This window comes from Arvicanthis niloticus, chromosome 7 (genome assembly GCF_011762505.2).
Source record: "Arvicanthis niloticus isolate mArvNil1 chromosome 7, mArvNil1.pat.X, whole genome shotgun sequence".
NCBI lineage: Eukaryota > Metazoa > Chordata > Mammalia > Rodentia > Muridae > Arvicanthis > Arvicanthis niloticus.
In genome coordinates this window covers 14636525-14780703 of record NC_047664.1, presented here as the reverse complement: position 1 = coordinate 14780703, position 144179 = coordinate 14636525, and the positions used below count along the sequence as shown (strand labels likewise).

At 39.7% G+C, this 144179-nt stretch overlaps 1 protein-coding gene and 1 pseudogene across 3 annotated transcripts; one reads left to right on the top strand and one right to left on the bottom strand.

Annotated features, from left to right (window-relative positions):
- The first annotated feature begins 39227 nt into the window (after window positions 1-39227).
- On the top strand, window positions 39228-98757 carry Efemp1 (EGF-like fibulin extracellular matrix protein 1). 3 transcript variants are annotated; one of them, XM_034508899.2, is made up of 11 exons: window positions 39228-39367; window positions 40531-40618; window positions 49060-49108; window positions 49247-49636; window positions 83336-83458; window positions 87319-87438; window positions 88422-88541; window positions 89707-89826; window positions 93363-93486; window positions 93573-93768; window positions 98179-98757. In XM_034508899.2, the coding sequence occupies exons 2-11, from the start codon at window positions 40538-40540 to the stop codon at window positions 98338-98340; spliced, it is 1485 nt and encodes a 494-aa protein (XP_034364790.1). In that variant the 5' UTR covers window positions 39228-39367; window positions 40531-40537; the 3' UTR covers window positions 98341-98757. The 3 variants fall into 3 exon arrangements, with proteins under 3 accessions (XP_034364790.1, XP_034364791.1, XP_034364792.1); XM_034508900.2 differs by lacking the exon at window positions 39228-39367 and adding an exon at window positions 39507-39625 and having other exon boundaries at window positions 98179-98481; XM_034508901.2 differs by lacking the exon at window positions 39228-39367 and adding an exon at window positions 39960-39979 and having other exon boundaries at window positions 98179-98481.
- A 32712-nt stretch (window positions 98758-131469) lies between these two features.
- On the bottom strand, window positions 131470-132724 carry LOC117712763 (prohibitin 1-like; annotated as a pseudogene).
- Between the last annotated feature and the right edge of the window lie 11455 nt (window positions 132725-144179).

Below are 144179 nucleotides of genomic sequence, written 5' to 3'. Positions count from 1 at the left end.
CTCTTTGTAGCATATATTTTTTGTCTCGCCTTCATGGCTTCATTTCAATCAGTTTTATTAATTGAGACCAGAAAAAAAAAACCATCACTAGTTTATATTTTTATCATTTTGTTTTGTTATAAACCTGCAGTGGTGCTGATTATGTCTACAGACCTCTAAGTGGAATTGAAAAATCCATTTTCTTCCTCTAATCTCTGGAGTCATAGCCTTTCAGAAGTACACAAACCATCCCAACCACTCCCCAGTTCTTTTTTGGAATATGCTAAATGATTCTGAAAGACTTTGTCATTCCCCAAACACCACCCTAAAAACGAATCATTGGACTCCAGGCTCCTTTTCTTGCCAAGTTGAAGGGAGTTCAAATGTTCTATCTGACCCAGGTCCAATGACGATGAGGCGGTATATAGAAGATGATGTGTATGCTTTCCTGAAAATACCATGGCAAAGCATGGTGAGGGAATTCTGTGTCAGCAAGGGGTCTTCCAAAAACTTACTGCAATTTGAGCTAACATGGAGATGGTTTTCCCAGCAGCTGTAGCCTAAGCACAATGTGCACACGTCTGTTCATGTAACTAAAAGTCAACTCTCATCTTAGTAATGTACAGCTCAAGTTGTCTCACGTCCAAAACAATGAATGTTGCCTATTTTTGTGTTTCTCTACTTTATACGTTGAAGCAGACATAAAAAAAAAAAATAACTGAGAAACAAACCAAAGAAAATAATGGTTGCTTGATCAAAATGAGTTAAACATTTTGAATGGGACATTCCACGTTGTGGACAGAGAATTCAGAATAGATGTCTTCAACAAGATGAATTTGTTTTCCAAGAAATGGCCACTGAACTTCAATTTTTACAAGGACCATTCATCTGTTCACCACGTGCTTCAGCAAAGAACACACTCCTCTTAGCTCAAGGATTTGCCTCAGACTGAGCTTATTCCCTGGCTGTTCTGCTAGGCTTCAAAATGACCCCTAATTCAAAAATCCTTGAGACCACCCCATGCTAAGTCGTGTCCACACTACTGATGTGGTGTGAGCACATAATGAACCCTGTGAACCACCTAAAAGAAGACTGTACTTAATTTTTTTCAGCTATAACTATTTTTGAAGAGTGTTCCCCAACTCCAAATGTTGTGTTGCTGGTACCAAGAATAAATGCACAGCACATAACAGATATTTAATAAATTCAGTACGTTTGTGAAAAAAAAAAAAACATTTAAAAAGTCTCACGATCCCAATGGGGTGGCCCTATAAGTCTCCCTATAGCCATGCAATCTCCAAAGGTTTGGGTCTTTAGTTCACTAATTATAAAGGTATACATAGCCAGACAGAAATGAAGTCCCAGAGACCAAAAGTCAACCCACCCTATTAGCTCCCACCTACAGTTCTGGAGCTAAAAGGAAAACCAATTGCTTTTGAGCTACTTGTTTTATATATGTGAAAACTGAAGTCCATGCTCTCAGGTTGCTTTTGCTGAGCAGTGTCCGAGTTCCACCTGTTACTTCCCATTCATGTTTCTTCAGTAGGGAGCCTCTACTCTCTGGAGACTGACGACTTGATAGACTTGAGGATTTCTTCTTTAATCCCCAGAGCACCACTTCAATGGTAGTGATAGAAGCCACAGTTTGAATATTCCTTAACTACCAAGAGCCAGAGGTTTCCGTAACTGAGAAATGCACACCAATGAATAGACATGGCCTTCTATTGGGGAATGGTCTTTACAATTGACCTGAGAATGTGAAATGTCTTGTTTTCAATTTCATGACTAACCTTGATGGGAAAATAGCATGGTTTCCTAAAACTATTGAGACAAAGAAGCAAATCCTTCCATCTGGCCACAAGGGGGCAGCTGGGACATTTCCTCCTAAATCTGAGTTCTAAACCACTGTGAAGAAGTGGGCTCTGTGGCCTCAGCTCACCATGCAATCTAATGGTACCTTTCAACTGAGTTCTCAACATGAAACAGCATTTTCTCACGGTGCTTCTTGGAGTGTGTATTGTTTTGTTTTAAAACAAATTATTTCCCAATTTCTTTCCAGATCTAGAGAACTCTCTGGTTTAGAACTTTGAGCCAAGATTACCATCTACAAAGATCTTTGGAGACCAATAAATCGTTAGGCTAATTTGGAAAGCCACAGAAAATGTTTTATTTTAATTATGTTTGACCCCAGATAAAAATAAACAGTAATGATCATCTGATTCTGCCACACTTAATAAAGCTTGCTCTAAGTGCTTCAGGATTTGCCAAATATTTGCCTCATCACCTAGGCGCCTTTCGTCATTCCCATTTTCATGATAGCCCAAAAACTTTCAAGTAGAAATTTATTGTGGAATTTTATCACTGAGCTAAACAGTGGGAGGTCTTCAAACCAGAAAAAAAAAAAAAAAAAGAAAAAAGAAAAAAGAAAAAAAAAAACAAGCAGAGATTAGTAACAGCTTAATTCTACATCTTTGTAGTTCTGCAAAAACATAAATTCACTTCATCATTTAGGTACATAAATAGTTGGAAGGTAATTTGCAAAAGAAATGCTAGGTCTCATATGTGTGTGTCCTGGAGGGTGAGGTGCACATTCACCTGACAGTTACAGGCACTTTAACAGTATACAGTATGGGGTTTGTCACTATTTAAAATAGATACAAAAATGTGCTCCAAGGTCTTGTGAATCCTTTCTCTAACCATTCTTATTAGAACTGTAATTCAGTCCCAACTCACACTCACACAGGCAAAATACCATGTTCTGAGTCCCGGAGTAACATCTGACATGTTGTATGTGGCCTCTGTTAGCCTCCCACTGACACCCTTTCCTCGGCTACAAGATGCCTATGAGAAAAGCAGAATTTTGCCCTTTTTACTGACTGCTGCATCTTCAGTTTACCTTTATGTCGGGCAGGCTATGGAAACGCAGGACTTTAGCAAAATGGTGCAATTACCGAAGGAGAAAATTTCCTGTTAAACATTTGAAAATGGTTAATTTATCTTAAATTTTCAGAAACTCATTACAATACATAATAATCTTCTGGATCAGAATCAAAGTATATTTCTTAAGGCATTGGGTTCTTGGTCATTGCTGAGAACATCCTCTGGAATGCCCAGACATGGCTGGGTCCTATTTCCCAGGTCATCAGAGATGGGCCATGTTACTAAAGGTGATTCTCCTGAGTTGGCATACCATTACACCAGCAACAGAGTAACTTACTACAAATGTCATTGCCCTGAAAGTAAGAGCACAAAGTTCTACTTTTGCCTCTGCCACCAGCAACCCAGGAGTTTGATTATCCATTTAAATTCTTAATGTCTCAATGTATTCATCCAAAGAACAAAAACAAAATCAAACAACAGAAAAGAAAACAGTAGAAAATTCACCTTACCGATGCAAAAGACTTTTAGAGTCTCATGAAATATAGAAGTGTTTAGAAAGTACAAAGCATTTTTCAAATGAGATATTTCAAAAATCAGTGTTTCTGGTTCCCTGTTAAAGACACCTCTACTTCGTATGACCACAGATCTTTCTTCTCTTCTCTTCTCTTCTCTTCTCTTCTCTTCCCTTCCCTTCCCTTCCCTTCCCTTCCCTTCCCTTCCCTTCCCTTCTCTTCTTTTCTTTCCTTTTCTCTTCTTTTCAGCAGTGTCTCACTAAGAACCTCTGGTTGGAACTTACTATTTAGACCAGAGTCTAGAGATCCACCTGCCTTTATCTTCTAAATGGCCATCTATCGTTGATGGCTTAAAGGCCAGTCCTAGGCTTGATACAGTTCTGTCAACCAAGAGATCTAGGTGAACCCAAACGAAGATCTTCCTTTGCCCATCGCTGGTTTGATTGACAATGGAAGCTTGCATTGGTCCCATCTCTCTAGTAAATCAACTGAAAACCAACATTACATAAGGAGGTGGGACATGCATCAAGCCAAAGTACCCAGCAGCACTTGTGGTGTGTCTAGTGCTGGGAAATGAGCTTCTGCAGCTCCCATTTGATAGACAAACAGACATATTCTTTACTCAAGATGATAGGGTCACAAATTTTTCTCCTGCAAGCATTTCATAATAGGTCCTTAAAGAATGAACAGTAAGGGGCTTTCTGCCAGTGTCCCCCTAGGTGTGGAGTTCTTCTACACCTAAGTCAGTACATCCTTCACACACTCACTTCTCACCTTCTGATGGCTTCCTGACTGCACTTTCTTGTCATACCCAAGGGATATTGCATCCTACTGTCACTCTGCCCTCTCGTGGTACATCTACAGTGATTCTGGACCCTCAGGGGGCTGCCTTGCTTTGCTCTGTTTCAACTCATGGCTTGTACAGATCATAAGACCTTCACTGTGGCTAACACAAAACATGTATAGTCATGCCTAAATTGACAAAGCCTGGAGCATGCACAGAACAGTGTAAGCAACCCTAACATCAAAAATAAACGGCATGTTTCAAATTTTTCTTTGAAACGTGCATTCTCTAGCACTTGGGAATACATTTCTCTATGGGAACTGCACATCCATTCCTAAAGTGATTCCTTCAGAAATATGTGAAGTGCACCTTCCTATTTTGTACTGTCGGGGTAGCACAGTAGACACAGAGGCATGACAATCAGCCTCTTTCCTCCTGCACAACATAGGAGATAGTTATGGAAGCAAATAGTATCAGTGCAGTGTCGTGTGTGTGTGTGTGTGTGTGTGTGTGTGAGAGAGAGAGAGAGAGAGAGAGAGAGAGAGAGAGAGAGAGAGAGAGGATCCAACCATCTACAACACACTGACAGCAAAGAAGCCAAGGTGGGTCCTTTGCCTGGGTGGAACCAGGAGGTTCCACAAAGAAACAATCAATCCTGCTGAGGCTGAAGAATGAGGAAGCAGGCAGCAGGCAGATGAGGGGAGAAGGGTGTTCCTGGTATGTGGTTGTCAGATTGCCAAAGCAACACCCAAGCACCAATTTAACCCCTGCTTTAGCTCTGCCAGTGGAGAGCACTATGTCAAAGGCAGAAATAGAATAGAACTTTATAAGCCAGCCTAAGCAAGCTTGTGCTGGGGCATCAGTCTAAGACCCTCAGAAAGACCCATATACAGTCCTGGGATGATTCATCACCTACCCACCATTATCTACTACAACAGCCCTGGGGCGAAGAAGGAAAGCCATCCTTTCTTAGGGACTGGGTGGGCTCTTCCTGTGCTTTCATTTTCTTGTAAAGTTTTAATGTGAATTTGAGGTCACAAATCAGGCTTATTAAACACTGTACCTACAAGACAGGTCCACACCCTGAGGAGCTTAAAAACAAGCTATGTAGGCAAGGATTATGCATATAAAATAACTAAGAGCATGAGGACATAGCTGCCAAAACAATGACACATGCTGTAAGCACTATACCCCAAGCCTGCATTGTTTTCTCTTGAACATGGCTCAGTTTAGTTCAACAAGTGTTTTACATTAAATGCCCACTACAGGTCTGTTGATGACATAAGGCAGAATTCAGCAACGCAAAAGGCAGTGTCCACAAACTCTGCAAATGTAAGTAACTGTTCCTCCCAGAGATGTTAGATTAAGTCAACTCTGGAAAGACTCAAGGGAGTCTAATTAGTAGGAATTCTTTTTTACTCAATATGGGGAAACACATCAACACTGAATAGATACAAGAAAGAATTTCCCACCAGTCATAGCTGTCCCAACTACAATGAACCACCTTGGGAGATAGCAAGTTTCCTGTCAAGCCAGAAAATTATTTGGCAGTGATCTTATAGGGGTTATGCAAAAATCAATGACCAGTGGGCTCCCCCTGCCTGTAATTGCAAGAACCTCTTCACCCTTCCCGGCCACAGCCCAATAGACATATCTGGGTAACCATCCTATAGCAGCAGCAATGGTTACAATCATTAATTAGAAGTACCAGAGCCCAAAGTAAATGGTGGCAAGAGACTAGAGGTTGGGAAGATATAAATTCCACTAAGAGCCTAAGCAGACAGAATGGAGTCAGAGTGTCTTTGGAAAGTATCAGAATTTAGGAACTCAGTACTCAAAGGGGGTTGTGGTCATTAGACAAAAACCTAACAAAACCTGACACTTGTTGAAGAAGAGATCAGGATTCTAGAGGACCCTGTGAGTCTCCTCTAACACCTCTGGAAAGCACAATTCAAGGGCCATCATGGCTGCTACATGGTGACTCTAGAGAGCCTTCAGGCAAAGATGTTGCCAAAGATGTATTCAAGAAGACTTCCTCCAAAAGAGAACCAGTGGTATATGGATGAACCAGTCACACAGCCTCAAAGATGAACTGGAAAAGAGAAATACTGTCTAACGGCTCATTCCAAGAAGGAAGTCGTTTGAAAATCTGGCATGGCTCAGGACATCAAAACAAATGCCAAGGGATGTAACTCAATGACCCTGAAACAAAGTAAGTGCACTGGTATTGGTGTATCTGTTGTAACTTTTAGAGTGAGAAAGGGAGCCGTGTTTAAATCTCTACCCAGCTAATTCTAAGAGCAGACTTTGAATTCTTATGAACTTTAGAAAGCAATGCAACTGGAATAGCGTCTTTGCATAAGAACTCTTCTGCACCAAGCTTGCTAGTGTCAATGTACACATGGAGAACCCCTTACAGGAGAAGACAAGGCTATCGGCAGGTCATCTCATATTATCCTGGAAGGAATGGAACAAAGTAAAATAATCTTGATTCCTAAATTTCCAACATAACTTCTTTTTTTCCATCTTTCTCCTCCCCCAACCCTTTTACTGAATTTGGATTAATTAGTTAAGACGAACGAATAACAGTGGAATGAATGCACCACATACTAACAGCATTTTAAGAGAAAGAAAGCGAATACATGCGGTCTGATCATAATAAAGGCAAAGCCCATAGTATTAACACAGGTTCTGCCCAGAGCTCAGAGAAGCCCATCAAGAGAAGGCAAATTTCTTTTTTAAAAAGCTATCAATTTAACATTGCAAATCATTTGCTATTCTTGAGGAAATCGCCTAGTATTGCAAAACTTGATAATTACTAGTTCATGACTGATTTGGGAAAACATGGACTTAAGTAACCAGGCCAGAGCAGGGCTGCTGACCGCAAGGCTGGCAGGAAGTTTTCTTGCTTTCATTATCCCTTTCACGAATACTTAACATTTTACAAAGTCAGGCTCCTAGTGGTTTGAATTTTCATAAAGCCCAGAGTACAGAAACACCAACTAAGGTTGCCCAACCACCTGTGTCTTCTCTTTCATTTTGACCTGAAATCCAGGAGGCTGGAGAAAGTGACTTCAGCAATCAGGATGGATTGATCTCTATAAACTATCAGCTCTCAGACTCTGAACAGATGCTCTACAAACATATAAACATCTCTTCTATAAACGGACAGTACTTCTGTGGAAATTGGGAGGAAGAATTTAATTACAGCTTGGAGCCAATCCTGTGCACCACAGGGAGTACCGCCTGCATTTGCAAAATGCACATTCCCCTCCCACACACTCTGCTACAAAGTGCTTCATTTGGACAACAGACAGCAAGCACAAGGGAGATGGGAGATGTCCATCTGCACTTGCTCCTGAAAAAAAAAAAATTGGATTTTTGTTTGTTTGTTTAAAGGGTGTGTAAATCTGCAAAGAAGGAAACTGTTTACTCTCAGCTGAAATTATTTTCTTATTGAAGATTAAGAAATCAAAAGTATTATCTTATTCTGCCGAGGTACTACAAAGACAAGCACACTGAAATAGTATCCCAGAGTCAACAGGCAGCCTCTGCCCTCAGAGGCTGTATCAAGTTTTCTTTTCAAATCTTTACTTTTCAACTTTCTGCTTCCAAGTAAATATGCTTTTGTTAGTAAAAAGCAGGCTCTTTTCATCTACTTGGTTTCTACTAACAGGTCTGAATATGCATATATATTATAAAATGCATACCTTATAGATCTATTTACATAGCACCAATACTCTTGTAGGGATAAAAGGCACATACTTAAAGAATAAAATTTTAAAAAGGCATTTTAGCAGGATAAGATAAAGCCCAGTTGCACAAATCACAAATGTGAAGATTAGTGGAACCCTGTTACAACTTGACTATATGATTATGTTTATGTATACATATAATGTATAGGTATATGTGCATGTGCACATGCATGCATTTGTATGTATATATGTAAATATGTAATTTATATATATGTTAAGTATTTATGCCTTAGAGCCAAAGATCACTTTGAGGGATTTATCATTCAATAATAAAACAGAAACTCAGTTAGGAAAAAAAATCTTTGTGTATAAGGGTATTTTCTGTAGTGCTATTTATGATAGATAAAACAGAAAAAGCAACATTATATAAGGAAAAATCTTACATATCTTATATAATTAATAGTAACAGAATATTATACAACTATGAATATTTATGAACAGTAGTGATAACATGAAAATGTTTATGTAATATTAATTTAGAAGATAAATATGTCTAAAACATTTGTTTCTAACTATGCTTATGAAACTAAAATTTCCCAACAATACAAAATATTACAATAAAACTCTGGCAATCTTTTTTCTCCTTTCCCCCATATGTTCTGAATTTTCTTCAAAGTACTCCTAAAGGAAACATTTTCCATTTAATAAGCTCATAGCCTAGCAGGTAAAGGTACTTGTCTCCAAACCCAAGGACCTGAGTGTACCACCCCCCCCCCCCCAAAAAAGGAGAGAACTTACTCTCAGGCCATGGGATGTACACACACACACACACATACACATGTGCACGTGCATGCAAACACACACACACACGCACACTAGGATGAATAGATAGATTATACATGAAATAAGAAAATAACATAAAATAAGAACATAAAATAAGAAATTTTAAACAGATACATGTTAAAGCAAAATAGATAAGTAAATGTAAAAATTAACACAAAACATGCACACATTTATATTAAACATATAGATAAGTAAATGTAAAATTTAACATAAAATAAGGAATTCTAAACAGATACATATTAAAAATTAAGGTTAATATCTCACACCACAATTAGAACCAAGGGAATTCACATGTAAAACAACTTTAGTGGAATTGGTATGTAGTGTATTCCCTGTTACTCTTTCATTCCACAGCGACATAAACAGTCTGAAGGAGATTGGAGGTCACAGATGGAGCAAGAGAGGCACCTAGCCCACAATACACTGTGAAAGATAAATGAACTCTGGGGAAAATGAGGAGTCATTCAAGAAATAGAATAATATACAAGCAGGGAACTTGAAGGAGGAGGAACTTCTAACAAGACAGAGACGATCAGGAACCTAAGTGGCAGAGTCTGGATAAGGTCGGATGAAGCCAAAGGGACACACGGGAAGTTAGCAGAGAAGTCTGACATCAGAGGGTGAGTGCAGAGAGGTGGAGGCAGCAGGCACACACACAGAGAGAGAGAGAGAGAGAGAGAGAGAGAGAGAGAGAGAGAGAGAGAGAGAGAGAGAGAGAGAGAGAGAGAGAGAGAGCGCGAGCAGGAGACTGTGGATGTGGAGGCAGCAGGCACACAGAGAGTAGGAGACTATGAGACTATGAATTAGGCACAGAACCAACTTGCCCCATTCAAAACCAGAGACAGGGTTGGGCTCCAAGTGTGCTTCAAATGTTGCCAGGCACCCATGAGCTTTATTTCGAGTGGCTGTCAACTTAAGACATCTCTTCTAAGCCAACCAAATCCGTGCACTTCCATACCTGTGCCACTGTTCCCTCTGGGCTGTTTGTCCCTGGCCTCTTTCTTGGATCACCTTCTTCTCAAGTCAGGTACTATTCTTGGGTTCTTACTATATCTGCAATGGGTGGGTGGGTGGCACATCACTGCTCACTGCTGCACTTCAATCATCTGTCCTCCTCAGAGTAGCCATTTGTGCCAGTGTGTCCTCTTCTAGCTGTAACTTGTCACCTCTGTTCAGGATTCTGAACCTGCATTCTCAGCCTTAATCTCAACCCTCCCGCGGGTCCATGGTTTTCACCACCCACTGGACATGGCTGAGTTCTTTAAACAAACCAGTGGCTTCTAAGAGGCTGTCCAAATCCCTCGATATTCCCTGTACTTTATGTTTTCATTCAGATAAATGTATCTGGTATCTCAAGCCAGAAGCACAGCTTTCTCATCAACTTTACCCTCTTCCTAACCACCTCCCACCACATCCATCAGACGGAGGTCTCTGTAGACCCCATCTCATGAACCCTCACGCAGGGTGACCTCTTCCTCCACCTCTGTTACTAGAGCCCTAGTTTGAGCTCTTGTCCTGTCCTTAGACTATTCGGGCAACAAGAGCTTCCCAATCGCTGGTAGTTGCCTATTTCTGGGCACACCTCTGGAGCAGAATTTCACTCAATTTTGCCCTTGCAGAACCCAGTCCTTTACCGTCCTCCCTGACACCAGACTGAAACACATTTTCTCATCAGAAAACAAGCTTATGCTATTGTTCTTTTGACTTCCCTATCATTAAAAAATAAACCACACAATCCTAGACACAAAAGGCAGCACAGTCTGCCTCCATGCACACACCCCACACCCACCCTCCACCCACCCTCATCCTGCCATAGGAGGCCCTTTACAATTTTTAAGTCTATGAGGAGGCTTTCTTTAAAGTAATTTTTGTTCCTTTTATACCCTGGGAAACTCTCATCTTTTTTTAAACGACCTGCTTAAATGATCTCTCATCCTTAACTGCATTAGAATCCAGCAGAATCTTGCCATGCTCCCACCCAACTTAGATTTCTGCCAAGCACACTTACCAAAATCTTCAGGGCTATCATTTTACCCATCTGTCACTGTCCCTCATAATATATAGAGGACCAATACCAAGCACTTTATATTTACCTCTGTCTATATGCCGAGTTCTGCTACTTTATCTGAGTCTTACCTATCCCTTCAAGCCCAGTTCAGTTCCAGCCTCTTCCTTGGCCCTTCTCAGTCCATGCCTTTCAGACCAGTCATATCTTCATGTCTTAACAACCATAGCACTTAACCATCTGTCTACAGCACCTAACAACATGGGTCCTTGAACTACCAAAAGTCCCAGTTTTCTCCTGTGATGTTCTTCACAGCCTCTTCACCAAACCTTAGTCTCACTTCACATCATATTCAGTGCTCTATGGTTTTTAGCTAATCCATAACTTTCTTTTTCAATAAATAAATAAATGAGAATGATGGACTCCAGAGCAGGGTAGAACAAGTATGATGTATCTTTCCTCTGAAGAAACTAAAACAAAAGGGGAAGCAGACATAAGTGATCTCAGAAGATACCAAAGTCCTATAGAAAGGAGCTGCAGACTTATTTCCTTAAGATGAACAAATCAGAAAAATAAGACAACATGCAGATCTAAGCTAGCCACATGATCATCAAATACAGCCAAATAACAACAGATGTGTGTGCATTCACTGTCCATATGGAAACAGAAACAAGAAGACAGGAGAATGGATAATTTCCAACACATCCTACACTTAATTTACATAACTACACTATGGTGGGTTAATAGAAAGATTGAAAGAAAAATAACTGTAATGTGTGGGTAGTTCTGCCCTCTGTCCATTGAAGGGGCTGTTATGTCCCACATCCCCCCAACAGGACATCAGTTCCTGATACTAATGCTGGAGGTCAGGTTAAAAGATCAATTTACACCAGTTTCCTCCACTACCTTTTTCTTTCTTTCTTTCTTTTTTAACCTTTTGTTTTTTCCTTTTCCAATAGTAAGAAAAACTGTAAACTGCTCAGGTTAAACATGTCAATCCATTGCACCATGTGTTTATGATTTTATATTAAGAAACTTAGGAGTAGTCTCAGAGACTTTCAAGAACATCGATTTTATATAATTCTTATATTTTGATGACTTTAACACCCAATCTTTTAGTGAGAGGTGACTCTCCTGTAGTTAAATGTCTTGATGGGTCTCAATCCCCAAAAGGAACTTGTGTGCTTCTATCATATTTCTTGTGTGCTTCTATCATGTTTCTTGTGTGTTTCTGTCATGTTTCTTCTGTGCTTCTATCATGTTTCTTGTATGCATTTACAGCCAGGAAATGACTGGCAAAAGGGAGAGTCTATTGTTGACCCCAAATTACTCATTAAATATTAAATAACTGAATGGTATCATATCCAATTGAGAAGGAATGGAGATGCTGTTTAAAGAGTAATAAAAAAGATATTGTCATCAACATTTTTTCTACAAAGATAATAAAAAATTCACTTGGGAAAGAGGCCCGCCTTTATCAGCAGCCTGGGAGGGAACGTCATACCGAGCAAAGACCCATACACCAATCCTCTAGAGAAAACAAAGATCCAGCAAGCAAAATCTCCCAGGATTAATCAACAAAATAGAGATATATGAGGAGATTAATCAAGATTTCTTCATGTTTAAATAATGATCATATATCATCTCTAATTTTAAAACAATATTTTTAGAGTAAGAAAAGCCTTTCACTGCTGGTTCCTCACATACCATTTCTTTCACTAATTTAACTCAAACCAAGTCAGCAGGTTTTAGGTGGTGAGGTGACCATTGGGCAATAACTGCATGTCATAGACTTACAAAACTAAGTTATTTGTATAATTTAAAATAATAATAATAATAATAATAATAATAATAATTGTTGTTATTGTTGTTACTTTAATGGTGGGCTTAGAGAGTTGGGCTATTCAGTTAACCAGGCTGACATGTGGTGTCACCAAAAAAAAATATCCTGAATATGTTCCTCACATGAGCATATTATGTCAAAATGCACATGTTCCATGATGAAAAGTTGGGAAATTAATCTAATTCCAGTTTAACAGTAAGCTCTGTGCTATTTTTATGTTATTGGTCAGCAAGTGCTTTTTAACTCACAGGTCAAAGTTTTTGAACATTAGAACAAATAAATTCCCTGTTTTTTCAAGCCTGGATGCCATGCAGTGAGCCTCTGAACACGGAGGCTCCTCTACCACTTTGGGTTTACTTTCTTGCTCATGTTTAACTGAACTGCCTCCAAGTGCTTTTTAAGTATTGAGGTGAACACAGCCGTCCTTTTGCAAGGATATTTTGGGCAAATGTTGTAAAGCAAAAATGCAAATCACTTTTCAAAAACAATCTTGATGTGAAGCTAAAAACGTACAAGTCAAAAATCACCCAAAGGTAAGCTTATGTAAAAACAAACTCAACCAAAAGAAAGATATTTCAAATTCTTGACAGCAGGTTCAAATGATCTGACCTGTGGGGCAAACTCCTCCATACACACCTTTCTCAGATTCCATCAGATCCTGTTTTCCTCTCAACAATAAACCACCAATTACCTAGAATGCAATCAAGCAGAAAGTTAAAACGAGCAGGTGGTGGTTTTCCTATATCCTTCTTTCCATCAAGGTACAGGTGTTTATTGAATACCTACAATGTTCTGAACACTAGGTTGCCAACAGTGAGCGTATGAAAGGTATAGTGGAGACTTTAAGAGGGACAGCTAACTAGAAAACAAACTTGCAGAAATGTTAGCCAGGAAGCAATGCCCAATCCATCCATAAAGGCAAGCCTGAATCACATCACCCTCCATCCGTAGGGCTGCCTACTGGGCCAGACACTCACCACTGACCTACTGTAGCGAAAAAGCACAGAGAAGTCAAGAAACCCTGGCCTCTCCCTGTCTCTTCATCTCAGACATATTTCTAGGTTTTTTTGGACCGTCTTGAATGTGAGTAATAATTTATATGTTCTGTTAATAATACTTATTTCTACATTATAAGTAGATGAAACCTGAACTCTCTTGTTATCTAGCGCAAAGCCTAGCGTGGCACGTACAGGGTTAACAAATAGTGGATGAATGGCTGTGCCTATTTCCAAGTGCAGGCTAGGTGCAGTTCCTCATAAGGCTCACAGCAACAGTTTCAAGTGAAAGTTTAATTTTACTTCTTGTTAGAGTAAGTTCCTGTTTTAAATGGAAATTATCCCAGGTAAATAGAACCCTGATTAGAAAACACTCGTTCACCATAAGATGAAGAGCCTTGTAGTGTTCCACAGAGCTTATCTGACACCCCTCTCCACCTCCACAGACCCCATCCTTGGGGAAGTAAGAAAGATATACATCCTTACTGTATATCTGTTTCTAATTCTCCACTAGATCACCAATAATTGTGACAGAAGGGAAATTCAATACATACAAGACTTGGATTTTACTTAAGGTCAGCAAAATATTTAGCTGCATAGAATCTTCTGTTTTAATGTCCCATTTTACAGTATCTTGGGAATTTTTGAAAAATAAAAGGCCCTACCCCATCAGATGCTGTCAAATAAAATTTGTTTAAACATATATTGTTTCAAATAATAAAAGAAAAATGAAAATACTTTAAAATACAAAACTTACATTTTCATAATTGGTTGTATATATTATATAACTAAAATATACTTATAACTTCTCAAAAGCAATGTTTACATTGGTAAGGATGTTAGTCTTTATTAGATCATATTTTTTATTTGTTAACAAATTACCTAACGATTGGGGCCATGAATTAACTGCGAAAAAATAAAATTTCTCAAGTTTCATCAAAATAAATCCCAAATTAACTAAATGTTTACATATTTAAAATATGAGATTATAAAATCACAAAAGAAAATATATAAATATTTTATGTTCTTAAAGTGAAGGAAGAGTTCCTGAGCTTGGCTCCAAACTTAGATACAGTAGAGAAAATGCTTAAAACCAAATATGTTGGATTTTAATTTTACACTTCTAGATTTATAATCCTAGCAATATGGCATATTCCAAGAAATGTTTCCATATATAACCTAAACAGTCACAATAAAATATGAAACAAGCTTCAGAAGCAGCTTAGGGAATAAGGAGACCCTTTAGAACTGAAATTCACTTGAAAGCTAGATTCCAGAAAAATTAGTCAAGGTGAAAAAGGTACAATTGCTAAAATATTACATTTTGAATGCACTAATTTCTGGAACTTCAGATGTTTCTATGTGGAACAAAACTAACAGAAATTAAGGCTAATATATGTCCATAAAGCTGAAATCTTGAAACGAGATATTCTGTTGTCCAAAGTAATTTTAGAAATAAATAAATAAGCCTCTAATCCACAAAGACACTAGATTATATAAAAGAGAGAATCCCACCGGGTGATATTCATTTGAGTCTCATAGATGAGCGTCAATAACCGTGTGCTCACAAGGCCTAAGCTGTTGTGAACAAGAGTCAGCAAAACAACCAAACAACTCAACGAGGCCCAGAAATTACTGTGGCTGAGATAATCAGGTGCTAGGTTAAAGCATACAACTTCACTGTTTTTAAAGAAATACAACGCAGATAATAAAATAAAAACTATAAAACGGACATTCTCAAAAATGACAAATGTTATTTCCAGAACGCAAAGCCTCACAGTTAAGATTAGAAATACATTTGTTAAGTTAAACAACAAATGAGACAGAACTGAAGCTAGAATCAGTGAAAGCAAGCATCTGCAAATCTGTGTCCATTCTAGCAGCAACAAGCATCCAAGACTGGTGAATAAATGAGGAGTGGAGAGGGAGAGGCAAAGGTGTGAGCACACAAACACTCTAAGATCACAGCTGAAAAAAGTGCAAAGATGAAGCAGAATTCGTAGACTTCAAGAAGGGAATAAATCCTCAGATTCTAATTCTAACAATGTCAAGAGTGATAAGTGAAAGCAAGTCTACTGCCAGATGTGCTGAGAAACCACAGCACCTGAAATGAAGAGAGATCAATAGCAGATATAGATAGATAGATAGGTAGATAGATAGATATAGATATAGATATAGATATAGATATAGATATAGATATAGATATAGATATAGATATAGATAGAAATAGATATAGATATAGATATAGATTCTGTGCCAAAATGTTCTAATGGAACTAGAAAATTCCTGTCAGTATATTTCCTGTGCCTTTTCTAGCATACCACTGTGTTACAATTGTCTTCAAACAGCAACCTGCTGTACAGGTGCAGTAAACAGGCTGTGCAATCTAGGTTTATAGAAGTACATTCTGTACAATGACAGGATTGGTTAACAGCACATTTCTTGGAACACAGCCCTGCTGTTAAGTGGCATTATGGCATTAGGGGTATGGGGTGTGGGGACCAAAGGTTGACATTTGTTTGTTGAGATGGGGTCTCTCACTGATCCTGATCAAAATTCTCTAGATGCATGCCTGTAAATAATTAAGCACTTAAACTGTATATCTAAAATATAACAATTATTAAAGGGTAATTTCAAAATAAAAGGTTTTATAACTAATAGACAAGGCATTTATGTTTTAAAATCTACATATAGATTTACAAATCTACAGATAGATTTAATTGAAAAGTATGCCGAACACTAAAAATAAAACAATCTATTTTAAAACTATACGTGTTCAAGTGAAAAATGAAAAGGCTTTCTCCCCCGTTAGTCATGCAGAGAGTATAAATCAAGGCACCATGTGACAGCATTTCAGCCGTAAGCATGTCGACAGTTCAAATGCATAAGGAGTGAAAGAACACTTGTACTCCACAAGATGTATGCACACACACACACACACACACACACACACACACATTCCTGTATATATAATTTAAGTTTAGATTTGCATATAAGGAAAAGCATGTACTATTTGTCTTTCTGAGTCTAGCATATTTTGCTTAATATAATGATTTGTATCCATTTTATTTCTATCCAGTTCTATCCATTTTCCTGAAAACGTTAATTTTTTTCCTTTTCTTTTTCTTTACTGCTCTATAAAATCCCTTTGAGCATATGTACCACATCTTTTTAATTTTTGAGCCCTTTCTATTTCTTGGCAGTTGTGAACTGTGCAGCCATAAACATAGATGTGCATATCTATGTGATATTTTGAATTCTCTGGGTATATACTCAAGGGTGATATAGCCAAGAATTATTTATTAGTGCAATTTTTCTTTTGGACACTTTGGTAACAGATATCAGAAGCCTTAATCAGTATAAGTAAACTAAAACTTGTGTCTCTAGAAATTTGTTCTAATGTTTCATGTATGAAAACACTGAATTAAAAATTGTTTACAAGGAATGGTCAGATGTCTGAATGGTTAAGACAGGAGCTGCTCTCGCAGAGGACCTGAGTTTTCTATTGTAAGCACACAGACAGCATCACACAACTGTCTGTAACTCCATTTTGATGCCCTCTCTGACCTCCATGGACACAGTATACATGTGGTATACAGACATACATGCAGGCAAAACATCCATACACATAAAAATAAATAAATAATTGTATTTAAGACAAGTTTTATAGTAATACAAAGTGTTAAACCATTTAAATGACCAATAATCCAGGACTAGAAAAAATAAATTATTGAAATATATATATTTTTATATATCACATTATACAAACCTAATTGTGTAAAGAAAACGTGTTGGTAACAACATTAAAATGAAAAGAAAATCAATTGGAATACAAGTAGACATAGTATGACTATAATATGTGTATAACTAGAATGATGATAAGGAACACACAACGAAAGGTTGATACTGGTTACTTCTAAATAGTTACATTTGAAATTATTTCGCCATTTGGCTGGTCATCATTTTCTACTCAAATTTTATATAATTAATAAGAAAAATATTAAAAGAAAATTATTTAAATATAGTACTAGAAAAATAACATTATCTAAACACCAAATCATGTAATATAGCTTTTAGAAATCTTATTCTTTACTTTTGTGGCAAACCTGGCACTTTCTAGTGGGAAGTTCTGAAGTCACAAGGATTGTGGAGTGTGGTGTCTAACTCAAAAGCTTTAAGCCATAGCAGATAGGGAAGGTCACCAGTAAAATGGTTTTAAAATGCCTTATTGAAATATGACCACAGATTTAATATAAAAGATTCACAAAGCAATAAAAACATACACTTGCTATCGGAAAATTGAAAAAATTAACAAATTAACAGAAGGTTATTAAGAGTTCATTAACAACATCATTAAATATGAGCATCTTGCCCTGATGGGGAGCTTTGAAACTATAAATTGTTTATACATTGTGCTTCCACTATGGGCATTTGAACTCTCCCCTGACAATACAGTTAATAATGTAAGGAGACAGAGGAGCCCAAGATGCCAGGGCAATTAGTAACAGAACCCAGGGGCTTTCAGCACTCTGTCTTTGTTTGGAACTTAGCCTAGATAAACAGTGACTTACTAAAGAGCTGCCTGCTAAGGTGGCACTTCCATGAGAGCCCTCAGTCTACAGAAAGGAAAGCCCAACCCTGACTTTTCCAGTGCTCTAAGCAAATGTGCACATATGAAGAGAAGAAACAAAGGACTGAGATTACAGAAAGGCCGGCAACTTTCAGTACACATTCCATTATTCACTTCCAAGCTTTTACACAAGTGCAGGTATGCTTTCAGTAAATGTGGCAAACCGTGCTCTAGTTACAATAAAAATTAGTCAAGCCTCAAGAGCCATTTTGAATTTCATGTACTTCTGAGAAAAGGCCAAGCATTAACATTCTCCCTAAAGAACAGCCTAAGAGTAGCTCCCAGTCAGCACCTTCTTTCTCATAACATCTTACATTTTCACAGTGTAATATTTTCCTGTTTGTGTTAAAAAGTTGTGATAAAAGATAATAAACAATCCTGATCTTTACTAGCAAACATTGCCTAGCGTCCCTTAATCACTCCTTCTAGTCCTTCATGGCGACGACCCAATGAGCTGCCTCTTGGCTTTTGTTCCAAGACTAAATTTATGTGGCAAGACCTCCTTTCCTAGAGATACCACTTCGAGTGGCGATTGAATAAATGCTAAGTATACATGGCAAGGATCCCAAAATCTGACAAATTGACAAGACCTCTTGTAGAAATTTAAATTCCAGTTGCGAGCAGCATCCCATAGCTCCCAAGGTCCATCACTAACTAATATTTATTCATGACTAAATAAGACAAAATTAATATGTAGAAAGCCAGGGGTCAGGGGTGAGAGGTGACTGAGGGGATAAATCTGTCAGCCATTTGGGTAAATGCAACGTTCAGAAGCAGTGTTTTCAGCTATGATTTGACAAATTTCTAACAGGAAGCATTTGCTTGTGTGATTTACACTCGGGTAACGCAGCATGACAAGGGCCCAGGATGATCCACTTGCTTCAAACCTCTTTCCATTGAACTCCTCAAAAAACATTGAATGACTGGAATAGAACCGGAGAAAAGATAAAACCAGTGGACATTTTTAAAGAAAGATGTTCCCAAAAGGAAGCTGACTCTGCCTGACCCCAGGTGCTGGCTCTCTGTTGGTTTTTTCCCCTCTGTCAGAGCTCAGACTTGAAATATGAAAATAAACTAAGCTCGGAGTACCAGGTGCTCTTTAAAAATAAAATATTGCAGGAGGGACCTGAGGGGATTGTTAATAGTCTAGAAAAGGCCTATAATAAACAACTAAGCCCTCTCCAGGCTTCTAAAAGGAATCACCACACAAGGATTCAATTAAAAATATTGTAGGTTCTACAGCATAACACGGTAACTTGGGGTAACATAAATGCTTTGACTGTTGAGAACTTAGAAAATGAATTATTCAGCTAGTAGTGAAATAAAGTCTCTACTTGGGCTATGTAAGCCACAAGCCCTACCCACACTGAGGAGTTAAGTGACCAAGTACATCTTAGATGTGTGTATGGCCTCAAGTTTTTGGATCATATGAACTAAAAACTGTTCAAGGGGTCTAAGGAATACTTTGAGTTTCCCTGTGGCCACAGTTAATTTAAAATCCACCCTTTCCTCTTATTTTGTCAGGAAAAAAAAAACCCTTAAATTCGACTGTTGTTGTAATTAATTTTAAAAGCGGCCTCTGGTCAGGCCAACCAAGCTGCAGCATCTTTGCCTGGCTCAACCACATGGCCTGAGGCCATGTGCACGCTACAGCTAGAAAAAGGCCAGCCAGAGACACCAGCCCTGCCACCCACAAGGCACCAGTGTGGGAGATGGCTCTGCCAATCTACGCTGTCTCTGCAAGGCTGGGCATTGCCCAGACTATCCCACCAACCACACAGGCTTGGTACAGATGAGACTCTAATGCTTAGATTATCCAAAGGCTTATATATTTGGTAATGATCAATAACAAGATGCCCATACAATCAGAAGTGTAACCCAATACTCAACCTAGATATACCAACTACCTTTGACTGCTATAGACAAGCCAACATCAGCCTCCATGTCTCTCTGTCTCTCCCTTAGCTCCTCCTCTTCCTCTCCTTACTCCTCCCACCTTAGCTCCTCATACATTTGACTCTTCCCTTTCAAAGTGATGCTTTCTTAACAACTCACGAGATTCTTCTGACAAACTGGGTCTTTGAGTGGCTTGTTACTCTTTTGGTGAAAAATTATAAGATGCTAGAGACAGAAAATAACATTATATCTAAAATGAGGCAAAGTAAGAAGTCATTCTCAGCTCATACCAGAGAATGACTGGCATGACTTGTGACTTCAAAACACAAGGCTCCCTCTTCCCCACAGCCATGGATAAGCCTTGGCCTGTAATGCCCAAGGCCCAGAGCATATTTCACTATGTGCTTGTTTTCCTACATAGGGTTAAACTGGTCCAGGTACACAATAGACCCTGACTAACTTAACTGTTGCCATCTGGACAACACACAGCAAAGTTAAAACCCTCTCTTGAATCTGTGGGCTCAGGTTCATCCCAGTTCTGAATGTCCAGGCTCCCTATTCAGTACTACAGACATACATAGCGCTGGGTCCTACCACAGAGAGTAGCTCTTATGAACCACAGCTGTGAGTTCACGTGGAAGGGTGTGGGATCTTACCAAGTAAAAGCCACAACTATGGCAAAGCAATGTGTCTTGCTTTCTGGTTTCCAAGAGTATTCTCTGCTGATTGGTACCCATTTAAAACTGAAGGATGCTTCTCCCTTCTGGAGTTTACTTCTGCTTTCTTACAGTTCCAAGGCATAGATTTTAAATAATCAGACTAACATTCTTTAGGGGTTATTTGATGTAGAGAAACTACAGGTAGCCTCAGATTTTGTGGGTTTGAAATTTTAAAAAACACTTAAAAAAAAAACTAATATGCCTTTGTAAAGGCAAAATTAAGCAGATGCTCTTAGAAATTCAAAATACAAAATGAGGTAGGAGTCTGCAAGCTCCTGAAGTTTAGTTAACTTCATAAGTTGCCTCTGAGAGGGTGCTCTGCCTTCCCTCCCCCTCAGGCATCCTCCCTCCCGGGGGCCTCAAATCTCTACAGGATTGGGTGTATCCTTTCCTACTGAGGCCAAACAAGGCAGGCCTCTGCTCTATATGTGTGTGGGGCCGGGGAGGGTGTTGGACCAGCCCATGTATATGCTCTTTGGTTGGTGGCTCAGTCTCAGGGAGCTCCCAGGGGTCAGGGTTAGTTGAGACTGTGGGTCTTCCTATGGAGTTGCCATCCCCTCAGTTCCTTCAATCCTTCCCATAACTCTTCCATAGGCATCCCTGACTTCAGTCTAATGGTTGGCTGGCTCTAAGTATCTGCATCTGTCTCAGTCTGCTGCTGGTAGGGCCTCTCAGAGAACAGCCATGCTGGCCTCCTGTCTATCAGGCTTTGTCCACCCCCATGAGATGGATCCTAGGTTGGGCCAGTTCACTTCAGTCTCTGCTGCATTTTTGTCTCTGCAGTTCCTTTAGACAGAAACAATTCTGGGTCAGAAATTTTGATGATGGGTTAATAACCCCATCCCTCCACTTGGAGCCCTGCCTTTCTACTGGAGGTGGTCTCTTCAGGTTCTCACTTCCCACTGTTGGGTATTTCAGCTAAGGTCATGCCCATTTCGTCCTGGGAGTCTCTCACATCCCAGGTCTCTGGTACTTTCTAGAAGTTCCACCCACCCTCTACTCCCAGAAGATGCATATTTCCATTCATTCTCCTGGTCCTCTCAGCTTGTCTCCTGCCTGCCATTCCTGATCCTGCCCCCCCCCTTCCCTGTCACTCCCAGCACCTACCCAGATCCCTCCCTCCCTCTCCTTTCTGTGGTTATTTTGTTCCCCCTTCTAAGTGGAATTGAAGCCACCTCACTTGGGCCTTCCTTCTTGTGAAACTTGTTATGGTCTGTGGGTTGTATCCTGGATATTCTGTACTTTTTAGCTAATATCCACCTAGCAGTGAGTACATATCATGCATGCCCTTTTGAGTCTGGGTTTCTTCACTCAGGATGATATTTTTTAGTTCCATTCATTTGCCTTCAAAATGTATGATGTTCCTGTTTTTAATAGCTTGAGTAGTATTCCACTGTGTAAATGAACTACATTTTCTGTATCCATTGCTCTGTTGAGGGACATCTGGGTTGTTTCCTGATACTGGCTATTACAAACAAGGCTTCTATGAATATGGTGAAGCATGTGTCCTTGTGGTATGGTGGGGCATCATATGCCCAGAAGCAGTATAGCTGGGTCTTCAGGTAGAACTATTTCCATTTTTTTGAGGAACCACCAGACTGACTTCCAGAGTGTTTGTACCAGCTTGCAATTCCACCAGCAGTGAAGGAGTGTTCCTCTTTCTCCACATCCTCGACAGTATCTACTGTCACCTGAGTTTTTGATCTTAGCCATTCTGACTGGTGTAAGGAGGAATCTCAGGGTTGTTTTGATTTGCATTTCTCTGATTGCTGAGGATGTTGAACATTTCTTTTTAAGTGCTCCTCGGCCATTCAAGATTCCTCAGTAGAGAATTCTCTGTTTAGCTCTGTACCATCGTTTTTTAACTGGGTTATTTGGCTTTTTTGGAGGTTAACTTCTTGAGTCCTTTATATATTTTGGATATCATCCCCCTTTATTGGATGTAGGGTTAGTAAGATTTTTTTTTTCCAATCTGTAGGTTGCTGTTTTGTCCTATTGACAGTGTGTCCTTTGCCTTACAGAAAGTTTTCAATTTCATGAGGTCCCATTTATCAATTGTTGGTCTTAGAGCCTGAGCCATTGATGTTCTGTTCAGGAAATTTTTTCTTGTGGCAATGCATTCTGGCTATTTCCCACTTTATTAGATTCAGGTTATCTGGTTTTATATTGAGGTCCTTGATCCATTTGGACTTGAGCTTGTCCAAGGTGATAAATATGGATCTATTTTCATTATTATACATGCAGACCATCAGTTAGACCAGCACCATTTATTGAAGGTGCTTTCTTTTTCCGCTGTATGGTTTTGGCTTCTTTGTCAAGGATCAAGTGTCCATAGGTGTGTGGGTTTATTTTGGGGTCTGCAGCTCTATTTTATTGATCCACCTGTCTGTCCCAGTTTCCTTTTAATATTTATGACCAAAACCAAAAATAATTTATGTTGAGAAGTAGGTAACACAGAAGAAACCAATGCTTTGTTTAGTGTTGTCCAAAACCATGCTACAATATTTTTTAGGATTCTGTTAATGAACCACATTTTCTGTATCCACTCTTGAGTTTAGGAACATCTGGGTTGTTTCCAGCTGCTGGCTATTACCAATAAGGCTGCTATGAACATGATGAAGCATGTGAAATCATTTCACATATGAAAGAGCCAAAAATATCTTGTAGACAGCAGTGTTAAATCAAGAATTCTTGTGAGAAATAAGTAATCCATTTGTGAAAATTAGTCACTAGTGACCTGTTTTAACTGTAATTGTAACTATAATGTACTTTCTAAATTGTCTCAATTGGTCATTATGGACAAAACTTCATGGAAACTTATTGTATGTCATATAAAACATGATTTTGAGAAAAGAATTTACCTGAATCATAATAAGACATTTCTTTATGAAAGACACACTTCTATCTCCTAGAATAGTCAATGTGTTTATAATGCTCCTAGAAAACAGAAGTAATCTATGTCAGCATGATTTTCGGCAGCTTCTGCAGCACGTCATGAACCCCAAATGTATTGACTCTAGGCCATAATCTTCCTTGGTCATGTAATTAGAAAAAGTCAAAATTAGCATATAATAAACTTAACCCAAACCATCGAACATCTTGGTAAGCCTCTCCTTTGCTATTATATAAGGACACTCTAATTATGTATGTTGACAGCATTTGAATTTGAACTCTTTTATAGACAAATCACTTCTTGCTAACCATTACTATTTCTAGTTTAATAATTTTCTTTTTACATCATTTATTCCTTCTCCTTCCCCTGGCCAAAATCATATATATATATATATATATATATATATATATATATATATATCACACCACACATACACACACACACACACACACACACACACACACCCCATTTGGTATTGTATAACCAAATAGGTGTGCTCTTCCCTAAGAAAAATTTTTTGTCCCTGTTTTAGCATTTCTTAGTTGCCAGTAATGTTGTGTATAGGGTTGAGGCCTCATGGGCTCTCCCACCCACCTATCCATAGCTACCCTGGCACATCTACTATTGTCCTAATTCAACTCATGTTTAAGCAGTCAGTTGGTGAAGCTTTGACTGTAGCATCTGACATTCCTAATAGACACAATCCCACAGCAAACTTGCAAATTATCTGGCTCTTGAAATCTTTCCAACCCCTCTTCTGCAATGGTCCCTGAGCCTTAGGTAAGGGGTGTTTTGTAGGTGTATCTTTTGGAATTGGACTCCACAATACTGTGTTTTGATTGGTTGTGGTTTTTTTCTAATGGTTTCCATCTACTGTGAAAGTTTCTTCTTAGACAGGGAGTGAGAACCACACTTATCAAGGTGTATAAGCAAATATTTAAAGTGTAGTTAGGGCTGATGTTGGCTTGAAAAAGTAGCTGTTGTAGACTCCTCTCCAAGATCCATGATTTCATTAGCCATGTGTTTCCAGGACAAGATATGATTTGCCTCTTGCTGAGTAGATCTTATATCTGATTAGAGAATTACTGCTACTGTCGAGGTATTTGTGCCACTGGAGTCTTAGTTTTATGGTTCATAGGCATCATGGCTTGTTGTTTATTTCCCTCCTTTGGAAGCTTTCATGGCACCTTCTGGTCATGGCACTTCCATGACCAAAGCTATTGCTCAAGGAAGCTTTCAGGTCAACTCTATAGGCCCTGTATCTGAAGTGCATGGTATCATGTCAATAAAACCTTGCCTTCCACCTTTGAGGGGTGTGTGGGGGGGTCGTGGCACACAAGGGCAGTGGCCATGGTTTGTAATGTTTGGGAAGCCTTTTTGAACAATTATGACCAACAGCTGAAAAGAGGGCTTCTCATGCTTCACATTGAAGTTTTTATTGGATGTTCTTTGGCTCTTGGAGGGAGCATTTCCCAGATGGGAAAACTTCATTTAAAGTACATATGGATACTTATACACAGACTTTTGTGTATTATGGTCTTTTTAGGTAACTGATAGTATGATTCCTCATGACTCTTTCAAATACCCTCCCTGCTATTTTACCCTCCTATCTCCTTTGTATTTATCTCCCTTTCCCCTCATCAACCACAATTTTTAGGACTAGACCATTGTTTTTTATTATCTTTTGACTGTGGCAGTCAGACTTCCAACCCTGCTCACCAACTGTTCTCTTCAAAGAGAAAAATCACCTTTGTTTCTAAATACAATCTATATTTTTTTTTTCAATGAAAATGAGTCTATTTGATTCTGACTTGGCCCATGTTGCCTAATTTGATTTAAAAAGTCTTCATGACCCAATCCTGGCTTATTTCTCCAGTGTTAATTCCTTTTTTTTTTCTTCCTAAAATCTTGATTTTCTTTGTGATGAATGTATGTGGCTACCCTGAAGGGCTCTCGGAGTCTGTACAAAGCCATTTCCTTCACTGCTTTGGCTAACTCTCTAGAGCTGAAGCAGGTACCCTCTGACCTCCCTAGGCTGAGTTGATTGCCTCTTCCCACTACTTTCTGTCAAATGACATCAAGGAAGAACTGACTGCTTATATAGAAATCTAAGCCTCAGAACCACAATATTCTTAAAACATTTAATCCAGCACTATCTGTAGAAAAGATGAGACAGAAGAAAGCTTTTAAAACAAATGAATAATTCATAAATGCAAATAACATATCTAAATGCTGGAAGAGAGGACTTCCATTCCAATCAAAGAAATGACAATGTTTGAGGTGATGAATATTCCCATTTTCTGATCACACATTGTATGCCTATACAGAAGTATCATACTGCACCTATAAGTGTATACCACATTAATTAAAACTCTAGCAATGAAATAAATAACACACTCACAAATGTAAGTCATTGATGATTCTGCATAGACACTTAAGTATTATTTTCTATTCATAAATTACAATATCCAAATGTATTTAATAATTTCAAATAAAATTCATTAGCTGTTAGCCAGCTCATAATCACCTAATGAAATCTAATTACTCAATTAAACACTGGTAAGTCTGTATAACAGTAAAATCAATAATTTAGACTACATTACTGTCCATAAATAATTAGGTTTTTAGGTTTTATTTTTTACAGAATTTACTGACTTAAAGAACTACATAAAGACCAGGCAGTAACAAACTATAATGATTTTGTAATTTAGGAACACTCAGTCAATTTCAAATACATAACCAAGAGATTTCTCCTATAAATATTATTACCACAAAGCGAGTGCTAATCCAATTTAATACATTATTATAAACAAATAATATTTAATACAATGATCACTATGATTTGCAAAGAACTTTAGGGTTTGTCTATATCTTAAACATTTTATGTGCTTTCAAATTTAAACATTTTCCAAATCAATTAAAACCTTAAAATAATAAGACATATTTAGAAATGTTCAGTTTCAGAATTGTAATTGGCAAGCTAAAACATAAGCAAGATAGACTTGTAAGAGGAAGTGGAGGAGCATTTGTTGCTAACCATTTTTGACAAGGAGATGGTAGAGAGCGGAGTTTTCTTGACAGTATTCTCTGGGGGGTATGCTCTGAGATTCTTCAGCCAAGTCACAGCTTCCAAGACAAACATAATCATTCAGATATTCATCCAACACATGTTCATGAAGAATCACTTTTCATGACAATCACTGACATAGAAACAAGCACCTTTTCTTGGGGGGAGTTAAAAGTCAGTTGGGATGAATGTTTGACAGTAGCTTATCCTTACAGACAAGCTGAATTTCTTGATTTACCTCTATCTGCCCCTTTATTTTATAAGCTATTTCCCAGGCCTAGATAACTATGATATCTCTCACGTTTGTAGTACGTGTCTCAAAAAACTATAGCCAGCATTTTAAAATCAATTACATTTGAAGAAATTGACATCATTTTTACTTAAGAAACATTATCAGCAATTTGCTTTCCTCCCATTCCCCACTCTCAGCCCCTATTCATTTCCACCTATGTTTTCTCCAGTTCCTGTCAGCTAATTATACCAACATCCAGCTGGTCTCCCAAGAAAGAGAGTCAAGAGTCCTGTGAGCTTCCTTCTTCCCACCATAACCACATCTTGAATACCTTCTCTCAATACCTATCCTTAGCTCCGTAACATTCATTCTAGTCACTACACAACAACTGCAAACTGCCCTCCTACCTCAAAAATCCATTCATTTTCAATCCAAAAATCCTTTTGAGGCATTCAGAAATCCAACTCTCTGCTGCCTGCTTTATTTGTTCTTAATGAAGGAAACCTTCATCATATCTGTGCCTTTAACACTTATCTTCAGACATAACCAACACTGCCTGAAATTTACCAGGCTCTTCAAAACCTCCTCCTTTATTCCTTCAGTGAGACCCACATTAAGATATCACTAGGTATCTGGTACATACTAGTCAGTCATATATAAATCTATCACTTAATTTTATTTTTCTACAGCCTTCTTGAGGGCTTCAAAAAGGTGGCGGGGGGGGGAGGGGGGGAGGAAAGAAAATTCACTGCCATATAATAAAACTGTCTCTTGTCCTCCTGCTGTTGTCCCTAATGAGTACATTTTTTTTCATTCCAAAACTACTGCTCTATTTTTTTCTTCTCATTGCCAATGTTTATAGTCATCATTTGAATGACTGTGGTCATGGTTGGCCTCTCTTACTAGCTAATAGGACTGCTTATTTTGCTCTATAGTTTTGGTCCTGCCTCCTTCTATAACTAATCAGTTTTGCTTCTCCAAAAAAATTAAATAGATTCATCTTCAAAGCATCACAAACATCACAAAACATCACACAAAATGTCAATGGGGGTCTGGGGTCAGATGAGAAGCCACTCAAAACCTGCCTATGTAGGCTAAAATAATTTCTACTAGGTGCCTTCCCATCTCCTTCCTCAAGCCTCTTTCGGAACAACCATGACATACACATTTCTCAACATTAGTAACAAAATTCTACAGTTCAGTCTTTACCATATGGCCGGGTTTATCACACCAATGACCTCATTTCTTTCAATTTTCTATGTTAGTTACTTTTCCAATCACTGGGATGAAATAACTAATCAAACCAAGTAAGGGAAGGAAGCATTTATTTTGGTTCAAACTGGTTCGAGGTTATAGTTTATTACAGCACAGACAGCACCTGAGAGGGAGTAAAGTAGTCACACACACACTGTGTCCCAAATAGGAAGCATAGGCAGGGCTATTGGGGCTTAATCTACTTCTTACATTTTATTCAGTTCCTGACTGAGGGATAGTGTTCCTCACATACAGAGTGGGTCTTCCCTGTTGGGCTAAACCTTTCTAGAAACATCTTTAGATAATTCTCACTGAAGAAACACGTATTCAGAGATATGTATCTATGGTGATTCTAAATCCTATCAGGTTGATGATCAAGGCTAAGTATCTCTTTAACAAAACTAAAAAGCAGAAGACGTGTCCTGTTAGAATTTCTTGGCCTTAGAGCGTTATCTTATCAATTGTTTTTACATCCCAAGAACTGTCCTTAGAATTCACAAACCAATGGAGGATTCTCCAGGGAGTCTATGAGGGTGACTCTAACTAAGATTTCTAGTAGGGGATATGGAGCCTGAAGTGGCCACCTCCTATAGCCAGGCATGACTCCCAGTGAAGGGATAAGGACACCAACCCACCCATAAAATCTATGACCCAAAATTTGTCCTGCCTACAAGAAGTGCAAGGACAAAGATGAAGCAGACACTGAGGAAATGGCCAACCATTGACTGGCCCGACTGGCCCATCCCATGGGCAAAATCCAGTCCCCGACAATATTGATACTCTGTTACGCTTGCAAACAGGAGCCTACCGTAACTCTCCTCTGAGAAGCTCTACCCAGCAGTTGACTGGAACAGATGCAGAGACCCGCAGCCAAATATTAAACAGAGCTCTCAGGCAGTTTTGTGAGAGTCAGGAAAGGATTGAAGAACACAGAGGGGATAGGGACTCCACAAAAAGACGGACAGAGTCAGCTAATCTGGACCCTTGGGAGTGCCCACAGAATGAACCACCAACCAAAGTGGTTAGGGATAGACCTAACCACTCCCCCTGACACATTCTTAGCAGATGGGCAGCTTGGTCTTCATGTGGGTCTCCCAGCAAACGCAGCAGGGCTGTCCCTGACTCCGCTGCCTGCCTGTGGATTCTGTTCTAACTGAGCTGCCTTGTCTGGTCTCAGTGGGAGAGGATGTCCCTAGGCCTATAGTGACTTGATGTTTCAGGGTGGATTGGTACCCAGGGGGTACCTCCCCCTTCTCAGAGGAGAAGAGAAGAGGGGATGTGGAAGGGGCCAGATGAAAGGAAATTGGGGGAGGGGGGCTGTGATCAGGATATAAAGTAAATAAATAAATAAATAAATAAGGAGAAAAGTCTTTTTAAAAAAGAATTCACAAACCAAGTAACTGTGGTACAAGAACTTCCAATAATCCAAGTACATTTAAATTCAGTTACAGTGATTGTACTTCAAAACCACCAAGTCCTATATTTACTGCTTACTACTGAGCTATTATACTTAAAAATAATACTGCTCAAATGCACTGGTGACTTAGGAAACAAAGAAAAAAAGTCTTTAGCCGATGTGATTTTATTTTATTTTTTATTGAATATTTTATTTATTTACAATGCAGATGTCATCCCCTTTCCCCATTTCGCCTCCCTAGAACCCCCTATCCCATCCCCCCTCCTCCTTTATACTTTTATACCATTTTGATTACATGCATGTATTGAGATCAGTTCTAGGTTGAGGGTCTAGCAATACAATAGATACAAATAGTCAAGGAACAAGCAAGACAATAAACACAAATAGTCAAAGAAAAAGCAATGCATTAAACCCAATTACATGAACACTCCCATGATCACTGTTACTAAGGGCTTATCAGGATGATCAAAGTATCTGAGCCTACTTCCCTGTCCTAGCCCAAGGTCATTTTCATGTCTGAAACCTAATTCCTTGTTCTAGCCTAAAATTTAGATTCCTGTCTGAAATTACTTCTTTGTTCTAGCCTAATATTTAGGTTCCTGACTGAGATTACTTCTTCGTTCTAGCCTAAGATTTAGATTCCTACCTGAAATTACCTATTTGTCCTAGCCTAATGTCAGATTCCTGCCTGAAGCCTAATGTCTGATCATGGCTGTCCTGATTTTTTCCTTTCTGGAACCATTTATTGCTGCCTGTCTGAGTCTTGTATTTGTTCTCTACATTTTAAAACTATTTGTCAATTTTATTTCTTCTAAAGGATTTAGCAGTGCCATCTCTAGATGATCCCTATGTAGACTTTCAACCTTTATTGTTAGAAGCCCCATCTTCCTTCAGCTCCAGACCCAGACAATGCAGACCTCCTATCTAGAGTGCCCTTAATTGTGGTTCTACCCCATGCAGCCCCACAGAGCCCCCACCACCCTAAAAAAACAATTAGTAAGGGCGACACATGGCCCCTGCTCAGTTCTTTAAAAAATAATAAAAAAAAAAAAAAAAAAAAAAAACGTTACTAAAGAAAAATCCTCTACAAGACTAAGGTTCTTGATGTAAGGAATATGGCCCTCGATTGAGAAACCAGAGAAGTTCTGACCAGAAAATTTCTACAATATAATCCTGGCCAGCTCCTCCTGCCTGGAGCCAAACCAGCCAGGACTGCTGCCATTTGTGTAGTGAGAATTGCATGCTCTGGACCCTGTCAAAAGAAGGATGAGTCCCGAGTGCAAGCTACCACAGCCTACTGTTTTGGGAACTTTTTTTCTGCCACTGCCTTAGGCTGCTACTCTGTCCAATCATGTTTACCTTTCCATAAAGGATCAAGGAAAGGAAAGGGAAAGGGGAAAGTGTTGGTGAATGGGATTGAACGGAGGGAAAAGAGAAGAGGAGGTGAGGGAAGAAGTCAGGACAGGACTACAGAGCATATTACTGTGTAAAAATAATGCAAAAGGTGATCACTGAGGAAGACAGACTGAGTGAATTGTCTGTCTAAAGAGAGTTGAGTTTGAGATGAAAATTCGTAAGCAATGAGGCAGAAACCAAAACAGATACAAGCATTCCTAATAAAGAGACAGAAAAGTGATGCTGAGGAAAAAGCGTTCTGCATAAACGTCATAGAGTAAACTCTTACCTGGGCTGCTAGAAGAATGAGAATAGCCCTTGCCTTCTTAGAGGCAAAGAGATATTATCTACCTCATTACACTGACATGAATTTCAGCACCATTCATCTTTTCTGTAAAGACTAGAAACACACCTCAGTCAAATGTGTAATACATGTTGAGTAGATAGATGGTGCTGATGAAGTCTAACCTTGACAAGGAAGAGTGGAAATGACAAGCTGATCAGGGTCACACTCATCTGTGATAACAGAACTCAGATAGGGACAGCCAATGGATCTGGAGTTCAAGGCTGACCTGGGTACTACAAAGCAAAACCCTAAACCAAAATAAATGAATTTGAAATGAGAAGGAAGTTAGAAGGGAAGGAAGGGGAGAGGAAAGATGTTTCTTCTAGTCCTTTGCTCTGTCACTATCAAGTGTGAATTTGAACACCTCATCTACTCCGTAAGCTTCTTCATGGAACAGGGGCAAATGGACCCCCAGTTTTCTCTGTCCTTTTACAATAAAGTGGATTCATCTGCTCTCATGCTTTGAAAATCCTTTCTGAGCTCGTCATCCTTCCAACTGAACTGAACAAATTCAATACAGTTTTATAATTCTTGACCCTTTAAAAAATTAACTACAATGGAAGCATCTGCTTGAACAGAGATCTTAAGGAAAGAAAAAGACTGAAATCCAAGCAATATCCACGCAAAGTGTCTCTTGTGGGTGTGTAAACTTTTAACCTCTTACCTCGGATACATGGATTTCCTTATTTGACCTATTTAACCATCAGTAAAAGTCAGACCTGTCGTTCTGTAGATTTTGTCTGTTAGCAGAATACTATAAATTCTAAACGGAAAGTATTTTCTTTGGTCTTTCCACATTCTGCAAGGAGAAAGGATACTAGTTTATCAAAATAATTTATGTTTTAAATTCCTCAAAGAAGAGAAAGAAAATAATAATGTCCATCCCGTTTTGGGCTTTGGTCTCAGGAGTTGCATTGATACACGTCATGGCGTACTCTGGGAGGTAAGGAGGGAAACAATAAATCATTCCTACTGAAGCTATTATACATGTTCTACAGTTACAGATTTCAACATAGGTAAAGTCTCGATGGTTTTGTTTGGACCATTATCTCCTAAAGATTAGTTTAAATACTTCCAAAGAGGATTTAAGACCAAATTTAACTATAATCAAGATACAATTAAGTAGTCACTAAAGAACAGGTGTGAAACATCTATGTGGTAAAAAAAAAAAATCTACAAAAAATGAGGGGAGGTTTTCAATCTTAAAAACAAATTGTGTGATCGTTGTGAATGTACTCGGGTCTGCATGGCCCTGCCCTCATGTGGAGGTCAGAGGCCTGGAAAATCAGTTCTCTGCCACCACATTTGTGTGGCTTCTAGGAATGGAATCCTGGTCATCAGGCTTTTGTAGTCAGTGCTTTACCTACAGACCCATCTCACCGGCGACCCACAATCAGTTAAATGACTTTATTTTTAATGTTGCAAAGTCAAACATCGAAAGTTCTTAAAGTTAGCAAATTATTATAGAACGATTCCAAGAGGGCAACATGAAACAACACTGGTTCAATTCTTTAAATTGCATATTGAGGGGGCGGAAATTAGTCATTTAAGAGAGTTTTTATAATTTTATACTCAGTAACAACAATCATCTTGAAACTCTATCAAGCTGCAGGAGGGTTCCAAAAAAGTTAAGTCTGAAAGGAGAGAGGGGGCATTTGTAGCTGAAAACAAAACAAAGTTTCCCATCTGTGTCCACCTCTGAGGTTGCCTCACAGGATCTGGGAACTTGCTAGAAAGCAATCTTCCTCAGGGCTTTACATCATACATTTTATCTCTCCAAGGAAATTCTAATTACTGGTTCCAATCATTTCTGATTGATTTGACTTTTATTTGTCCAAGATATTCTTTGCTCTATGATGAAATCAAGCCTCTAATAAAATTCCAAATATTTCAGAACAATTTACCAGCTCCAGATGACTGAAAGTTTTCTCATGTCCATCTGGCATTCAGGAAGAAAGCTTCACAAAGTAGATTCTGAGGAATGATACATCTGGCATTCACTAAAACAAAGGATTCACCAATGACATACTTGACATCAATTAATCTTGCACAAATGCAAACTTGTCGATATTCTTTGAGGCCCAAGCTTCAATACCAGCATCACGCATTTTAGTGAATTGATCTTCTAACACATGGCTTCATGTTTCGAGAACATTTTAGAGATCAATTACATAAGCACACATTATTTTCAGCGAACACATTTGGAATTACTGGCAAGCTAGGCATAGTGAAATTACATCAATAATTTGGGACGTAAAGGCAGGTAGGATCAAGAGTTCAAGGACATCCTTTGCTATATAGCAAGTTCAGTGCAAGCCTGAAGTACATGAGACCATGTCTCAAAAAATATATGTATATAAACATATGTTTATGTTATAAAACAAATATGTACATATATAATAGAAAGACAGAAACAGTATGGAGTGTGATGTGTGTGAGTGTGTGTGTGTGTGTGTGTGTGTGTGTGTGTGTGTGTAAGAGAGGGGGTAGGGATGTGGACTGGGAGATGTGGCTCAGCCTGACTTTCCTACCTCAACCTTCTAAGTGCTGGGATTACAGGACTTGATACTTGTGTTCCAGTTTTGGTCTTTGGGGGTTTGGGTTGGATTTTTTTCTTTCTCTCTCCCTTAAGAAGCTGAAAGTTCACTTTGAGTTAATCTTTTCTTTTGTCTTTACATAAACTGCAATTCAATGATTACACACAGAGTGGGAGAATTTTCACACTAAAAAGTAGTCACCATCACATTTCTGGGTTTGCTTGAATCATAGTAAGTATAATAGAAACCCATATGTGTGCCTATTGAGAGAATATTGTCATGGATAATAATGTTCAATTTAGCTATTCAAAAATAGTAAATTTTTAAGCATCAATATGAAGAATGACCAAGGGAAAGAAATAATTTAATCAGAGTTATTCTTGCAGGTGATCAATTTTTATATATCCATTAAGAATACTACTATATAACAATAAATTCTTTCTGTAACATTAATCAGTTAATGCATCCAAATTCTAGCTACAGTTGTTAATTCTCCTTCTGCACAACATACTTTTACGGAATGAGAAGATATTAACATTGCCTGATTTGACTACATGGCCATAACTGTCAGATAATTTAATGATTCATGTCTTGGTCTCAAAGAATCTAGAGATAACCACTGTGCTTCTTCATTGTACTCAATTAGTTCATACCTCTATGAAGCTCTCTTAGAAATAACCATACTTTCAAGGTAAATTTGATCCAGATACATGCTTCAATAATTAGAGTCTTGGGGCACCCTAGCTGCGCACAGTCTTCAACATCTACCATCTCTGAAACTGTGAATTCTTCCTACCAGACGGAGCTCGAAGCCTTTGAAAATAGCAGCTTCTCTTAAGCTCGGAGCAATGTATCAAGTCAAATTTATTGTTCAGCTACATCCTACTCAAGCCTGTTCTTCCATCCGTGGATCCCTGTAGTTGATATGTCTGCGGTCTTTGTAGTTGGCTGCTTCTTTGTGTCCCTGGTGTACTGAGTCCCACTGGTAGAGAAGAGTAATGTAGAGAACCCTTGCAGCCTCACTCCCAGCACCAGACTTTGGACCCTCACAGTGTGACTCAGGTAAGTTACTTACTTATTACCTGCTTCAGTCTCCTTTTTGCATAATGAGAATGTAACAGTACTAAGAAGCTATAAGTCACAGTCTGATTATTAGTTTCTGGGCTTACAGCCATGCTGTATAATATTAGTTATTTCTACTTATTAATAGTAAGAGGTAGTCTATCGAATGTTTAATTTATGAAATTCAAAACATGAAATACCTCAGAGCTTCACAACTTTAGAAGATATTTACAGATGTTGAAGGCCCTATTCCAAATATAATTTCACCTTAAGATACTGCTTATTAGATACTGCTTATTATACAGTCCAGTGACCTAGAGAGGAAACTACAGCAGACCTGTGCCCACAGCCTACTGCTTCTAAAATATCCCAGAAAAGAGAGGGAGATACAAACAAAACCATAAAAAAACTTAGACATTAATTTATTTGGCCTGCAATGAATATGATTTCCTAAGCTCAAGTCACAGAGCAGCCAAGATTGACAGTGACAGTAGTAACAGTGATAAGAAAGTCCCAAAGGCTTTTCTGTATGCATATTGTTAATACTTGTAAAACATCTAGAGTAAGAAACATCACACCCTTCCTCCTGTTTAACATATGAGGAAACTAAGGCCTGGAGACATTAAGTTCAAAGTTCTCATAGCTGGGAAATGCCAGTCAAGACTAGAATACAGGCCTGCAGGCCCTGTGCTGGCAGGTTGGTTATCTTAGGGTGTGTCTGCTATTCCTAAGCCGTCCTATGAGACTGTAGGAGATTTGGTGCTATAACTAGCAAAGTCAAGGCACACACTCTGCATTAAGCCAGGGACAAAAATAAACCTCATGCAAATCACATAGAGAAAAAAAGATGTTCTTCATCAAACTATGGTGTCTGGATTTAAGGTTATGTATGATCTAGGCAAAGAATAAATGAAGTAAAAGTTCTTAGGCTGCCCAACCCTCAGCTTGCCTACAGCTCACAAAGGCAGGCCTGGAGCTTAGAGGTCTTAACATCACCACTAGAATTCCCAAAGAAGAAAAGGTGGCCTGTGTCACTAACACACACTAGTGCCACTGACACACAGAAACAAACCACTACCAAAGGCTGTAAGTCAGTCATGTTGCCATGTTTGTTGTGCCAAGTTTGTGGGTTTTCCTTCTGCGTACACTTCAAGAAGCTCAATGAACAGACCTCAACAAGCTCTTACACGGTATACCTTGGTTTTCAAAGGAAAGCCAAGAAGCTATTCACAGAAGAGAAATAAGAAGCAGGCAGGCACAGTGTGATGACTGTTCACAAACGTGTGAGGAGAACAGAGCACAACACATGGGGGCAGTGAACACAGACTGCCCTTCCTTCCGGGTCTAGGATATAACTAGGTGGCAAAATGGTTGCCTAGCATCCATAAAGCCCTGGGTTCATTCCCTGCACCACAAAAAAGAAACAAACAACTCAGGTCATTCTTTCAGCTCTTATTAGTCCTACATGGGATAATGGTCCACCATGAAACAACAGGCACTGTTAAACAGCATCGCTGCTTGCAACACCTCTACACTAGTCAGGACACTGCTAGGACAGGAAGTGACACCTGAATAATATCCTGTTAGGGTGGAGCACCAGATGTTCTGATATCTAAAAACAATTATTCAAGTGTTTTTGATATTCCCCCTGGGTTTCTTGTTCTAGCCTCAAAACAACCTCAAGGGGCCAGTAAGATGACTCAGCTGAGTGAGGGTGCTTGCTGCCAAGCTGACAATCCGAGTTCAGTCCCTGGGGCCCACATGGTGAAAGGAGAGAAGTGCCTCCCACAGGCTGGCCTCTGACCTCTGCACATGTGGCATGCATGCATGTGCATACACGCATGCACGCACACACACAGACACACACACACCATTTCAAAAACCTTAGAAGTAGAAAATCTTATCCTTCCATTTGACAAAAGCAGTAACATTTTAGAAATTGTAACAAAAAAAAATGTTTTCTCAAAACAGATTTTTAAGTAGAAAAGGGACAAAATATCAAAAAGTCAGAAACTTCATCAAAACTGAAAATACTGGCTCTGCAATGATAAAGGAAACACAGGAAAGGAACAGGAAGAACATACTCAAGTTGTATAAAGCACTGGGGAGAAGACAGCAGGAAAAGCACCTCCACAACTAATCAGGCAAAGTCAACAAAGAAACCAACAGAAGCTTTGGACAAAAATCTTTAAAAGGAAGCTTTATCAATAGGCAAGTGAAATATGCTGTGTTAGAGATGAGACATGAGAGATCTGTCACGTGACACTGCCCAAGACACCTTAGCCATCAGAAGAGATGCTGTAAGTGCCGAGTACCAAGTGCCAGTAAAGTTCCCGAGCAAAGTGGGAATGGAGGATGAAAAGTCCCATGTCTTTTGCTTATAAAGGTAAACATACAATTCTACTCCTCAAGTATTCACCTAAAAGAAAATATTTAAGCCTATTGAAAAAATCCTAAATGAATACCCAGAACAGCTTTCCTCATAAGCAATCCAAAGATGGATCAAAAAGCCAGCAGCAAACCGCACAACTGAATGCCATGCAAGGATGAAAAAAACATGCACTTCCAACAAGGGTTCATCTCAAAAGCACAGAGTGAAGGAAAACAGATCTAAAGCAATTAAACATTGTATGACTCTATTTATGGGAATTTCTGATGGGAACAGCTGCAGAGGTCCAAAGGTGCACACAGAGAGATCAATCAGGCGTTGTTACAATAATCCAGATGGAAAAACGCTACATCAGGGTGGTTGCAAAGATATGAGAAATGGTCCAGTTCTGAATCTGTCTCAGAGAGAAAGTCAGCATCATTTTCTAAGGAACTAAATGCACTATACAAAGAAATAAAGCCGGCTGGACAAGGGTAGGAGGAGAGAGAGATGAAATTCCGATTGATTGAGATGGTGAAGCTGATGGGTGGGGCAGCCTGAGGGGGAGGATGAGGCTGGAATATGTTCAGTCTGAAATGCCCATCAGATGTCTAAATTAAAGCAGCATACCAGCAAGTGGGTGTGCAGGAAGATCGCTGGACTGCAGATGGATGATTGGACGCTTTTAATCTCATTGCTCCAAAGAAAGCTGAAATGGGTTTAAATAAGCAAGCACATATTTTTATTGTATAGAAACAGAGAATCTACTTTTTCAAAAGCAGTTTGGAGCCCTTGATGACTAGTGGGGTCAGGGAACTTACTAGAAACTCAGTAGTAAATGCCTTTGCTACAATCATCAAGGCCTTCCATACTTAGTATGTTCTGCAGATCTGATTCTGTCCAGTACCAGTGGGGCTTGTTACCACCCCATAGGATGGCAATGTCTACTTGGTGTGCCCACCCAGAAGACAGAAGAGTAGCAACCACCTGACAGCTTCTCTTCAACAGCCTCTACCCACTTGTCACTTCCACAACCTCTACAGTCTGCCCCTGGACAGGACCGTCCTTAGCCCCTCCAAGTTAGCAGATTCTACTGCTTCTCAAATTGTTTTTGGTGACTTGGTTCTTAAAAGGCAAACCTGCAGCCAAAGGGAACTAACTTCTTGAGTGTGTGTGGGGGGGACTATCAGAAATAGCTGCAATCTGTGTGATACGACTTGATGAAGGGGGGATGAGAGATTCTCTCTTCAAATTCCTGAAATTCCACCATTATTATGAAAGATGCAAGAAAAATTCGTAATTTAATTTTGGATGAGCAGTAATTGGGAGAAATGAGAAACTGTAGCTGAGAAAGGAAGGAGCGGAGTTGAAACACTAGCATACTACACACCACACACACACACACTCACTCACACGGGGTGGGGGGGACAAGATACACACCTCAGGATGGTACACATATTTTGTTAACATGAGTTCCATTTGACCCACTCCTAACACCTAGTAGGCACAGAAATGAACACATTCATTCTCACCTTTCACCATTTGAGGAAGCAGCCAAAGCACACACCCTCCAAAGATAAAAATCTGAGATGAAAAATAAAGGACCAGTTCTGTTAATAGCCTTAATTTACTCTCCCAGGAATCACTTGTTGAGATAAAAAGGAATTTAAGCCATTCCCGTAGAGCCTAAAAGCTCCACGGAAGTGATATTTAGTTATTAGTCGTATCTCAAATTCCTGTGAATCAGGGAACCAAGGGGCCCACTGCAGAGGGCAGCTGAGCCCCCAGACCCCAACGCCAAGAGGCGCGCCTTCCCGCACGGTTGGGAGCCTGGGCAGGGCGCTTGCGCCTCCTCCTCTCTCCTCCGCCCCCCTGCTTCGCCCTACTTCTCCTCCCTTTCTCCTCCTCCTGTGGCTGCTGCTGCTGCCAGACCTCGCCAGTTCAGACCCACCAGGCTGCCCTCCCCTGCGCACTCCTTCGCTGCCGGGGCAGGAGAGCTGCGCGGCCCCCCGCAGGTAGGAGCCCGAGCCGAGGTTGCGAGGTGTGCCCTGTACCCTCGGGGGCTGTACCGGGAAGTGTGGTGGGACGACCCAAGAACTGTCCCCGACTGTGAAACTGGGCAGAGAAGATGGAGGTGGAGGTGCGGGTCTGGGATCGCAATCTGTCAGCCTGTGCCAGTACTTGGGTGACATTTGTTGAGATGGGCAGAGTATGAGCGCTGTCAACCTTGAGAGCTTTGCTGGTGACCATGGTCTCTAGGTCCAGTGACTGAGGTAAGAGGTTTGAAAGGCACCTGGTTTGCCCAGCGGCTGGTTGGAAACTAAAGCGCTCAGCAACTCCCGCTGACAGGCGCCTAGTAGCTTACCTCTAAAAAGCCGAGCTTACTTCCCTGCAGGCACCCGGCTAGGCACCCCAAAATTGGTACCCAGTGCTACAAAAAGGACTGAAGTCCAACCTTAGGCAGCCTAGCCCCTGTGCATAGCAATTTTGAGACCTGAGAACGAGGGAACAAGGGATCAGTGACTTTGAGCTGCTTGTCTCTGAAACCCTGAGCTTTGAAACAAAGTTGTGAGCCGAGATGGAAATGGAGCACTTTTAAGAGTGGGGACTAGAGAAGTCACCCTGCGGTGAGTGAGAAGCTCTGTGGGGTATTCTATCAGGAGCTAAGAGATGGATCATGGATCGCTCGATCGTTTTTTGTTTGGGTATTTTGGACTTTTTTTTTTTTTTTTAACCCTTAAAAAAAAAAGTCTGCGGCCACGTGACTGGTATTGGTTTGCAGGTATCTTTCCCTGAGCTGGGTGGAACTTCAGGTAGTGGTGAGCCACGGGTGGGTACTCTACAGTTTCAGAAAACAGACAGATGCCACGGTCCCATTTCCACTTCCGAGGGGGCAGAGGGATGGAATTGATCATATTTTAAATCTCCTTTTCTACCGTTTTCTGGAGCCTTATGAGTAAGTGTGGTATAAACACACGCTGAACAACCTGGGTACAGGATGGATGGAGGAAGTAGTGCAGTTCTGCAGTTGGTGGCCAGGGTGAGGGTAGGAAAGCAGACTAGAAATTGGGTATTTGGGGTTCCCCATCCTCCTTTCCTTGCCTGTTTCTTCACTGATAAAGCTTTTATTTTCCAGGCAGCTGATACTAAACATCTCTTTGTCCAATTTTCCTTAAAGAATCACGATGTTGCAGACACTTTTCCTAACTATGCTGACTCTGGTGCTGGTCAAGTCACAGGACACAGAGGAAACCATCACATACACGGTAAGGGGTGATGGAATTTGAGATGCGTGAATTGAGTGGTTGTCTGTGATACAAGACTTGACCAGTCTCCGCCGGGGGTAAGCAGGCAGTACTCTGTGAAGCAAAATGAATTAAACAACTTTAATATGATTCAGATTTAGGATTCCTGATAAACTGCTCTGGGTCTTTTCAAAGGTGCATTTAGATCACCAGCTGGGATGGGGCCCAAAATAGAATGATTTGTGCAAAGCCAAAAATGAACTCTTTTACAATTCAAATCTGTGTAAGCTCCATGTTTCTAAGACACTCAGTGGATTGCTAGGTTTGAGGACTTGAAAGCCTAGGTCCATGCAGATGCAATCAGTGCACGCAGAGTAACACTCAAATCAAATAAAAATGTATTGTATAAATACACCATCTCATCTATGCCCGTCTTCAAGAAGTGCTCGTTCTCGGATTCATGAAGGCTGTCTATTCATGTAAGAATACTGCAGATAGCGTATCTGTCACCAGGAGACGGCATTTGCTAAAGTGGATTTAAAGCACACTGTGTGCAATCTGGTCTTGCAACTTCTATTTGCATCTCTGACATTTTTAGTCACCTTTGGTCAGTTAGTTGCATCAGTATAACCAATGTTTAATAAAATATTTAAAATATTATCTGACCTCTCCCACTGCCCAAAATAGGCATGTTAGGAGGAGGCAGAGCAGGCTCACCTGGCTGGGATGAGGCCTCTGTCCCTCTGTGTTGTTTTCTAACTTCCACTCAGTGTTCTGAGATGAACGACATTTGTCCTGGGTGAGTATATGAAAAACACATTTTTCTACTTCTTTCTGATTCTTAAAATTAAGTAATCCTATTCAAAAGAATGCAAAAGGTTTTTAGAGTAAAACTCAATATCAATTACTAATAATAAACATTATATCACTTTTGCATCATATTGTCCCTAGAATAGTATTACCCAGTCAGCAGCTGTTCCCTTCTGCTGTTCAGAACAACTGTAAATAAAGTCATTGAGTAAAAGCATTGTGTTAATTTAACATTAAAATAAATAAAGGAAAATGAAAGCATGTGCTGTTTATCTTCAAATGAGGATGTTTTGTTATTCAGGTTAAACTTACTGCCCTCTCAGTGAGCTAGGATTAGACTGTCTGCTTGTATATTCTTCTAATAAAAGAGTTTACTCCTTTTCTGAGACACTGTCCTGGAACTCACTGTGTAGCCCAATCTGTCCTTGAATGCATGATCTGATCTTCTGTCTCAGGTTCCTAGGTCTGCCTAGGAAAACGTTATCAATTTTGAATTGCTTATCTCCTGCCTCCTCCATTTCCCAATTACCTACATCTTATTTGTTTCGAGTAGAAAGTATCCATTGTGGGTTAAGCCCTTCAATTTTAGGATTGATATTACAAAGGCCTTCCCGATATGATGCCCTTTTTGTGCTGAGATATGATAGACTAAGCCTACTCTTTTTTAAGATGTGTACACCCAATGGTTAAAGGACCAGGGGTGACTATTTTTAATCACCTCAGCTTGAGGTGAGTGCCAGGATCCTGCTGATGCTAGAATGGAAGAACAAAAAGGTTATCCATTTGACCTAAGGCTGAACAGAAGTCGGAAAACTATCTTCAGGCTAGCCTTACTTAGTAGAGCCATGTTAAATGCACCAATGCAACATGCTAAATATCTGAAATAAACTTTGTCTCCCTTATTTATCATACAATTATTCAAATGAGCTGCCATCTTGGCATGGTTTGCAAGAATGGTATCTATAAAACAGGTGCCTTACATTCCCCTTTCATGTTAGAGATAGGGTTCACTAACCTACTATTGGATAAATGTCTACCTAAGTAATTCTTTCACTATCAAAAGAAGTTTACATTATTTGTTTACTGAGACTTTCTATATCAGGGAAGATATTGTTGAAAACATCAAAGCCTTTAAATAATATTATGATAGATTGTACAAATCACTAAAAAATAGAGAAGGAAGAGGTAGATAATGTTGGTACTAATATAAAAGAGAGTAACTTAATACCGGGTCTTGATGGAGGTTCTGAGCTCAGGTTGTTCTAATGAAGGTCTGGCATAGCCACTAAGACGAGCCTAGGAGGTGACGTGAGACAAGTTGAGCAGATGGGGAAGGAAAGCTATTCGTGTCTGAGGTCTCCATGAGCTCATAGTTGGGAAAGCAAATCTAACCAGTATCCCTGCTTCACAGAATGTGAGCATAAGGAGTCCTGCCTCTTCCTAAGGCCAGGAAGCTTTGTGTCAATATGGTAACTGTAGAAATGAAAGAGTGGTCAGAATTTGAAAGGAAACAAGTGGAGACATCAAAGCTGAGTCCCCTGGCTCTTGTGTAAGGTGATGGCAGCACTTTAAACAGTGTTAGGAAAACTAAGAACAATTGGTTTGTGGGATAATGTGAGTTGAGTTTTCACTCTAGTAGGTCTCCGGCATCATTAAACAGCTGACTTCTCAGGGCCTCCATCAGCTAAGTACACCCAGAGCATCTATTTGCATAATCAGTTGCCACTTCTAGTAAATGAACAACTGTTTTTTTGAGCTTTAAATCTCTGCAGAGGCTTCTTATCTTCTCTAGGATGTTTCTCAGGATGTAATTGACAACCTATATGAGTACTGTCTGAAGTGCTTATGAAGAACCAGATTCCAGGCATCCTATCTAGGTTGACAGAGTCCAATCCTTGAGAACTAGAGTCCTGTTCAAACAGCACCCCCGAGTAATTCAGAGACTCAGTAAAACCAAATCTACAAGACAGAATCTAGTTCCTCACTCGCAACGAAAGGCTTTCTGGATTCAGCCCTGCCTGCCTTCCTGACCTCAGCCCCTACCAGAACCCATTCCCTCTTCAATAGTTTTATGACTGTTCATAATGATCCCCATTCCAAGAATTCCCACATCTCCCTGGGTGTGTGCATGGATGGAGGGAATTCCCATTCAATGTCTAGTTCACTCTCTCCTTCTCTGCAAGGACTTTTCTCCTGTCCTGTCCACACAAAAGCATCTGCCACACTGCTGACATCTCAGTACAACTCACCCTCCACCCACCTGCTCTTCTGGCCCATGAGCTGCCAGCTCTAAAACTACTCCGTATGAGAAGCTGCTTAGCAGTGTTCAATGACGAACTGGAGCTAAGGACAGCAGAGAGTAAAAGAAATCAGAACATCAGGAAAGCTACGAACTCAGTGAGAGTGCCTAGTGTGGTTCAGAGTGTGAAGGAGGCACCGAGGCAGACACACTCTTTTGTGTTATAAATTTACCAGGATCATAACTATTAATGATGCAGATGGACAGAAGGATAGCAGCATGGCAGAGGCTTTGAGGAAATTTCAGGCACTAATGCTGTAGACAGACAGACAGACAGACAGCATGGTGGAGGCTCTGAGGTATAAGCTCATATGGGAGATTGGACAAGGTTCATTATACAGGACAGGTTTCATCAGGTAGGAGCTGCCACGCCATGTGGTTGATAGTACACACACAGTATATAGTACTGTAGTCAGGCTGGCCCTGGTTCATGGATGGCAGAACCATCCTGGTTCATGGAAAGAAAGTCTCAAATTTTGCAGAAAAAATGTGATGTTGAGGTGAGAACCTTGAGGATGGGGTGGACATACATTTAGCTTACATGTAACCATCATGTAGGGTGTGTCCCCAGTAGCCCATGATTGCTTTGTTAGCCTAGGGCATGTATACAGAACCGGGAAGGTACAAGGAGACACAGTTATAGAGGCAGCAGCTGGTCTGGGTTCTAATATTCCCAGCCTCTTGATTTATATAAAAGGAACTGACAGAATAACCTTATATAAAGGGAGCTGAGATACTGGGCACCATCTGGCATCTGCTGCTGACTGGTGGGATATCACAGAATTTGAGAGGCTAAGATAGCCCCTGACAAAACTTTAGCCTTTGGTTTGTCAACATTCACTGCTGACTTCCTGACAACACAGGCATTACCTCTGAAGTTGAAGTGACACAAGTATAGCTTCTGAGGGAACACGAATGTGTTCCCTCACATTTCCATGTGTCACATTTCCAGAAAGGTCATTCTTAGAATCTGATGAAATCCAGGCAGAATATTCAGGAAGGTGGGTCTTTTGGAGAGAGAAGTGGTTACCAAAGCTATGAAGGAAGAAATTCCCATCACGATCTGGTCTGGTTTTTGTCCTGTCCTCTGTGTCTATTGCAGTACTATGTCTCATATTAAAACAATCAAAAACATAGTAAATCCTGAAGTAAAGCTACTAAATGAAGGAAACAGTTGCTCTAGCATATTCCAGAAAGGGCAATTTTAAATCTTTAGTTATTCCCAACTGTAGTAAATTGAATCAAGGCAGAAGAATAGTAATCTAGGTGGCTGAACTCAGCTAATATTTTTCTTCTTTTTCTTTTTTAATTAGAAAGAGTTAAAGGTTGGCTCTAAGAGTTTGGATTAAATTAAAGGATTCCTACAAATAGAGTTTCTTTTGGAAGATTTAAAATAAATTTTGGCCTATTTCAAATTAGGTTTCTTTTATCTTTTTCAAAGACAGTGGAAAATATTTGAGATTTTTTCTTTTAAAGATGTGAACTTGGTCCAAGTAGGGTAGGGGTCTGAGTAAACAGTTATATCAAAAACATGATCAAATTAAGGGCCCAATGTAATCTTAACCTACAGCCTTAGTGCTAGGACTATACCAAGCTAAACTTCAAGTATCTCCTACATATAACAGATTAAGAACTGTGATCCTTTCCTCCAGGTGTGTGTGTAGGGGTGTCTTTTGTCTAATGAGGTCATCTGATTGTCCTTGTTTCCCACACTTTGCATGGACTTACTGTGAAAACTCACACTTATGGGGGTGGTTGCTTATTTAATTATACATCTAGAGGACTGAGGGTCAGCACTAACGTAGAACTTGTATAAGGGGCTCAATATGTAAATGGACTTAGTTGTCTGTCTATCAGAATAATTAATTAGTATATAATTACTATTTAACTTGGCAGAATTATCTCAATATGAATATTTTTTTACAACAGAATCTTCCCTAATGTTAAGATGGTGAGTACCTGGTAAGTGAAGGCTTCATTATAAAGGAAAATGTGTTTAGCATTTGGAGAAATCTAGTCACAGCTTTTAAGTATCTCGGTAAAATGATAAAATAAAATTTGGGCGCAGTGAGATTGTTCAGTGGATGAAGGTGTTTGCTGCCATGCCTGCCAACCTGAGTTCAATCTTAGGTCCCACATGGTAGAAAAAGAAAACTTGAGTCCCAAAGGTTGTCCTCCAACTTACATACATGGGCCATGGTACATATGAGCCTATATACATATACATAAAAAATTAATTAAATAAATCCCCAATCTAGCTTTCATAAATATTATTAAGAGAAAATCAATACTTAAGGAAGCCGGAGGCTGGGGAGTCCTTAAGCATTTGCTATGCAAGTGTAAAGACAAGAGTTTGGATCCCCACATAAATGCTGGGCAAACATGGCAGTCTGTCTGTAGTTCTAGCCTTGGAAAGGAGATGATCAGGGACTCCCCAGAGCAAGCTGGCTAGTGAGACCACCCATGTCAGGGAGCTCTGGGTTTGATTGAGAGAGTCTGCCTTATTAAATATGGCAGAAACACTAGATAATCTCTGGCGTCAACATCAGGCCCACACATGCATGTATGCACACACCTACATACACCTACACATGAGCAACGTAAGACACATACATGTGTACCACGCACACATGAAAACAGAATGAAAAATAATAAATACTCAAGGAAAACATATACTGTAATTAGAGAGAGAGAAAGAGAGAGAGAGAACTAGGCATTGATTTTATTTTCATACTTGGAATTTTGGCCATAATTAAGTTTTAACTACATTATAAGCATCTTTTATAAATTTCCATATAAAATTGTTTTTGTCTAAAGGCATTTCCCCATTTTTTAACCTTCATTACCAACTACACATTTTACACACATAATCTTTATATCTCTTTTTTAATTCAAGGGTTTTTTAGGTCAAACTTTTAATAAAATCTCGAAAGCAATTATCTCTTAAACAAAAACTTAACAAATTGTATTTGAAACAGAAAACATGCATGTTGTAATCTGAATATCTAACTGTTGTAAGTACAGATAGCATGGTGATCACTGTAAGCACACTGTGAAGGAGAAATTACATTTATTATGTAACCAAACACAGGGGTCATTCATAAATGCTCCTCTATGTCTTTGAGGAAAAACGTCTGAATTTTATAATATTTGTAACCATATATACACATACCCACTGATGCACAGACACATACCTTAAAGTCGGGTATACAGTTCTTAGTTTCACTGACTGTGGATCCTATTTAATTTTTTCCTTGGAATATAGAATGTCAGATAAAGATAATTCACATACATGTGACACTTATGAACAAGAAACATGCAAGAAACATCTGTAGCATATAAATAAAATGCCAACACACTGAAGTTACATGGTTACATTTAACCACAGAGAGGGGAAGAACAGAGTGAAGTTCTGTGTCTGAGCAAACTGCTATGCAACATACCTGTGGCTGTGAGCTGCAGGAGACCAATGTGGTGTGGGCAGGATCCAGACCTTGTGTCTCAGGTTTATAGTTCCTGGAGATTGGAAGGGAAAAGGAAGGTGGTATGGCTGAAAAGAATCTAAAGAGTACAGACAAAGTTTAGGAGCCTGTTGTTTGAACATGGATTGTCAAGTTGCCAGGGAACCAGCAGTAGCTGGTTTTGCCCAATTCCAGAGCAACTCTAAAGGAAAGTCCTGGTGGGTCGCCTACATGGAGAGGAAAGGCCTTGGAGTGAATGCTCATATGAGGCCTCATACGTGACAGAGGGAAGTGGGAAGTGTGTACTGAGCAGCTCTCAGAGCAGAGGACATGGCAGCAGAGACTTGCCTGGTGTAGAGGAGGGGGCAAAGAGAAAGAATCTGGTGACACCATTATGGGAAAGGTAGGCACTGTTTTCACATGATCAGAGCAGGCAGTTGGGCTAGAAAGGAGGCAGACCTGTTATCTCCCACAGAGAAACGCTGCCGTTCCCAGCCAGCCAGAAAAAGAGGTTTTGAGAGTGGCCTTTTAGCAGAATGATCTTGAAAGAAGTGTAGATTGCCAGAGAAGAAGGAAGTTCCTAAAGTAGGCAAAGGGTCAGATAACAGGAATCTCTGACTACTTACCACTGCACTGTGTGAAGTGACCTGAGTCTGGAAGAATTTTGAAATAAATATTTCTCCATTAGGAGGCTTTCAGAAAGTTTATCAGGTCCAGTGGACCTCTCAGTATCCTAGTAACTCTTCAAATTCCTTATAGAGGTGCAACAGATGTCTTAAGTAGTAAAAACAAAGCATAAAATAAGTATCTTTAGACTCAGATGGTTTATGGTCATGGAGTCCCATCTAAACTCAGGGAACATTTGACCCAGAACCAGAGTTTTAGAAAAATGTCAACAGATGGACAAAGTCCCTGAAGAACCCAAACCCCTCACCAGTGGAGAATAGAGAGTGTTGGGATGGAGAAATCGCAGCAACCATAGAGGAATCCTCAAAGGATGACTTTCAGTGGTACCCACTCCTGAGTCACAGCACTGATATAGATGTTCTGTTTGGGGTTCAAAGAGAGATACTGAGGTAATTAGTAGGAGAGACATTAGTTATCAGGCAGCATAGCATGGCCAAGGCTCTAGGATTTCAGGGCCCAGTGCATAGCCAGCATATGGGGGTTCTCAGGAGAACTCAGATCCACATAGTAGAGTGAGGGTGGTCCCTTTAGATATGATTCAGAGAAAGCAGTTGATGAGCAGTGCACAGTATAGTCAAGCTGTCGGTGTCTCTCATTCCTACAAGGCAGTGCAAGAAGAAGGAGCATTGCATTGTGTTTTGGGAAAAGAATGTGTGACCTAGAGGATATGGAGAACATTTAGTTAATTTGTATCTAGTGTGGGTGTGTCCTAGTAACCCCTGAGAAGTTGGACTCCATTAGCCTGAGGATGGAGAGAGGAGCAGCTACACATAGGCAGGACCTGAGCAGCAGTGGGCTGGGTCTCAATACTCTGATGTTCAGGAAGATTTAGAGAGATGAATGAACTCAGGATGGAAGAAAATAGGATACCCAGCTGGTCTTTTTCAGTATTTGTTTTCTTTTTGTAAAATTTATCATAGTAAATGGGGGAAATAAAAAAAGATCAATCAGAAACAATGGGGAAACCAGTCTCAAAAAGAACACCAAAAGGATGGTGATGGACAAACCAAGGACTCAGGCCAGTGGAAAGAAGATAAGGGACTCCTGAGCTTTTACGACAGCTTTGTCTCAAAGGGAAGGGTGTGGAACTGACCACCCACCTCATCTCTCTAGCAGCAACTCGAAGAATAAAGCTCTTACATAGATAGTCTCTTAGGGAAGCTGCTCATTGTCTCCTGGTTCCATGTTTGACATTTTCTTTTCAGCAATGCACCGATGGATATGAATGGGACCCTGTAAGACAGCAGTGCAAAGGTAAGTTTGCTTCTAAGACTTCCTATCCAAGAACAGCCCTCCATGTTCATGTCACATGGTCCTCTTCCTATCCCATGTGTGCTATACCACACTCCACCCTCTGAGAAGACTGCTGACTTCTTTTATTACTGACCACAGATATTGATGAATGTGACATTGTCCCAGACGCTTGCAAAGGTGGAATGAAATGTGTCAACCACTATGGAGGATATCTCTGCCTTCCTAAAACAGCCCAAATCATTGTCAATAATGAACAGCCTCAGCAAGAAACACCAGCAGCTGCGGAAGCATCGTCGGGTGCCACCACTGGGACCGTAGCTGCCAGGAGCATGGCAACCAGTGGCGTGGTCCCTGGGGGTGGCTTCATAGCCAGTGCTACGGCAGTTGCTGGCCCTGAAGTTCAAACTGGCCGGAATAACTTTGTCATCCGGAGGAACCCAGCTGATCCTCAGCGCATCCCTGCCAACCCTTCCCACCGGATCCAGTGTGCAGCAGGCTATGAACAGAGTGAGCATAATGTGTGCCAAGGTGAGCATGGCTTGTATTGACCTTCCTCACGAGAGTGCAATAGCTCGCATTTATCAAGGGATTCTCACAGAGAACAAGGTGCTAAGTGTTTTGTTTGTGGTAGTATATTTCACCATTGCAATAATCCTAAAACGTACACGCTCTGGATGTCATTATTATTTTACAAATGAGGAATCTATGCATTAGAAAATTTATCAGTGGTTCCCAACCTCAGCTGCTCTATTTATAATCACTCAGGAGCCTTTTAAAGCTTCTCAGGGTCCAAGCCACACCCTAGCACAATTAAATAACACACTTGAGAATGAATTCCAGGCATCAACGTTTCTTAAAGCTCCCAGTGTGCTCCAGTATGCAGCCAAGTTTGAGAACCGGAGGACATACAGGTGTTAAGGACAGAGCTGGCTTTTACCTCGGAGCAGGGGTTGCCAGAGGCATAGCTGTCAGTATAGAGCTTGGGTGGTTTGTTTGGGACTTGAAATCCTGCTTTCGGCCCATTCTATAAATGTCCCCCCTTGGTTTCTCAAGCTTCTTTGTTGTTCGAGTTGCCACTAACTTAATTTCATTACTCCAGAGTAAAGAAAAACGGGTCTGACTTCTCTTCACTTTGTGTTCACATGGCTGTTTCTTTTAAAAGTCTCATTTCAGCACATTTTACTTCTATCGCTTGCATTATGGCTGGTCTGCCTGGGCTTTTCTGTTTATTTTCACAGAGTACACATAACTGAGTATTCTAGAAACAGCTGCAGACTCATGCAAGCAGAGCGATAAGAATCTTAGCCTTTGAAGACATGTGAGATATTAGTTAACTGGACTGTGCTGAGGAACTGTTTGCATTTTTTTTTCTTGACAAATCCTCTAAGAACTGCTGGTGTGGTGATTCTTTTATTGAGAAAGGGTTTAAGAGATCCCACACTTTTTTTACATTGCTAAGGGCCGTGTGGATAGACCCGATAGAATGGGCAGTCCAGCATCACCATACACAATGAGCAATGGGCAGGGCCTGGGAGCTCTGCTTTTCTACCAGGTCATGAATGAGGTCATGAATACCTCAAAGGCTAGTGCCATCGAGTATTAGCTGGACATGGCTCTGTTCTCCAGTTATTTGTTCTATCCTCAGTATAGAGATGGGAGCTTTTAAATGGTGTCCAAGTGAAGTAAGGAAGCCGGCCATGCTCTGTTTTTTATTATTTAATATTCTGTGGGCAAATTTTAAGTCACCCCACATAAAGAGCTAACCCATGCTGTGATGGTATCACCTTTCAGGGGATCATCGGAGCAGCATCTGTTTTGTGTTACTGTCATGCGTCAGGATTCCAGTATTAATGAGGAATGCACTATCATCTGCTTGATATTCTTGTATCTAATTTAGGATTTTGACAAGGAAATAAACTGATGAGGTTATATGAGAATTATATGTATTTGGATGAATAATGGTGAAAAATACCTTCAGTTTATTTCGCATATACCATTGTTTAGTTGAGCTAGTTAAATAGTTTGCTTAATGATTGATGGTCTTTTTTCTGATATAAAAATATTTTATGAAGTTATTTAGATTTTTATATTTTGAATTATTATTAGCCCTTTAGGTATTGGATACTTTAATAATACCTGAAGGAAAAAGAAACAGATAAAGAATGGATTACTTACCAAAGTAGTTCATGACCCATCATTGGCACCTCTGGCTGAATTTAGGAACAATGACTAAAACTGAATGAAGTTCTAGAATAGAATATATTTAAGAAACATATTGGGTATATTAGAAATACACTGTGAATACTGAAAATGAAATCCTATTTAATTTTCCTTTAAAACATTTAGACTCATTGCCTGTAGTTCTGTATCTAGGGGTGGGACCCCATGAGATCTCCGCCCTCCATATTAACATGCCCACTCACATTGCCATGTTCCAGTCTTGTTTATGCAGCCATTTCTAGGAGAGACTGTGTCACAGCAGATATCCTGGTGTTCTGGTTTTAACAATCTATTCACTGCATCTACCACCAAAGCTGTAGGAGATGTGTGATAGATGTATCCACCAGGGCTGGCTCACCACAGTCTGTTGATCTCTGCACTGTGTCCAGTTGTGGTTTTCTGTGAAGGTCTCTATTTGCTATAAAGAAAGACTTCTTTGGTGAGGGGAGATAGCTACACTTACCTGTGGATGTAAGGATTATTTTGAATGTAGAAAGGAACTGTGCTGGTTTAACAAAGTGGTGGTAATTAATACTTTTCTAATACCCATGAAACCACTAGCCCTGGAAAGCTGGCTAGGTTTACGGTATTGACATGATTGTCTTCCTGTTGAGTGGTCCTTAAGTCCGACTAAACAGCCGTTGGTTACTACCAACACTCAAGCACCACAATTGTGCCTTATGGACATCTTTCTGGGCTGATCATTGTCATGGTTCATAGGTGTTGCATCTTGGTGGGACTGTTTAATTGCTTTCTTTTCTTCAGAACTTGCGAAGTATTTTCTGGTACTGTGAAAGCTAGAGTACAGGAAAGAGGCTTTCGAGTTAGCTCCTTCTCCAATCATTGGGTTTCCTAATTAATTGTGTGGTGTCTTCAGCAATAGGAAGAACCCTCAACCTCTGAGAGGCAACCCATGACTACATTAATAATCAATACATTTTGGGAGTCACTTGGACTACCCTGACCACCATTCAAAAGGAGGGTTTTCGTGCCCTGTACTGAGATGTTTGTTTATGATTCCTGTCAGGAACACTACAGCCTGAGTTTTTTAATTTCCCTTAAGACACACATTCACACACATATACACACAGACAGACACAAACACACAGAGAGGGGGAGGGAAGGAGGGAGAGAGAGACAGAGAGAGAGAGAGAGAGCACCACACAGGGAGAGAGAGACATGTATATATATATATTCTGTATCATTTTATGTAAATATAAAATAATATGAGTTCATGTTACTTTCCAAACAACCTTGGTATTATTTGTCCTTTGTCCCTCCTTCTGTTCTGACCTCCATCCTCTCCAGTCGGAGCTCCACCCACGTCTTTCCATTTTCCATTTCATACCACCTGTATCTGCCTATCCCCTATCAAGCCTCAGTACGAATTCCACACCAAACTACACACCCAACACTCCCATCACCCGTGGTCTCCATGGCTACTCGAGGTTCTGTATTCACATCTGAGGATTTGGAGCTAGGAATCACAGAGGCGTGAGAACATGCTACAATATCTTTATGGGTGTAGATTACCTTATTCAATATAAATAAGTAATGTGAGAAATACTAAGATAATCTTTTCTAGTCCACCCATTTAACCTGAAAATTTTGTGATTTCACTTGAGTCCATGAACTGCATTTTTTTAACCATCGATTGAATGCCATTCAGGTTGTTTTTATTTCTTGACTACTAGGAATACACCCCTTTATCATTACAACCGTCAAATCACAGACACACCATCGACAAAAACAAATGCAGCGGCTTGTATTTATCTATGTGTACATACATATACCCTTTATATGTGACAATAAAAATGAGATAAACAGAGGCTATCAATTTGGGAACGGTGGTAGGTAATGGGAGGGTTTCAAGGGAGTGTATCTGGGAAGGTCTGGAAGGAGGAGGAGGAGGAATGTGAAATAATACTACTCCAATTTAAAACATATTTTTTAAAACCACAGGAACATATTCAATTAATAGAAAGGAAAAGGTTTTAAAGTTATTAGCCATATAGGTAGGGCATAATTTCACAGTATTGTAACAAATGTTACATACTCTAATTATTATGTATTTTAGTAGTCATTTACCTATTTTTTTCAGATGAAATTTTATCTTATGTTTATGAAATTAATTATAATACCAAAAGATATAGAGAGACTACCTTACAAAGTTATATTTTCACATGTCAAAATACCATAATTTTCAGTTCTCTGAGGATTTTTAAAATTACAAATTAAAGTTATTAGGCAAATTGCTTATGGAAAATATGAATACTTAACTATTTACGTGCATACAGAATATTTCAGCTAAACTGTTCTGAATAATTCAGCAATTTCTAAAATTTGAGCTTGGCATCTGTACTGTGGAAAAGAGGGTTAAACGTTTTTAATGACTTAAGGCTTTAGTTGGACTTCTTCCCACCTCCCGACTTTGCAAAGTGCCCATAAATGTGGATTTACTTAATTGTTGATAAAATGGGTTATTTCATATGATAACAACAGAATAATCTGTCTAGGGATCTGACTAACATAAGTCGAGTCACACTTGTGCCGGTTTATTATTGAGCTAATCAAATACGCAGCCCCGCTCCTTCTAATTGCCTGCAGATGGATGACATTCTCATTCCAGGCCAGCAGCACAAAATAATGTTTTATAACCAGTGTGAAAGTGTGGGGACCTCTGCTTAAAACAATAATGTGCTCCAAGGACCTATATTCCTGACATCATTATGCTGTTTGAGGAGCCCTCTGTTTTAATAAACTTCTCTACTCCCTTTTAAATGCTGCCTAAGTGTGTCCACTAAGCCAAGCACATTTACCATGGCCGGCTGGATAAGACAAATGAAAGCTTATACATGAGTCAGAGTTGCACAAAATTTTTTTTTTTCCACATATGTTTTTCAAGAGGTATACTTCATCACATAATCCAAAACTGAGAACTAGCAAGTGCTATAGTCTCTAATTTGTTTTAATTTTAAGCAGTGTTTTCAGCTGGATCATGCCAGTGGCAGTTGTTCTCTACCTATTTTCTGTCCTAGGCATTGAACTACCATTGAGGACTTTTTTTGTAAATATGTCTTATGACTTTTTACATGTTTTTCCAACGCTTTTTGTTTTGCGCAAAATCAATTTTTGCACAATTATTTTTGGAAATATGATACAATCTCCAAAGATCAAGTTTTGTATGTTGATCTTTTTAAAGTAATGCTTGACAAAGGAGAGTTCGATGGGGAGACACTGAGAGGTGTAAGTGGCTGGCATTGTCCTTGGCAGATATTCAAATACATGGTCATTTCAGTGTTACATATCTGAAGTCCATGTTATAACATCTACCTGAGAGACTATAGAAATTCATCTAGAAAATCAAGGTGAGTGGATAGGAGATACATTAGAACCCACTGACATTTTAGCTCTAGTCTTTTACATTGTTGTTATACAGTCTCTATGTGATCTTCCTCAAAGAAAATGGAATAACAAGTCACTAGCTAAAGTCACAAATGAATTTTTCTGTATATGGAATTTTCTGAGTACCAGCCTTATAGAGGCAAAATCATTCTGAAACTGGGAAAAACAAAAAATGCCCAATTTAAAGGAATATTTTTGTTTAATTTAACTTACAAAAATGGGACATTTTACATGGCTTGTGATTAAGATATCATTAACTTGGTCACCTTTCACGGGGACAACTACTAATTAATGAAAAAAACAAGGCCACTAAGAATGAAAGATCATTGGATAAAGACAGTTGTCACCAACTCTTAACAACCTGAGATTAATCCCCCAGGTCCCTAATCGTGAATGGAAAAAGCTGACTCCCAAAAGTTGCCCTCTGACCTTAACATATAGGCCATGTCATACCCATATGTGCATGTGTGTGCATACACACACACACACACACACACACACACACAAAATCAATAAATTGTTGTGATGAAAAAAAAAAAAAAAAAAAAAAAAAAAAAGAACTTAGTAAAGGTACCCAGTGAAGTTGATTACAGAGTCAAGTCAAGAGGGCAGAACCTAGCTTGTATTTTAAATGTGTGTGTGTGTGTGTGTGTGTGTGTGTGTGTGTGTGTGTGTGTGTGTGTGTGATATAAAACACTAAAGAAAATGTGAAAAATACTTCAGGGTTTCCAAGTGTCTTTGTCTGCCAAAGGAATCATGATGTTAACACTGAAGGTCTCAGCTCACTGGAATCACCGAATGCTAAAGGAAACATGATTGGTAGCCATCCTAGCACAGCCCCTGGTCCCATGAGGCTCACAGCTGAGAGGCAATCTGATGTTAGCTATTTGTTCAGGTAAAGGCAGTTCCAGTGAAACTATTGGTTGTTTCTGGTTGGTTAGTCTTTGAGAGAAGGTCATACTATTTTTTTCTTTCGCCAACTTTCAACTGAATTTGGGGTGATTTTGTCCTATTTTAATTATTATTATTTGACACAGAAGCAACTTATACACTGGGGGGGGGGGGGGACTGTCCTCTTTACACGCTCCAGCCTGTCACCTGCTCACTTATCAGTCAGAGCTCCACCTCTGCTGGACCTTGTGCTATACCTTGCACATTCATGGCTAAAACACTGTTTAGAAAAGGAAACAATTTTGCACTTACTTCTTTAAAAACCTTGAACTAATATGTTCAGCTTCTTAGACGCTAGAGAAATATTTTTTATTTCTTTCATTTTAACTGGGTGTGATCTCACACCCAAAAGAATAATTATCAATCATAGAGTGATCAGGTACCTCAGCAAGCCTGCATTGCTCTGTACAATCAGCTTTTGAGTGTTACCCTTTGTTGATCTGACTGATGCCATTAAGACATCTGGATGCTTGACTTAGTTTTGTGAGGAAATGCCTAGCTTTTGTTGTGTATGAGTGCACAGCCTAATAAATAAAGAGCTCTGATATAATGAAACAGATATTTTTGAGAAAGAAAGATTATAAAGATGAGCATGTAAGCTTGCTTATACTTTTTCATTATTGATTACCTTTGAGTGTCTGAATTTCTCTAAAGCCATCTTATGAGGTAGGACTGAAAAGTATAGGGAAAACTTGACTAATTTTTTTAAATAATGGATGCACTGCATTAAAGATGATTCATTTCCTCCAAAAATAATACATTTTATTATTTACTTTTCAAAATGCTGCGAACATTGAAGTTCTAGTCACTGTAAGGTCATTTTAATATGCATTTTGAAGAATGTATGTATGTAGCTGGTTCAAGTAAAGAAATGCCCTTAAATTTTCTTCATAATAACAACTGGGGTGAAAGAATAGAAGTGATCAATGTGATTGTCCTCCTGCCTGAGAAAACTGCTACCAAACTCCTGACTTCAGTGCTTTCAAAACTATGACCAGAAGTACCAAGCACATTTGGACATCTTCTAGAAATGAAGATTTCTGAGTCCCACACCTATAGGATCAAAAAACTCTGGAAGTAGATCCCAAACCTATGCTGTAATAATCCTGTGTTTTTGGCACCTGCTCAAATCTGAAAACGAATGCCCTAGCTTAATCTTACTTTAGAAAGCTGCATGAGCCATATAAATCAGAAGGCAGTATCAGGACAGTTATGGAATGTGGGTAGTCGTAAAGAGAAAGCACAAACCATGCTGTGTAAGTCTGATAATACTGTATTTTCCTTCTCCTCTCACTGATGTCACTAGCACATGATCACATAGCTATAAGTCCCTGCTGAGATTGTATCTCTAAACCAAGGATGTAATAATGCACAATCTCAAAGAAAGGGAGTAAACATGAGAGCATTTCATCTCTCCATAAAACCTCTGGAGATGAAATCTCCACACTGCCCAAGTGAAACTACAGTTGTGCTCTGTGATGACTGGCCCTCAGAGAGACCCATATCTTCTGTATGGATCCCCCTTAAGCTCATGACACGGATTTGTATGAAGCACTGTGGTTTGGAGGTTCAGTTCACACTGAACCACAAAGGGATGGAAGTAAGCTCTGGATTTGGCCCCAAAACATCTTTCAGCTACCAAAGCAATGGAGAATCTCCCCAGGAACAAAGATGCAGATCACCGTTCCACTCTGTTCATACTATGAGAGTCATCAGATATTTGAAGAGTACATTCGTGTCTTCTTTTCAGTATAAATTTGATCAAAGATGTGCTTCCCATCACAGGAGGAGATTTTTGTTAGGACTAGTTAACACTTAATTTGTGGAATGAATTACCAGAACAAAACAGCAGATTAGAGTAGAGTTGCAAGCCTGGGTAACTTCAGGAATGTGCGAGGGTGCTGGCTCTTGATTTCTTTGTCCAGCAGAAAACCCCAACCTACATTCTCTGAAATCACTAAGTCCCCTTTTAAGGGGATTGCCTTTGCACTTGTTGAGTTACTGGCATGATGTGATTCTTTGAAACCAAAGAGTAAACAAAATTCATTCCAAATGTGTTTGATTTTGCATGAATGTACAAATAAGTTATTCATGCCACATCTGAAATCCATTAGCACACTGCTTTTTCCAGGGGGTAACTGCAAATTGTGCACTCAAAACCAAAACTGATCAAGAAAACTGCATGCAAACATTGGCAGAAGAAAACACTATCATTACAAGAAGTTAAAACAATTGCAGGTTTGTAGTTCAGCCCTAATTGATATGTAAACATTTAGGGAAAGCAAAGTGAAGAATGGAAGGTTAAGCACCAAGAAGTTTGCAACAGCTTGGAATTCTTATTTCATCTGAGCGGAGATTAAAAGGATAGAAAGACATCAGACCAACACTGCATAATTGGATGTTAAATAAACGAGAGAGATTGATTTTATTTAAAGTCTAAAACATTAGCTACTTTTCAAATAGTTGTATATCCACATTAGTGTGCTAAGTAGGCAGAATTTTAATGAGATTGCTCAATTATAACACAAAACTATTCATCTAGAGTTTAACAAGCTCAATGAAGTCTAAGAAGCACCTTCTGTTGTCGTTTGATAAAGTCAAAGAAGATGAAAACGATTTGTCAGAGTCGAGTGAGAAAAAGAAAGATCATAGTATAACACTTAGAGAATGCAGCATAACTGACCCATGATTTAGGAACTAACAATAAAACAGACAACAGCTTAGACAAGCAATGCGTGGAACATCACAAGTACCTGATAAACTGTTAAAAGTCAAACTAAAATGAGTATGTGACAGAGGCAAGTTCACAATTGACTAAAATACATATCAGACCAAAAAAGAAAATGTGGCCCAAAAAGTATGGTCAAAGACACAAGCATCTTCTTGGGATAGAGCATTTGATAGAGAATATTGGGGAGAAGTTGGGACTTAAGATCCAAAACTCAGAAGAAGTGACCATCCTATAACCAAGCAGAATAGTGAAGAGCACTGTGTCTGGGTCCTTTTGCCTCAGAAACGCCTCACAAGCAGTAGCTTCTGATAGGAATGGGGACACTGCAAAGACAGACAAAAGCCAGATCAGAAAGAGCCCCTGTTATACAGCACACACCCATGACTGGCTCCCTCCCAGTAACTCTTCCCAACAAACTGCTAATAACTCACTGAACACTGATAAAGACCTTCCTGAGCCATTTTATTTAATATCAGAAGAGCACTAAAATTCCTTGTCTGATTACATAACATAGCAGTTTTTAATCTAAGACCTCGATTATCCCCGAGGACAAGCCACTGAGTATTATGTGTGTAAGGCATACATTCCAGCCAGAAGTGCTACAAACTTTCAGAGTGACCCCAAAGTATTTTATTTAAAGTTATTTAAAGAGACCATTCCATGTTTAATGACGGGCATCTTGGATACTCTGTCCTATTTAAACTTTTTACTAGAAAAAAGGGATCCATAAAAACTTATTCTTTGCAATCCTAAATTATTATGTTTTAATAAACACTGGTAACTAAACAGGTTGATTTTATCCTAGGGGGAAAAAAGTTGGAAATACTAAAATTATTTTCTGACAAGCCTTTTATAATGGAGTGACTTCAGTACTACATTAGATAAATCCTTCCTCAAAAATCTGGTCATAATGAAAACTTAGGTTGATGAAATTTTAATATTCATGGTGTTTGAAATAAAATAATCATAAGGATTATTATATTATTATAATAATTATAATTATTATATTATATTATATAATAATCATCATAAGGATTATTATTATTATAGAATTTTTATTTGATATCTTATTACATTTACTTAATTAATGTGTGGGTACATGTTTATGCCATAGCACATGTGTGAAGGCCAAAGGCAGCTTTCAGGAGTCAGTTCTCTCCTCCTACCATGCAGGTCTTAGGGACTGAACTCGGGTTGTCAGGTTTGGAGGCAACTGAATCATTTCTCTGCACCATTATTTAATTTTTAATTTAAAAACTATGTAGAGCTACAGATGAAGCCCAGGCCTGTGCATAAGTTAGACAGGTGTGCTACCAGTGAGGCATATCCCCAGATGTGTTTTCATGTTAGTATTTTATTCACTCAATGTGTATAAGTGTTTTGTGTGCATGCCATCTATGCACTGCATGTGTGTCTGATGCCCTTGGAGTCCAGAAGAGAGAATTGAATACTCTGGGACTGGAATTAAAGATGGTTGGAAGCCACAATGTGGTGCTGGGAAATGAACCCGTGTCCTTTGGAAGAGCAACAAGTGCTCTTCCAAACTACTGAGCCATCTCTCCAGCCCCTGTGTTTTATATTTTAGTTGGCAAGTAATCAACCTATATATTTTGAGGGTACTTTATGATTTTAATAGGTGTGTTCATTATGGAATAATCAAGTCAAGCTAAGTAATGTATTCATTCCTTCACAAACATTTTTATGGTATGAATAGCTAAAATCTTTCTTTTTCATTTGAAATATATAATAAATTACTAACCATAGTTATCAACATGTGGAAGAGATCACAAAAGCTCACTCTTCTAGCCTAGCTGAAACTACCTTTTTACTAGCATTTTCTCACTCTGCCCCTTTCCCATCCCTAGCCTCTAATAACCCCATTCTTTCTTTTCTAAGCTTGGATTTCTTCGAAATACATGAGATTTTGTAGTCTTTCTGTAAGGCTCACAGATATTCATAAATTCTCTGATATTCTGAAGAAACTCAAAAGTCTTGATGAATGATGAAGGGTGAAGGGTTGTAAATGGTGAAATAAGAGAAAGGAAGAAGAAGTAGCAGCAATTTGTCTCATGTCAGACATTTCCATGGACTGCAGGCCAGAGGTTGACCTCTGCTCTTAGAACCCAGAAAAATGACTCAGGCAAGTGTAGATGAGTTAAGAAGATCACTTCTAATCTAGAGGCAGAGGAGGAAGGACTTAATTACTGGGGAGGAAAGTGTCAGGGTCTCAAGACCTACAGAAGAACCTTTCGTCTTGAGAGTTGAGACCTGGCTTATACTTGCACAACTGTCAAAGGTGAAGGAGTAGAACTATGGGCTACCATACATAAAGAAAAAAAACCTTCACACATGACCAGCTTACAGAAGAATCATAACACAAGTTGGACCTGCCTTTGTACATATAGTTAAGTCTAAAAGACTCTAAGGGCTATAGTGAAGTAAGTTTTCACTCTTTACAGCTGAGTGTGCAGTCAATGATCTAACCCTGTTCTGTGGAGGGAAGCCATGAAACACAATCCAAATTTAAAAAATATCTCCAGGAATCCTAATCCATGTCCTCTATGGAGGCCAAGTCTTTGCAACCTGGATTCAGGATGAACTTTTACTGATGCAATTAAAGGTCACCATGTTTCATATGTTGAGACCTAAAGTGATACTGCTGCATAAAATAGGTTTCTATCCTTTTTCTATTTATTCTGGAGAACTTTATAATAATAGAATATTCCAGAAGTTATTGAAAGATGGTTAAGAAACTTCTCTATGTGGGATAAATATCGCCTTTCTTGCTTGGAGTTGGTATATTCCAGGAATTTGTGCTCACACATATGCATCATGTAGACACCGACTCTGGCACGTTTGTACACATGCATGCACAGAACATGCACTTAGCAATGCACCCAGATTAGACTAATCAGAGACAGGCTGCAGTCGCAGCTCTCGTGATCCCTGTCAATGCTTCTCATGAGAGAACACAGCACCTTGGAGAGCTACTGCACTATTTGTTCAACAAATCATTTATTTAAACCATTTATCTAGACAGGGTCAACAAAACAGAAATGAGGCCAATAAGACAGAGCCCCTGACTTTGTCGTCACAACACACTTCTGAAGCATTAAAATCTTTTATTGCTTAGAAAAAAAAATTGCAAAGAAAAAAAAAGTTTTTGAGAAACCATAAAGTAGATTTGAAAATAATATCTTGACTGGGAGTAGTATTACATCTCCAAATTCTTATATTCTTAAGATACAGTCAAAAGGAAGCTCTGAAGGAAGCCCCACTCAACAAGCAAGGCATAAAATTCCAGTCATTCATGATGAATTAAACTTCACAGTATAAACTGTGGGCCCTTTTGTTAAACTAGTTCATGACCTGTTGTATCATAATAGCCCTAATCCAGGGAAGAAGCCTGAGAAAGAGTCCTCCCACAGAGGCTGCTAAAGATGAGACTTTGTTTTGAACTTCAGTTGTATAACTCCCCAGCCCCCACCCTCCTTCACCTACACCCCCGGGGAGCTTTGGTGATGAGGGAAGGGAGCTAATCATAAAAAAAGAAGCTAAATAAAAACTGGGAATTTAATTGTGCAACTTAGGATGCTACTGACAGTCCTGAAAAACAAACAAACAACAGAAACAAACAAGAAACATTATCTGGTGAGCAGTTCATTCAAAAATGAAAGCTAAATAGAAAAACCTTTGTAAAGTAGAACTCAACTCTAAATCAACTAAAAAACCTTTAAAAAAACACAAAAAACAAAAAACAAAAACAAACAAACAAACAAACAAAAAACCTTCTCATTACTTTTTCAATTAAAACATGGCGAGGAGTTGCATCATCAGCATAGGAAGGCAGTCACTTCCAATCGCCCAGACTATCGTAGGTGGCTAATTCCTCAAAAGGCGACCGGGACGGTACTCTGTTAGAAAAACCCAGAATGTTTAGTTTACTACTGCTGTTTACAAACTGCAGTAGAATTCTAAGAGGTGGCTTGGAAGAATTATTGGAAAATCTGGTTGTATATAAAATCAGAGATAAGCAGACACACAGACTAACAAAAATGCTGTAAGTTTTGGCTACGCCGTCAAGAACACACACCAAAAATGATAGTTCACCAATTATCTGGGAAACCCCTGATCCAGTCAAAATGATATATGAAATTAACCATCATGCTTCTTAACTGCAACTATCACCCCTAGGAAAGAGCAGTTGTCAAGAATATGACTTGGATAAAACAATTGCCACATAGAATTTGGATGAGAAGATGAAGCCAGTCATGGGAATTCTTGGGTTTCTCTACTATATGACTCAGATACCTTAGTAAACCAGTTGTGAAATTTTTATTAAAGGCTACTTAAAATTGTATATACAAACAATCATATTCGAAATCGAGTTTAATATACGTTTTAGAATTCCTATATGTTATACATGACAGGCCAGAGATTCTCAAACTTTAATGAATGCACAAATTGCCTGAGGACCCTATTAAAATAAAAGTTCTGACCCTACATCCAGACCCACACCTGGCATTACAAACCTCTGGCAAACATTTCCATCTTAATTATGTCTGAAGAACACATCTCTCATAGCTGCCCATGCACTTTCCCCAGGAAGCTGAGATGGCCCTTTATTCTTCCTGTTCAGTTTTCTGCAGTAGCTAGTCTAATGCTAGTCAGCATGTGGTACTTTTTCTTCTTTGTTTAGATGTTCTGTTTCTCCATCAGGAGTCAGCACGTAACAACTACAACTTGCTACACAGATATTTCCATTGCTTATTAATGAAGAGAATTTTCCTCTCTGGTGGAATACTTTCGTGCTTGCATGCTCATGAGGGTTTCAGAAAGTAGCCTCTGGCAGCAAAGAGTGCTAAAAACCCCATGAAACTAAGCAAGACACAAAGATTTCCATTCTGGTCTCGCCTAAGAGATGTGATGACCTGGTAATCCAGTTCACATCTTGGAAGCTTTAAACTTTCTAGCTCCTAAAGTACATTGCCACATCCAGTTGTTGTTGCAAACAGCACAGAGAAGAGAGAGAAAGGGGCTTCTTCTAAGCCGTACAAGGCAAAGCCCCAGCTCTTGAATGATACTTTAAACTGTTTCTATTGATGGGAGTTCTTCTTTGCCTCAGATAGTATTTTTATAGGGAGGGGAAAAAAAGCATACCAGAGCAAGTGGGCAAGTTAAAATCTGCCCTGAGAAGAATGCAGGTGCATCCTGTGATTACAAATGTATTAATGACTCAGAAAGAGAAAATTACACATTTCTAATGACCTGAAGGGTTTATTGACAAAACAGTTCACACCTAGAACTGATTGTCTACTGGGTGTCTGGACCAAGTCACTGAAGCGTTAAAGCTGGATCACTGCTCACTTGTTCCCAGGTCTCAGCTTGAGTAATTACTGTGGTTCATGGCACAGCCCAGGACACCATGTCAATACTAACTGGAAAAGAATTTTTGAATTTTGATGTGCATTAAATACCTGCTTGCATGTGTTAACAAAAAAATGTCTTTATGATATGGAAGCGCCAACATTATGCATGACCAGCCTTCTGTTGCTTACTTGATTTGGACTTGAGTTTTCCCAAGTTCAATGAGGACGATAGTGCTTCCCAGTAAAGAACATTCACTTAAAATCTACAAATTCCTTACATTTGGGGCTTTTCCCCCCTGCTTTGTTCTCAAACCAGGTTCGCTATCACGGCATATCTTGCCTAGCTTCATGTGTGACTTATCACATATAAACAGCAAAGGAAGGCTATATTTGAGTTATCCATTCCAATACGTAAAAGTTCCCCAAACTTAGGAACTTTAACAGCAAACATTTATTATCACACAGGTTCTTAGCACCTTGTCTAGTTTTGGGTTTTCATAAAGCACCAGTCATCTCTAGGCTTGACTAGGAAAGGTCCACTGTCTCCATTTCTTTGAGATTGCTAGCAGGACCCACTTCCTTCTACCCCTCATGAGTTCTTCCATTATGACTCCTTGCTATATAACATTTCTCAGGGAGCAGACCTTATGTGCAGCTTCTTTCACTAGAGCTCATAAAGAAGGGAACAGGGCAGAATGGTGATTAATTTAAAGTCACAGTCCTTTGTAACCTAATCAAATGGCACCCAGTCTGATCCTTCACAATAAGCTAGTGGATCCAACTACACTCAGGAAAGAATGCTGGGAAGCTGGCATCACTAGGAGCCAGGTCAGAGGTGCCCACAACTAATTAAAGCACCACCACGGACACTGGCCAAACCTTATAGTTAAATCTAGAATTTTAAGTGGTTTCATAAAACAAATAAAAATTAAAAGCAAAACACATGGCCCTTCTCAGACAGTGTAAGAGACAGGATGCCCATTCAAACTCCCAGCCCAGGGGCAGGTAGTACAGGTGAGGTCCTGTCCAATAGAAAGGCTGCTTGTTTCTGTCTGTTCCTTTTGCATGGCTCATTGCTTTCTCCTTCTCTGACTTTAACTTCTCAAATACTGTGCACTCCTCCAAATATTACCTAAATAATTCTATCCCCTCGGATTTTAAAACTTTCCCTCCACTGTACACATAAGCATAAATAATACTCATGAAGTAAAGCCTAGTGAGAAAGTACAGCTCCCTTTAGTTTTATAAAGTAGCATACACTTCCTGCCTGTTATATAAAATAAGTACAATGTACACTATTTTTATGTTATGGCAATTTTGTTTTGTTTCTTTGAGAATCATCGAGAATTGTTCTCTCCCATTGAAATTTTTGTCCCATTTTTGTCACAATATTCCTTTCACGGTTTGTTTATTCAATACCCAACACATAGACTCATCATCTTTATATTGAAGTGCATTCACACACGTGTTCTTTTGCAACAAAGGTTTGCTGAGAGACATGCCCCACTCCCTAAACATAACCTAAGGTTGAAATAAATGTGTAAGTTAAAGAATCAGAAGCAACAAAAGTCTACATGAAATTTCTTGGGGTCCTGAGGAATAAGTGTGTTGATGAGAGACAAGATGGTGGCTATTTATTAACAAGAGATCATGAGTAAAGCTGAATCATATTCTAAGGAAGAGAGAAAAGATATGTGACCTAAGTAGAAATCAAGGAATTGAACAATGTGTAGGAAAACCTGCAAAAGCAGTTGCTGATGTGAGGGGAGGGACACTAGCCACACTGTCTCTCCCAGCACAGTAGTCTGGAGCCAGCTTATGAATTAACCAGAGTAAAAGAAAAAAGTTAATTCTGCCATATTAACAATAACAAAATTCCAAAGGAAGTCAATTTTCTCTTTTAAAAGATGAAGATAGATCAAATGTCTTAAAATTGCTTTTAAAAGCATGCAATCCAATTCTGATAAATACTGTGTTGCTCCTAAGCTTACTCTAGCACAGATTATGCTCCAGAGTTGTCTAAATATCTTTTATGTCAATAATATAAACACCTATGGCCCTGCTGAATGGGTTATTGGGGCAGCCAGGTATAAGCTGGCCTCTGGCCTTTGGCCTGCAGCATCTCAAGGAGGCTAATCTGGTCCATAGAGCAGGCAGGGAGTGCTAGCTTGGCTCTCTTCAGGGATCTGGTTCCCTTTATCACGAAACCTAGGGAGACAGGAGCTTCTGCTCCTAAGGTTTCCTTATATTCTGCTATCCACTTGCTAATACATCCTCTTGACATAAGCAGCCTCCGTGTATTCTTTCTTCATCACTAACTCCAAAATGACAGGTTAAGGACTATCTTTTCTGCCACTTACCATGAAACACATTTGTTGTAGGTTTCCGAGATTAACCAACCACATAGCTCATAACTGAGTGGATAATCAATCATTCTATGGCTAAATCCATCTGGAACAAATTTGAAGAGGTGGCCATGTAGCTTTCTTTTGGACAAGAAAAGAAAGAAAAGAAAACTAAACTGAAACCAAAGTTGAGTTTTTCAAAAGTTTTAGAAGAAAAAACACAACAACAACAACATAGCAATGACTTCCCCTCCCCCATCCCAGAACTCACACACACACACACACACACACACACACTGTGAGATTTGTGTAGACTTGTCCCAACTTCACAGTGTGTTTTAAGAGTTGAAAGATTATTGCAGAAGAGTCCACTCCCTAGAGAACGAGATCTCAGTCTCTCCTTGGGTTAAAAAGGGGGATAAGGAATGGTGTCTCCACTTTTTTGAAACATATTGAGACAATTTGTACTGTCTAAATAGTTCTAAGTTTGTGGCTTTGCACTGACTGTGGTTACCAGAATCCTACATACTTAGAGACTCCCTGTCCCAGCAGCTATTGCCAACAGTTCCTCTGCTAGGGCAAAGCTTAATGCCCACCACTCTGCATGCTGGGACTGGTCGGGCTTGTGCTTGTGCAGGTCTGGTGCATGCTGTCTCAATGCTGAGTTCATATTTGAGACTGCCCTGCTGTGTCCAAAGGACAATGTTTCCTTATAGTCATCCACTGTCTGTGGTTCGCATTCTTTTTACTCTGTCTTCTGCAATGGCCTCAGAGACTTGGGAGGAGGGGAACACAGTATATCTGTTCTGTTTAGAGCTAAGCATTCTACAGTCTCTTACTCAGTTGTGTCATTTTGTTAGTCACCATCTACTACAAATAAAAGCTTCTCTAATAAGGGCTGAGAGATTCATTAATCTATGGGTATAACAGTAAATCATTAGAAATTGACATAATACTATGGGACCCTGGTTATTAAGATCTCTATCTTTCTCTAATATAGGATAAATTGGGGTGAAATTTTAAAATATACTTTTGATATGTGTCCCTAAGTCAGTACTATTTATGTATCCATTTATTCAGTGTATAGACACACTATACGCTAGACTCATTTGTATTAATAGACTCATACTCTGAAACATTCAGTTAACATGTGTTCAAACATTATCAGCTACCTAGTATCATGCCTTGATACTAGTATCAAGTTTTCCTTGAAAACTTTCCAACCTAACTGTAAAAGTAATCACCATCTACTCTGTAGACCAAGCTGACCTAGAATCCATCCCAGCATCTGCCTCTGCCTCCCAGATGCTGGGATTAAAGGAATGGACCACTACCACCCTGCCAAAGTTAAACATTAAATGTTCCAAATGATTGAGGTTAACAAGTCAAGTCAATAAAAACCTACCTGAGAACCTCCTCCCCAGGTAGACACTACCAAATGGTAGCAGCAGAGCAGCCCAGAGGGAGCCATAAAGGGCACTGGATACTGCAATCTGGTGGCTTGTTTGGACTTTTTAGACAACGGATGTCATGAATGATGGCCTTGATTAAACAAATGAGGAGTGAGGTGAGTGTGAGGCAGGCTTTGCTAAAGAGAACACTCCAGCTGCCGTATATAGTCCTGGTGCCACTGTTTTGGGTAAAAGAGAAGGCAACCTTTGTGAGCACAGCAGAACACAAGACTAGAAAAGTGCCTAGATGATAGTTTAGGTAGGATCCTCAGTGTTGGTCAAGCCATTTAGGTTTAATATGGTGAGAAGAAAACTTTTGATCAAGTGATATAATGAAAATACTACCTCCGAATAACTGTATAATGAGGGAAAAAAGCCCATGTAAATGGTTAAACCTGTTTAAAATGTTCTAATTTTCACTTTGGGATAGAGAAGGCATCAGTCTGATTGATGGGCAAATGAGTTTCCCCAGAAAGAATTGCATAGCATTCAAGTACTATATATAGGGTAGTAATGCTAGAAGGTGGTATGTTATGAATGGACTATTTTCAGCATCATAATAACTAGCTTGAAACTATTTCTAAGTGCCATTTGCTATTTGGCATCTGAGTGCCTCTTTTGATCCAGTGATTCCAAACAAGTTACCTACAAGGAAGGTAAACAGTTTATAATATGCCTTAGCAATCTATTTATTTATATGTATTTAAAAGTTTGCAATTCATAAGATGGTATGATTTCTGTTTCTAAGCTTCATGAAATAATTAAAAGCTAACTAACTCTTAAATGATCCATTAGACAACCAAATGTTTTGCCTCATGCCCAAATCATTAAACCAGAAAGTGTTCATTAGCTGTAAAATCCGAGTGGAGGACTACAGAGCTAGTCTACAGTTATAAACTCTGCCTACGCATAGGCTATTCACAGACATACTATATTATGTATGTCTTTATATTATGTCTTTATAGCTGACCTCTTCAAAATGCACTGAACTTGGGCTAGCTCAAATGTAAGGCCTTTGTTACTGTACTAAATTATAACAAAAGGAAATTATCCATCTCCTCATCCCCTCACAATTCCCTACCATTCTTTAGATAAGAACGGGTAAAGAATCATCTTAAGAAAATAGGAAAGCAATAGGTTCCTTTGATATCTACAGGAAGTGCATCATTCAGCCAAGCATTGTCTTTTTTAACAATAATAAATTTTTAATTTCACAGCAAAAAGAAGTATAGTTTAGGAGTAGGGGCAGGACTCAACGGCTGAGCTAATAAAACCTAAATTTGAGTTTAGAAGAATTTATGGTTTGTGGGATATTCCAAAGAAACTTTAGCTGAATTTGGATTTCATTTCACTAAATTGTTAGACCTTGTTCTCTGAAAACTAGCACACAACCTTTTTGCAAAGGGGACAGCAGCTGGCATGTCTGCTCCTTGCCCTGTGTAAGCCAAGGCAAGCTTATGTTTCCCTCTGAGGATGGGGTCTGCTGAGCTGATGCAGTTGTCTGGGTTGCTTTTATATTTCATAATGGATTTGAGAATGAGATAAGAGAAATGAATTTAACCTTGCTTTCTCACAGTTGGGGGGATGTCACCAACCACAATTAAGCTATCCTTTTGCTAGCTCTCTAAACATGTCTTTAAAATGCAACATTATCCACTAGGCCTGAACTGACCACAGACAAAGCATAGTAGGTACTGAGAAAATAAAGATAAGAGCTTATGGGGCCTGCCCACAAAGAGCTCTCATATGGGAGCAGACAGTGATTTACTGTGCCATTTAACTATTAAGTCTCATTCTAGGGACTTCCTGGAGAAAGTGACACCTGGGCCTTGATCTTAGAAAGCTGTAGGAATCTGATTTTAGAGACTTGGGGGACTGAGGGAAGAGAAAGAAAAAGTATGCCAGGCTAGTGAGAAGCGTTTTCTAAGACTGTAAGTTTTTTGGTGTGACTTCAGTGTGGAGGGTGTCAATCAACAGGAGTCAAAGCAGGAAGTGCCCCAAGTATCAAGTTAACAGTTTGGGTTTAATCCTGAAGTTGGACAAACATGACATAATGAGGTTCCTCAGTATAAACTGGGAGGTTCCCTGTATCCTCTTGTTTTACAGAAGGACTAAATGCACAAGTGTAGTGTTAACTTTTAAACTAATTTCTGAGTTATAATTTACTAACAAGGGTCTATAATTTATTCCAAATACTTAGAAGTGGTCTTATTTTCTATTTATAGTCATGGTATATAGAAAATTCAGCACAGATGTCACTCCCCAAACAGCACAGGTATATCTCTAAATCTAACTTTCCATCAGACAATGCAGCAGAGACAAGGGCTGAGGGACACCTGCAGAAGTAAAGCCAGCTTTATGGATGCCCTTGGTACCAGCAAGTCATTCCCACCACTGCTAGCTTTTTCCCTACACAGACCCCAACTGTAGTTCCTCAAGAAGTTTTTACTACTTGAAGTCTGCTCTGTTTTAGAGCTTGCAGTAAAACGAAACTGAGACGCAGATTTTTGCAGAGACCAAGAAGAGAGTCCATATACCCACTTTACTTGGTTACAACATTATTTAATCATGAAAAATAGAACCATGTATCACAGAGACATGTTAACTGTAAAGTTAACTGTACAATGAAAACATGAAGCATTGTTTATCTTCATTTGTTTACATTATAAAAATATTAGGATGAGTATATCAAATCCAGTGGAAAGCTCAAATTGCAAGTTTCAACTTGTGGAAGCTATAAAATTACACAGGTCACTGATAGATGCCTTGGGCTGCAGTTATCTAGTGGACATTGCCAGAATTTATTGGTCAAAATAAAACTGGTGTAGAGGCTTAGGCAGATAAGGTGCCATGAGCCAAGTGCTTCTTCATCCTTCTGTGGCTTTACTTTAAAATGAGGTAGAGAACAGTCAGCAAGAGCTTCACCAAAGTAGGTCATGACTGCTGCTGCTCTATCTTAACAAGGAAGGTTATGGCTCCACCTGTCCAAAAGCCAGTTGAACAATGGGGATGTCATATTGGTCAAAGGAATCTGGACAAAGAAGCATAAAGAAGGTTGACATGAGCTGACCCTGAAGTGGGCTTTATCCTGGTGAGATAGAGGGCTGGAGGAAGTCCTGCTGACAGAGACAGGCAAGTGTCAAGAGTGTGTTACCCATGGCTATACCATGGGTGGTATGGAGACTTTTATAAGACACACTACAGAGCAATGGCCAAATAAGGGCCGTTTAGCATATGGAACCACCTATAATGTCTCAGTGAAGGTTTAGAACAATTATGCAGAACTATCTAAACCTTATTACCATTTAAATATATAGCCAGAGCCAGGTCTAGGGATCCCAGAAAGCCTGGCAGCTTTAGCCTCACTAGAAAGGTGAAGATGCCAGGGAAATCTAGGTGAGAGAAAAGCAACAGCTGTCCAAGAAGAGATGCCACGGCCTGTGGCCCTTGCTGAAGAAGTGGCAGTCAGAGCCTTCTAATTGGAGCAATGATCTCAAAAGTAATGCAAAAAAATTAAACTTAAGAAATGCAGGGCTGGTCCAAGATGACAAAAGATGTCACTTCAATCATCTTTTCTGCACCTTTGATAAGGGGACAAGAAAGATATATGAATATGAATGAATCTCCACACAACATTTGGTGTCCAAAAGTAAACGAAAGTTAACTTTCCCAAAAAGGATTTCTTCGACTTCTTAGCATGCCATGATCTTTGTCTGTTACCTGTAAATATGTCAGAACCCAAAAGCAGCTGTCAATCAAACCACCCTGTGTGCTGGCCCAAATGCTGTATACTATGGTTGTTTTGAACTTCCTCATTGGAGATTCAGATAGCCCGTGGATCTAACCTGTTCATTTCAGTTTAACTCTGAGTACTTTCCTTAGGGGAAAAAAAAATCAAAAACCTTGCCCTGCCTTTATATGTAGATATTTTAGTGTTATTGGAATGTGTTTTCTAGTTCTTTTCTAGTTCTGAGTTATAATTTTGTTACTGCCTTGGAAGACAGTGACTATAATGTCCTTAACATAAATAAATACAAGTTGCCACTCAAATTTTTATTTTATTTCTTTTTAATAGCTAGGACTTACACATATAATGGTACTGTCCTGGATTTATATTTCAGTACTAACTGGAGCTCTGCTTGGCAATGTCTGCTAAGCAGCTCCTTATAAACACTAGAACCTCACTGTCATAAAGGGTACCGTAGCTATGAACAGCCCTTTCCTATCTCAACATATCTCTTTTGCCAGACACCTTTTTGTTTGAAGGTTTCCAATTTCCTCAATGAGAAATAAATATGAGGGAAAGTCTAACTTTGCTCGTTCTTATACCCACTCATCTGGAACATCTCAAAAGGACGGAAGGCTACGAGTGACTGATGGAACTCCTGATCAGGCTCCAACTGTGGTGGGCCATATTCAAAACATGAATAAGCAATAAAATGAAAATAGTGTGTTTAACTATGTGCAAATCAATGTGATAATTGTTAGAAATCATGATATTTGCAGTTTTATTATTCCCTTCCATATGTATCCTTGATCCACTGTCAACTTTTAGCCTTTTTATAGTAAGCAATTTAGTGAGTACTATTTTTAACTATTATTTCAATTAATTATCAAAATAAGAGTATGAAATTAGTATTATCTCTAATTGATAGATGTGGTGATGAGACTTGGGAAGATCAAATAAGTTCCCTAGGACCCAAAAATTAGACTGTAATTCTGTTTAGATTTGGGACCTGTATGATTGTACATCTCGTGACCTTGGTCTGGGGAGATGGCATGATGCAGTGAGTACTTGCTGCATGAGTTCGGATCCCAAGCACTCAGACTGCAGCCAAGAGCAGCACATGTCTGCACCCCAGCACTCTGCACAAGGGGAAACAGATCCCATGGGCTTCTTGGCCAGCCAATCTAGCCAAAACGAGGAACTCTAGGTTCAGTGAGAAGCCACGTCTCAGAAAATAAGAGAGGGGGGAGGGGACATATAACATGACCTCCAGCTTCTATAGGTGCATGCATAGGTGAGCATACCTACGAACATAGGTGTACACACCTATATGAACATGTGTACATGCATACAACACACACACATACCACACATACACACAAAAAGAAAAGAAAACCATAATCATACTCTTCTGTCTCAATCATACTTCTGACAATGAACTGTATTGGAAAGAAGTTATTCTGCAATTATAAAACTTTAGACAGTTGCTCTTTTGAACTTTATTCATGGTATGAGTTATATATAAGCATTTTTGTTCTAAGAAACTGTGATAAAATGCCATCTCAAATGAGAGAATTTAGGACTTAAAATACTAGCACTGAGATAACAGCTTGACTACTCCAAACAATAAAGAGGTCAGTGGCTGACAGACACTGACAGGGGACCTTTGTATACCTTTTTGGCAGCCCCACCATCGTTTACATTAACCACATGTGTGCCTGAAGCCAACAGCTTTCATTTAACAGTTTCCATAAATAAAATATGACATTCCTAGGGGAAATAATCCTAAGGTAATTTTTAAATTAACAATATGAATTGCTCAAATTTTCCATTTTCTTCCATATTTGTGAAATATGATACACTCCGTATATGTGCCACATACAGCACACATACATTAAAGTAAGAGAGCCAAAAACACACAGGCTCCTTTTCATCTGTGTTTACTCATGCCAAGAAATTCCCTTGAAGACGGGGTTATTTAGCGTCTACCTTTAACACGTCTACCACGTGGCTGGCACAGTTCCATCTGTCTTTGTACTTTGCCAACTGAGAAATTCTGCATAGTGCATGTCTCCTCAGGAGATTTTCTCCAGTTTACATTGTCAAACATGCATTCAGCTACTCTAAAGTCCTGGCAAATAGGTACCTTCTCCGGTATACAGTAGTGCATTTCAACATCAAGAACTCACTATTTAACAACCCTTCCCTCTTCCCCAGAAAGAAGGGGTCCATGTTCGGGCTCCCCTTTAATCCAACCCATTAGAGAGAAGAGGGAGAAGTTGGATGAGAAATGAAGGAGAGAAGAGGAAAAAGAGAGCTGAGGCCCTGAGCCCAATGAAGCAAGGACAAGTTTTTCAGATTTCTCCTGGAGCCAACATTGGACTTTGGAGAGGGGAGATGAACTTAGAGCTGGGAAGCGGCACCCAAAGCAACCATTATTTCAGATTTGAAAGATAGCTCAGAGAATAAATACATGCTGGAAAACTTACCACTCCCAACAAGAACATGTAAGATGAAAGACCTCAGGTTTATCTAAAAGTTCAAAGACCATTTTATATGTTGGTTTGCAGAAATCTTTAGACTCAGAATTCCCGCAGGGCCAGAAGCTTTATTGTGCAGGATTTTCTCTTGTCCCACATTACCTTTACATTCTTCCAATTGATGCTTAGGAGTTGCTCAAACTTTCGGAACAGTCACGGCATTTTAACACAAAGAGGGGAGGTATCCCACAGTCTATGTCAATACAATTTATTGGAAAATTAAATAAGTATATAGAATGGTAACTCGGGTAAACAGTAATATTTGAATGGTCCTTTGTGAAATAAAGTTGGCAGTTGCTCAAATTTAATATTTTAATCACTAAGTAGTCTCATGCCTTGACATCAAAAATAATAAAATGTAAATAAAATATCCAATAAAAAATAAATACAAAAACCCCATAACAGCCACTAAAATCAACAGATACTTCTACACCAACAGAAACAACAAACAAACAAACAAACAAAAAAAAACCCACATACTCATGGGGGAAAAAAAGGAAAGAAAAAGGAAAGCCTTAGTGCTGGGCAGAAAGCAAAAAGTCCACAAACTACTTTTCTTCTCAAGGAGAAGGGAGGAAATAAACAGACCCTTGAGACAAGAATGTTCCTTAGTATGTGTTCTTAAGTTTGTCAGATATCATAGGATAAATGACAGAAGTTAACTTCTCAACTATACAAAGACACACGTGTATGTGCACATAGTGTAATAAATGAGGTAATATGTGATGCTTTATCCTGTTGAACCCTTACACATTACTATTGGGATAAATGCAATGTTCATCTTTTCCATATTTTTTGTTAAGCTTGTTAATTCTACAATACAAAGAGACCCACCAACAAGATTAAAAAATCATTTCCACTGCCATATTTACATGTAGCACCTTGTTGCTGTTTTCAAGCACAGACAAGGAGACAGATCCTTGCCACTTGCCTAGTCTGTCATAAGCATACTCCCAGACATGGGAGACTCAGTACTTCCACATACGTCAAGGCATCCAATAACTGTGACACCTTTTCTTTAATGATAAACTAGATTCTAGCTTCCTTGAATTTCTTCTAACCACTTCGAGCTCAGCCTTTTGGAAATGATATGGTCCAAATAGTTTCCTCTTTCCTCTAAATGGCCTGTCAAATGCTGAAGTCTAAGAGTGAGCCAACTGTCACTCTTAGGGATTGAGCACAGGGAAAAAACTGAAGAGCAATGGGAGCTGATGTGAAGGTGGACTACCTGGTTCTCGGGGCTTTAGACGGCACTGGCACTCAGCTTTCAGTAGTCTCCACTGTCACTCTGACTTCCTTCTCTAGGCCAAGAGAGCATTAGAAATGCCCCCCCCCTTCTTTTCCAAAACAAGAGCTGTTCCGGTTTTGCTGCTGTGGTCCTGGTCCTGTTGTTTCAGCTTCCTCTTTAAGGTAGTTTGAGAACAGAGTGTGCAGTCAGTGCTCACCACTTAGCTATTCCCACTGGGAAACATAGTCTCTATATTAAAACTCTTAGAAATTCATTTAGACTCATCAATGACCATTTTCTTTTAATGTTCTCAAAGTACATAAAAAGGCTTTGTCTTTCATACACTGCTATTCACTTTTTAAAGATTTTAGTCATGTTATTTTTATTTTCTCTTCATTTCTGGAAAATTTTTGTTGATTCTTTCATTTTCTGGGAGAAATGTGTTAAAATCTTACCGTGATTGTGTTTTGTTATTTTTTTTACCCTTGTCTTTTACTTCATTTATGATTAAATGCATTTAAGCAGAGTTTCCATGATTCTCTAAAATTTTTGTTGTTAGTACCATTCCCAATTTATTCCTTAATGAGTTTTCTCTTTAAGGTCAATTTTATCCAATATAAAAATTATAAAACTAAACTTTTTTGTTAAATATGGTACATTTTATGTCTTTTTCCTTAATACCCATAGACTTAGAGTTAAATTGTATTAATTGGACAGTATACTCATTTTCTTTTATTAAGTGACAATTTTGAAAATTATTTTATTATTATTATTATTACTATTAATTTATGTGTATAATATGAGCAACATGACATAAACACTGGAAGCTGGTTCTTCCTTCCACCTCTACACGGTTCCAGAAGTTGAACTCATCAGCTTTCAAACTAAGCGAGATTTTTGCTTTGTTTTGTTTTGTTTTAGTGAACCTTCCACCTACTCAGGTTTTATTGTTTTTAGAGATAGCATGTCTTCCACTGCTACTCACAGTACTTACAAACACATGTAAAACTCGAACAGCCACTCTACTATGTGCCTTCGACAGCTCCTGCACATATCAACAACTTTCTTCTTCTTCTTCTTCTTCTTCTTCTTCTTCTTCTTCTTCTTCTTCTTCTTCTTCTTCTTCTTCTTCTTCTTCTTCTTCTCCTTCCTTCTTCTCCTTTTCTCCTTCTCCTTCTCCTTCTCCTCCTCCTCCTCCTCCTCTTCCTCCTCCTTCTTCCTCTCTCTCTCTCTCTCTCTCTCTCTCTCTCTCTCTCTCTCTCTGCCTTCTCTTTAGTTGGGAAAGTATTTTCTATGATGCTGTGTTCCCACCAGATGTCTAGTTTCATGTTATTACTATGCCTTTATGTCTCCCCTAGAGATTGTTTAAATATGCATCCTGGCTTATCAAAATCCAAAGTAAATTGGGAGTTTTAACCTTTCCTGAGAGTAAATGTATCTTAAAATACAGAAAAAAAAACATATTTAAGCTCCACCTACCCTACTGCCAACCCAGACACATTTAAAATATTTTAAATATATATGGTATGTGTGTTTGCATGCATTTATGTTCATATGTGTTTGTGTTCATATGTGTTGATATTCATATGTGTGAGTTTTCACATCTGAAAGTACAGGAGCTCCTACTCCCAAGCATGGAAGGCCCCAGGTGTCAGCAATTGTCTTCCATTGTGTTTTGAGGGTTTTGTGTTGCTTACCCCTGGGAAAGTCAGACTAGCTGGCTCTTGAGCTTTGGGGACTTCTCCTGTCTCTGCATCTCAGGTCACCACAGTCCCAATGAGAGGACAGATATGACTACTACATCTGGCTTTTGTATGGTTTCCATGGATCCAAATTCTGGTCCTCCCACCTTCCTAGCACAAGATTTTTCCCTCGAGCCACTTCCTCATATTCTCCATCCATCTATTTTAAACACTTTATAAATCAATACATTCCTTTAAATTTTAAACATCTTATGCCTCTGTAAAACTAATTTTTGTTTTCTACACTATCCACTTCAATTTACCCACATATCTATCCTCTACTACTCTTTATTCTGAAGAATTCTGAATCTAAAACAAAAATACAGAGAAGTAGTTGCAATATTTTTGAGTCTAGCACCCCTAACCCTTTACCTTAACACTTTGCTACATTTGGAAGTCAGAAAAATATATAATGAATATTGTGTGTAACTATAATATGTAATGAAGTGGGCAGGAAAATAAAATCAATAAGGTATCATGTTCTGAAAGCAAGAGTCACAAATGAGTACTTTTTAAAAGCTGTTAGACCTTTAATGAGTTGAAGAAATAATGTCAGATTACATTCACCATTTGGTAGTGTGCTTAGCAGGAACAAAATCTACTTAATGTTGAATGAACAACAAGAATGCAACTGGTCTCATGTAATTAGGAGGTCACAAGGTCATGCTTGTTATTATTGACATTACCATAACCAGAAGCTTGTGTGACTTCAAGCGATGGTTTGCCTGAAGGAATAAGTCAGGAATGTGTGTGCTTTTGGTTGAGGGTACTGAGTAATCCAACTGTCAGGCCTCCAGGAAGGAGACCAAAACTCAAGTCACATTGCTCATGGTGGATTCAGTAGGCTCGGGAAGTGAAGTTGATCTCCATTCAGCTCATCACTCTCCAGAGTTTGACTTGGGGGCCAAGAAATGGCCAATTGGAGACACCAACAAAACACAACTGGATATAAACGTCATAAGTAGGATCATGATCACTCCCAAGAATATCAATTTTTAAATAGATAACCAACCTATATAGAATAAACTTGAATTGTCACACAAAAGGCGTTTTTATTCCCAGTACTGAGCTACCCCAAAGCAAAGCCTGGTAGCATTGCTTATTTCAAAATAGTTTGGCTCCCCAAGGTTACAGTTAGATCAATGGAGACAGAGTCCCCTATTCTATGGCATCTTCCCCCCTCTCCCCAAACGTATTTGGTGAATAATTATGTTTGAGAAAAAAAAGAGCTCATCTGGGTATAATACAGTCACACAGATGCCTGAAAGTACCCCAATACTACAACATTTACCTGTAGAAAATGTTGCTTTAATGCTCTGGGTGTGGTCAGCCGCATTTTGCCAGTGCACAGAGAGCACTAAAGAAGGAGCACTTGAGCCTTTGGTTCCTTGCTACTCTTCCATTTCAGCCAGTGACTTAATCAGTACATTTGCTTTGTGAATAGTACAGATTAAACAGATTCAACATTCAAGTGAACCAGTTGGTTTTCTTCCCACGTTTATTAATATGATGAACCCCATCTAATCAACTTGTACATGAAAGCTCTCATTCCATGGGAATGTCGGTGAGCAAGGGTCCATCTTCAGTGAAAATCCATCCTCACTGTTGAAGGATCAGCCCCGATACACGTGGTATGTTCTTTTCCACATGGGAACAACATATCACAAAATTCTTCAATATTTGGTCACCTTCTAAAACAAAGAGGGCAAAAAGCTGATTTTGATGACGTTTTGTTTATCACTTAAGGCACATCAAATTGCTACCTATGTTTTTCCAGAATTGATAAAAATCTAGAACTATAAATCTACTCTGGCCATGATGCTGACAGTTCTCCTCTGTTAGTAAATATCTCTTTTCTCCACTAGAACTGCTTAGCTCTGGTAAATTCTTGCTGAGATTTCCAGGAGGGTGAAAAGCTAACTGGAACTGGGCTTTTTGCCCAGATAAATCTGATCCCAGCTCTATAAACGAAGCAAAGGGGAACCAGAAAATCTTTGACAAAAATTGTTGATAACTGACTAAAAACTGGGAAGAGAAACAGAAAACAGAGAGCTATAACTCTAACTCTAAGCAAAAGAAACAAAGGGAAGAATCCAGGTAATTCACAGTTAACAATCCTCTCTAATCCTGAGACAAAAAAAAAAAAAAATTAAATATACATGACAGAAGCACATCCTTTACTATCCACACCTCCTAGGAGAGAAGTTTCTAACAAACTAAATTACAGAAGGAACAAAGGGAAAACTTGGATGGAGCTGAAGCCCAGTTTTTAGTAACACCGGGAAGCTGACTCTACATCTAAGTGACATGTTCCCTTCTCACCTGTCAACAGCGATCATAGACTCATCTGTTTCATGAGGCTCCTTGGAGTAAATCAGAGCTTTGGAAATCCAACTTCTTCAATAATATCTTTCCATAGAGCAAAACGTGCATCCACTGTATGCCTATTTGTTTTAGAATTTTAAGAAATGTCTACAGAAAGGCATTCCTCTAGGTAGATTTCAATCATCAACTTCAATGGCTTACCAAGACTCTGATTACAAGTAGCCACTACTAAATAAAGCAGAGGTGGAACACAATGTCCTCAGGTCTTGCTGTGACTTTCCTATCTTCTAGGATAATTTTGAAAGCAAAACCAATTCCCCAAATCCTTAAAGCCATCCCCTCTTACTGAAAAAGTTTACGAATGCCAGAGCTTGGCCCCCTTCCCCCTTTCTGTGTGCTCACTGACAGTCTATAGTGCCTTCTTCAAAAGTAGTTGGGAATCACTTCTTAAACTAAACCAGCAAAAAGCCAGTGAGCTGAAGTGGTACCGAGCACTCAAACCACGGCTTACCCTTGCCCCCAAAGCACAATCAAGTGACTCCATGTCGTGGTAAGTTATCAAATTATGGAAAGAACATTGCAGAGATTAAAATGTTGCATAAGAGAGATGAAGCAGCATGAGTCAGGGATTTGGAAAGTATGAGTCAGAATACAGGGAAGGAGCCAAACTCAGAGAACAGAGGCCTAAGCAGGAGCCTAAGGGATAACCGTGAATGGACACTATCCCTATATTAGCCGTGGGACAATGTCAGATTTGCGGTGCCACTGACTGGGGGCCAGCCTGATAGAGAGGACACCAAAGATATTATACTGGATTATTTAAAGCACCAAGAAGAGGGTGTGTGTGTGTGTGTGTGTGTGTGTGTGTGTATGTGTGAAAATCTCTAAATAATGCCCTTAGCTATTCTCAATATATCAGAATGATTAAAAGCGTTGTAGGATTTTAGGAAACACATTCCGTCATTTGCCCCCGCTTTGGTAATGTTAACGTTAGTCCATGGCTGCTTCTTTAAGAGCTATTTGCTATGGTGTTCAGTGCAAACCCTCAAAATCTCACATTGAAGTCTCTGGATTTTGCTAATGACTTGAACAAGCATTTTATGAGCACAGTTTGCCAGACACGACACCAGGTTTCTCACATACATCCCCTGCAGCCATGCTGACTTCAGAACTCTGCTATTCTCTGCAGTACCGGGGGTCTCTTTCTGTGGGGCCTGCCTTCTAAAAGATAGCTTCCTCCCCGGACCAGCTCATCACTTTTGAATTGCCCTTCAGAACCTGCCTCCTCCTCAAAGCTTCAGCTCATGCTGAGTGTGATGCAGTCAGTCTATGAGACTCCTGTGACTCAATTAACTGCTCTACCTTGTTCCCAGTCAGAGGCAAATGCTGCACACTCTGAGTGATGCAGTTTGATCCACTCTTCTTCATGCAAGGGTCCTACCTTGTTCTCAGTCAGAGGCAAATTGTTGATTCTTCTGTGCTCCTTGGGCCTTACCTGTTATTCTGCCTTATGAATTTTACTTCCATAATCTAAAACACTGTTCCTACTTTCTGTGAACTCTGAACACCAATTCCCAGGAAACAGTAATGATTCATTCATCCGTTAATTGGGTAAACATTTACTGAAAACCCATCACATTCCATGCATTATAGTAAGCAGGAAAAAATGAGCTTAAGAGTCAAGGACAAATGATAGATAATTAAAAACAAAAACAAAAAGTCCTTTCCCCAGAGTCCTTGTTTCTAAATTCTCAGGAAAACATGGCTGACCTGAGTCATTTTCCTGTCAAATAAAGCAGGGCATTGCCCATGCAGATGTAGGAAGTTAATTTTGCCTACAAACAACAGAGGCAAAAAGCAATGACTGGGCTGCAGTGGCTTAGTGAGCAACTATTTCTGACTCCTACTGTATCTTCTGATACTTGAAAGAGAGACACGTGTAAGTAGGAAAAGGAGCACAAGAGAGTTTAGAGACGTATAATGGTTTAACATGACTTTGTGTGGGTGTATAAACAAGCAACAATGGGTCTTCAAAGTCATAGCATTGTGGCATTTAAATAGATAATAGTCCAGAGACAGTCTGTTAATATTCTTCAGCATTAAATAACCTGCTAATTGCGGGGGCTCAGGAGAATGACTATTCTACACTGTAGTCAGAGCGGCTATAAACAAAAAAGTAGATGAAGCTGCTTTTAGCATTTATAAGTCCTGGTGAATGAAAGTGTCATTCACCAGTTAATGGTCACTTGTGATGGAGGTGAGTCCCATCTCAGCTTTCCTTTGTTTTGGGTAAAGAAAGGAAAATAATGTAGTTGGGTGGTAGTTGTATTTGGGGCTTTGCTTCTATTAAATTACTGTAACTCACCAAATATTTTTGTTAAATAATTCTTTTCAGAAACTAAGTAAAGCAGACTCTTAGGAAGGAGCCGTGCAGGTTTGAATGCTCAAAACCTATTTAATGGTATATTGATCCCTGTGGAAATGTTAGTCTATTTATCAAGAACACTCCAAACAAATGATGGGAAAATAGGAAAAAAATTGCAGCATATCAGGAACATGATTGGGTGGAGGCAGTTTGCATAGAGTGGTTGCAAAAAGAAAAGCCTCTGTCACTGGCCAGGCCTCCCTCAGCAGTGCCAAGCGGCCCAAGTCCTTGATCTCTGGCCAGCATGGACAGAGGGAACTTGCCGCAGCTGAATCTAGCAGGGCTGTATCTCTCAGGGCTGTTATCACTGCAAATGTTGGCAAATGTTCCTGACATAAAACAATAGGAATTCTGCTGTCATTTCTGCATTAGCGAGTTATAAAGCTCCAAAGAATCCCCAGTAGAAAGGTTTTCATCAAGTGCATTTGAGAAAATAATGAGGCATGAAAGGCAGCAGTAACTTCCCAGCAGGGTTGCTGCTCCAGGGCCTTGCACCTAGAAAGGTCACTTTGTGGTGGATTGGAAAATACCATTGCAGTAATAGTGTTAATACATTTCAGAACAACAGCAAAATCCTTAGTTAAAAGTTTAAAATCAGGTTCAAAGAATTACGTGTCAAAGAAAGTCTTACTAGGTTATTGTCCAATGAGTAGTAGCTGTACTATATTTGAGCATCCTTATCCTCTACCCCTCTTCCTTTGAAAAGAATCGATCTTCTTATTACTTCTACACCCAGCTAAGTGGAGTGGTTATCTCAGAGAAGCCTTACTATAACATCAACTGCTTACCTATGGCATTGCTTAGCACGAGTGCGACAATTCAATGCTCCTTAAAGTCACAGAAAAATTAAAAGAAAAATTACACAGAGAGCATTCCCTGCTTTCGATGGGGACAGAGGGCACAGCTAAGTCTTGTTACTGGAGGCTCTTGTTTTAATTGATTATGGGTCCACTACTTTAAGGCACTTCCTTGGCCTCCCACAGTACGATCTAACATATCTCTTCTCTGTCCTCAGCAAGTCTGTCTTGGTTACATGAATAATTCATTGGTCATCTAGAAATTACACATTTTGTGGTACTTTTAACCCTCTTTTCTAGAACTGTGACTTGCCTCCAACATGAGACACATGTAACAATCACTCCTAACAGTAAACTCTCTTAGGGAAATATGTATTTTAACCTACACAAATGTATCTCTCCTAAAAGAATATGATCGAAGTGATGCTTTTCATTTTGAGTTTCATAATAAAAGTTATGCATGCATGCTGCTATCTCCGTTTTACTTCTGCTTTTGAGACAGCGGGAAGACTAGGCTTGAACTTCCTCTGTAGCCCAGGCAAAACTTAAATTGGAGATCCTCCTGCCTCAGCCCTCCAAGTAGCTGTTGTTTATTATCATAGGTATATTCCTGTCTAGTGAATGCATAAAACTCTGTTGGGGAAGGCCCCATGCCAACGCATAAAGTGGTGGGTGACAGATATAAGGATAAAGACAGAATAAGGTTTTTGCTGTAGCTGAAAGCATCAAAAGGTGCTAGATAGGTGTGAGAATGGTTAGCATTAATCTCAGGTGTGCACTTTGGAACCTCTGAAATTATTTTATAAGCATTTAAATATTTTTTTCATTTTAAATATCCCCAATATAGTGTATGATAATACTTTATAAGGATAAAGTAAACTTCAGTTTAAGAAAAACCAAAGATCAAATGAAGAACACCTCCATGTTTCACTAGCAACTGGAATTCTTTCTGTATTGCATGTCTTTCCCAGACATTGATGAGTGCACCTCGGGGACCCACAATTGTAGAGCGGACCAAGTATGCATCAATTTACGTGGTTCCTTCACATGTCAGTGTCTTCCTGGGTATCAGAAGCGAGGCGAACAGTGTGTGGGTAAGTCCTTCTGTGCAATATTAAGAATTTTGTCTTGAGAATCTTTTGACATCAAAGCAAAGTTCTCTTACTTGATTTAAGAATGATATAACATGTCTTCCTCTTCCAATGAACACCAACATAGTTTCCAACTAGCAAGAGGAACTTTGTAAGGTTGAACCTGTCCTGAATATATAAAATATAGAATATATTAATCTATAGACTAAATGAAAGCAAAACTCCGGTCTGAATGAAACCGTAAAGATAAGAACTACATTTTAAATTAGGAGTGGTGTCACTATCATACTGGTGATGGATGCTTCATTTTCTACTGCACAGCAGAACCTGGTGCATGAGGTCGAATGTCCCTTCTATCACTAAGCCATCTGAGTCCATGATTACTTAAGTGCTCTGTGTATTGCCTTGTTCGTTTGTCCTGTCCAGATGACACTAGTTCCAACTCAGGAGTTAGCTCAAGGATGGCAATGTTCAGCACACGCATGGTTTTGTGCCATTCAGCTGGCTGGGATCATCAGGCCGTAAGTCAACAAAGTCTAAGGCAGAGATTCTCACGTTTCCTAATGCTGCGACCCTTTAATGCAGTTCCTTATACTAAGGTAACCCCCAGTCACAAAATTACTTTTACTACTTCGTAACTGTAATTTTGCAACTGTTATGAATCATAATGTAAATGTCTGATATGCAAGATATTTGATATGCAAACCCCAAATGGGTTGTGACCCACAGATTGAGAACAACTAGTCTAAAATCTCTTGACACTGCAAGTTTTTGCTGGTGTTTAAGAAACACTGTGCCTGAGGGGTCTGAGAAGATATCTCCCTGAGTTCTGGGGCCATGTCAGCTTCTGTCACTGTTGCTGCCACAGTCCCCACACAGTCCGGTACATGTGATGGCTCACCTGCATGCATTCTGAATGAATGGAAGAATACAGATTGAGGAGGCCAGCTGGCATGCACTGAAGTAAAACAGCAGTCTGGCTCAATCAAGAGGCCCAGCAGAAGACATGAAACTGATTGGCTCCCTTTGCCCATCTGTTTACATACCTAACCTCTTACCCCAGACCAGTGGAAGGGCCAGATTTTCTCTTAGGAAAAAGTGAGGGTTTGGAGACAGGCAGCCAGCATCAACTTCCACCTGAGAAAGTGAGCTGTTGACACAAATATGTCAGCACTTAGCTCCTCGTGGACCCTGGCTGGCTCTACCTGCCACAGGTTGTGTCTAGGTGCTGGGATGGGTGCCCAGACCCAAGGAAGGACAGGGTTTGTAATTCTGGAAGCTATGATTCAGAGGAAGACTGGAAAACTTCACAGATGCCAAAGCTCTTTGGGTTAGCCAGGAAAATAAACACTGAAGGCCTGAAAGTACAGTAGCAACACACCCCACTGCAGGGTGAACTGAAGACAAAGGAACACAAAGTGACAGCCTTTATCAGAAAGTGGAAAAATGAATTCATAGCTGATTATGTGTATGCTGATGTTGCCCTCACCTACAAAGGTAATTCCACTTTCCTCAGTAGAACATAAAGGGGCTTTCTCATCAATTATATTGCATCAATACCATCCTTCCCAAAGACAGCTACACCAGAGCTTCTTCTCAGTGGTTATAATTCTGTGCATATGTCTACCCAGATGCTTACCGGAACAATGAGACACTCCTTCTCCAAAGCCCTATTCCACTGTCCCATCCCACTTTAGAGTCACCTCCCCTAGAAGCCATGCTCTATCCAAATCTAATCAGTCTCTCCTTCCTCATCAAGTTAAGATGAAATAGAACTCTTTCAGAAATTTCCAATCACTTGTAGTCTGATGCTTCTGTAAAACATAATAAAAATGTTGTGTTGGCTTCAATTGCCAGGGCTAAACATGCACTTAGAGTTTCTATATGCGTTATGGGCTGATCCAATACTCCATGGACCACTGCAGTCAACAGGCCATTTGGAGCAGCTCTGTGCTCTCTCTCTGTCTCTTGTACACCTTTCTGTCTTTTCACTCTGAAGAGTAACATAATTATGCCTGTATTCCATGCTAGACAGATGCTGAATATATGTGTAGTTATGATTATATAACCTCGGTGCCAAGGGCAATGCTATAAAATGAATATCTACTAGTTGAGGAGGCAGGCACCATTGAGTCATCTATACTTACTGAGAGTTGGCTGTGTACCAGGAACAGTTCTAGATGCTGAGATATTAGATTAGGCAAACCAACTTTACAGAATCATCGCTCTGAAGGAGCTATTAGAAAACATCACTCATACATATCAACTAGTGATAGCGATAGCGGCACCTGGCTATCACAAACAGTACCTAGAAGCACTATAAACAATAGCTCTTAATTAATGTAAGGTTTCTATGTATCAGCTAGTCCTTGTTCTGAGCATTAAGCATATGGCAGTGAGCAGACAAATATCCTTCATCTCTACCTCAAAGGAAAGGGGCAGTTCTTGTTTGCCACAGATAATAGTGAGAGACAGAGAAACAAATAAGCACATTTGAATATTAAGCAACAACAGGAGCGATAAGAAAGTGTAAGGCAGCATAAACTATCATATGTGCATGAAAGAGGTGGCCTCCCCAAGGAAGGGCCACAAAGCAGATACAAAAGGTAATGTAGAAGTCTTTCACTAGTTCTTTCAGTGTGCTGATTTAAAAAATTCATATTTCTATTAACACTTCATTGCCTGCTATGCCCCAGATACATTACCTACTCTCTACCATGTAAACTTCCAGCCATTCTACCATATGGAAGAAGAAATGAAAGTTTCAGATGCTAAAACAGCAAACAGCCAGACCAGAGATTCAAACTCAGCTTAGCTTAAGGCCATTTAAGCACACTATGGCTAAAACACCAGCACAAGTTCATCCTTTTTTTTTTTTTTAAATCATGAAGTAATAGCACTCTATAGTACTGAGATGTGAAACATCATCCTATTCCACTATAGATGGAATGCTGGAGATACTACAATGTGTAGTTGTGAAGTGATGACATTTTATTCTGCTTCTAAGAGGGTGCATCCCTGCAAGTTCTCAGCTGAGCGTTTTATAGTTGGAAATATTTATGAGCGGACACAGGATGGAACACTTCACCCAAACATCAGGACATCCTCAAAAGGTCACTTGGTGCAGCATCCTTTTCTTTCACGATGTTCTTTCATTTGAGGCTCACAAAACTTCCTAAGATACACATGGCAAGCCTTCCTATCATGCTCTGGACATCAAGATACAAATGTTTAAACAGTAAAGCAACCGTTGCCAGCTGATTCCACCCACATTTCTTCTCTCGTAATTATGTGCTCCATCCCTTCATTCATTTCCTCATATTTTGATTAAGGTTTTCATGCACCAAGCTGACATCCTCATGTGCGTATGCAACGGTCTTAATTCCTCTTCACCCTTTACATCTCAATTCATTTATTTACTGGCTGTGACATTGGTGCTTGTTCTTAATGTCTTACCTTACTAATGAACAAAGTATATTTAAAACATATATATCCTAATTTTAAGAGAAGGGATAAACAAAAGAGAATGAAAGAGGGAGAACAGATTACTTTCAACTCAAGGTCTTCTTGAGATGTGGTTTCTATATTATCTCCACTGAGAATTTGCTAAGACACCAACTTGGTTCTGTTTTTGTTGTTTGTTTGTTTGTTTGTTTGTTTGTTTTTGCTGGTTTGGTGTTGGTTTTTTCAAGACAGATTTTTGCTATGTAGCTCTCTGGCTATCATGGAACTTACTTTGTAGACCAGGTTAGCCTCGAATTTACAGCTACCCACCCATCACTGCCTTCCATTTGCTGGAATTAAAGACATGCACCACTATGCCCAGCTAACAACTTGATTCTGTGTCTGTGTCATCTACTTAGATATAGATGAATGCACAGTGCCTCCATATTGCCACCAAAGATGTGTGAACACACCAGGTTCCTTCTACTGCCAGTGCAGTCCTGGGTTTCAGCTGGCAGCAAACAACTACACTTGTGTGGGTAAGTGCTGCTGAGAATTGCTATCCTGACTGACCAGCTTCTGCCTCCAGGAAAAGAAAGCTTCATGGTATGCTGGACTGTTTCTGGTGTTCTGTGATCCTGCGTGAACTGGTTTCCATCAGCTTCCTTCAGGGTCATAAGGCTGAAAAGACAATAGATAATCTGTTTCTTAAAATCATCATATAGAAATGGAAAACATTTTTTAACCTTGGTTTTAGTCCTCTGTGTGTGGAATAAAAAAAATGTGACTATAGATTTATAGATGCACATACCTCAATTAGTCAACAGCGTGGTAGAGTGGTGAAGAGGCCAAAAGGTTGCTGGAAGTTCAAATGTATGAACTTTCCGCTAACAGTGCACATGACCCTTACATGGCTCTTACCTTTCAGAGTGCACAGTTACGGAAGTGCATGGTTGGAAGACTGGCACAACCTGGAAGGAATCCAGTGCAGAAAGGGAAAATGCCTTTTCAAAGTATTTTCTGTGTGTTGGAGCATAGCAAGACTCTGGATGGGTCTCAGAGGCTTATGCTATAATTGTCAAGGAATTTAACAGAAACCATTTAAAAAGTAATAAATAACCCAGATAACTCTTTACAACCATATGCTGAGAGACCATATCAGTCCAAATGTCTAATAACAATTATTTATGGACTTGGCATTTTGAATCTGAGCAATATAAGAAAATAGATGCTGGAATGTATGTTTATTGGAAGCATTAAATTCTTCGTGGTTAGATTTATCAAACATCAAACTGTCATTCCTAGAAAATATATATTATGGTACTTCTAAAAGAAGTGTTGGATGGAGCTTTGAAGTTGTTCCAACAACCGTGAAACTGAATGTACGTTCTCCAGTGTGTTGGGGCAGAGAGGGAACTACTTATCATCAGTTGGTCTAGTCACAAAAGAGCAAGGCTGAGCTTAAAAATGTCCAGCTACACATACACAGAGACACATGTGTATCGAAAACCTTTCCTTGCAGATATAAATGAATGCGATGCCAGCAACCAGTGTGCTCAGCAGTGCTACAACATTCTTGGCTCATTCATCTGTCAGTGTAACCAAGGATATGAACTGAGCAGTGACAGGCTCAACTGTGAAGGTAATGTGTTTTCCAAGGATCTTATAGCAAAGGGCAACCTTATCGACATCATCTTGCCTGATTATCGTCTTCTTACCTGATTATTTTGCTGATGAAAACAAAATCTTGTTCTTGAAATCTTATAATGGCAGTTCAGTGAAAACCTTGACTTTTGAGTCTGTTACTAGAAGAGATAAGATGCATCAAGTAGCTGGAATACAAGGTGTAGCCTAGGGGTGTCTTTATTCTCAAAGTGCATCTCTGTTGGGAGCTTATGAGAAACTGAGAATCTCAGACCCCAACCAACATTTCCCAAGATAGAATCTGCACATTTTTGTTTACAACGAGCTGAGGATGTAGTAATGACAAAGAGACCTGTCCCCTAGCTTTGCTTTATCCCTATACTGTGTGTCTTGAACACATGTTTTAAAAACTCTGAGTTGCAGTTTCCAATGAGTAGAAAGACAGACATTCAGTGGAATGGGTGACCTTCACAATCTAATGTATATGCTCATTCTGGGGTAAGTCTAAGTGCATAAGGCATCATAAAGAGGATGCCATCCACATTTGATGTTCATACCGCCTTCCTGAGTCTGTCCATGATTATTTGGAACCACATAGGTCATAATCTATTCAAAGAAATCTCAAACCATGCAATTGTTTTTAAAACCATAAAAGCCCAACTCAGGACTGCTGCCTTTCCCCTGCTTGACAAACTATAGGATGGTCACTAATTCTGAAACGCAAGTGATTCTTCCCCAGGAGGCCATATTATGCCAAGATGTCACCTCTGCAAAACTGCACAGGGGCAGAATTCGAAGTTCAAGGTTCAGGAGAGTTCAGCAGCACAGTCCCACCATTACTGAACAGGCAAACACAAACTTGCTACCTGAGCAGGTCTGTAGAACCCAAAGTGAAGTGTGTCTGTCACGATCCTACTTATTTGTCTGCTTAGCTTCAGTGAACATTGCTGTAAGAAAACCTGTGCAAGCTTAGAGGCAGAGAGGGGAGCAGATGCTGCTACTGCAGCTAGCCCCCGCATTTCAAACAGAACTTGCGTTTCTTCTATTTTAGAATTTTTTTTTACTGTTTTGATACTCTTTAGTTTCTCTAAAAATATGTATTACAAAGTCAGTGGCAGAAAAGTTTCTCAGCTCTATGTCCATGTTTTTGTCTGGCTCTACAGACATCGATGAATGCAGAACCTCAAGCTACCTGTGCCAATATCAATGTGTCAATGAACCTGGGAAGTTCTCGTGTATGTGCCCGCAGGGTTACCAAGTGGTGAGAAGCAGAACCTGTCAGGGTAAGCTCACTGTTCTCATTAGGTGAAGTGTTTGCAGCTAGCCAGGAGGAATGTAAGGAGAGTTACAGGATTCAGACTTTCATTTTCTCACCTTGACTGCACACTTTGAGCTCCTGATTCACAAGGTAACAGATCACATTTTGTGAAAGACTCAATGGTAACCCTGACTTTTTTCAAGCTTTAAAGTGACTTCCTTTCTAAAAAATGTGATTTAAATGATTTTTATATCTCATAATATCTTAAAATCTATGCAACTATACCTTCCAATAATCTACCAAAAAATCAGTCATTAAATATTTTACTGAGGTTTGAGTTTAGACTCCAATTTTAGACATACCTTCAACAACCCTCAAAGCTTCTGAAACATCAACTTCCAAATTTTGTACACTTAAAGGGGCATAGAGGGTCTTGCTATATAACTTAGGCTGGCCTCAAATTTGTAGTGCTCCAGACTCTGCCTCCTAAATGCCGAAATCACAAGCATGTGTCATCACTCCCACCCAAATAAGGCAGGATTTTAGGTGTCAAGAAAAACAAAACTCGTAATGATGAATATTAAAATATGTTTGAATGACTCAAGAAAGCAAGTATTGATCTGATAATGTCTAATGACATGGGCCCAATTTCCAAATAAATGCTCAGGTGGTCCTTGTGTCTACATGTAGGTAGAAGAGAGAGCTCTCTACAAAATGTGATTCAGAGTCTGTCAAGAAGATGGAAAATCTAATATAAGTCCAATATAAGCCCATTTACATAAAACAGTGGAAAAAAGAAAACTATGACTGAACCCAGTGACAGAAAAACTACTTGAATCTAACTCTACTGCATTCTCTATGCACAGTCTGAACAAATAATCAAACTTCTCTAAACCCTGGCTTTCCCTTTTGAAAAGGGGAAGTGTGGAAATGAACCAAAAGAACACATGAAATGATTTACACAGTTCACAGTGTTTTTGATGAAATTGACTTAGCAATGTAAATGAGCTACATTAAATCCCTAGAGTCCTTTTTACTTGGAATTAGAAAGACAATACATGAGGACAGGAAAGATCTTATTTTTAAAAGAACAAGGATATGTGGATTCTTAGACTAACATCACAGTTGCATGAAGAAGTTATGAACTCCGAGGACATCCAAGACTTGGGGTTTTGTAGTAAATAAACAGTCTCCAACCTGTTGGTATAAGCATAGCAGAATGTCATCAGTAGCACAATGAACATCTTTATAACCCTTTCCAGGTTTCTAGAAACTTTTCAATTGTTAATTGTGGGAAAACACTGCATTCCAATGATCTCACTGAACCCTGATTGAGAAATGAATATTACATGCAGGAAAATATTAGCTAGTCAAATAGTTTAACCAATTCCCCTGAAATCATTCAAGTAAATATCTGTGTTTCTAATCACAAGTGGATTTGATAGTCAGCAAACATGGATTTTAACAGGTTCTTATTTGCCTTGGCTACATCTTCAGAAATATTTCCTTTATAATTTAGGGTGAAAATGTATTGAAATTATAAGCAGAATTTCATGAGTATTGTCATGTTGAAGACACACAGAAGCAAAATATCTTTTTGTCAAAAAGACTTACATTCTTTTAACATTTAAAGCAATTGCTTTCCTTTACAGAAACCCTGCCCCAGCATCATTTGTAAGAACAAAGTAAAATCAAACATATTTGGATTCTTATCTTCTTCTGGGAAGTTCAAATGTTCTCATGACCACATGCCCACAAACATCAGAGCACCGTGCATGTGTATATCTATCTAGAGAGGGGCAAAAGAGGGTATACTTACTCACACATACATATTGAATATATTTTTAAAGATTTATCTATTTTATGTATATGAGTACACTGTAGCTGTCTTCAGACACACTAAAAGAGGCATCAGACCCCATTATAGATGGTTGTGAGCCATCATGTGGTTACTGGGAATTGAACTCAGGACCTCTGGAAGAGCAGTCTGTGCTCTTAACCACTGAGCCATCTCTCCAGTCCCCCCCCCCATTGAATATTTTAATATTGTTTCTTCCTGAAAAAATTTCCAAAATGATATAGCTGTTGTAGATCTTAAGTTACTAGAAATACAGAGTAAGGTCATAGCCTCAGATTTCCTTTTGCCATTGTCTGTCTCCATATTACAAAGCAGTCTTAGTATTCCTCATAGCAGAACACCACCTTCACTTTACAAAAAAAGTGAAAATATTTAATAAATATGTCAGTAGTGACTTCCATTGAATCAATATGTTCTTTTCTTTAACCATAGTCAGGCCAAGAAAATATTTCCTATAACTTATTCTTAGAAACTATGTAGCTTTTCCAGTGTCCTAGATTCTAGAAAAATTTAGTAAGCTGAAAGTTAATAGAATTGCTTTCCTCCAAAGACAAGGCCTAAAACTGTCCTCACAGTGAGCCACACCAAAGAGCACACAGTGGCTGCTCTGAGACCCCAACACATATGTAGCAGAAGGGCAGAAGGTTGCCACGTCTGGCCTTAGTGGGAAAGGATGCACCTAATCCCATAGATGCCCCGGGGTAGAGGGGTACCTGGGGGGGGGGCACCCTGTCAGAGGTAAATGGGAGAGGGATAGCTATGGTAGCCCTCCCATCAGGTGTTTATAAGCTAAGGGAGTATAAACCACGCAAGGAAAACAAAACATATTTTAATAATCTAATAATGGAAAAGCAACAGAGTAAAAAAGAAAGCAACAAAGGTCCTAAACAGACAATCTCAGGTATAAATATTCAAAGGAGTTTATACCCCAGCACCTAGCCCATCACTAAGTTGAACAGGACTAGGCAAACCACTTAAAGAAAGGTAAATTAAGGAATGAAAGAAATCACTTGTAGGAAGGCATGATTCAGAACAGACTTCTATGAGACAAAATATGAACTAATATTTATATGGAAAGGGAGCTGTAATTATAAAAGAATATGGACATTAAGTATTGCTGCTATTAACATATAATATTTCTTGCTATTTAAAAACTGTTTCTACAAATGTCATCTGGGGATCCAATTAGCTAATCTGGAATCAGTTTCTGTTGGAACACTGAACAGTTCACATTTTCCCTGCATCCTATGGAGAGTGCCCTCCCAGAGCACAGCCTGGCCCATGTATACTGCTACTAAAACTAACTCTCCCTCTCCTGCCCTCCCTCCTTCTTTCTCTCTGTCACTCTCCCTCCCTCCCTCCCTCCCTACCTACCTTTTTTTTCCAGACTCCCAAAACAGCTGCTCTTCCCTAGGAAGCTTTCCCCTCTCAAGCCAGGTGTGGTGGTATACACATGTAATCTTAGATCTTCGGAGGCTAAGGCAGGAGCATTTTTAGCTCAAGGCCAACTTTGGTTACATAGTGACTTCCATGCCACCCTGCTCTACATGGCAAGACCCTAACCCCCACCTCAAACAAGTAAAAATAAATAAAAGGAAACTGACCACACTCCAGATGTCCCCCCAATGAATTTTCTTACCAACGTGAATCTGCTATTCATACAATTTGCTCATGTCAGTAAACTCTTTAATACACGACTGCAGATATAAACGAATGTGAGACCACCAATGAATGCCGAGAAGATGAGATGTGCTGGAATTACCATGGTGGCTTCCGCTGTTACCCACGAAATCCATGTCAAGATCCCTATGTTCTAACATCAGAAAAGTAAGACACATTAGAACCTCTAAACATAAGTATTTTCTGGTCCTCCTGAGCCAAACTTGTGACTGCTTCTGTGTTTGTCCCTGCAGCCGATGTGTTTGCCCAGTCTCAAACACTATGTGCCGAGAGTTGCCCCAGTCTATAGTCTACAAATACATGAGCATCCGATCTGACAGGTCCGTGCCGTCAGATATCTTCCAGATACAGGCCACAACGATTTATGCAAACACCATTAATACTTTTCGGATTAAGTCTGGAAATGAAAATGGAGAGTTCTACCTACGAGTAAGTATGCTTAGACAGCACGAGCAGCTGTAAAGATAACCATTTGCTGTGTGCATTCACGTGGAGATTAAGCTAAAACCTACAGTTTCCTGTATAAGCACTGTGTCTAGCTGTCTGGAGTATATGTGACAATACTATTAGATATGAAAAGAAGAATGAGATTCTGAAAGATTAAGTAGTCTCCTAAAAGCCATTCAGATTCCGGGACATAGCATCTAACAAAACTGTGTGTGACTCCCAGACACAAACATAACCCAAACAGGAACTGCAAATGCATGCTGTTTAACTGTGCAGATAAAAACACTCTGAAGCTTTCCTTGTGACAAGGTTTATAGATAGTTTTCTGTTCACACATTTATCCTGCCCCTTGATATATTAACTACCTTCATGCTCCACAGCTGTGTCTCTGCCAGAAAATTAGAAGAGATTAATTTCTGAAGAGGAAAACTCAACTCAAAATCTATTGCTTTTATTTTTTCTAATAGAAAAAATGTGTTTCATTAACATATGATGTTTTAAACTTGAGCCATTCTAGGTAGAAGTTGTCTCTGTGTGAGTTTTACACAATTCAGTAACTGCATGAGGGCATAACAGGCTCATTTTAAAAGCTTCTTTCAAACTTACTTTCTGATTGAACGTTTACCCATCATTTAAAAAAATAAAACCTTCCCAGGCTAACCATCATGCATTTAGATGAAGTCCCAACATGGTTTTTTCACTACAGTAAACATGACATTTTGAAATTCGTTTTTATTTATATCTGCTTTTATTGGCTTGATTTTTAAATAGATAATATTTTTCTCCAGACACCCCATCTTCATGAATAATATGAACCATTACCAATTTTGGTATAGTGCTAGGTAGTGTTAAATTGTTTGCAATCAATCTAATTTGGTTGCAATCAAAACAAAAACATTTAAAGTTAGGCATGGATCCACATGCCTGAAATCATAGCACTCATGAGACAGGACTGTAAGATTAAGGCCAGCCTGGGCTATCCAGTAAATTTGAGGCTAGTCTGAGGTTTTTGAGAAAAAGCTCATCACAAATTAAGAATAAGAATAATAAAAATAACTTAAAATAATAAAAATAGATGCTCTGAGAGTATTTGTCACACAATCAAAATCAAATCTTACAAGATCTCTACTCTGAAATTCCACCAGAAGACAGCATTCCATGCTTAGGGACCAGCCAGCAGGCACCAGTTGAGAACCTACTGTGTCCTCAGCCTTATGCTGGCTGCTTTGAGAAACTAAGAAGACATTCTGTGCACAGTTCCTTTTTTCGAGGAACTTTTTATTGTGCCATTTTACCCTGGGTCAGTTTGCTGTTTAGTTCTCTGGCCTAAATAGAGGCCACTGTTGTGGATAAGGTGACTCAGAAGAGTGTAGATGGCTCAGATTGCTCAGAAGAGAACCTAAAATAAAGAGGGACTACGTCATGAAGACTTTTCACCTGTAGCCTGATCTGATGCCTCCCAATCATCTCATTCACCACTGTGCTCGGCTTTTCCACTCTACCACCAACTCCCAAACCCCAGCCATGCCCTGAAGTTAGTTGTCGTTCAGAATAGCAGCACATGAGACATTGGCTTCAGTGATCCTCCTTTCTGAATGCTCTCAATCCCATTCTGAACTGTCACCAGCACCTCACTTCCCCAGCCAGCAACCCCAGATAGATGCTATAATCCACATATATTTCATACCAAGCTCGTAAGCACAGACCGATGATACTGTAAAAGTTTAGTGTCCTCGTTCAGGTAGGTCCTGAGCATGCTTGGCAATGCTGTTGTGCTTCTCCTGTGTTTTTATTCCATTCTCTTCAACCCTTGTTTTCAAATGTCACCAGATTTAGTAAGCCCCCATAGCCTACATTTTTAGTAGGTGAGTCACTTCCTGCTTTGAAATCACTGACACCAGCACTGACATTAGCCAGCGTAAATTTCTCCTTCTACCCCTGAGAATGTATGTCTATATTCTCCATGTGGTTTGTTTCCAGTGATATTTTATAACTGTAAGTCACGACCAACCTAGCACCATGTACTTCTCATTCTGTCTCCTCTGGAATACTGCTCAATTCCCCATCCCTCTACCTCTCCCTTAGAGCATGTTTCTCCCTCTAGATGTTATACCATCTCTCTCTTCTTCCTTGGAAGACTAGGCTATTCTGTGTTTCCTCAACTTTTGGCTATTTCTTTGTCTTTCAGTCTAAATACTTGACTGAAGTTTCTGTAGGAGATAAGCCACTGGTGACATCCATAATGTTAAATCCGAGGACACTTTTCAATTTCAGTATCTCACTTTCCTTTGCTGTGCTGGACACTGCTGTCCACTTACATGATTTTTACTTAAGCATCTATTTCTTCTCTGCTTTGTTCTTTTTCTAATTTTTAAATTATTTATGTTTATGTATATATTTTTATGAATATGTGGACACATGGTGTCTAGGTGTATGCAGAGGCCAGGTGAGGGTGTCAGATCTGGAGTTGGAATTACAGGTAACTGTGAGTAGGTTCTTGGATATGAACCCCATTCTTCATGCTAGAGTGTTGATTTAATTATTTTAATAAATCGTGGTGAGAGGTTCCTTTCTGCCTTTGACCATTTATGTTCCCCGGATGAAAGCTACCCACAAAGCCTTATATTTTAATATGCCTTAAGCAGCACAACAGCTGGGCAACTGCCTAACCTCCATGCTGCTAGAATCCACTCTTCTACCGATTACTCCAAGTTACTACTTATTAATTTCTATGTTCAATCTTGACTGCTCTTTACTCCAATTAGTCAGCTCCCTGGGCCACATTCTCTTGTGCCTTTACACGATGGCTGCCCATCTCCCCCTTGCATGTTCTTCTTCTGCCATGGTAAGTCTCTCTTCCATCGCAGCGTCTCTCTCTCTCTCTCTCTCTCTCTCTCTCTCTCTCTCTCTCTCTCTCTCTCTCTCTCTCTCTCCCTTCATCCTTCTTATGGTCCCAAGCCTGGAAAACTTAAACCCTGCCTATGTCTCTTCTCCCCACCTATTGGCTGCTCGAATCTTTATTTCCCATTCATAATTAACTGGGGCCAGGGTCCCTTGGTATCCTGTCTGCAACTCTCTCATGCAATTTGGGGTATCTAAATTAACATTAGAATACAAGCAACATTAAATCAACCTACTACATTATAGCAACACCAAGCTTAACCACCAGGGCATCTCTCTAACCCCAGCTTCATTTTTTGATTTCTCTCTTCTATCCATCCCTTCCATGCCATCTTCTCCTAGGCTCTGTAATATGTCTTAGTTTAATGTATATCCCTTTAATGATAGCTAAATTTTAATCTATGCTTCTATCCTTTGTCAGCAGATGCATTCATTTACTTACTCACCCTTCCAAAACATCTCCCTCCACCTTCCAATGCCCACTCCATGTCCAATTTTGAACATGTTAACTTGCAGAATTTCTCTTGCTCCCTGATGATTCTAAGGCAGAGGTTCTCAACCTTCCTAATGCTGTGACCCTTTAATACAGTTCTTCATGTTGTGGTGACTCCCACCATAAAATTATTTTCATTGCTACTTCAATACTGTAATTTTCCTAGTGCTATGGATCATTATGCAGATATCTGTGTTTTCCAATGGTTATAGGTGATCCCCCATGAAAGGGTTGTTCATCCCCAAAGGGATTGCAACCCACAGGTTGAGAACCTCTGCTCTAAAGTACATGTTACCTCAATGTTTCAGGAGTATGTATGTATGTAAGTATGTGTTTCCTTGTGCTCATATTATGCATATCCAGGTAACCTAAAATTCATCATGTTCTATTTAAATAGACTACTTACCTGTTTGTTTGTTTGTTTGTTTGTTTGTTTGTAGTTTGTAACAGGGTCTCTCTGTGTAGCCTTGGATGTTCTAGAACTCACCTATGCAGACCAGTCTTGTCTTGAACTCTGCCTGCCTCTGCCTCTGGGACTCAAGGCATGTGCCACCATGCCTGGCTATTTACTAACTCCTTACTCACTTACAATGTAAACAAATGTTCAATGTTAAGAAAATGACAAGTGACTACTTTCTTTACCAGTTTCAAAATTATCAGATTCTCATGTGAACTCTTTAGAGAGACTGGAATTATTCAACACATGAGTAGAGAAATATCAATAACAAAGAAAAATGTTTGGGATGTTAACACATGTTAACAAGAAATATGGGAAAATAAGAATTTTAAAAGCAAGCCTTTGCCTTGGAGCTAGTGCAGATGAGTAGGCTAGGGTAAGAATGAACGTTAGAAGCAAGCAGGAACTAAGCAGTGCTTCTTTATTCTATATTTCCCCTCATCATCACAGGAAGTATGGTAACAACAACAATAAAAACAAAAATAGAAACTCTAGCCCAAGAAAAATCATTGTGACCACCCTTCTTTTCTTGTTATTTTAGCAAACAAGCCCTGTGAGTGCAATGCTGGTGCTTGTGAAGTCACTATCGGGACCAAGAGAATACATCGTGGACCTGGAGATGCTGACAGTCAGTAGTATAGGGACCTTCCGCACAAGCTCTGTGTTGAGATTGACAATAATAGTGGGGCCATTTTCATTTTAGCCTTTTATTCATATAAAGCCTACCACAGGCATTTAAATCAGCCAAAGAATATCATTACCTTAAAACTCTATTTTATTTATAGCTATATCTAGTTAAGTATATCCAAACAGCTAGACTATGGTAGGAAGTGGACATTTAATCTGTAAGAGTCAACATTTATCTTTATCACTGTGTGTAAATTAGACATTAATCCAACATTCTTCTTGAAGAGAGCTAAGCATATATTATCTAGTGAAACTTGGATTCTTTCCTACAAAAATGGGACTAAGCAATGATACTGTTCTGTGGTGTGTAGAGAAATATACACCTCCACAGACCATCTTAACACGAAAAGCAAGAAGGAGGGGTTTTTTTTTAACTGCTTTGTAAGAAAATGGAAAAACGTCAATAAAGATATATTTCTTTAGAAAATGAGAATCTGCCATGTTTGTGTTGGTCTGTATTTTAATTATCAGTCTAAAGATACTTGTTTCTCGTTCAGCAGGGAATTATTATTGTGCAGTATGCTAGTTTCTATATGGCATCTTAAACCTTGTCAGAAATTTCATTCACAATTCCCCCCCCCAAAAAAAAACCCTCAAATATCTACTCAAAAATTATACCACTGAGAAGTCTCTGAGGAATAGTAGAGAAAAGAGCTGTTTTCAAAACCATTTTAGAATTCTCCAAAGAAGCAAGTTAAGTGCATATAATAGAATCCTTGAAGCAAGAAATGCACTTACAGTTCAGAGCAGAATGGAGAAGAGGTGTTTCCCTGGAGACACTCCCATTCCTAAGCCTAATTTCTAACACGCCTCTAGTTTGCCAGCAAGAATCTAACTCTTGTACTTGCACTCGGAGAGAGAGGAAAAGTGGCTCTTTAGTCTAGGAATTCACATTATCCTTCCTGCTCAAGTCTATGAACAAGTTTCATGTCTTGTTTTTAAAATAACTGCTTCTCTTTGATGTAACATATTTTTAAACACACACATGCACGCATGCGCAACCAATGTTTTCTTCCATCTCATTTAAAAACACAAATAAATGATCCTGTCACAAGTAACCTTGCTGCTGAAAACAAATGTCTTTTGGGGTTTATTAAATGTGCAGGAATTATTAAAAAAGAAACCTCACTGAGGAACAAAATACAAATTCCTTAACTGTAGGGTTGGGCTGAGCTTTGTGAGTTTCAGGACAAAAGGAGAGGAGAGAGACCCTGGTGAGCAGCCACACCTGCCCTGCTGCACCAGAGTCCACAGTCCACATGACTTAAACACTGGCCTCAACTTTTACATTTAATCTATCTAGATTCCCCTGCCTGTAGACAAAGCCTTTGAGTCAGAACTTAATACAAGAACACACGTAAGAAAATGGGGCTCCACCACATTTGTGTTGGTCTTTGTTGTAATGGTCAGTTCTAAGGCAGATGTTTATTGCAGAATATTAATCACCTTTGTGCAGCACACTGGTTTCTATAGGCATTTTAAACTGTGCAAAAAGCTCACCCAAAGCCTAAGACATTTTCCAAGATTGTTCCATCTTAAAAAGACAATCTTGTCTCTAGCTTGCTAGAGACTGCGGAAGTAACAAGAATCTACAGAATATTCTTGCTGGCCCTCCACTCTCATCTTTAAACACTGCATACATTATCTGGATTAACAGAAACCATTAGCTGCCAAATGATGACTTCTCTTTTAGTCCAAGCCTGGTCCAACCCACGAATCAGACACACTGAAAGACTGACATACTGCATTCCTATTGAGAAAATCCTTGCTTTAAATTGTGCACACACTGTTTTAGTGTGTGCAGCTCTGGAGTGCACACTTCAGTGCACACCACACACTCACCAAGCTGCACAACCATTAGTGCTCTCCAGATCCATAACATTTTATTCGCTAGAAACATGAGCTTGCTATCACCATCCCCATTACCACTTGTTGCAAGCTTTTGTAAAAGATCCCCTGAGCTTCTTCTGTCTTACTTTGTCAATTCTGACATTTTCTATAAATAGGAACATACATGTGGCCTGTTATACCTGGCTTCTTTCATTCTGCATGTTTCAGAACACACTGACAACCATGTATTTGTAATTCTCAGTTTATGTCTGTAATACATCCTTTTTGTATCTATTGCATAGATAAACATTTTGCTCATTTATTCATCTTCTATTAGACATCTCTTGATGTATTGTCTCTGCCTATAGTTTTTCTTATAATATGTTTTAACAAGAAATTGATTATTTATCACCCATTTCAGAATTTGAAATTAAGCCATTTTCAAGCAAATAAATACGGTTTTTCCCCCTAATTCTTAGGATCAGTGGCTTACAAAGAACTTGGGGAAGCTAACACATGAGTTCCTTTATGGGTGCAACAATCCTCAGTACACATAAAAAATGTGTGCTCTCTTTGACTGTAGTTTGAAACTCAAAATCAGTGATGACCCAGAGCAGTAAGACAAAGGCCTGCTTTGTTCTCCAGCTCTGCAGTTCTCTCCCGCTGTCCTTGAAAATCATTGGTCTGAAGCAGTTTCCATGGCTGGGAACTACAGCAGTGATTCATTATCCAAGTTATAATTAGACTTTTTCTATTGGCATACATTCATTGAAGATTTCTACTGTAACCCCATCCAACACTGGTGAGTATGATGCAGAAGAACCAGGATTCCAGTCTTAGTTCTAATCATATACATCTAAGAGACTTGATCAATTTGATAGCTTCTCAGTGCCTTTGTTACTTTATCAACAAAATTGGGAAGGTTGAAATAAGCTGTTTTCCCAATTTTAAAAACATTTTAATCCCCACCCCATGGATGCATTGAGAGCTCCCTCAAAATACCTGGGTGCTCCGTGAATGTGGCCATTGTTGGGAAGTACTGTATACCTATGGAAGAAAATAATCTCTATGCAAAAATAGATTCTCACAGTATGAATTCATCCTCTGAGAGACTGAAACAAATCCAGTTTAAGTACAAACTTAAAAATTACATTTTAAAATGCATTTGTATATATTCAGTCTTAAATAATGTCGTTTTAAAATATTGGAGGGACAATGTATATGGAAGTCAGAGGATGACTCCTGGTAAACTGTCTCTCCTTCCACCTTGTGGGTTCTGGGGATTGAACTCAAGTCATCAGGCTTGGCAGCAAGCATGTACCAACTGAGCTCCTGCACTCCCTTCTTACCACTGCTACTAACTGAAAGAGTATTACTCCGCAAGAGTCGTTTTGCCTGGCTTCTATGCACAGAGAAGGAGGCAGCCACATGTTCCCATGCTGTAGTGTTCTTCCCAAGAAGTGTCTGTGCTTTTCCTCAGTGAACCTCAGAGTGAGGACTGATCTAAATCCAGTCTAATACTCATGACCTGATTCAGACTTTCATGCTTTCTGCATGGATGGATGGTCTGACAATGGTCAGGAAAGGCCTGGTGATTAAGTCCCCTCAAAAGAAGGGTTTTTTCCCTCCGTTGCAAATCACCACCCCAAGCAGCTTGACAACATGCAATTTCCATTCTCTTAAAATAAAAATCTCTCCTGTCACACGTCCTCGTTTTTAAGTAATCAAAGGACTCATAAACTTACATCTGATCTGTTTGGTTTCTCAGGCTTGAACACTTTTTCAAGGTTACAGTGTATTGAGTAGGGCCCCTGTACCCAGAGTGAAATCATAAAAATTTAGCCATACCCCAGATCTCAACAAAACAAGCCAATCCCTTTCCTCCCAAGCCCCTTAAGACAGCCTTTCTACTCTACCCTGTGGGCAGTCACGTGATCTGCTATCACAGCCACCATCAGGCACTGTCAAGTTGAAACCATACATACTCAAAACTGAGAGTTGTTTAATTTCTTAAGCTGTAGCAAATCTGTTTTTTTTTTAACACCAAAAGATAGAAGTGCTTTGCACAAAATATCCCTCAATTCTCTGAAATGCCAAGAATAATCATAGGGAGATGATTCTACATGAATTCTACAGCAGTCCCTAAAGAAACAAAGGCTTGTAAACGTCAGAATAGAGGGCTCTGCGCGTCGGAACTCTTAGAGGCAGAGTGGAGAAGGAGCTGGATCTAACACTCTGCTGCCCGAGGAACTGGGTAAACAGCTTACAAAGCCCATGTTGCCACATGAATCAGAGTAGAAAAAAGGTTAATACAAAGAACAAGTCATAAGTTGCTACTTATGTCCAGAGAAGGAGACAATATATACAGTAAGCATCACAGAAAGGTATGTTCCTATAGAATCCTGGAGAAGGGGATTATGGTAAATACCTCAGTTGTCAGCAGTGTCCTTAACTCCTTTCATGATGTATTTGAATGAAAGAGAGAGAAAAGATCTCAGGTAAAGGTGTGTGCTACCAAGTGTGCTAATTGGAGTTCAATCCCCATTTCACAAGATGAAAACAGAGAATTGACTCCAACAAATTTTCCTCTAGACACACACACACACACACACATATACACACTATAAATAAATAGATGTAATTTTTTTAATTTAAAGAAAATATTTAAATTAACTATTTTAAAATACAAATACTAAGCACTAGAAAGGACCTCCATATGTCACCTCTCTCTATGAGAGAGATGACTTCATGAATCTAAATAATGTCCTGGAAAGACTGCTTAACTATCTCTATGACACTGGACATTATAAGTGGGGTTCTCACTCTGGAAGGTACCTCATGAGTCAGCTTAGCATTGATTCATGTTTCCTTGAGTTCAAGCAGTTCTGGATGTCTCTAAGAACTCTGTGTGCTTCTAACTTTCTAACACTTTTTAAACTATAGAACAGCTACTCACATATTACGCATAAGCATCCCACAAGAGGCAAAACCTTCCGTTAACATGTTGAATTATTTTTAATGCACATATTTCTATCCTAAATCATCATCCCTGAACTATGGCAAGTGTCCATGCCCCCAGCTAGGGGGCACACCTGTGAACTACAAACCCAAACTGTTATACATCTGCTCACAAAATGGCCAATCCTGTTTCATCTGGACTGCAGACTAAAATAGCAAGATTGCTGAGGAAAAAAAAAAAAAAAAAAAGCCCCAAACTGAGCTGCCTCTTGTATGCAGTCAACGCAGAGGTCTGGTTAAGCTGTTTATATTGTGCGCACATGTGTATGTTAACCCAGCACAGACGTCTTTAATAAGCCAGAATTGGAACATAAATGCAAGAGAATTTTAAAGACCCAAATGCAATACTCATGTTGTTAAAAAAAAAAAAAAAAGTTTCTGAAAGCTCAGTATTATCTTTTAATATGCATACATGAATAAGTGATTTAATGAGTATGTAGGTGTCTCCAAATTGTTTATTTTCCTTAAAAACTGTATTCAGTGGGTTTATTGTTTTAGTATTTAGACTATGTTTCATGTTGCAAATTACTTGCCAGGTGTCTCAGTTTGCACTTTCCACAAGCATACCCTGACAGGAGCACTCCACTGCACTGAGGCAGTTTGAGAGGCTGTCTCAGAGAGTGTATGTGAGGAAGGAGGGAAGTGAACAAAAGAAAGGAGGTATCTTGAGCCAATAAGGGAACATTCTGTAGACAACTGGAGCTCATATCTAGAACCCACCCCCAACCCACAAACAATCCTGGAAAACTCACCTTGGAAGTGTCCCGTAAGACGCCAAACAGACTGGAGCATCACATACCCTGTGTACACGCAAGCACCTGTCTGCAAGTGAGTGAGTACTCTGGCACCGAAAACATCCCTTTGGCAGAGATGAAGGACTCCTTTATATGTCATGCTATCAGAACGCTACAAACTGCTACCATAGTTCCCAGTAAACATGATATAGGATGTGGGGTGGAGCGTTAACATCTGCTGAAGGCCAATAAAGCCCAGAAGACTCTGGGAACTAAAGTCCGTGTTACTCCCTGATATTCTGTATCACATGAACCCCCCCCCCCCTTCGATCCTTTACTTAATTTTCTCCCATCTTCTTTTTTGGTCTTCCACTCTCTTTCTCTTCTACTACTAAAATTTTCTTCTCTTCCAAGTGTCAAGTAGCAAATAAAGCGCTGTCATGTTCAATGATGCCTGGAATTAGGCAGAAAGGCACCTAAGCAGAAAGTGTAATGTCATGTGGTTAACACGGCATGTAGCTTACCCTGAGTTCATCCCTAATCAGCATGTGGAGTGCCAGATAAAAAGGGTGCTCTTAGATGCCAGCTTCAGGGGAACTAACAACGCTGACGTATTAATAACCCTTGTACCGCCAGCCCTTTTCAGGACGCTGGAAATGACCCTATTTCTATGTTTACCTGGTCACATGTTCATGGAAATTTTGTAGAAGTAACATACTTCAGCTGATTTGAGGCATAACACCTTCTTTTTAGACTCTGTGTCACATTTCTCTCATGTTACATGGCACTGGGGTAGGTCACAAGCATTTGTGGCACAGTTGAGGCAGTAAAAAACATTCAGTATTGTAACAGGGAGTACTTATATAGTCAACAGTCATGACAATATACACTAAATGAAGCACAAGTTTGGGTACACATAGTTCCTAGAATATTTATATCTCCTCCTGTGGAGGAGAGGGCAAAAGAGGAGAGGAGATGGGAAGAAAGGAAGGGAGGAGAGGAGAGGGAGAAAGGAGAGGAGGAGAGGGGAGGGAACAAAAAGGGGAGGAGAGGGAATGGAGCAAAAAGGGGAGGAGAGGGGAGGGAACAGGGAGGGAGAAGAGAGGAGGGAACAGGAAGGGGAGGAGAGAGGAGGGAACAGGGAGGGGAAGGGAGGGGAGGAAAGGGAGCAGAGAGGGAAGGAGAGGGGAGGGAAAAGAATTTGTTCTTTAGCTCCCCAAAAGCTAATCCATGGAAAATTCTTCCAATCACTAGAGATATACAGTGCTAAGCAGAACACTTGATTCTTAATGCAACCCATGATATTCTTTACGTTGAATGTACAGTTATAAATGTACCTCACAATAAAAATATTGTTCACATTCTTATAAGATCCCCCAGAAACTACTCTGACAATGAAGAATGAACTGCAGCTAAAGAAAGAAAAGACAGACAGACAGACAGACAGACAGACAGTTTCAGATAATGCCAAATACTAAGAGCTGAAGTTTACTGAAACAGGAAATCAATTTTTAAAAAGAAGTAATGACTAGATTCTTGAGTTACAACAGTAAAAATTGATGGAGTGGCAAAGGAGACTGGACCAATGGGGACAGCGCCTGCTATGCAAGCATTAGGACCTAAATTCAATCTCCAGCTCTCCAGCGCCCATGTAAAAAGAGTGCCAGGAATGGTATACACTGTGGACAGAGACAGGAGGCTAGCTGGGATTTGCTGGCTAGCCAGCCTAGTCAAATTGGTGAGCTCCAGGTTGCCACAAAAGACCCTGACTCTTGAAGAATAACATCCAAGGTTGGTTTTGGCCTGAGACACAGAGAGAGAGACAGAGAAAGAGAGAGAGAGAGAGAGAGAGAGAGAGAGAGAGAGAGAGAGAGAGAGAGAGAGAGAGAGAATTAGTAGAGAGCAATGAATCATGCAAACAAGATGGAAGACAATTTTAAAAATATTTTCTGGGTGTCATGCACACAGCATAAGGTATATCACGACTGCATGTTAGGAATCAGATGCTGCTCCAATGTTGACATTAACAAAACTGAATAGTGACGTAAGATGAAGAACTGGCAGCACTCACCACTAACAAGCCATTTCAAAGAGTGTTCATAGGAATTCCTGTGCAAGTAAGTTTATTGAGATCCAAACTCACAGTTCGTACAAGACAGAAATTTGACAGAGGCATCCCAAATTAGGCAGTATGAAAAAAAATGCATGACCTGGCAATAACTATTAATGAAGATAAAGAAACTTCTACAAGTATCAATTTAAGAAAATCCCAACCATATGAGAAGACTTGAGTATCTTGCTAGTCTCCCTATACAAAATGACACAAAACTCTGCAGACGAAAGTGCTGGGAAACATGTTACAAGAAAGTGTGCAGCAGTTAACTAGGGGAGAGGAGGTGTTTTTGCAGACCGTGTGATTTTTGCTATATTTGTCAGGTTTTTTTTTTTAATTTGTAATTTCTTTTGTCATTTTAAATAAAAATGTGTGTGCCTTTTACCTTCATGCCCTCATAATGAGGCCCAGATATGTGCACACTTTGCTCAAAACTTGAACACATGTCTGGTGATGAGAGTACAAATCTGTCCTCTTGTTACAGACATGGGACTTTTGTGGGAACTATAAGATATTTCCTTAGTCCATTTTGTTGTTGCTGAAACAAAATTCCTAAGATTGACACTTCACAATAAAAAGAGATCTTTTTTTTTCTTTTTGCTGTTTCAGTGGTTCTCAACCTTCCTAATGTTGCTACAACCTTTTAATATAGTTCCTCATGTCGTGCTTACCCCCCAACTATAAAATTATTTTCATTGCTACTTCACAACTGTAATTTTGCTGCTGTTATTATTCATAATGTAAATATCTGATTGTCTTGAGTCACTCCTGTGAAAGGGTCATTTGACCACCCCCCAGGTGGGGTCACCATCCACAGCTTAAGAACTATTGTCTTAGATTTGTAATTTTAGAGGCTGGAAATCTACGATTATTTAGGTCCATCTTTTGAGTATCTGGTGATGGCATTCTGGTTCTGTCCTAGCATGGCTCACGTACCATATGACATATATGAATGCAAGGGTAATATGGGAGAGGCCATATAGCTGGGGTTCTAGGATCAAGATGAGACCATGCTTTGCTCTCCTATAACAATCTCTCCCTCAAGAACTAATTGACTTCTTTAAGATTCCATGAGGCCAGATTAGTCTCTTTACGAGGACAATTTTGATCCAGTAAACCTCCTCTGGTGTTAACTTGATGTCTCAGTGCCATCCAACACCCACTATTACTTTTGAAAACATTGTTGTGAGGACCTTTCAATATTATTATTTTGAGAACCAAGCTTCCATGTGAGTTTTGGAGAAGAAGAACTACTTCTAAAACACAGAAGACACTTTATCTGGATCTTAGAACACTTGAATAAGCAAAGAAGGGCACAAGATAAGACCTTTGACTTCATCCATGCTGACTCCACCTATCAGAGTTATTTAATCTTCTTGCTAACAATTGAAGATTTAAATGTATGCAGCTTTAACTCAAATTCAAAGTTTAAGATATATTTCAGGGGCCTGAGAGATGGCTCAGCAATTAAGAGCACTGGCTGTTCTTCTAAAGGACTTAGGTTTGATTCTCAGCACCCCATGGCAGCTCACAGCTATCTGGAACTTCAGTCTTGAGTCTCTCTTCTGGCTTCCTTAGGCACCAGGCATGAACATTGTGCACAAACATTCATCCAGGCAGATATGAGTATGTAAGTAGTGTATGCATGTCTGTGTGTATGTGTGTAAGTGTAGTGTGTGTTATGTGTGCATGTGTGTGTTTGTATGCGTGTATATGTGTGTGCATGTGTGTATGTATTTGTGTGTATGTGCATGTGTTGATGTGTGTATATGTGTGCATGTGTATATGTGTGTATGTATGTGCATATGTTTGTATGTGTGTATGTGTTTGTGTGTATGTTTTTATGTTTGTGTGTGTATGTGTTTATGTGTGTGTATATGTGTTGTGGATCTAGTTTAATGCTTGTTAATTGGGTTCCCAAAATTGCATGAGAATCCCACATGTAAAACACTGAGGGTTCCTGCCCCAGTCGGTTTTGCTTGGTAAATAAAGTTTCCTGCAGCCAATGGCTGGGCAGGGAGACAGAGGTGGGACTTTAGGATTTGCTAGCAAGAGGACCAAGAGAGGAAGGAGGATTTAGAACCGCCATGCCGGGAAAGCAGAAAGATCGGGCCAGAGAAGTGCAGAAAAAAAGAACATACGAAACATGTAAGAGCCAGGAAGGAACAGCCCCAGGCAGCCACTCGACTGCGTCCGAGGGGCCAGAATGGAATACAGGCTTTAGTAAGTAATAATTCAGGAATAGTGGAGGGGAGAGTGTGCTAGCCAGGTGGATGTTTTGGAGTGGCCCAGCCATTGAGCTGATTAAGGCATATTAAATATAAGGCTCTGTGTGTGTGTGTGTGTGTGTGTGTGTGTGTGTGTGTGTGTGTGTGTGTGTTTAATTCAGGAATCAAGAATATTGGGGCAGGTAGTGAGGAACTCACACCCCTGCCAAGAGGATTTGAGTAGCATTAATCGCCTACTGCAATATATATGTGTGTGCATGTGTGTGTATCTGTTTGTGTATGTGTGAGTGTGTGTTTGTATGTGTGTATATGTGTGTGCACATGTGTGTATGTGTTTGTGTTTCTATATGTATGTGTTTGTGTGTATTTGTGTAAGTGTGTATTGTATATGTGTATATGTGTGCAGTTCTATGTGTATGTATGTGTATACATGTATGTTTGTATGTTTGTATGTGTTTGTGTGTATGTTTTTCTGTAGGTGGTTTCCTTAGAGTGTCAACATTCTATTCAGTTGTGTTTTTCCAGTGATTATCTTTGTTTCTTTCTTAAATTTATAAATCAGTTGTTAATGTAAAAGAAAAGACTTCCAGGCTTCATATACTCTGATTATATTTCACCTCTGGATCTTACCTATGATGCTAGCATCTTTCACTGGACAAACACCATGCATCTCAAACAGGGCTAAGTAGTAAAGAAGCAGATAAAAAATAACATATCAACACTGGACACAATAAATGCAAAAAATGCTCACACAATTGAAGACAATATTTTGAGTCTAACATTTTAAAGTGGCCATCATTCCCTGCGCACTCATTACTGACAAGAACTTTCAATTTGCTATTTCAGGCCTTGGAAAGTAATGCACCATTGGAGGGGGGTGGGGTGCTTGATTTCACTAATAAAAAGGCAGCTCCAATGATTTGGTTACGGCCAAATTTCAGGCATGATAGAACTGGAAACAAGAACCATCTTTCTCCAGAACCTGAATATTAGCCAAGGCAACACAGCTGAGGGCAGCTAATCCAGGGCACAGAGAAAGACCTTCTGTGCTTTTGAAGATGTTAGAATTGGGTTTCTACAGGAAAAGGCTGAAAGTACAAGGAAGCTTACACAAGACAGCAGAACACAAACACAGGGTAAGAAGCCTCAAAAACCTTGTGGTTCACAACTCTCAACCAGGGATCTGACTCCTTGTGCTGACTCATGTGACAGAGCCCTCTCCAAACAGTTGTCTATTCCCCTCTTTTCTTATTATTTTCTCCTGTTTCACTGATTGCATAAGCAGACATTATTCTTAATTTTTTTTTCAAAAATGTATCATTCGTGTGGTTTGGAGAAACATACTAATCAAATAATCTCAAAAACGAATATAATTGCAAATTGAAGCTGTGGCAATTTCTAAAAAAAAAAATTGCTATGAGATATTACACAAGTCTATAATTGGGAAACATCTAACAGTGTACTCAGGCCTCCCTAGCAAAGTGTCTCTTCTTAAAGATTAGTAAGAATTAAGTGAATTTTTAAGGATAATACTCAGAATAGGATATGCATATAAAAATGCCTTTGGAAAGAAAGAAACTGGAACCCTGAGGTGGCCGGATCTAAGGGATGAAACTTAAGAGACGTGTAGAACCCACTGAAGTTCTAGCTTTGTTCTTAAAGAAATGTGAAACTATTCAAATATTTTAAATAATAAGTAACGTCATCAAGGTTTTACTTGACAGTGTTGCAAAGAGGCAGGAGTGGGTGCAGGAAGGACAACCACTGAGAGAGCCTGGAGACTCTGGCAAGAGAATTGGTAAAGAACATGAAGAGAAGGCAACAGAGTCCACATATTCATGAGACAAAATCAAGGACACGATGATGGATCAGTCATGGAGAATGTAGGAAGTTTGGCATGTCAGTAATAAATGTGGGTTTCTGGCTTTTGTAATTCAACAAACAGGCTACTGTTACCAAGCCAAGATTAAGGAAGGCCATCTCTGTGATCTCATGGGTGGAATGGTTCATTGGAGCCTAGTGGACTCACCCATGAGTACACAACTGAAGAGAATTTCTTCTCCTCCCCCAAATCTACCCATTCATCAGGGACTGGGAAGATTTGTGAACCTATCTCAAATCCATGTTTGACTGACAACAGCCTCAGTCTTGAACAGACTCAGCAAATCACCCTCTTAATGTTATCTCCTTCAATAGACATCCAAGTGTCTACTGTTATCACAGACTACTTATAGACACCATACACAGGGAGGGTAGAAGCAAACATAGTCATAGTTCTAATGTTTATTAAGTTCATTTTAGCTAATAAGTAAAAATATAAAAATTATGCATACCAATGGCATACCCAACTAGGCTTGTGAAGTCAGTACCCACAAAGCTAAAGCAAGCGAATGGCTGGCTCCATGCCTGCCTGGCCTACAGCATTGAAAACTAGCCTAAGTGACTTAGTAATGTTTAGAAACTATACTTCATGATTTATAATTAAATACAAAATGGTTATGATTTATAATTAAATACAATACACTTTAAATACAAAATGATTATGATTTATAATTAAATACAAAACGATTATGATTTATAGTTAAATAGAAAACACAATGTGTGCCTGTTACTTCCTTGGATTACTGACGTGTACTCTTTAGACCAGTCAAAGATGTTATTAACATAAATATATGTTTTAAAAATTCCTAAGCAGGCACACTTTTGTCAGCTCAGCACTAAGGTGGCAAGAGTAGGATGACCATAAGTTTGAGGCTAGCTTGCACTACATAGGCCTCTCATAAATAAAGCAAAAAATAAAATAGAATATCCTTTACTGGCCAAAAGTTAGCAATGAATAAAAACAGTGAATATTCTTTTGTTAGGGGATTAATGTAGAACTGTTAAATATCAGTTGCCACTCTGTGTGTGTGTGTGTGTGTGTGTGTGTGTGTGTGTGTGTGTGTGTGTGTTTTAACTGCTCAAGGTTTGGCACATTTCTTCGGCTGACTAAGAATTCATGGAATTAACTGTGAGGAGAGCTATGGACACACTAGGGCCATTTTACCCTACCAGAAGTCACTATTCATATATTACCAGTTGATTATTTTCCCTAGTTCTAAATATAGGCCACTGTAAAACAACCATAGGAAACATAGCATTCACTCATGGTTCCAAGAAACTAAACAATAAAGAAAACAGATCTTGAAATGTTATTCCCTTAAGCAGTAGTTCACATAGATATTTCAAGAACTCTATGATAAAATTAAAGAAGGAAACCAGCCGAAAGATACCATGGCTGTCAACAAAACAGCAGTGGGAAGTCTCAAAGTGGCCCATAACCACTTTGGAGAAAGGTAAAATTAGACTTCTGCTCCTAGACATCACCAAAACTGTGTGTTCATTTTGCCTTTCAGTTGTCTGAGTGCCAGTCAAAAGATCTGGTTTCCAAGTCATTGAAGTCATATACAGACCCTATTCTTATTCAGTGTGAGTATTCAGAGGTAGGTAGCACAGGTTCCCATGGCAAATTAATCAAAGTAGACGATCCATAAGAAGTAAGAAACAGAAAATAAAGTGACACGAAGCTAGTTAGCTTTGTAATATGCTTCTATAGCAAAGGAATCCCAGCAAATCAGACACATGGCCTGATATTGTCCCAGTAATTTCAGTAACAAGTTATTTGGTGTTGAAACAGTTCAGGTCTCAGCTCTTGGCAGTTTTATAGGTCGTGGTCAGGGTTTTCAGCAGTGTTTACGGCAGGCATGACTAGCAGCTAGATTATGCAGACTGACTTCCCATTTGCTATTTACTTTTTACACCAGGCCTGTGAGCTGTCTGACCAATTAGGCTATCGGTTCAGCAAAAAGCTGGGTTTCAGCAAAAACTAAGCAAAGATTAGATGTAAAAGACTCAGAACACATTCAGGCTGAGTTTTCCTCTAATGTGTCTTCATATAATCTCCATGAAAGACTGCCAAAGACCAGTAGTCTTCTTCACCACAAACAGTTACATGGAAAAGCACTGAGTGTGTCGAAGTGGAGAGTTCAGCTGTGTGGGTTTATGGAGACCCACACACTGGCAATCAATGGGACATCCTTTAGAAGCAGAGACAGAATTGAACCAAAAGCCTCCTAAATTCCTGTACCCTCCTGGTCACTTAGCCTGTCATTCAAGTTCATCCACGATCAATATTTCAGCTTCTTAAAGCAGGATTTCCTTAAATGAACCTCTAATCTAGCTAACTGATCTTTTCTCATGGTGTCTTAATATGTATTCCCTACCTCTCAGCTTTTACTCAACTCACTGCCCAATGTCATTATTCTGTCCTCTGTCTCTCCTTCCCCGTCATGAAACCAGACCTCCATCTAATGCCCACTGAACACCTCTCTGTGAGCAACTCTGGACTACTATCATTTTCATTTCTCTAACTCCCTGGGATTAAGTGTGTTTATACTCAGAAGATGTTTATGATGATATATAACTACTTTTAAATCATCACCTAACTTCTTGTATGCCTGCCTTCCCTCACTCATACTTGATCAGCCACCAATTAACCAGTTCTGTTTCAGTGGCTACCAGGTTGCAAATTGAACAGATCTATCCATGTTCATGTGTTGTCCTTCAGTTCCTAGTGCCAGCGCTGTCACCCTCACATTTCATCTGGGCCGCCAGCTATGGCCTCTCCTTTCACACGTCTCACCTTCAGATTCACCAGAGCTTGTGAATCTAGCATTATTCTATCTCTTGCCACCACCCACCTTTTCCATTTCCACTGCCAGCATCCTTGCTTAGGCCTTCATTTCCTTGCCTGCACTGTTTCAAAAGTCTCCCACTGGCCTTTCTGACTCCAGTTTCCCCTCCTCCAATCCAATCCAAACACCCCAGCTAGATTAATCTTCCCAATACACTCTGACTCACATTACTTCTCAAAGTAAACACCCTCCATGGTATTCCATAGCCTATCAAATAAAGTATAAATTGCTCATTCTGGCATAAACTAGGCCCAAGGTAGTGAATGCTGTGGTATTAGCCTCCTCTCCCTCACACAAGGATATTTATTCCCCTCGATGTCAGCAATTCTGAATACTGACAGGTCACAGTTGAATCCCTTTCCAGAAATTTCCTTTGGCAATAGGAGCTGTTTGTCTCAAGTTCTATCTTTTCCCAGGAGGCAGCCCACATGCAATACTGGCTGTGAGGAACACAAAGGCTAAGCTCCCTTGCCTCAGTCTCGCACAACTTTTAGTGTTTTGCCAGCTTCACACAGGACCAGCTGAAGCTCCTTTTCCAATGACGTCTAATTCAACGTTTCCTCTGCCCTATTCTGCTTCCTTCAGTCCTTCACAGCTATTAATCTCAAGGGAATTCCCCAATAAAAATCCTACATTGCTCTTTTCCTCTCAGAACTTGTGTTCAGAAGTTGCAACTTAGGAACCTCAAATCTTTTCTTTCACAGGACTTGTTTTTATTGTTTCCATAGCCTATGCTCCGGTCACACTGGCTGAGCCACCACTCCAGAAGGATGCTTCATGCATGCGACTGATTTGTTCATCAAAAAGAGAATCTTACTTGTTGTCTAACGTGTTACAGGAATTTTAAAAAGATTGGTCTAATGGGATATAAGAGAGCAAGCAGCCAGTAGAATACAATACGAGCAGTTACTGTGGTTCAAATGTGGCTTCAGTATCTGCTAAAGGTTTTTGCACTGGAAGCATGGTTCTTGATGTGGCGGCATGAAGTAATGAGCCATGTAGGATGTGGGGCTTGCTGCAGGGTGAGTGGGTCACTAGAAACAGAGATGACTAAGCTTCTTGTGGGATTCCAGTAAGTGTACAATGGGTGAGTCAGTACTGTTCCCAATCTCTGTACTATCGTGTTTCTGTGTGACATGTTGCTCTCAGTCCAGTGCTCAGCATATTGTGTCACAGATGAAACCTTACCATAGCCTGACAGGACACAGCTACACAGTCTTGAATTTTCAGCCTCAAAACATTAAATAAGACAAATAAATTTCATCTTTATAAGTTTCTAACTGCAGGTATTTTGTTACAGCAACAGAAAATGGGTTAATAAAGCAATAATTCTCCAGCCCAGATTATAGAAAGAACAGAGAAGAGCGTGCTAAGTAGAAAAGAACATGACTAGAATTCCAGAAATATGAAAACTCATCACAAAATGATTCCAGAATGAGTGAAACTCAAGGGGCTTAAGAATTAGTAGCAGGAGAAGAGACAAAAGAAATCATCAGAGCCAGAAGAAGAAAAAAACAAGTCTTGTAGAGGGACGTAGACACTATCCTTAGAACAAGGGGAATGCCACATGACATTCAGGAAATAAACAACCTAAAAATAAAAATAATATTTGAACTTTTGGGAAAGCCTTCTAGGTGCTAGTGAAAAATAATAGCTGAAATTTGGTGGGGGGGGGGGGGGCAGTGACTACTGCTGCCATCCAAGCAAAATATATGTGAACTGGCCCAAAGAGACCACTTTCTCTGTGGAGCTGATGAGAAGGAAGGGGTCAGCATCTCTTCATGTGGCTGATGCCTTTCTGGAATAATTCATTGCATTTTATGCACAGAGGTACAAAACTGAAAAAGGCAGGGGTCTAGAAAGATATTGATTTCAATTTTAGTTGAACACTCCAAACTAGAGAGGAACCAGCTACATGAGAGTAGACAGCAGACAGGCATGGAGAGCTGGATCCGAGAAGAACAGCCTAGCTGGAGACAGTCCTGCAGCATCAGCACATAGAGAACTGGAGGTGGGACTGCAAAAATGCCATCAAGAGTGCAGAGGGGAGAAATCTCAGATGGAAATGGGGCCCCAGAAGCCAAGACAGTGCTGTAAGGTGAAGGAAGAAGTCAACAGACTCAAATATTCTTCAGGCCAAATTAAGGAACACCCAAAATGTATCCACAGCTCAGAAAGAGTTCTGTACTACTGACCCAACTTCCCCCTTTCCCCTCCCCAATCTGGAATGTTCTTTCCCACAGTCAGAAACAATCCCATCTCTCAAGTAGTTCTAGTTACCTCACATTTGCCTGCTGATGTACATCATTACAGCTTACCTCACCAACTGAGATTTTAAGAACGAAAGCTCTCTATACATCTTAGCACCCCTTTAGCTCATTAAAAAGTGGAAACTGTAGGTTCAGAGAAGAAGCCAAATTTATGTGTGGTTGTGGGGGCGACATGTTAAGAAGGAAGAGAGCCAGAGAGTAGAAGTGCTGAGGAGAGCTATCTACAAGACAGACGAATGGCCTTGTCAGCCCAAGCAGAGACAAGCCTATGTGAGATGGTCTTCTCCTTACATGTAAATGTGATGCATGAAATCCCTGTCTGATTTTTCACTGTGTTATGACTTTAGTGGCCCAGATTAATGTTAGGACTGGAGCAAAACATCTCCATCTTCCAAAGCCTGGCTGACCTCACTAACTCTAAAAGGGAGGCTCTGAATAGCCAGTGATAAGCAGATATTTGTCTTTTGCTTTTTATTTTCCTAGAGTGTAAACAACTAAAGAAGAAAGCCTATTTGAATAGGCACAACTGCCAGCTTCATTTACCCTCTTATATTTAATGAGCTTGTTTTGTTTTATGGGTGCTTCAAACAAGCTGACAGAGCAGAGGCGGCTGCACACTGCCAACATGAAACAACTTGCTGAGCCCTCAATGTGAGGTCGGACGCTTTGCTTCACCCCCACCCCCAGACCTACTTTTCCATGATGTCTTTTTCAAACACAGATCAAAACCCAAACCAGTAGAAGGGAATTCTTGCTCTTTCAAAGCATCAACAGAAGTATTCTAAGACAGCTTGAAGGAGATGCAGTTGCCAACACAAAAACAATGAACATGATGGTCACGTGGTAGCTTTTTGGAGGCAGTCAACTCAGAGCTTCAAAATCTGGCTTTACAGCTGTGTGAACAGGAGTTATTCCACCCTTCCCCCACTCTTGCCTAAGCAACATTCCTCTTAAGGCTTCAAATTTTCTTGGCATTCTTCTCGAATACTGGCAAATATTTACTCAGTGCCCAGCAGAGCATTTTGAATATGACTCCTCCTTAACAGTGGTAATGCTCAACACTGGTAACAAATACATGTCTTTAAGCTATAGCTTTTTCTCAATTTGAGGGGACAGGATCATGAAAATCAGACTTAAACAAGATGAAAATTCCAAGCAGCTTGAATCCAGAATTCATTGCCTGAAGAAACTTCAAGTCAGTAAGAAGTAAGCAAATAGCTGTTAACGTTAAGCCGTTCTTCGGTGACCTCTCAACTCAGCACCTTGTGTTGTCATTTCACCACTGCTTCTACAATTAACAATTTTTGTACCACTACATACTTCTCTCCTGGGTGGCTTTACAGCCCCCAGTGGGCAAAACAGATGATTACCTTCACGCCAGTCTGACAACAGACCAAGATTATGTGGTACCATAAAAGTAGAACCAACTGTCAAAGGAAAACTTCAAACAGGACGAAGTGCCACATAAATCTGGAGCCCTGGAAAGAAACTAGAGATTTAATCTAACATCAGCATTTACTTGATTGAAACAAGGGGAGACATGGGAAAGGGTTACCAAGATGGCATCCTTACAAGTGCCTTCTCAGAATGTTTCCTTTCTGTGTGCTGCCTCAATTTTTAATACCTACAATCTATAACTTGTCACCTTCTCACAATATAATAGCATGTTATAGTTAATTATATTAATCATCCCAAACTGCAGTGCTCAGAGCTGTAGCGCCTTCGAGGGGGAAATGGGTAGAAGTTAAACCATTGATGTAGAAAAGAACATTTACTAACTCCAACTATACATAAAAATTAAGAAAGATTTTTATTAAGCCAAAAAAATCTCCTCTCTTTTACCTAGTCATACTGGTGATAGGTGGAATTTTTCAGACGCTTGGTTTACACTGAGTCCTCACAACCTTGTATAAATTAAAACTACTTATCCAATTTGAGAAATGAGGAAACCAGAGCTTAAAGAGATTAAATAATTTCCCAAGGTCCTGGAAGTCCTACAGTTAAATAAATGGGGAAGCAAGGATTTGAGTCCAAGCTGCCTAGCCCCAAAGGCTCCAGTCTTCTTGACATGGCACTGCCTATGTATGGGCATACTATGCACAGATTAAAAAGTATAAAACATATTGCCTTCCAAACTGACTTCCTAGAAATACTAAAAACAAAGGGACTTTCTATATATAAAATTTGAGGCATTTTTTTCTTGTAATTTGTCATAAAACTGCTTACTTAAACAAAAATAAACCAGTATTTCAGTTTTCAAGAGACTCCTCAGCCAATATGCTACATTTTAATTCACTAGTTAATTTTGTCTAATTTACATAGTTGTTTTCAGCTTAAGAACTTTAACTATATAACGATGCTATTTTTTCAAGAATTTGGATTTTTCTCCTAGATGATTTATAGGAGTACCCAATTATTTACTTATTTGATCTCAGTAGCAGTGGTGTTCCCTGCTACCTGCCCCAATGTTCTAGGTTCCCAAATAAAAGATACACACACACACACACACACACACACACACACACACACCCTGTATATTTTGATATGCCTAAAACAGTTCAATGGCTGGACCACTTCCTAACCTCTGCATGGCTAATCCACCTCCCTCTGATATTCCTGAGTTATTACTTACTAATATTCCATCTTTGCTGCCCTGGATCAAGGTGGGCAGCCCTCTTGGGGCCACTACTCCCCAGCTCCTACATGGTGGACATGCAAACAATTTTGGAGACCCAAGTTAACATAATATAGGCAGCCACAATGATTATTTCTTTTTAAAGATTTATTTTTAATAATAGGTAGATGTGTATGAGTATATGCCCACAGAAGCTGAAAGAGGAAGCCAGACTCCCTGGAGCTGGTGCTATGGGCAGCTGAGAACTGCTCTACACAGATGCCAACAAACTCAGGTCCTCTAGAGGAGTAGTGTGTACTTTAACCACAGCGCCATTTCTCCCAATCCCTAAAGACTTCCTTTTCAGAATATTAACCCTAGCATCTGGGTTTTTAAGATATCACTCATAATTTATTTTTCCCAATAAATTATTAGTGGAAATTATGCTTGGTTGGATAAACCAAGTAGGTAGGAAATAAAGATCACTTTCCAATGGTGGCCTCTTAATTAACCAGTGGGAAAGAAACTGTAATGTCATGTGAGCCCTTCTGAAGCAGAATCCATTTTTAAATTGAGATGGTTTCTTTGTCAAAAAATTTGCCCTTTTTAGCTGCTTCCAGGTAAGATGGTGGAACTAGATTCTGCATCCTTATGATCAAGTGAAGAAAGTCAAAGACAGAAAAGAGCTACACTGTTTTGGGGAGAGGAACACCATAAGAACCACAAAGGAAATTAAAAGTTAGACAGAAGAGAGAAGAGAAAGAGAAAAACCAACACAGAGAGAAACCAGAGAAAGCCTCAGCAGCTCCACAGTGAAAACTTTTTCCAAAAGAATTTGGTTTTGGATTCAGGCAAGAGTGGGTCACCCAGTAAGAAGATACTCTCACTTCTCAAGAAAACGAAGGTATTCCTATCAATAGATACACAAATAGTACCATAGTACTGTAGAAACACACACCACAGAAAACATACAACATGGAAAGCCAAGGCAACATGACTCCTGAAAGAGATGGTAACTCCTTATTGATCTTGAACACAGTTATTAAATAGGTGACATGCCAGATGAAGGTTTCAAGGGTTTTCTGTTACCGGAAATAAATGACATAAACGAGGATGCAAACAAGCAGGTTAATTCAATATAGAATCTGGAGAGGAATGTCTGAAAGGTCAACAGAATGCATGGCAAAAGCGGGATCATGAATGAACAGGTCAGCAACATGGGGAAAGTTCAGCAAGGAAACAGATTAGGGAGAGAAAGGCAAAAGCATTAAAAGTAAGAAACCCAATGGATCATATACAAATACACAACAGAGAAAACTGTTCATAGACTTAACATCAAGGATAGAATACAAGGGTTAAAACACTACACTCAGAGGTCAATAAGGGAAATGGTAACAAGTGGATGTAACTAAATCACGCAGAAACTCAGGTGACTAAGAGATCGCATCTAAGACCCTGTGGACCAGAAGTATCTGCAGTAAATAGTAAACATGTAGAGATCCGTTTAAACAAACATAGCATTTCATTTTTACAATTGTAGAGAAAGAAACGACACTCAAGTAGAAACGGCTTTAAAAACTCCAAACACAAATGACCAGTCATCTCTGTGACACACTATAGTTTTGTTTTTTTTTAAAAGCAAGAAATATTAAAATGCTTTAAGGGAAAACCACAGCTCACCTACAAAGGTAAAAACAATAGAATAACATACAATCTTTCATCAGCAAATATAAAATTCAGAAAAGCATGGGATGATATATTAATTATATTTCCTAAGCCCTGAAAGTAACTACAAACCAAGATTCTTATATATGGCAAAGATGTCTTCTAAAATTGACAGGGAATTAAGGACATTTCGAGTCAAGTATAAGCCAAGGTCGTTATTGACTATGAAACCAGCACTGCAAACAATACTTAAAAGATCATTATATGCCTAGGATGAAGAAAGACAGTATCAAACACAAAAGTACAGTAAAAAATAAATTTTTGTCAGAGGAACAAATTAACTGAGAGGCACTTGAAGGAGTGCTTCATATACAGCAGAATAAGCCAGCAAAACTCTAATAGTAGAGTAAGGGGGAAATAAAGAATAAACAATTCAACCAAACAAAATAGTCAACAAAATGATACAAATTAGTAAGGATCTCTCAGTAGTTTAGTTAAACATAAATGACCTCAACTCACCACTAAAGATAATCTGATTGATTCAATTAAAAACTACATCCAACTCTCAGTTGTCTTCAAGAAACACATCTCATTGATGCTACAATTTGAAGGCTAGAAAACAATTTGTCAAATGAACTGAAGCTGAAAATAAGCTACCCCATGTTTTCTGATATCTGACAGACTACAAGCAAAAAGATAAAGAAGACTCTTACACTGAGGACATCTATGTCACTACCTCAGGGAACATCACGAAAGAAGAGGCTAAAAGAAAGTAAGAGCCCAAGGATGGAGAGATGTACAATAAAGAGATGTCTTCTGGCCATGAAATGGCCAGTACACTCACAAAGTTACTAGGGTTGTGCTCATCGGCACAGAACCTGCACAAGCTCAGGTCTGTTAATACTTTATCATGAATGAGGAAAGAGTTGAGGTCCTCCCTGAAGAGCCCTCAGTAGTTAAGGGTTACTGGAAGAAGGAGAGTCATTTTCTTCAGTAATGTAGCCACTGTTAATTGCTCATGCTCCAGTAAATAATTACACACCCATGCTCATTCAAGCAACCCTAATTAAATTCAATGAGACACAAATCAAAAGACACAAAAGTAGTAGAGAAATTTATTGTGAAGAAGAGGGGTTTCAGAAGGAGTGGGAAGAAGATTTTTAAAAAGCATAGAGGGTGAATGTGATAAAAAATTACATATATGTAAGAGATTGTCACGTAATAAAGAATAATAATGAAAAGAAGGCTACTATCTATTAATTGCAACACCCACTTTCATTCCTAGAAAAGTCACCTAAGCTAAAAATCAGCAAACATCAGTATTTAACAACAACATAACTGTAAAGGACTTAGTGGTATATAAAGAATATCCTATTTAACAAATACAGAATACAAGTCATCCTCAGAAACTTATCTTCTCTAAAACAAATCAAACTTTGGGCCACAAATCAAGTCTTATCAAATAAAAAAAATTCCAAATAATTATTGACTCATAATGCAATAAAACAAAATAAATAACAAGAAACATTAAAGAAGCTAACAAATACTTAGAGTCTAAAAGGATACTTTTGAATAAATCGTGAAGGAAATTATTCTTATATAAATTGAAAATAAAAGTACAAGTTATCAGAATCTTCAAGGTACAACTAAGACAGTTTTAAGAGAAATTTTTATATTTCATGAGTTCCTACATTTAAACATGGGATGAAAGCAAAAGTATTTACTGTTCAAGCAAGAAGACATGACTTTGAGTCCCCAAAACCAACAGAAAAAAATGCAGATACATAGCACAAAATCTGTATTCTAATGCAGAATATCCAGAAGTTTACTGGCCAGCTTACTCCCAGTCTTGCTGGTGTACAAAGCAGAAGTCAACAGAGACCCCTTGTAATGTGGTGCAGTGATCTGTGCCTGTAGTGTGGTGCAGTGATCTGTGCCTGTAGTGTATTGTAGTGATCTGTGACTGTAAGCCCAGCACTTGAAGAGCAAGATCTGATATTCACTGGCCAGCTAGTCTAGCTGAAATGATGACTTTCAGGTTCAGGGAGGAACTCTGTCTCAAAAGACACCAGATGTACACACACATGATCACACACACACACAAAAGATCTCAAATAAATAATCTAATAATGTACCTCCAGGTCCTAGAGAAACAAGAACAATCCAGACCCCAAACTAGAAGACAGAGAGATTCTAATGATCCTGGCAGAAATTAATGGGATGGAGACTAAGAAAGAACAATACATAAAATCAATCAACCAGTCAGTTGCCTCTCTGAAAATAAATAAATAAATAAATAAATAAATAAATAAATAAATAAATAAAATTTACAAACCAATAACCAACCCAGAAAGAGACTAAGGCAGAGAGAAAAGTAGTAAAAATTGGAGATAAAGGGGGAGTTACCCTAGATTCCAATGAAATTCTGAAAACTGTTAGGTAATACTTAGAAAACATATTTTTTAAAATGGAAAATCTAAAATAAATTGATAGTTTCCTAGACATCAATGACCTACAAAAATTAAATCTAGAGGATGTATTTAAATAACAACAATCATTGAGGTTGAAGCAGTCATTATACTGTGAGGGTTTTGTTGTTGTGTTGGTCCTGTTTTGTTTCTTTTCAGAAAATAAAGAGCTAACCCCTAATTCTGTCTGTAGTATTGTTTGAATACTTACTGCTCACATCATTGAATCGCTTTGGTAGGGTTGATTAGTCATACTATTTCACTGTCGCTTCATTTTCTCATATATAAAAACAGGACTATAATAATGCATCTATCAAACCACTGAGTTATAAGAACACCTAGAAGAGAGCTTAGTACCTGCAATCACTCAATAAATACTAGCTGTTCTGGTTTCTTTTCCATTCCTGTGACTAACATCACTACCAAATGCAGTACCAAAGGAAACAGCTCATTTGGCTTGCCTTTTCAGTTCACAGTCCATCACTGATGGAATTCAGAGCAGTAACTCAAGGTGGGATGTAGATAGTTGTGGCTGGAGAAGCAGGGTTCCTTGAGCCAGGCTGTGGGTAGTTGGCTGGGAATGCTCTGGGTTCCTCTATGGGGAAGTTAGGCATGGCTGTTGTGGCTCCATGGTTCCTCACTGCGCAGTCCCAATGACACGAGAAAGTCCATGGGTTTTTACAGGATTTAATGTCATGGCGGACAGTGGATAGATCTGGATGCACCCCCCTCAAACCCAGGAAAGACCTGAGTTAAATAGGGAGGGAGAGAGTGGGGAGGGGCTGGGGAAGAATGTTTAATTGGCTCCACCCTCTAGCCTTCAGGTACCTCATTAGTATGTAAATCTCTTTAGGGCTTGAGGCCTGTTCCCCCTGACTGTTGGCCACAAACCTCTCTGTGAGAGGGGTTGTTGGAGGGCTGAAGCTAAATGAAAAGAACCAGGGCCTGGGAGCAGAACTGAACTGCTGTCCAGTAAGGTTCCGGGTTCCAACCTCATACTCGACCAAGCACCCAGCTGCTTCTCACAGCCCACCGCCCCACAGTGGGAACCATGGAAGAATGCTACTTGCTAGTTTTCTTTCATTCGTGCTCAGCCAGCTTGTTTCTACAACCCAAGACCTCTAGTCCAAGAAACAATACTACCTGTAATGCACTGAGCTCTACCGAGACAATTTCCCACAGACATGCCTCAGACCAAACTAATAGATACAATACACAACTGAGGCCGTTTTTAGGTGATTCAAGGCTCAGTCAAGTTAATAGTTCATGCTATCGAAGACACTAGTGATCATAATTTTTATTATTTCTATTAAAATTAATTTTAATTTATTTTATTATTTTTATTATTTTTATTAAAATAGCAAAAAAAAAAAAAAAACATAAGGTGAGAGAGTTCTTAACATAAAACTGTTATGAAGTCACAATGACTAAATCAAGAATCTTAGAGTGGGGAGTGCCAACTCATGCTGCCCATCTTTAGACTTCCACAACTACTCTCCACCTACCCCAACCACCTCCACTCATTCCGACTACATTCACCTGGTCCCTTCTCTAGGCAGGCACCAGAGTATACACATCCCTGCTACCCTAAACCACCTCTCATGAAGGAGGGACACTATACTACACCAACACCTTGACACACCCCAGAGACTCATCTGAAGTTCAGGAATCCTGCACCTGCATTCTGCCAACCTCCTACCTAGTCCTTTCTTGGTATGGATTCTAGACTTGCATCACCAATTCTGTCAGCATCCATTCCTGAGGAAAGTCCTGAACACCTCCAGACTTCTGAAGACTGACATTGAGAACCTATAACCTAAAGAAGATCTGTTCCTGAGATGCAAAACCTCACTTAATCTAAGCTGAACTGGCACTATGCCTGAGACCTTAATTGGACAACATTGAATTTCCCAAAGACAGAACCATAAGCCCAATCTCCCAACAAGCTGAGGTAACAAAAACAAAGCTTCAAACACCTATTCAACAAAAAAGATAAAATATATACGTACTGAGAAATACTTCCAATGATCTAACTTTAGTTGCCTAGGTCTCATCACAAATATACAAACACAAAGAACCTAAACAATAAGTGTCCACCAAACTTAGTACTTGCATAGTAACATTTCATAGGAAAAAGTAACTTAGATGGCATATAGAATCAGTAATAAACATGATTCAAGACACACAGAAATTGAAATCACATCTATCTAACCACTTCAGATTAAAGCTGGATATCAAACAAAAGAAAAAGCAGACAAAACAGAAATTCATGGAAATTAAATAACACAATTCCAGACCAAGACTGAGTGAAGAAAGAAACCAAAAAGGAATATTTTAAAATCCTAGATTGAGTGAAAATGAAAATATAACATACTCTATGGTACATGGTGAGCATACACATAAAGAGTAAATTTATAACCCTGTGGGCCTACATCAAAAAAACGGAGAGATCTCAAATTCATAATCTAACTATGTGCCTGATGGCCATGGAAAAACAAGAATAATCACCACCCTAAAGGGGTAAATGGAAAGAAATAATCAAAGTCAGGCTGAAATGAATAAAATAAAAACAATATTAAAAAGTTAAGGAAGCAAAGAGTTGGTGCTTTGAAATTATAATCATAATTAGCAAACTTTTTGCCAAACTAACCAAAGAAAGAGATGATTTAAATTAATAATATTAGAAAAGAGGAGATAGTACAACAGACACTGAGGAAATTTCAGAGAATCAAAATCTACAGTAAGTAGAATGTGGTAGCATATGCATTTAATTCTAACAGTTCTGAGGCAGATGGATTTCTATGAGCTGAGGGCCAACCTAGTTTACACAGTGAGTGTCAGGTCATCCAAGTCTACATAGTGGAACCCTGTCTTAGAACAAACAAAAACCAAAAATCCTGTATTCTGGAAAACTGAAAAATCTAAAAGCAAAGGATAATTTTTTTCAGATATATACAACATACCTAAGTTAAAGCAAGATAAAGTAAGTAATTTAAACAAACCTATGACACCCAGTAAAATAAAAACAATAATTTGATTTAAAAACAATAATTAAAATAAAACAATAATTGATTTAAAATATCCCAACTACTGCCAGACATGGTAACTTACCCTTTTAGTTACAGCATTTAGAGGCAGAGAAAGGCAGATCATTCCTATGAGAACTGCTCTTTTCTGAAGGGGAATGGAGGAATAGGGCTGCAGGAAAAGGTAAGTGGGAGTGAGGAACTAGAAAGAGTGGAAAGAGGGAATCCTTGTGGTTAGGATGTGTAATATATGAGAGAATTTTTTATTTTTAAAAAGACCAAAATGTGGGAGCAAAATTTCCTGTTAAAAGTGGAGAATATGTATCAGGAGTTGAGTTCTTGATTAGGATGAGCAGAGACCTGGGTTTTATCTCCATCACTAACAATAAAAAGGGCATAAAAATCATGTTTGATTTACACATAATATGTCATTCACACTTTTTTTTTTTGTTGAAAGAAATAAGAAGACCTTGCTGCTGTATCTTCTATCATGATTTAGCAATCATTTACTGGTTTTAAAAGTAACTCTATACTAAATTCATTATGTTAAAAATGCAGCATAAGGCTACAAAATTCCCACCAAAGAGTAGCTCTTCATGCTTTGCTTCTTTTTCTATAATAATTCTTTGTGGTGCCTAAAATTTATAACCTTAAAGTCTGCCTATTTGCAGCCTATTCTCAATGTGTTTTCAAAGTCATTTCTTTTACTAAGCCTTAAAACCATCTAGGAAATTTGATTAGGGTGATGTGGGGGGGGGGAGGGGGTAATGTGTGTTAGCTTGTGAAAAAATGAAATATTATTTTAAAGGTATACAGTCACCTAGAAAGTAAGGTACAACAATAAATATGTTGACTTTAAGTATTTTGAGCCATTTAATACTTTATATGATGGTTATTGTATCAAAATTAAGTATTTCTAACATCTGGTCTGATCTCTTCCCAAACATTTCAAATGTTTCCTCTTAAAGGAATTTAAAAGCAGAATTATTAATGTCCTGACCTTTGTGCCTCTGGGAAGCCTGTTTGCTGCTTATGCCTTCTGTGACAACCTCCTTTTATCTCACATCTCTGTCCAAACAATCTCATATAGGTTCTCATAGTTCCATATACTTTAATTTTGGGTACTTTTATTGATGTAGTTTTAATGTTTGGGGTGATTATGTCATAGCTGCCTCTCTTTCTCACTTGCTTTACTCCACATGTCCGGCTTGGCTGATCAAGGAGCATTTCTGTTGAACAATGTACCTGGAATAGAGTAGTTACTATGAAATACATGAATAGCTCAATGGCATCTGTAAAATAATAGGAGTTGAATTTAACCACGTATTACTTGTTACAAACAACTCTGCAAGCTCCTTGTCTGTAGAGCTCTCCTTGGACATGATTTCACAGGGGCAGTAACTTCTTTACTAGGAATAAAGTTCTCACCTAGAAATAAGTCTCAGGATTGCTGTTGCTGACAGTGAACTCTTGTTCCTGGGAAAAGTTTAAAGTTACCATACTTTCAAGAATAGCCAAGATGTCCTAAAAGCTAGTCTGTTAAATGTGTTAAGAATTAACCTCTCCAAAGTTATTCTCTCTCTTCGAGAGCTAATCTGCTCTCAGATAGTAGATGGGGTTTTAGTCATGTGACAGCAGTGACCTTTCAGTCTCTCTGAACAAGAGCTAAATCTTTTTATGACTTGAAAATTTCTTGTCTGTTACTCAGCTCAGTATAATTTATTAAGTTCGATGATAATATTTGAGTTGGGGAACCTAAGTGTATACAAAGCACTTACTTAATCCACCAGTCCCAGGGCCTCCATCTCGTCATGGAATCACGACAGCCACAGAGCATCCTGAGCATAACATAAACCATTACGCATCTTTTCACACTCAAGACTCAAAACCATTCCATACTTCTCATTGGAGTGTCCGTGAGCTCCCCTGAGCTAAGACAAACTAGTCTTATAGAAACTTGAGGAGGAAAAAAAAAAAAAAAAAAAAAAAAAAAAAAAAAAAAAAAATGATTGTACCTCCCTAGGGAGATCTAGAGAAATAAGAAGAAAATGGTGGGTAAATGTGTGAGATAAAATAAACAAAACCATTAAACTCAAGAAGCAAATGCAAATTGAGACAGACCAGGATATTAGTCAGAAGAAGCTTAGTCAAATAAATAAATAAAACAACCAAAGAAAACTAGGAGAAATGAGAAGCCATAGAAGTTGTTGTTGCTGTCTTATAAATATAATTTTATAGCTACTAAACAACAAAAACTAGAGTTACCACAACGTACTAGATATGAAGGAAGAAAACACTTAGATAAAAACGTACCTTGTATTTAGAAGAACTCACATTAAGACACTTGGAAGAGCCTTCACAAGACATTTTATTTTTCTTCTCTATACTGGCTTTCACACAATGTGTTCACCCACACGCCCTGATGTTACTGGCACATAAATCAAATCTTTGATAAAAATGAGGAATAAAAATATATGAGAACAAGAGGTTCCTGATACTGGCAAGACCCCAATCTACATACACCCTGGGCCAGCCTGACCTGCTTAACATCCTTGAAGAAGTCTGTCCTACTGCCAGCCTTAATTTTGTATATATTAGTGTGCTTTCTATAAAGAGCAAAACTTTGCCAACAAATTGTCACAGATGATGCTTCACAGTACATAAACTTCCTCACTTCTCAGTTTCACCAAGGCAGTTACTGAGCATAGCCCATTCAGAAAATCTGGTTCAATGTATTTGTGACTAGCAGTAGTAAAAACGATAAATGCATGTGCCTATGGGTTCATGATACCCAAGGGAGGGACCACCTCATAGAAAAATTTGCATGAACAATTAACTGTTCTGTACCCCAGGAAGAGCTAATATAGTCAACAATAGAAGAAAAAAAAGGTTCCAGTCTCCCCAAAAAACTATTTGAAGTAGACTACTACAGGCTATATAGAGTAATCCTAGCTGAATAAACATCTAAAAGGAGGCACAGTAACTCCCTTTGGGCCAGAGGCCTAGTCCCAGGGAGGGGCTCCCAGAGCAGCCCTCATGTCTGTTGACTTGTTTTTTCAAGCTGTTAGTGTAACTCCCAGCTATGTTGGTTTGTTTTGGTGTTGTGACATCGTCTCCATAGATGTGCATTGAAATTGTGCCCAGCTGCACTAAAGCCAAGAACCATGCAATCTGGAGGTTGTGTAAGCAAGATTACAAGGCTCCGAGGTATCCAGGGCTGATTCTGCTCATCCCTCTGCTTACCTCCGGGCTCTGCTAAGACAGCATGGGCAATTAAATGCTGTGTCAGGACCAGATCCAAATGCTGTATAGTAAAATGTGGCAGAAAAGACACAGCTTCATCTTCACTTCGGTACTTGACTTACACGCTCAGGAAACAGTCACTGATAACTAGAACCAATCTGGGGCTTGATTTTTCTGCTCGCCCTTCCCTTTCGATGCATAACCCAACTTACTCATCTTTAGTCATTTCAGGAGAAACTCTTCATATTTTCATAAACCCTTTGTCTCTTTCAAGAAATAGATTCTCAAGAAGTAAGTCTATCAGCTCGTTCACACCAGACTACAAAATACAAATGCAGTTAATTTTTTTTTTTAAGAATAAGTAAAAACACAATATTTGGAAAATTTTTATACTCTGTCAAATAGATAAGAATTACATCAAAATTAGTCATTGTTTATTTGAAACTCAAATTGAACTTGCCCTGTATTTTATGTGGATGCCCTGCATTGAAGAATATGTGACTTACATTTTACCTCTTCTAAAGATATTGGCCAAGTCAAAGTCTCCATACTCCTAAGCCAAGTTAATAATTAGCATATTTTTAGCAGTGTAGTAAAAGAATAAATATATCAAGTAAGCAAGCTTTTCTTATTCCCTGTCCAACTGGAGTCACAACTTTTTAAATTTGAAGGCCTCAACCCCAAAGACAAAAGGGATAGTTGGATTTTTACCTGCTTGTAACTAAAGCTTCTTATCAATATCTATTTCAAATCAGATCATGTAATTATATTAATTGGCACTCTGTTAGATTAAAAGAAAATATTGTTCAAAGATCAAACTTTAGCCCCAAATTCCCAAAGTGCACCAGAGACACCAGTGGTGACAGTCAGATGTCCTAGGACCTCAGATCACCATCTCCCCAACAGAGAGACCGCCACAGGCCATAGCCTTAACAGAGCCAAGTAGGAAGTACATGTTTTTTAAATCTAAGAAGATCTGTATGTAAGAGCAGGAAGAGAAGGGGTGTGGAAACAACAGTAATGAAAAGAAAGTAGGCAATCAAGGAGCAAAAGGAAAATTAGCCCTATTCAATGTTTTTAAAGATGGGGAAAGAAGACACTTTGTCCACAACAGTTACTCAGAATAGGTTCTAACTATTGTAAGACTATTGTAAGAAGCTTGTGGAAGATGTTCAAAATGGATTCATTTAAACTCCACTCTAGTCTTCTTCCTCTTGTCTTTTCTCTCTTTCTTCTCTCCTCTCTCTCTCTTTCTTTCTTTGGTTTTGGTTGATTGGTTGGATGGATGGTTTTGATTCTGGTTTGTTTGCTTGGTTGGTTGGTTTCTGACAAAATATTATATGCTGAGCGGGCCTCAATTCATGACCCTCTCCTTCGCAGCAGAGCACTTAGACTACAGGCATTTGTCACTGTGCTTGGCTGGATTTTTATATGCAAAAAGTAGTAAACTAAAGCCGACCTTTCTCCAGACTCCCCTCAAAGTCTGACAGTGATCAGGCTCCATTGTCAAATATTCTTTTATAGCTTGAATTCAGAACAGTGAAGTGATTTAAGAGGCTGGTTTAGGGAAAGCCTTCCGCTCCTGCAGGTGATGTATCAAGTCTCATTCATCAGAAGTGGCATCTAGTTCCCAAAGGCACTGGAAATAGTTCTTTGGTCCCACCCTAAAGATGCTTCAGCAACCATTTGTGGACACTCATCCCTAAAATTTGTTTTACTTAGCCCACAGACCCAACCACTAATCCATCTCAGGTTAAGCCAGCTACAGTAGAGTCTGCTCTGCATAATTGGACCTGAAGTGATACAAGTGGATCCCCTAGACATCTGTCCCACCAGCTGACTGGTCCTAAGCGAAAGATGATCATGGATAATCTTATCATCTCCCAGGACACATTTGACAGGTCGACAGGGTATGGTAATATTGATGTTTGTCGTTGTTTGCGTAGAAGGTGAGGGTGATAAATATTGCCTGCTTCTAGTTCAATGTATTTGTGTCTTGAGTAGAGTCCCAGGAAGTTGCTGGAAATCATACCACCACCACCATCTCCCCAAACACACACACACACACACACACACACACACACAGGTACTCACGCCAAGCAACCATCCCACCACAAACATCATTGGTGCCAGGATGCAGAACCCTTCCCTAATGTAATATCTAGTTTGAATTTTTTGCAATATTTTCAACTTTAAAGATGTATTTGCACGTATCCCTGCATGTGTGTGTGTTTGCTTGCTTGCTTGAGTGTGTGTGTGTGTGTGTGTGTGTGTGTGTGTGTTTTACAGGCAGTTGTAATCCATCCGGTATGGAAACTGGGAGCAGAACCCAAGTCCTCTACCTGAGCAGAAAGCTGTCGTAATCATTCAGCTCTCTAGTCCTAGGACCTTGATTTAAAAACCATCCTCTGCTGCAATGCAAATTGCTTTATGAAATGTGTATATATACATATATATGTAATATATATTAGTCTATTTACATGATTTTCACATTTTAATGCTTCTGGAACCATGTTATAACCTAAAATAAGCAGGTACTTTAATGTGATTTTTCTTTTTTTTTTTTTTTCATTATAAATGCTATGGTGAATCCTGTAATTTATCTTTTAAAACTAGTGGCATCTTACAATCAAGGAACGAGGGTCATCTAAGCAGGTCCTTTTAACATGCTCATTTGCATATAGAAAAGGAGTCCTGGAGGTAAGTCTTGGCCTCAGTCTCAGGTATCGCATACAGACACCCAGTCACTTTTCTCTGATGTTGGTATGTGGTTCAGGTATCCATGGTGCTTTAAGGCCATAATCAGTGGGGTCAAGAACAACTAATTCAGGGTCATCTGAAGTTGAGATAAAGAACGGGAAGTAAATCTGTGAATAATAGGTGTCACTGTACAGAAACACAAGTAAAAAAGTAACAGCAGAGAGTGAGATTCCTGAACTTCACCCATCTGCCCAGGCCAGGCCTCCTTTATACCATGAAGCAATTCGCTGACACTCTGGCCTCACAGATCTTGAGTAGTTATCCCAAGTTTTCAAGGCCTCAAAGGACATCACCACTGGAGAAGTTAACAAACAGTAGTTTTCCTGACAGGAAAAACAAAATACGCTTTCATCTACTCCAAATTTTACCTTTATTTCCTTCACCTTAAGCCAATCATTAAATTTCACAGTGATTTCTGGGGTAAGGCAGAAGGAAGGCGTCATTCAGAATGATGGAGACCGTGGCCCCACGGACCTCAATGGGGAAGCTGGAGGAGCACAGACTGCTCCACCAGCAGATAGGTGATGTTCGGAGAGCGAGAGAGCGGGCACGCAGTGTCCCCAGCAGCTTCCAGCTTCCAGCTTCCGCAGCTCAATGAGGCCATCACCTGCTGCGGCCAGCGAGTTGGCGATCAGCTCAGCGGCCTTGGAGTCACCCTCAGCAGAGATGATGGCTGCCTTCTTCTGCTGCTTAGCCTTTTCCACCACAAATCTGGCTCTCTCTGCTTCCTGCTGAGCCACCTGTTTGGCTTCTACTGCCTCTGTGAACTCCTTCCTGAAGGTCAACTGTGTCAGGGGCAAGTCATCCAGGATGAGTCCAAATGTTGCTGCTCGCTCTGTGCTAAGTCATCGCTCCCCTGACTGGAGACCAGCTCTTGCTAGGTAATCAATTCTCCAGCATCGAACAGAGCCACCACCGACTTGAGGATCCCTGTGGTGATAGACGGCAGCACTCGCTCATCATAGTCCTCACCAACGCTAGTGTAGACACGAGGAAGCTGGCTGGCCACCAGCCGGAACAGGACGCGCAGTGTGATGTTGACATTCTGCAAGTCTTTGCTACCAGTGATGACCCGCACCCCCCCCCCCCCCGTGTCCCCTTATCACCCGTGGAAGAGAAACACGAGAGGCAGAATTTGGGTAGTTACTGCAAACGAGGACTTTACTTCTTCAAACGGTAAAGCGGAAAGACGGAAAAAGCCGGAAGCGGCCTAGCTTAAATACACCCTAGAGTGACGTATTCACTTCTGATTGGCTGTTCGCTTACTACCCAATATTACACCTCGGGATTGGCCAGTGACTTGGCGGTCTTTTTGCCTAGCAGCTGCGCAGTTAATTGTTTACAAGTGGGAAGACACGAGGCCAGCGCCATCTTGAAATGGAGCCACTGACCGCGGCTTCCTACAGTCAAAGATAATCGGTTTCTGTATCCAAAGGATGAGAAAGTGAGTTCCTTCCCCTACCGCAACATCCTGTACGCCATGGAATCGGTCAAAGATGACAGCTCTGTGTCCAGCATCCACATTATATAAAGCAGAGTTCACCATGCCTCCTGCAACTGCTAATGCCAGGCCGAACTTTCCGATGGACTCAAAGACTTTGGCAACCATTATCCTTCTGTTGCTTCCACTCACACCTGCTTTCACTCTGACCTCCACATGAATTCCCCGAAAATCTGTGTTTTATAGGTATGTTTCCCTATGCTTACAAGTACCCTATTCCCTTCTACAGTTTAGCCTTGAGCGTGAAAAGATGCTTAATATTTGCTAACTTAGATTAAATGCACTCAATAGGGCCAGTGCCAAGCTGGGGAAAGAGTTTCCCTTGAAAGCATGAGGACCTGAGTTTGAGTCCCTGCCACTCACATAAGAAGCCTGTCATAGCAGACACGTGGCAGCCTAGCACTGGAGACTGACATAGGAGGAATCAGGGACTCACTAGCAAGCCAGCTGGCATAAATGGGACAATTTCATACACATATATACACACAACACACGTATCACACACCACACACACACATTGGTGCTACTGAGCTCTACACATTTAAAAGAGAGGGCAAAATCGAAGAAAAAACAATATAAGAGACAGAGAACCCCCCCCCCCCAACTCCAATGTCTTTTTCTATCTGGCAAGAGATCTACCTAGATGCAAGTAAAAGTTTCCTACTACTCATTTGTTAGATGTTTATAAATATCAAACTCGACACAATTCTAGCATCTCCAAACACCCTAAGACCCATGCTGCCGACTACTGAACATGCAACCCTGACACATGACCTCTATACTCAAAGGGCTTTGGACCAGCTTTGCAACTAAAGGGTCGGTTTCAGGCAGTCAAGTCTGCGGCAATCCTTCTCCCATTTCCAGCAGAGTCAGTCGTCTTTGTTTTACATTTATTTATTCAGAGATGTCTAAATATATGCTGGTCTGTTGAAACAGCCTCTGGGCTGAAGTACAATAAAAACATTAATTAAAACACCAGATTAGAAACACCCAGCGGAGTGAATGGAACAGCATCAAATGAGTCTGCCATTTAAGCGTCAGCCAGGGAAGATGCAGACCCCGCTGGTGACCTGCCATGTGCCTAACTGGCTTCTAAGAGATGCCTGACCATGCTGAGGTGACTGCTCCCTGACTGCGGACACCCATGGCCAATTAGTCCATGAGCCTCCAGACCCTTGAACTGGTACTGTCTCTGCCACTCCTTTCAGTCTACAGTTGTCTGGGGACGCATCTTCAGAATCCTCTAGGTTGGCAAGGATCTACACAAGGGAATCTTACGTAACAGCTGGGCTTTGTCCAGGCAATACCAGAGAAACCAGGTGTCCTCAGCCGAAATGTGCCTAGCACTTTATGGGCAGTAGCACTTTCTCTCCAACTGCCTTCCCACTTCTGGACCCAAAAGCTATAGCAGCATTTGATGAGATGTACAGTGCCATCTCCAGGGAATAGTACCATTTCAGATACTGTAGCCTTCAGACTGAGGGCATGGGCAAGCATCTACCAAAAGGAGTGAGTGAGTGAGCCTTAATTCCCCTGTGACATAGAAAATTCCCTAAATTCCAAATTTGTTTACACAGCTAATTAGGCATGAACTTTTAAAATCCAGCTCAGGCCTGTTAAGAAGTAAAATCTTGCTCTATGCAGGCATGTTGTGTCAAGGACTCACATCCTGTAAGAGATGCCATTGGTAGGAAATAGGACTTTATAATGATGTCTATAATTTTCTTAAATGCTCATAAGCAAAACAAAAGCAAGCAACCTTTTAAAAAAGTTTTTGGCTTCTTTCTTGTATGTATAATTTACCCACAAAGCTCCTAACTTCAAAAAAGAAAGAGATTTGAAAAGAAAATGATAGCATATAAACACTAAGTAGAAACAGGGTCTCATATATGGTAGGATCATTTTATTTACCATTCTACTGAATTCTGCATTATTCATTCCTCTTTATTTTTCCTTAATGATAGATGTGCCAATATCTTATTACAAAGAGACTACCACCAAAGTAGATAGAACTGTCTTTTATCAGGCATTTGGCCCTAATTAAATTTCTACAATTTCTTTTTAAATCAGCTGTGGTGTGTGTGTGTGTGTGTGTGTGTGTGTGTGTGTGTGTGTGTAATTTTATGATATCATTGATTGAACTGGCTAAGTTTCATGAGCAGCCTGCTACTACATTCTGAAGTGCCAGGCTATTACCTAAAAGAAGAAAACACTACTTTTCTTCACTTGTAACCTATACTTTTCATGCTAAATTCAATCCCCAAATAATTAGTTCAAGAGCTTGCAACTTTAACTGAAATTCGGTGTTGCCTGCCTGTTTCTTTCCAAGTGTGACGCTCTCCTGTTACCCTTCGCAATTGAAATGAGCCATTTCAGAGTACAGTTCATGTTTCTTCATTAATATATGCAGCCTTTGGGGCTCCGCTGAAGCTTGTGATGGCTCTGTGCCAACAGTCAGAGCAGCATAATGGCTGCAAGATTGACTTTTCCCTGCAGGTGGTGAGCACTGAAGCCCAAGCCCAACAGGGACACAGGATGGCTGGTACCCTGAGGTAGAGGGTCTCCTCTCACTAAGGACACCCTGTTTTATTTTTGCCTTCAAAGGCATTCCAAGGGTCATGGTTTCAGATAACTAAATACTTGTTAATACAAATCCAATGGAAATGCTTTCCAGTGTGTTAGATACTCCTTATCTCAAATCAAAACAAGATATGCTAATGAATTTGGCCTTTTCTCCGTGATTCGGAATCATCATTAAATTGCTAGTTACTGCATATGAGTGAACAAAAGCATAGGCTGGGTCGCCCCTCCATCAAATAACACTAAACTAACAGGCTTTCACTGTAATTTTGTATTTTTTGTTTTCATTTTGATGTTGTCTCCTTCCATAAGGTCAAATAATCAGTGATCACTTTGCCTGGGTGTTCATGTCAGCCTTTCAAAGGAAACAAGGAGGCGGCCTCACCCACTGTCAGTTCGCAGATGGCTGGGAGCACAAATGGCTCTACCGTGGTGTCTACACTGAAAGTTAGTTAGTTCTGGATGGTAGGTAGTCAGAGGCTGTGAATGCAGCAACATCAGGAATGACCCTTCAGCATTCTCCCTAGATACACAGAGGCCTATACAGTTCACCCCCAGCTAACCTGAGTCCCACAAGAGTGATTGCCTGAGACTTGTTCTCTTTCTGGCACAGTCAGTAATCAATCTGTTCACCCTAGGGTTTCCTCTCTTTCCTTCTTCTGTGTGTCTTCTCACTGTCTTTTAGTTCTTACTCTGGGTCATTTTGGTTAGGATTACATCATTTACCCAAAGGAAAAGAGTCACAGAAAGAGAGTAGAACATGTCAATGCATGTAAGCTGAGTTCTTAATGTGTTTTTGTTTTGTGTGACGAGAATGAAAATAAATTTTAAATTACGTGGACATTTTTATTTTCAAATTTGCCTCTTGTCAAAATGGAGACATGAAGGTCAGCTATTGTCTTAGTGAGGGTTTCCATTCCTGCACAAACATCATGACCAAGAAGCAAGTTGGAGAGGAAAGGGTTTACTCAGCTTACACTTCCACATTGCTGTTCATCAAGGAAGTCAGGACTGGAACTCAAGCAGGTCAGAAAGCAGGAGCTGATGCAGAGACCATGGAGGAATGTTACTTACTGGCTTGCTTCCCCTGTCTTGCTCAGCTTGCTTTTTTATAGAACCCAAGACTATCAGCCCAGGTATGGTACCACCCACAAGGGGGCCCTTCCCCCTTGATCAATAATTAAGAAAATGCCTTACAGCTGGATCTCATGGAGGCATTTTCTCAACTGAAGCTCCTTTCTCCATGATATTTCTAGCTTGTGTCAAACTGACACACAAAACCATCCAGTACAGCTATCCTCACACAAGTCCACACATATGTGCTGTCTCTACCAATTATAAATCCTCAGCTTCTGGAAACCCCCAACAGTAAGTGTTTGAAGTCTGTCCCAGATGACCCCAGCCAAAATGACTCAGTGCTGTGGTTTAGATATGAAATATCCACAGAAAACCCATGTATTGAAAGCTTAGTTCCCAGTCATGGCTGCCATTAAAAAGCAACTAGGTCAGGAAAGAACTAAGCTCACCAATGGATGAGTTTGTGGTTGAATGGGCTATTTGGAGATAGGTAGAGCCTGGATGGAGGAAATAGGTCAGTGGGTCACTCAGAGCAGACTTTTGAATGATTATCCTTTCTCCTGTCTCTTCTCATAAACTCTATTTTCCAGCTGGTAAGTCACATCTATTGACCCTCCTGACATCATGATGTTCTACTTCCTCTCAGACCCACAGCCAGGAAGCAAGCCAAGAAGTCACAAAATCTTTAAAATCATGAACCTTCCAGATACTACTTCTTGAATGCTGAGATTTTAGGTATGGGCCACTGTGGTGGTTTACATATGCTTGGCCCGGGGAGTGGCACTATGTAAGTGTGGCCTTGTTGGAGTGGGTGTGGTCTTGTTGGAGTAGGTGTGGCACTGTGGGTGGGGGCTTTAAGATCCTCATCCTAGCTGCCTGGAAGTCAGTCTTCTTCTAGCTGCCTTTGGAACAAATGGTGGAACTCTCAGCTCCTCCAGCCCCACATCTGCCTGGACACTGCCATGCTCTCACCTTGATGATAATGGACTGAAACTCTGAACCTGTAAGCCAGCCCCAAATAAATGTTGTCCTTAAAAAGTTGCTTTTGTCATGGTGTCTGTTCACCGCAGTAAAAACCTAAGACACCCACTACTATGTCTGACTAACCCTTTCTTCCATTAAACTGGATTCTCCTGAGTATTTTGTCACAGCAACAGAAAGCTGACTGGCATATTCAAAGTAGCAAAGACAAACCCTCCAAAAGACAAAGTTCTCATTCAACAGCAGACTAGATGCTGCCATTGCTTGGAGATGGAGCAGCCACCTCATTCTGGTAGGCTGAGTCAAGACTGTAAGCCCTGAGCTCTGAGAGCAATCTCAGGCCTAGGACAATTGGGGCAACTACTCATGCTACTAGCCAGTGACTCCCTGAGGAGTTTCCCATTGTGTCCCCAAAATGAGCTTTTGTCTTGAAAGCATCCCTAAGCATTCTAAGAGTTTCTTTTTCTTTCTTCCAATCTGGCAAAATTATTTCCTAGTAACATTCCTAGCATACAGTTCTCCTTTTCTTATTTCCACCAATTTGGATATTTGTCTTTCAGAAGAAGGCTATTATAAAACACCAGGAAGTAACTTTCCTTCACTCACAAGTATGTGTTGGGAGCCGACTTTTAGCAGAAAGCGGCTAGAAAGCAGCTATCCACATGCTAGCCACGCCATACATGCCTGCAAGGCGCACGTGGTATCTACACCTGCAAGGTGCACAGTGCATGTGCTATCCACGCCTGTAAGGTTTATGTCATATCCACGTGCCTACAAGGCACATGGCAAAAGTGTATAAATACCCTAGATTTCCCTTCAGTAAATGAGACTTGATCAGAACCTCTGTCTTGTCTCCATTCCTTGTGTCTCTTCCCCTTATCCCCACTCTCTCTCTCTCTCTCTAGACCCTGACCCGAAGACCAAAGCGGCAGTTTGAAGCCAGGCAGTGGTGGCGTACGCTTTTAATCCCAGCCTTTGAAAGGCCAAGCAAGGCAGAGCTGGGCAGTCCTAGTAACTATTCAGGCATTGTTAAGTCTTTTGTCTCAAGCCAGGTAGAGCCTAGCCGGTTGCAACAAGTATGTACCCTGATTTTGCATGAATCTTAAAGCTCTTGAACTTTGATGCAAACTTGAGTTCGCCATAAAATCTGGCAAATTCCCTGGGTTTAAAAAATAAATGACCATGATGGAAGAGGAGTGGGGCGGAGGCTTTTCAGTTCTGGTGAAGATACTAGAATTTAAAATGATTTAAGATTCACAAATACTGTGCTTAATGGGGAGCTCTCAGTATCAAGATTAATAGCTACACATTTAAAGGGGCTATTGTATTTTCTATTCTTTTTAAGTGTCAGGTGCTGCTATTTGGGGAGGTACCAGGGACTTCAATAGGTGGTGTCTCACTAGAGGAAGTAGTTCATTAGTTCATTGTGGAAAGACCCTTGAAGCTAGCTCATATCCTGGTACCTCCCTCCCCTTTACTGCACCATTTCATCTGCCCACAATAGCCCTCTGCAACACACACACACACACACAGCCCTGCCTCCCTATTTTCTCCCTGCCATGTGGTATGCAGCCTCTGGCACAGGCACATGCTCCCATTGCTAAGATGTTTCCCCACAGGCCCAGAATTCATGCAGCAAAGGAATATGGACTGAAACCATAAGCTAAAATACTTCCTCATTAAGTTCTGGGAATCCAACTTAGGTCCTCTGCAATAGCAGTAGGTACTTTTAACTTTTGCATTCTTAGTTTATCTATCTCTTAATCTCTTAAGTTGTTCTTAATACTTAAAAAACAATATTAGCTATAAGCACCTTGCCTAGGCAGCACAGTAGAACTGGGCCTGGTGGCATGAGCTTGGGAGAGTTGCTAGGCTGACCAACTCAGCTACCACCCAGACCCAGATCCAGGGCTTGGAGCTAACCCAGCCCAACATCCACCCCATCTATGAACTGCTGGAGCTTGTGAAGGGGCTGATCCTGCAGATCCAAAGCTGCAGGATCTCCATGACATGGGCAACAACAGGATATCCAAGAGGAGTCCCAGTGGGGATCCAGTACTGACAGTGTAGCAGAACCCAGAGGCTTCAAACCAGACCAAAAACTCACTGCAAAGGTCATTTGCAAGAAAAGCTACTTAGGTAAAGGATATATTGTGTGATACACTGTGACACACTGCAGTTTCCACAGTGAGATATTTTGTTTTGTTTGTTTTCTTTTGTAGGAGGTTGCAAGGGCAGAGGGCAGATATGGATGGGTAGGAGATGAATGGGATTGGGGTGCACGGTGTGAAATTCACAAAGAATCAATAAAATGTTTAAAACATATTAGCTATGTTTTATTAAAATTGTTTTCCAGCTTTGTTTCTAAACATTTTAAGCTAAATACTACTACAGTTTATGCTGAGAGTTGTAGAAATACTGAGATAGGTATTAGTGACACACATATACATATCAAAAGTAATCAGTTGTTCATTTTAGATCTTGTATTTCCCTATATGTAAAAATAGTATGTATTCATATATGCAAATACATATTTACACTAATATTTGTATATAGCTGTGTGCATGCACATATATACTGTGGTTGGGACCGTGAAAAGGATAGCTTGGTTTCTAGTAGAGCACTGGCTAGAGATGGCTGGAGACCCTGCAAGGGACGGAATACATTTCACCATGCTCCCAGACTTCAGGCTCCTGACAAGCAGCCAAAGACCTTCATTGATTCCCTGCATCTTGACTACAATTTCCCCTCCCCCCACTCCTCCTAGCTCTTCCCACACACTCCTTCCCATTCCCCAGACTCACTACCCCTCTGTTTTCTCCTCAGAAAAGATCAGGCCCTCAAAAGACCACAGGCAACTGCCCATAAGTGTGTAGTTTTATTTCTGAGTCATCAATTCTATTCCATTGGTCAACATGTCTGTTTCTGTATAAATACCATGCAGTTTTTTTCACTATTGCTCTGTAGTACAGCTTGAGGTCAGGGATGATGATTCGCCCAGCAGTTCTTTTATTGTTAAGAATTGTTTTCACTATTCTGGGTTTTTTGCCTTTCCAGATGAATTTGAGAATTATTCTTTCCATGTCTTTGAAGGATTGTGTTGGGATTTTGATGGGGATTGCATTGAATCTGTAGATTGCCTTTGGTAGGATGGTCATTTTTATTATATTAATTCTGCCAATCCATGAGCATGGGAGATCTCTACATTTTCTGGGATCTTCTATTTCTTTCTTGAGAGACTTGACGTTATTGTCATACAGATCTTTATAACCCCAAAAATAAAAGACACTTGATCTTTGACAAAGAATCAAAAATATACAATGGAAAAAAGAAACCATCTTCAATAAATGGTGCTGGCCTAACTGGCTGGCTGTGTGTAGAAAAATGAAAATAGACCCATATTTGTCACCTTGCACAAAGCTCAAGTCCAAGTGGATCAAGGACCTCAACTTAAAACCAGGTGCACAGAATCCAATAGAAGAGAAAGTGGGAAAGAGCCTTGAACTCTTTGGCACAGGGGGAGATTTCTTAAGCAGAACACCAATGGCTCACACTCTACGATCAAGAATTAATAAAAGGAACCTCATGAAACTGGAAAGCTTCTGTAAGGCAAAGGACATAGTCAATAGGGCAAATTGGCAACCTACAGGTTGGGAAAAAAAAAACCTTCACTAACCCCACATCAGATAGAGGGCTAATATCCAGAATATATAAAGAACCCAAGAAGCTAACCACTAAAAAAACCAAACAACACAATCAAAACATGGGATATAGAACCAAACAGAGAATTCACAACAGAGGAATCTCAAATGGCTGAGAAGCACCTAAAGAAATGTTCAAAGTCCTTAGTGATCAGGGAAATGGAAATTAAAATGATCCTGAGATTCCACCTCACACCAGTCAGAACAGCTAAAATCAAGACTTCAGGTAACAGCACATGTTGGCAAGGATGTGGAGAAAGAGAAACACTCCTCCATTGCTGGTGAGATTGCAAATTGGTATACCCACTCTGCAAGTCAATCTGGAGGTTCCTCGGAAAATTGAAAATAGATCTAACCTGGAAAAACCAGCCATACCACTCTTGGGCATATACCCAAAATATGTCCCACCAGACCACAGGGGCACATGTTCCACTATGTTTATAGCAGCCTTGTTTGTGATAGCCAGAAGCTGGAAAGAACCCAGATGTCCCACAACAGAAGAATGGATACAGAAAATATGGTTCATTTACATCCATTTACATGGTTACACTCAGCTATTAAGAACCAGGACATGGTGAGTTTTTCAGGCAAATGGATGGAACTAGAAAATATCATCCTGAGTGAGGTAACTCAGACCCAAAAGGACACGCATGATATGTACTCACTAATAAGTGGATATTAGCAAAAAAAAAAAAAAAAAAAAAAAAAAGCATACCCAAGATATAGTCCTACAGTTCACAGAACTTGAAAAGGTTAACAAGTGAGGATGCCTCAATCTCACTTGGGAGGGAGAAGAAAGCAATCACAAGACAGGGGAGGAAGGCAAGGACCTGAGTGGGAAAGGAACGGGGAAGGGAAAGGGGTAACATGATCAGGTATTGGGTGGGGGAAAAGGACTGAAGCCCTGAGGGCCAGCAGAAAGAATGGAAACAGGCAACCTCAGGAGGTAGGAGGTGGGGGGACCCTCCAGAATGCACCAGAGATCTAAGGGGTAAAAGACTCTCTGGACCCAAAAGAAGGGACCTTAGATGAAATGCCCTACAGTAGAGAGAGAGAAAAAAAATTGTAGAACCCACCTCTAGCAGAAAGACAGGGCATCAAGTGAGGGAGGGGGTTGTCATCCCACAGTCAAAAACTCTGACCCATAACTGTTCCAGTCTGAAAGAACTGTAGGGACAAAAATGGAGAAGAACCTGAGGAAAGGAGGTTCAGCAACAGGCCCAAAGTGGGATCCAGCTCAAGGGGAGTCTCCAAGGCCTGACACTATTACTGAGGCTATGGAGATCTCACAAAAAGGGACCTATCATAACTACACTCCGGCAGACCCAACAAGCAGCTGAAAGAGTCAGATGCAGATATTTGCACCCAACCAATGGACAGAAGCTGCTGAGCCCTGTGGTTGAATTGGGGAAAAACTGGAAGAAGCTGGGGAGGAGGACAACCCAGCAAGAGGACCAGCAGTCTCAATTAACCTAGACCGAGATCTCTCAGACACTGGACCACCAACCAGGCAGCATACATCAGCTGATATGAGGCCCCCAACACATATAGAGCAGAGGACTGACAGGTCTAGGTTCAGTCGGAGAAGATACACCTAACCCTCAAGAGACTGGAGGCCTCAGGGAGTGGAGAGTTCTGGTGGGGTAGGGGGCGATGGGGTTGGGACATCCTCATGAAGATGGAGGGGAGGAGGTATGGGAAGTAGAACAGACTGATAGGGGAATAAAATCTGGAGTGTAAAAAAAAAAAAGAAAAATGATTAAATAAAATTAAAAGACCACGAGCAAACAAAACAAGCTAAGAATAAGGCAAAGGCTTTCATACTGAAGCTGGACAAGGGAACTCAATAGGAAGAAAAGAATTTCAAACTACAAAAGAGCCAAAGATACACCCACTCCCAGTGTTAGCAGTTCCACAAAAACCCCAAGTTAACATTCATAATACACACATATACACAAAGGACCTGGTGCAGAGCCACGCAGCCCTGGGCTTGTGCTGCAGTCTGTGTGAGCCCCTAATAAGCCCTGCTTAGTTACTCAGTGGACCTTGTTCTCCTGGTGTTCTCCATTCCCTCTGACTCCAAGTCTTCCCCGCTTCTCTTCTGAAGAGTTCCCTGATCTCAAAGGAAAGAGACCCAGTGGAGATCTCCAGTTTAGACTCCCTCTCTGCACAATGTCTGGCTGTGAGTTTCTGGACCCACTACCATCTGCTGTTGGAGGAAGCCTCTCTGATGACAACTGGACAAGGTTCTAATCTATAAGTATAGAAGAATATCCTAAAAATCATTTCATGTGGTGTGTGTGTGTGTGTGTGTGTGTGTGTGTGTGTGTGTGTGTGTGTCACATATTCATTCAGTTCTACCGTATGTCTCTGGACTAACCAGTCTCCAGTTCTGGCCATCCAAGCAGTGATGAACATGGGTTCCCTCTCATAACATGGGCCTCAAGTTAAAGCAAACATTGGCTATCCACTCCCACAAGTTCTACATCACTATTGCCCCAGCACATCTTGCAGGCAGGACAAATTGTAGTTGAAGAGTTTGGGGCTGGTTGCTATCCAAGGTTCTGTAGCCTACAAAGTACCTTCCCACACCAGGAGACTAGAAATCAGGAATAAAGGCTCTATGCTGCACCAGCTCTACCTCTCTGCTTTCAATGAGCTGTGTAGATGTTGTCCTCCTCAATGAGGCCCCGCTGTCAGCTTTCAGAAAGCAAACTTCTGTCCTAGCATCAGCCTGGGTTGCTTAGTGATCTCCACAGGACCCTTGACCAACAACTTAAAGGAATGTAACTGAGTCCCACTACTGGAAGCCTTCCCTTGCTACAAAAGATGGGCAATTCAGACTCTGTGCCCTCTATTATTAGGAGTCCTCACTAGGGTCACGCTCATACATTCCAGGAAATTTTCTCTGCCACCAGGCTTCTAAACTACCACCCCAGTGCACCTTAATTCTAGTTGTCTCTCCCTGCATTCTCTTCTTCCATCCTTCCCCACCACCACCACCACCACCACCACTACCATGACCTGATTCTTCCCACTCCCATCCTCACTGGCCAGCAGTCTACCCACAAAATTTATTCTATTTCCTCTTCCTAAGGAGGTCCGTGTGTCCCTCCTGGTACCTCCACTTTACCTAACCTCTCTGGATCTATGGATTATATCTTGATTATCATGTTTTTAATGCCTCATTTTTTTACTTCTTTGGTTTGTGTGTGTGTGTGTGTTTTTAATTTTTTATTTATTTTTTATTGGATATTATATTTACATTTCAGATTTTATCCCCTGTCCCCATTCCCCCCAACAACTAGGAACC

Bases quoted from the DNA above. Each gene is read 5' to 3' on its own strand.
- Efemp1 (XM_034508899.2), top strand. From the start codon at position 40,538: ATGTTGCAGACACTTTTCCTAACTATGCTGACTCTGGTGCTGGTCAAG. The intron at 40,619-49,059 runs GTAAGGGGTGAT...TTTTCTTTTCAG, and splicing joins AGGAAACCATCACATACACG to CAATGCACCGATGGATATGA. The intron at 93,769-98,178 runs GTAAGTATGCTT...TTGTTATTTTAG, and splicing joins ATGGAGAGTTCTACCTACGA to CAAACAAGCCCTGTGAGTGC.